The sequence below is a fragment of the Pristiophorus japonicus genome, chromosome 18 (assembly GCF_044704955.1).
Source record: "Pristiophorus japonicus isolate sPriJap1 chromosome 18, sPriJap1.hap1, whole genome shotgun sequence".
Taxonomy (NCBI): domain Eukaryota; kingdom Metazoa; phylum Chordata; class Chondrichthyes; family Pristiophoridae; genus Pristiophorus; species Pristiophorus japonicus.
Genome location: NC_091994.1, coordinates 1,918,727 through 2,042,420, shown reverse-complemented (window position 1 = coordinate 2,042,420; position 123,694 = coordinate 1,918,727). Strand labels below are relative to the sequence as shown.

The following is a 123,694-nucleotide window of genomic DNA, read 5'->3' as shown; positions in this document are numbered from 1 at the left end:
GCAGTAACCCCAGTGAGTGCAGTAACCCCAGTGCCCTAGTGAATGCTGTAACCCCAGTGACCCAGTGGATGCAGTAACCCTAGTTCTCCAGTGGTTGCAGTAACCCCAGGTGATGCAGTAATCCCAGTATCCCAGTAGATGCAGTAACCCCAGTGAATGCAGTAACCCCAGTGCCCCAGTGGATGCAGAAACCCAACTGAATGCAGTGGCCCCAGTGAATTCAGTAACCCCAGTGCCCCAGTGGATGCAGTAACCCCAGTGTCCCAGTGGATGCACTAACCCCAGTGCCCCAATGGATGCAGTAACCCTAGTGCCCCAGTGATGCAGTAACCCCAGTGCCCCAGTGGATGCAGTAATCCTAGTGCCCCAGTGGATGCAGTAACCCTAGTGCCCCAGTGGATGCAGTAACCCTAGTGCCCCAGTGGATGCAGTAACCCCAGTGAATGCAGTAACCCCAGTGCCCCAGTGGATGGAGTAACCACAGTGCCCCAGTGGATGCAGTTACCCCAGTGAATGCAGTAACCCCAGTGCCCCAGTGGATGCAGTAACCTTAGTGCCCCAGTGGATGCAGTAACCCCAGTGTCCCAGTAGATGCAGTAACCCCAGTGCCCCAGTGGATGCCGTAACCCTAGTGCCCCAGTGGATGCAGTAACCCCAGTGTCCCAGTGGATGCAGTAACCCCCGTGCCCCAGTGGATGCAGTAACCCTAGTGCCCCAGTGGATGCAGTAACCCCAGTGACCCAGTGGATGCAGTAACCCCAGTGAGTGCAGTAACCCCAGTGCCCTAGTGAATGCTGTAACCCCAGTGCCCAGTGGATGTAGTAACCCTAGTTCTCCAGTGGTTGCAGTAACCCCAGGTGATGCAGTAATCCCAGTATCCCAGTAGATGCAGTAACCCCAGTGAATGCAGTAACCCCAGTGCCCCAGTGGATGCAGAAACCCAACTGAATGCAGTGGCCCCAGTGAATTCAGTAACCCCAGTGCCCCAGTGGATGCAGTAACCCCAGTGTCCCAGTGGATGCACTAACCCCAGTGCCCCAATGGATGCAGTAACCCTAGTGCCCCAGTGATGCAGTAACCCCAGTGCCCCAGTGGATGCAGTAACCCCAGTGCCCCAGTGGATGCAGTAACCTCAGTGCCCCAGTGGATGCAGCAACCCCAGTGAATGCAGTAACCCCGGTGCCCCCGTGGATGCAGTAACCCCACTGCCCTGGTGAATGCAGTAACCCCAGTGCCCCAGTGGATGCAGTAACTCCAGTGCCTCAGTGAATGTACTATCCCAGTGCCCCAGTTAATGCAGTAAACCCAGTGCCCCAGTGAATGCAGTAACTCCAGTGCCGTGGTGAATGCAGTAACCCCAGAAAATGCAGTAAGCCCAGTGCCCCAGTGGATGCAGTAACCCCAGTAAATGCACTAACCCGTTGCCCCAGTGGATGCAGTAACCTCAGTGCCCCAGTGGATACAGTAACCCCAGTGAATGCAGTAACCCCAGTGCCCCAGTGGATGCAGTAACCCTAGTGCCACAGTGGATGCAGTAACCCCAGTGTCCCAGTGGATGCAGTAACCCCAGTGCCCCAGTGAATGCAGTAACCCCAGTGCCCCAGTGGATGCAGTAACCCCAGTGTCCCAGTGGTTGCAGTAACCCCAGTGCCCCAGTGAATGCAGTATACCCAGTGACCTATTGAATGCAGTAACCCAGTGCCCCAGTGGATGCAGTAACCCTAGTGCCCCAGTGGATGCAGTAACCCCAGTGCCCCAGTGGACGCAGTAACCCCAGTGCCCCAGTGGACGCAGTAACCCCAGTGAATGCAGTAACCCCAGTGGATGCAGTGACCCCAGTGCCCTGGTGAATGCAGTAACCCCAGTGAATGCCGTAACCCCAGTGCCCCAGTGGATACAGTAACCCCAGTGCCCCAGTGGATGCAGTAACCCCACTGTCCCAGTGAATGCAGCCACCCCAGTGCCCCAGTGGATGCAGTAACCCCAGTGCCCCAGTGAATGCAGTAACCCCAGTGCCCTGGCGAAAGCAGTAACCCCATTGAATGCAGTAACCCTAGTGCCCCAGTGGATGCAGTAACCCCAGTGGATGCAGTAAGCCCGGTGCCTCAGTGGATGCAGTAACTCCAGTAAATGCAGTAACCCTAGTGCCCCAGTGGATGAAGTAACCCCAGTAAATGCACTAACCCCAGTGCCCCAGTGGATGCAGTAACCCCAGTAAATGCACTAACCCCAGTGCCACAGTGGATGAAGTAACCCCAGTGGCCCAGTGCCCTGGTGAATGCAGTAACCCCAGTGCCCCAGTGGCTGCAGTAACCACAGTGAATGCAGTAACCCCAGTGCCCCAGTGGATGCAGTAACCTCAGTGCCCCAGTGGATGCAGTAACCCCAGTGAAAGCAGTAACCCCAGTGCCCCAGTGGATGCAGTAACCCCACTGAATGCAGTAACCCCAGTGCCCCAGTGGATGCAGTAACCCCAGTGCCCAAGTGAATGCAGCGACCCCATTGCCCCAGTGGATGCAGTAAACCCAGTGTCCCAGTGAATGCAGTAACCCCAGTGCCCTGGTGAAAGCAGTAACCCCAGTGAATGCAGTAATCCAATGCCCCAGTGGATGCAGTAACGCCAGTGGATGCAGTAACCCCAGTGCCCCAGTGGATGCAGTAACCCCAGTAAATGCAGTTACCCTAGAGCCCCAGTGGATGAAGTAACCCCAGTAAATGCACTAACCCCAGTGCCCCAGTGGATGCAGTAACCCCAGTGCCCCAATGCTCTGGTGAATGCAGTAACCCCAGTGCCCCAGTGGCTGCAGTAACCTCAGTGAATGCAGTAACCCCAGTGCCCCAGTTGATGCAGTAACCCTAATGCCCCAGTGGATGCAGTAACCCCAGTGCCCTGGTGAATGCAGTAACCCCAGTGAATGCAGTAACCCTTGTGCCACAGTGGATGCAGTAACCCCAGCGTCCCAGTGGATGCACTAATCCCAGTGCCCCAGTGAATGCAGTAACCATAGTGCCCCAGTGAATGCAGTAACCCCAGTGCCCCAGTGGATGCACTAACCCCCAGTGCCCCAGTGAATGCAGTAACCCCAGTGTCCCAGTGAATTCAGTAGCCCCAGTGTCCCTGTGAATGCATAACGCCTGTGAATTCAGTAACCCCAGTACCCCAGTGAATTCAGTAACCCCAGTGCCCCAGCAAATGCAGTAACCACATTGCCCCAGTGAATGCAGTAACCCCAGTGCCCCAGTGGATGCAGTAACCCCAGTGCCCCAGTGGATGCATTAACCCCATGTGAATGCAGCAACCCCAGTGCCCCAGTGAATTCAATAACCCCAGTGGATGCACTAACCCCAGTGCCCGAGTGGATGCAGTAATCCCAGTGCCCCAGTGGCTGCAGTAACCACAGTGAATGCAGTAACCCCAGTGCCCCAGTGGATGCAGTAACCTCAGTGCCCCAGTGGATGCAGTAACCCCAGTGAAAGCAGTAACCCCAGTGCCCCAGTGGATGCAGTAACCCCACTGAATGCAGTAACCCCAGTGCCCCAGTGGATGCAGTAACCCCAGTGCCCAAGTGAATGCAGCGACCCCATTGCCCCAGTGGATGCAGTAAACCCAGTGTCCCAGTGAATGCAGTAACCCCAGTGCCCTGGTGAAAGCAGTAACCCCAGTGAATGCAGTAATCCAATGCCCCAGTGGATGCAGTAACGCCAGTGGATGCAGTAACCCCAGTGCCCCAGTGGATGCAGTAACCCCAGTAAATGCAGTTACCCTAGAGCCCCAGTGGATGAAGTAACCCCAGTAAATGCACTAACCCCAGTGCCCCAGTGGATGCAGTAACCCCAGTGCCCCAATGCTCTGGTGAATGCAGTAACCCCAGTGCCCCAGTGGCTGCAGTAACCTCAGTGAATGCAGTAACCCCAGTGCCCCAGTTGATGCAGTAACCCTAATGCCCCAGTGGATGCAGTAACCCCAGTGCCCTGGTGAATGCAGTAACCCCAGTGAATGCAGTAACCCTTGTGCCACAGTGGATGCAGTAACCCCAGCGTCCCAGTGGATGCACTAATCCCAGTGCCCCAGTGAATGCAGTAACCATAGTGCCCCAGTGAATGCAGTAACCCCAGTGCCCCAGTGGATGCACTAACCCCCAGTGCCCCAGTGAATGCAGTAACCCCAGTGTCCCAGTGAATTCAGTAGCCCCAGTGTCCCTGTGAATGCATAACGCCTGTGAATTCAGTAACCCCAGTACCCCAGTGAATTCAGTAACCCCAGTGCCCCAGCAAATGCAGTAACCACATTGCCCCAGTGAATGCAGTAACCCCAGTGCCCCAGTGGATGCAGTAACCCCAGTGCCCCAGTTGATGCAGTAACCCCAGTGCCCCAGTGGATGCAGTAACCCCAGTGCCCCAGTGGATGCAGTAACCCCAGTGCCCTGGTGAATGCAGTCACCCCAGTGCCCTGGTGAATGCAGTAACCCCAGTGAATGCAGTAACCCTTGTGCCACAGTGGCTGCAATAACCCCAGTGTCCCAGTGGATGCACTAATCACAGTGCCCCAGTGAATGCAGTTACCATAGTGCCCCAGTGAATGCAGTAACCCCAGTGCCCCAGTGGATGCACTAACCACCAGTGCCCCAGTGAATGCAGTAACCCCAGTGTCCCAGTGAATTCAGTAGCCCCAGTGTCCCAGTGTATGCAGTAACGCCCATGAATGCAGTAACCCCAGTGCCCCAGTGAATGCAGTAACCACAGTGCCCCAGTGAATGCAGTAACCCCCAGTGCCCCAGCGAATACAGTAACCCTAGTGCCCCAGTGATGCAGTAACCCCAGTGCCCCAGTGGATGCAGTAACCCCAGTGCCCCAGTGGATGCAGTAACCCCAGTGCCCCAGTGGATGCATTAACCCCAGTGAATGCAGTAACCCCAGCGCCCCAGTGGATGCAGTAACCCCGGTGCACCAGTGAATGCAGTAAACCCAGTGCCCAGTGAATGCAGTAACTCCAGTGCCGTGGTGAATGCAGTAACCCCAGAAAATGCAGTAAGCCCAGTGCCCCAGTGGATGCAGTAACCCCAGTAAATGCACTAACTCCATTGCCCCAGTGGATGCAGTAACCTCAGTGCCCCAGTGGATGCAGTAACCCCCAGTGCCCCAGTGAATGCAGTAACCCCAGTGCCCCAGTGGATGCACTAACCCCAGTGCCCTAGTGGATGCACTAACCCCAGTGCCCCAGTGAATGCAGTAGTCCCAGTGTCCCAGTGAATGCAGTAACGCCAGTGAATGCAGTAACCCCAGTACCCCAGTGAATTCAGTTACCCCAGTGCCCCAGTGGATGCACTAACCAGAGTGCCCCAGTGAATGCAGTAACCCCAGTGTCAAAGTGAATTCAGTAACCCCAGTGCCCCAGTGGATGCAGTAACCCCAGTGAATGCAGTGAACCCAGTGCCCCAGTTGATGCAGTAACCCCCAGTGCCCCAGTGAATGCAGTAACCCCAGTGCCCCAGTGGATGCACTAACCCCAGTGCCCTAGTGGATGCACTAACCCCAGTGCCCCAGTGAATGCAGTAGCCCCAGTGTCCCAGTGAATTCAGTAACGCCTGTGAATGCAGTAACCCCAGTACCCCAGTGAATTCAGTAACCCCAGTGCCCCAGTGGATGCACTAACCAGAGTGCCCCAGTGAATGCAGTAACCCCAGTGTCCCAGTGAATTCAGTAACCCCAGTGCCCCAGTGAATGCAGCAACCTGGTGCCCCAGTGAATGCAGTAACCCCAATGCCCCAGTGAATGCAGTAACCCCAGTGAGTGCAGTAACCCCAGTGCCCCAGTGGATGCAGTAACCAAAGTGCCCCAGTGGATGCATTAACCCCAGTGAATGCAGTAACCCCAGTGCCCCAGTGAAAGCAATAACCCCAGTGGAGGCACTAACCCCAGTGCCCGATTGGATGCAGTAATCCCAGTGCCCCAGTGAATGCAGTAACCCCAGTGAATGCAGTAACCCCAGTGAATGCAGTAACCCCAGTGCCCCAGTGGATGCACTAACCCCAGTGCCCTAGTGGATGCACTAACCCCAGTGTCCCGGTGAATGCAGTAACCAGAGTGCCCCAGTGAATGCAGTAACCCCAGTGTCCCAGTGAATTCAGTAACCCCAGGGCCCCAGTGGATGCATTAACCCCAGTGAATGCAGTAACCTGGTGCCCCAGTGAATGCAGTAACCCCAGTGGATGCACTAACCCCATTGCCCGATTGGATGCAGTAATCCCAGTGCCCCAGTGAATGCAGTAACCCCAGTGAATGCAGTTACCCCAGTGTATGCAGTAACCCCAGTGCCCCAGTGGATGCACTAACCCCAGTGCCCTAGTGGATGCACTAACCCCAGTGCCCCAGTGAATGCAGTAGCCCCAGTGTCCCGGTGAATGCAGTAACCAGAGTGCCCCAGTGAATGCAGTAACCCCAGTGCCCCAGTGAATTCAGTAACCCCAGTGCCCCAGTGAATGCAGTAACCACAGTGCCCCAGTGAATGCAGTAACACGGTGCCCCAGTGAATGCATTAACCCAGTGCCCCAGTGAATGCAGTAACACCAGTGAATGCAGTAACCCCAGTGAATGCAGTAACCCCAGTGCCCGAGTGGATGCAGTAACCCCAGTGCCCCAGTGAATGCATTAACCCCATGTGAATGCAGCAACCCCAGTGCCTCAGTGAATGCAGTAACTGCAGTGCCCGATTGGATGCAGTACCCCCAGTGCCCCAGTGAATACAGTAACTCCAGTGCCCTGGTGAATGCATTAACCCCAGAAAATGCAGTAAGCCCAGTGCCCCAGTGGATGCAGTAACCCAGTAAATGCACTAACCCCATTGCCCCAGTGGATGCAGTAACCTCAGTGCCCCAGTGAATTCAGTAACCCCAGTGCACCAGTGGATGCAGTAACCCCAGTGAATGCAGTAACCCCAGTGCCCCAGTGAATGCAGTAACCCCAGTGCACCAGTGGATGCAGTAACCCCAGTACCCCAGTCAATGCACTAACTCCAGTGCCTCACTGAATGCAGTAACTGCAGTGCCCGATTGGATGCAGTACCCCTAGTGCCCCAGTGGATGCAGTAACCCTAGTGCCCCAGTGGATGCACTAACCCCAGTGTCCCAGTGGATGCAGTAACCTCAGTGTCCCAGTGAATGCAGTAACCCTAGTACCCCAGTGGATGCAGTAACCCCAGTGTCCCAGTGGTTGCAGTAACCCCAGTGCCCCAGTGAATGCAGTATCCCCAGTGCCCCAGTGAATGCAGTAACCCCAGTGCCCCAGTGGATGCAGTAACCCTAGTGCCCCAGTGGATGCAGTAAACCCAGTGCCCCAGTGGACGCAGTAACCCCAGTGAATGCAGTAACCCCAGTGGATGCAGTGACCCCAGTGCCCCAGTGGATGCAGTAACCCTAGTGCCCCAGTGGATGCAGTAACCCCAGTGACCCAGTGGATGCAGTAACCCCAGTGAATGCAGTAACCCCAGTGCCCCGTGAATGCTGTAACCGCAGTGCCCCAGCAGATGCAGTAACCCTAGTTCTCCAGTGGATACAGTAACCCCAGTTGATGCAGTAATCCCAGTATCCCAGTAGATGCAGTAACCCCTGTGAATGCAGTAACCCCAGTGCCGCAGTGGATGCAGAACCCCAACTGAATGCAGTGGCCCCAGTGAATGCAGTAACCCCAGTGCACCAGTGGATACAGTAACCCCAGTGTCCCAGTGGATGCAGTAACCCCAGTGCCCCAGTGGATGCAGTAACCGCAGTGCCCCAGCGGATGCAGTAACCCTAGTTCTCCAGTGGATACAGTAACCCCAGTTGATGCAGTAATCCCAGTATCCCAGTAAATGCAGTAACCCCTATGAATGCAGTAACCCCAGTGCCGCAGTGGATGCAGAAACCCAACTGAATGCAGTGGCCCCAGTGAATGCAGTAACCCCAGTGCCCCAATGAATGCAGTAACCCCAGTGCCCCAGTGGATGCAGTAACCCCAGTGTCCCAGTGGATGCACTAACCCAGCGCTCCAGGGAATGCAGTAACCCTAGTGCCCCAGTGAATGCAGTAACCCCAGTGCCCCAGTGGATGCAGTAACCCCAGTGCCCCAGTGGATGCAATAACCCCAGTGAAAGCAGTAACCCCAGTGCCGCAGTGGATGCAGTAACCCCAGTGCCCTGGTGAATGCAGTAACCCCAGTGCCCCAGTGGATGCAGTAACTCCAGTGCCTCAGTGAATGCACTATCCCGGTGCCCCCGTGAATGCAGTAAACCCAGTGCCCCAGTGAATGCAGTATCTCCAGTAAATGCACTAACCCCATTGCCCCAGTGGATGCAGTAACCTCAGTGCCCCAGTGATTGCAGTAACCCCAGTGAATACAGTAACCCCAGTGCCCCAGTGGATGCAGTAACCCTAGTGCCCCAGTGAATGCAGTAACCCCAGTGAATGCAGTAACCCCAGTGAATGCAGTAACCCCAGTGCCCCAGTGGATGCACTAACCCCAGTGCCCTAGTGGATGCACTAACCCCAGTGCCCCAGTGAATGCAATAGCCCCAGTGTCCCGGTGAATGCAGATACCAGAGTGCCCCAGTGAATGCAGTAACCCCAGTGCCCCAGTGAATTCAGTAACCCCAGTGCCCCAGTGAATGCAGTAACCTGGTGCCCCAGTGAATACAGTAACCCCAGTGCCCCAGTGGATGCAGTAACCCTAGTGCCCCAGTGGATGCAGTAAACCCAGTGCCCCAGTGGATGCAGTAACCCCAGTGCCCCAGTGGACGCAGTAACCCCAGTGAATGCAGTAACCCCAGTGGATGCAGTGACCCCAGTGCCCTGGTGAATGCAGTAACCCCAGTGAATGCAGTAACCCCAGTGCCCCAGTGGATACAGTAACCCCAGTGCCCCAGTGGATGCAGTAACCCTAGTGCCCCAGTGGATGCAGTAACCCCAGTGACCCAGTGGATGCAGTAACCCTAGTGCCCCAGTGGATGCAGTAACCCCAGTGCCCCAGTGGATGCAATAACCCCAGTGAAAGCAGTAACCCCAGTGCCGCAGTGGATGCAGTAACCCCAGTGCCCTGGTGAATGCAGTAACCCCAGTGCCCCAGTGGATGCAGTAACTCCAGTGCCTCAGTGAATGCACTATCCCGGTGCCCCCGTGAATGCAGTAAACCCAGTGCCCCAGTGAATGCAGTATCTCCAGTAAATGCACTAACCCCATTGCCCCAGTGGATGCAGTAACCTCAGTGCCCCAGCGAATGCAGTAACCCCAGTGAATACAGTAACCCCAGTGCCCCAGTGGATGCAGTAACCCTAGTGCCCCAGTGAATGCAGTAACCCCAGTGAATGCAGTAACCCCAGTGAATGCAGTAACCCCAGTGCCCCAGTGGATGCACTAACCCCAGTGCCCTAGTGGATGCACTAACCCCAGTGCCCCAGTGAATGCAATAGCCCCAGTGTCCCGGTGAATGCAGATACCAGAGTGCCCCAGTGAATGCAGTAATCCCAGTGCCCCAGTGAATTCAGTAACCCCAGTGCCCCAGTGAATGCAGTAACCTGGTGCCCCAGTGAATACAGTAACCCCAGTGCCCCAGTGGATGCAGTAACCCTAGTGCCCCAGTGGATGCAGTAAACCCAGTGCCCCAGTGGACGCAGTAACCCCAGTGCCCCAGTGGACGCAGTAACCCCAGTGAATGCAGTAACCCCAGTGGATGCAGTGACCCCAGTGCCCTGGTGAATGCAGTAACCCCAGTGAATGCAGTAACCCCAGTGCCCCAGTGGATACAGTAACCCCAGTGCCCCAGTGGATGCAGTAACCCTAGTGCCCCAGTGGATGCAGTAACCCCAGTGACCCAGTGGATGCAGTAACCCCAGTGAATGCAGTAACCCCAGTGCCCCGTGAATGCTGTAACCGCAGTGCCCCAGCAGATGCAGTAACCCTAGTTCTCCAGTGGATACAGTAACCCCAGTTGATGCAGTAATCCCAGTATCCCAGTAGATGCAGTAACCCCTGTGAATGCAGTAACCCCAGTGCCGCAGTGGATGCAGAACCCCAACTGAATGCAGTGGCCCCAGTGAATGCAGTAACCACAGTGCACCAGTGGATACAGTAACCCCAGTGTCCCAGTGGATGCAGTAACCCCAGTGCCCCAGTGGATGCAGTAACCGCAGTGCCCCAGCGGATGCAGTAACCCTAGTTCTCCAGTGGATACAGTAACCCCAGTTGATGCAGTAATCCCAGTATCCCAGTAAATGCAGTAACCCCTATGAATGCAGTAACCCCAGTGCCGCAGTGGATGCAGAAACCCAACTGAATGCAGTGGCCCCAGTGAATGCAGTAACCCCAATGCCCCAATGGATGCAGTAACCCCAGTGCCCCAGTGGATGCAGTAACCCCAGTGCCCCAGTGGATGCACTAACCCAGCGCTCCAGGGAATGCAGTAACCCTAGTGCCCCAGTGAATGCAGTAACCCCAGTGCCCCAGTGGATGCAGTAACCCCTATGCCCCAGTGGATGCAGTAACCCCAGTGAAAGCAGTAACCCCAGTGCCGCAGTGGATGCAGTAACCCCAGTGCCCTGGTGAATGCAGTAACCCCAGTGCCCCAGTGGATGCAGTAACTCCAGTGCCTCAGTGAATGCACTATCCCGGTGCCCCCGTGAATGCAGTAAACCCAGTGCCCCAGTGAATGCAGTATCTCCAGTAAATGCACTAACCCCATTGCCCCAGTGGATGCAGTAACCTCAGTGCCCCAGTGAATGCAGTAACCCCAGTGAATACAGTAACCCCAGTGTCCCGGTGAATGCAGATACCAGAGTGCCCCAGTGAATGCAGTAACCCCAGTGTCCCAGTGAATTCAGTAACCCCAGGGCCCCAGTGGATGCATTAACCCCAGTGAATGCAGTAACCCCAGTGCCCCAGTGAATGCAATAACCCCAGTGAATGCAGTAACCCCAGTGCCCCAGTGGATACAGTAACCCCAGTGCCCCAGTGGATGCAGTAACCCCACTGTCCCAGTGAATGCAGCCACCCCAGTGCCCCAGTGGATGCAGTAACCCCAGTGCCCCAGTGAATGCAGTAACCCCAGTGCCATGGCGAAAGCAGTAACCCCATTGAATGCAGTAACCCTAGTGCCCCAGTGGATGCAGTAACCCCAGTGGATGCAGTAACCCCAATGCCCCAGTGGATGCATTAACCCCAGTGAATGCAGTAACCCCAGTGCACCAGTGAATGCAATAACACCAGTGGATGCACTAACCCCAGTGCCCGATTGGATGCAGTAATCCCAGTGCCCCAGTGAATGCAGTAACCCCAGTGAATGCAGTAACCCCAGTGCCCCAGTGGATGCACTAACCCCAGTGCCCTAGTGGATGCACTAACCCCAGTGCCCCAGTGAATGCAGTAGCCCCAGTGTCCCGGTGAATGCAGTAACCCCAGTGAATACAGTAACCCCAGTGCCCCAGTGGATGCAGTAACCCTAGTGCCCCAGTAAATGCAGTAACCCCAGTGCCCCAGTGGATGCAGTAACCCCAGTGTCCCAGTGGTTGCAGTAACCCCAGTGCCCCAGTGAATGCAGTATCCCCAGTGCCCCAGTGAATGCAGTAACCCCAGTGCCCCAGTGGATGCAGTAACCCTGGTGCACCAGTGGATGCAGTAACCCCAGTGCCCCAGTGGACGCAGTAACCCCAGTGCCCCAGTGGACGCAGTAAACCCAGTGAATGCAGTAACCCCACTGGATGCAGTGACCCCAGTGCCCTGGTGAATGCAGTAACCCCAGTGAATGCAGTAACCCCAGTGCCCCAGTGGATACAGTAGCCCCAGTGCCCCAGTGGATGCAGTAACCCCACTGTCCCAGTGAATGCAGCCACCCCAGTGCCCCAGTGGATGCAGTAACCCCAGTGCCCCAGTGAATGCAGTAACCCCAGTGCCCTGGCGAAAGCAGTAACCCCATTGAATGCAGTAACCCTAGTGCCCCAGTGGATGCAGTAACCCCAGTGGATGCAGTAACCCCAATGCCCCAGTGAATGCAGTAACCCCAGTGAGTGCAGTAACCCCAGTGCCCCAGTGGATGCAGTAACCAAAGTGCCCCAGTGGATGCATTAACCCCAGTGAATGCAGTAACCCCAGTGCCCCAGTGAATGCAATAACCCCAGTGGATGCACTAACCCCAGTGCCCGATTGGATGCAGTAATCCCAGTGCCCCAGTGAATGCAGTAACCCCAGTGAATGCAGTATCCCCAGTGAATGCAGTAACCCCAGTGCCCCAGTGGATGCAGTAACCCCAGTGCCCTAGTGGATGCACATACCCCAGTGCCCCAGTGAATGCAGTAGCCCCAGTGTCCCGGTGAATGCAGTAACCAGAGTGCCCCAGTGAATGCAGTAACCCCAGTGTCCCAGTGAATTCAGTAACCCCAGTGCCCCAGCGGATGCAGTAACCCCAGTGAATGCAGTAACCCCAGTGCCCCAGTGAATGCAATAGCCCCAGTGGATGCACTAACTCCAGTGCCCGATTGGATGCAGTAATCCCAGTGCCCCAGTGAATGCAGTAACCCCAGTGAATGCAGTTACCCCAGTGTATGCAGTAACCCCAGTGCCCCAGTGGATGCACTAACCCCAGTGCCCTAGTGGATGCAGTAACCCCAGTGCCCCAGTGAATGCAGTAGCCCCAGTGTCCCGGTGAATGCAGTAACCAGAGTGCCCCAGTGAATGCAGTAACCCCAGTGCCCCAGTGAATTCAGTAACCCCAGTGCCCCAGTCAATGCAGTAACCTGGTGCCCCAGTGAATGCAGTTACCCCAGTGTATGCAGTAACCCCAGTGCCCCAGTGGATGCACTAACCCCAGTGCCCTAGTGGATGCAGTAACCCCAGTGCCCCAGTGAATGCAGTAGCCCCAGTGTCCCGGTGAATGCAGTAACCAGAGTGCCCCAGTGAATGCAGTAACCCCAGTGCCCCAGTGAATTCAGTAACCCCAGTGCCCCAGTCAATGCAGTAACCTGGTGCCCCAGTGAATGCAGTAACCCCAGTGCCCCAGTGAATGCAGTAACACGGTGCCCCAGTGAATGCATTAACCCAGTGTCCCAGTGAATGCAGTAACCCCAGTGAATGCAGTAACCCCAGTGCCCCAGTGGATGCAGTAACCCCAGTGCCCCAGTGGATGCATTAACCCCATGTGAATGCAGCAACCCCAGTGCCCCAGTGAATTCAATAACCCCAGTGGATGCACTAACCCCAGTGCCCGATTGGATGCAGTAATCCCAGTGCCCCAGTGGATGCAGTAACCCCAGTGAATACAGTAACCCCAGTGCCCCAGTGGATGCAGTAACCCTAGTGCCCCAGTGGATGCAGTAACCCCAGTGTCCCCGTGGACGCAGTAACCCCAGTGCCCCAGTGGATGCAGTAACCCCAGTGCCCCAGTGGGTGCAGTAACCCCAGGGCCCCAGTGAATGCAGTAACGCCAGTGCCCCAGTGGATGCAGTAGCCCTAGTGCCCCAGTGGATGCAGTAACCCCAGTGCCCCAGTGGATGCAGTAACCCCAGTGAATGCAGTAACCCCAGTGGATGCAGTGACCCCAGTGCCCTGGTGAATACAGTAACCCCAGTGAATGCAGTACCCCAGTGCCCCAGTTGATGCAGTAACCCCAGTACCCCAGTGAATTCAGTAACCCCAGTGCCCCAGTGGATGCACTAACCAGAGTGCCCCAGTGAATGCAGTAACCCCAGTGTCCCAGTGGATGCAGTAACCCCAGTGCCGCAGTGGGTGCACTAACCCCAGCGCCCCAGGGAATGCAGTAATCCCAGTGCCCCAGTGGATGCAGTAACCCCAGTGCCCCAGTGGATGCAGTAACCCCAGTGTCCCAGTGGATGCACTAACCCCAGCGCCCCAGGGAATGCAGTAACCCTAGTGCCCCAGTGGATGCAGTAACCCCAGTAAATGCAGTTACCCTAGTGCCCCAGTGGATGAAGTAACCCCAGTAAATGCACTAACCCCAGTGCCCCAGTGGATGCAGTAACCCCAGTGCCCCAATGCTCTGGTGAATGCAGTAACCCCAGTGCCCCAGTGGCTGCAGTAACCTCAGTGAATGCAGTAACCCCAGTGCCCCAGTTGATGCAGTAACCCTAATGCCCCAGTGGATGCAGTAACCCCAGTGCCCTGGTGAATGCAGTAACCCCAGTGAATGCAGTAACCCTTGTGCCACAGTGGATGCAGTAACCCCAGCGTCCCAGTGGATGCACTAATCCCAGTGCCCCAGTGAATGCAGTAACCATAGTGCCCCAGTGAATGCAGTAACCCCAGTGCCCCAGTGGATGCACTAACCCCCAGTGCCCCAGTGAATGCAGTAACCCCAGTGTCCCAGTGAATTCAGTAGCCCCAGTGCCCCAGCAAATGCAGTAACCACATTGCCCCAGTGAATGCAGTAACCCCAGTGCCCCAGTGGATGCAGTAACCCCAGTGCCCCAGTGGATGCAGTAACCCCAGTGCCCCAGTGGATGCAGTAACCCCAGTGCCCCAGTGGATGCAGTAACCCCAGTTCCCTGGTGAATGCAGTCACCCCAGTGCCCTGGTGAATGCAGTAACCCCAGTGAATGCAGTAACCCTTGTGCCACAGTGGCTGCAATAACCCCAGTGTCCCAGTGGATGCACTAATCACAGTGCCCCAGTGAATGCAGTAACCATAGTGCCCCAGTGAATGCAGTAACCCCAGTGCCCCAGTGGATGCACTAACCACCAGTGCCCCAGTGAATGCAGTAACCCCAGTGTCCCAGTGAATTCAGTAGCCCCAGTGTCCCAGTGTATGCAGTAACGCCCGTGAATGCAGTTACCCCAGTGCCCCAGTGAATGCAGTAACCACAGTGCCCCAGTGAATGCAGTAACCCCCAGTGCCCCAGCGAATACAGTAACCCTAGTGCCCCAGTGATGCAGTAACCCCAGTGCCCCAGTGGATGCAGTAACCCCAGTGCCCCAGTGGATGCAGTAACCCCAGTGCCCCAGTGGATGCATTAACACCAGTGAATGCAGTAACCCTAGCGCCCCAGTGGATGCAGTAACCCCGGTGCACCAGTGAATGCAGTAAACCCAGTGCCCAGTGAATGCAGTAACTCCAGTGCTGTGGTGAATGCAGTAACCCCAGAAAATGCAGTAAGCCCAGTGCCGCAGTGGATGCAGTAACCCCAGTAAATGCACTAACTCCATTGCCCCAGTGGATGCAGTAACCTCAGTGCCCCAGTGGATGCAGTAACCCCAGTGAATGCTGTGAACCCAGTGCCCCAGTGGATGCAGTAACCCCCAGTGCCGCAGTGAATGCAGTAACCCCAGTGCCCCAGTGGATGCACTAACCCCAGTGCCCTAGTGGATGCACTAACCCCAGTGCCCCAGTGAATGCAGTAGCCCCAGTGTCCCAGTGAATGCAGTAACGCCTGTGAATGCAGTAACCCCAGTGTCCCAGTGAATTCAGTAACCCCAGTGCCCCAGTGGATGCAGTAACCCCAGTGCCCCAGTGAATGCAGTAACACGGTGCCCCAGTGAATGCAGTAACCCCAGTAAATGCACTAATCCCATTGCCCCAGTGGATGCAGTAACCTCAGTGCCCCAGTGGATGCAGTAACCCCAGTGAATGCAGTGAACCCAGTGTCCCAGTTGATGCAGTAACCCCCAGTGCCCCAGTGAATGCAGTAACCCCAGTGCCCCAGTGGATGCACTAACCCCAGTGCCCTAGTGGATGCACTAACCCCAGTGCCCCAGTGAATGCAGTAGCCACAGTGTCCCAGTGAATGCAGTAACGCCTGTGAATGCAGTAACCCCAGTACCCCAGTGAATTCAGTAACCCCAGTGCCCCAGTGGATGCACTAACCAGAGTGCCCCAGTGAATGCAGTAACCCCAGTGCCCCAGTGAATGCAGCAACCTGGTGCCCCAGTGAATGCAGTAACCCCAATGCCCCAGTGAATGCAGTAACCCCAGTGAGTGCAGTAACCCCAGTGCCCCAGTGGATGCAGTAACCAAAGTGCCCCAGTGGATGCATTAACCCCAGTGAATGCAGTAACCCAAGTGCCCCAGTGAATGCAATAACCCCAGTGGAGGCACTAACCCCAGTGCCCGATTGGATGCAGTAATCCCAGTGCCCCAGTGAATGCAGTAACCCCAGTGAATGCAGTAACCCCAGTGAATGCAGTAACCCCAGTGCCCCAGTGGATGCACTGACCCCAGTGCCCTAGTGGATGCACTAACCCCAGTGTCCCGGTGAATGCAGTAACCAGAGTGCCCCAGTGAATGCAGTAACCCCAGTGTCCCAGTGAATTCAGTAACCCCAGGGCCCCAGTGGATGCATTAACCCCAGTGAATGCAGTAACCTGGTGCCCCAGTGAATGCAATAACCCCAGTGGATGCACTAACCCCATTGCCCGATTGGATGCAGTAATCCCAGTGCCCCAGTGAATGCAGTAACCCCAGTGAATGCAGTTACCACAGTGTATGCAGTAACCCCAGTGCCCCAGTGGATGCACTAACCCCAGTGCCCTAGTGGATGCACTAACCCCAGTGCCCCAGTGAATGCAGTAGCCCCAGTGTCCCGGTGAATGCAGTAACCAGAGTGCCCCAGTGAATGCAGTAACCCCAGTGCCCCAGTGAATTCAGTAACCCCAGTGCCCCAGTGAATGCAGTAACCTGGTGCCCCAGTGAATACAGTAACCCCAGTGCCCCAGTGAATGCAGTAACACGGTGCCCCAGTGAATGCATTAACCCCAGTGCCCCAGTGGATGCATTAACCCCATGTGAATGCAGTAATCCCAGTGCCCCAGTGGATGCAGTAACCCCAGTGAATGCAGTAACACCAGTGAATGCAGTAACCCCAGTGAATGCAGTAACCCCAGTGCCCCAGTGGATGCAGTAACCCCAGTGCCCCAGTGGATGCATTAACCCCATGTGAATGCAGTAATCCCAGTGCCCCAGTGGATGCAGTAACCCCAGTGAATGCAGTAACCCCAGTGCCCCAGTGAATGCAGTAACCCCAGTGCACCAGTGGATGCAGTAACCCCAGTTCCCCAGTCAATGCACTAACTCCAGTGCCTCACTGAATGCAGTAACTGCAGTGCCCGATTGGATGCAGTATCCCTAGTGCCCCAGTGGATGCAGTAACCCTAGTGCCCCAGTGGATGCACTAACCCCAGTGTCCCAGTGGATGCAGTAACCTCAGTGTCCCAGTGAATGCAGTAACCCCAGTGCCCCAGTGGATGCAGTAACCCCAGTGTCCCAGTGGTTGCAGTAACCCCAGTGCCCCAGTGAATGCAGTATCCCCAGTGCCCCAGTGAATGCAGTAACCCCAGTGCCCCAGTGGATGCAGTAACCCTAGTGCCCCAGTGGATGCAGTAAACCCAGTGCCCCAGTGGACGCAGTAACCCCAGTGCCCCAGTGGACGCAGTAACCCCAGTGAATGCAGTAACCCCAGTGGATGCAGTGACCCCAGTGCCCTGGTGAATGCAGTAACCCCAGTGAATGCAGTAAACCCAGTGCCCCAGTGGATACAGTAACCCCAGTGCCCCAGTGGATGCAGTAACCCTAGTGCCCCAGTGGATGCAGTAACCCCAGTGCCCCAGTGGATGCAGTAACCCCAGTGAATGCAGTAACCCCAGTGGATGCAATGACCCCAGTGCCCTGGTGAATACAGTAACCCCAGTGAATGCAGTACCCCAGTGCCCCAGTTGATGCAGTAACCCCAGTACCCCAGTGAATTCAGTAACCCCAGTGCCCCAGTGGATGCACTAACCAGAGTGCCCCAGTGAATGCAGTAACCCCAGTGTCCCAGTTGATGCAGTAACCCCAGTGAATGCAGTAACCCCAGTGGATGCAGTGACCCCAGTGCCCCAGTGAATGCAGTAACCCCAGTGTCCCAGTGGATGCAGTAACCCCAGTGCCGCAGTGGATGCACTAACCCCAGCGCCCCAGGGAATGCAGTAATCCCAGTGCCCCAGTGGATGCAGTAACCCCAGTGCCCCAGTGGATGCAGTAACCCCAGTGTCCCAGTGGATGCACTAACCCCAGCGCCCCAGGGAATGCAGTAACCCTAGTGCCCCAGTGGATGCAGTAACCCCAGTAAATGCAGTTACCCTAGTGCCCCAGTGGATGAAGTAACCCCAGTAAATGCACTAACCCCAGTGCCCCAGTGGATGCAGTAACCCCAGTGCCCCAATGCTCTGGTGAATGCAGTAACCCCAGTGCCCCAGTTGATGCAGTAACCCTAATGCCCCAGTGGATGCAGTAACCCCAGTGCCCTGGTGAATGCAGTAACCCCAGTGAATGCAGTAACCCTTGTGCCACAGTGGATGCAGTAACCCCAGCGTCCCAGTGGATGCACTAATCCCAGTGCCCCAGTGAATGCAGTAACCACATTGCCCCAGTGAATGCAGTAACCCCAGTGCCCCAGTGGATGCAGTAACCCCAGTGCCCCAGTGGATGCAGTAACCCCAGTGCCCCAGTGGATGCTGTAACCCCAGTGCCCCAGTGGATGCAGTAACCCCAGTTCCCTGGTGAATGCAGTCACCCCAGTGCCCTGGTGAATGCAGTAACCCCAGTGAATGCAGTAACCCTTGTGCCACAGTGGCTGCAATAACCCCAGTGTCCCAGTGGATGCACTAATCACAGTGCCCCAGTGAATGCAGTAACCATAGTGCCCCAGTGAATGCAGTAACCCCAGTGCCCCAGTGGATGCACTAACCACCAGTGCCCCAGTGAATGCAGTAACCCCAGTGTCCCAGTGGATTCAGTAGCCCCAGTGTCCCAGTGTATGCAGTAACGCCCGTGAATGCAGTTACCCCAGTGCCCCAGTGAATGCAGTAACCACAGTGCCCCAGTGAATGCAGTAACCCCCAGTGCCCCAGCGAATACAGTAACCCTAGTGCCCCAGTGATGCAGTAACCCCAGTGCCCCAGTGAATGCAGTAACCCCAGTGCCATGGCGAAAGCAGTAACCCCATTGAATGCAGTAACCCTAGTGCCCCAGTGGATGCAGTAACCCCAGTGGATGCAGTAACCCCAATGCCCCAGTGGATGCATTAACCCCAGTGAATGCAGTAACCCCAGTGCACCAGTGAATGCAATAACACCAGTGGATGCACTAACCCCAGTGCCCGATTGGATGCAGTAATCCCAGTGCCCCAGTGAATGCAGTAACCCCAGTGAATGCAGTAACCCCAGTGCCCCAGTGGATGCACTAACCCCAGTGCCCTAGTGGATGCACTAACCCCAGTGCCCCAGTGAATGCAGTAGCCCCAGTGTCCCGGTGAATGCAGTAACCCCAGTGAATACAGTAACCCCAGTGCCCCAGTGGATGCAGTAACCCTAGTGCCCCAGTAAATGCAGTAACCCCAGTGCCCCAGTGGATGCAGTAACCCCAGTGTCCCAGTGGTTGCAGTAACCCCAGTGCCCCAGTGAATGCAGTATCCCCAGTGCCCCAGTGAATGCAGTAACCCCAGTGCCCCAGTGGATGCAGTAACCCTGGTGCATCAGTGGATGCAGTAACCCCAGTGCCCCAGTGGACGCAGTAACCCCAGTGCCCCAGTGGACGCAGTAAACCCAGTGAATGCAGTAACCCCACTGGATGCAGTGACCCCAGTGCCCTGGTGAATGCAGTAACCCCAGTGAATGCAGTAACCCCAGTGCCCCAGTGGATACAGTAGCCCCAGTGCCCCAGTGGATGCAGTAACCCCACTGTCCCAGTGAATGCAGCCACCCCAGTGCCCCAGTGGATGCAGTAACCCCAGTGCCCCAGTGAATGCAGTAACCCCAGTGCCCTGGCGAAAGCAGTAACCCCATTGAATGCAGTAACCCTAGTGCCCCAGTGGATGCAGTAACCCCAGTGGATGCAGTAACCCCAGTGTCCCAGTGGATGCACTAACCCCAGCGCCCCAGGGAATGCAGTAACCCTAGTGCCCCAGTGGATGCAGTAACCCCAGTAAATGCAGTTACCCTAGTGCCCCAGTGGATGAAGTAACCCCAGTAAATGCACTAACCCCAGTGCCCCAGTGGATGCAGTAACCCCAGTGCCCCAATGCTCTGGTGAATGCAGTAACCCCAGTGCCCCAGTTGATGCAGTAACCCTAATGCCCCAGTGGATGCAGTAACCCCAGTGCCCTGGTGAATGCAGTAACCCCAGTGAATGCAGTAACCCTTGTGCCACAGTGGATGCAGTAACCCCAGCGTCCCAGTGGATGCACTAATCCCAGTGCCCCAGTGAATGCAGTAACCACATTGCCCCAGTGAATGCAGTAACCCCAGTGCCCCAGTGGATGCAGTAACCCCAGTGCCCCAGTGGATGCAGTAACCCCAGTGCCCCAGTGGATGCTGTAACCCCAGTGCCCCAGTGGATGCAGTAACCCCAGTTCCCTGGTGAATGCAGTCACCCCAGTGCCCTGGTGAATGCAGTAACCCCAGTGAATGCAGTAACCCTTGTGCCACAGTGGCTGCAATAACCCCAGTGTCCCAGTGGATGCACTAATCACAGTGCCCCAGTGAATGCAGTAACCATAGTGCCCCAGTGAATGCAGTAACCCCAGTGCCCCAGTAGATGCACTAACCACCAGTGCCCCAGTGAATGCAGTAACCCCAGTGTCCCAGTGAATTCAGTAGCCCCAGTGTCCCAGTGTATGCAGTAACGCCCGTGAATGCAGTTACCCCAGTGCCCCAGTGAATGCAGTAACCACAGTGCCCCAGTGAATGCAGTAACCCCCAGTGCCCCAGCGAATACAGTAACCCTAGTGCCCCAGTGATGCAGTAACCCCAGTGCCCCAGTGGATGCAGTAACCCCAGTGCCCCAGTGGATGCAGTAACCCCAGTGCCCCAGTGGATGCATTAACACCAGTGAATGCAGTAACCCTAGCGCCCCAGTGGATGCAGTAACTCCAGTGCCGTGGTGAATGCAGTAACCCCAGAAAATGCAGTAAGCCCAGTGCCGCAGTGGATGCAGTAACCCCAGTAAATGCACTAACTCCATTGCCCCAGTGGATGCAGTAACCTCAGTGCCCCAGTGGATGCAGTAACCCCAGTGAATGCTGTGAACCCAGTGCCCCAGTGGATGCAGTAACCCCCAGTGCCCCAGTGAATGCAGTATCCCCAGTGCCCCAGTGAATGCAGTAACCCCAGTGCCCCAGTGGATGCAGTAACCCTAGTGCCCCAGTGGATGCAGTAAACCCAGTGCCCCAGTGGACGCAGTAACCCCAGTGCCCCAGTGGACGCAGTAACCCCAGTGAATGCAGTAACCCCAGTGGATGCAGTGACCCCAGTGCCCTGGTGAATGCAGTAACCCCAGTGAATGCAGTAAACCCAGTTCCCCAGTGGATACAGTAACCCCAGTGCCCCAGTGGATGCAGTAACCCTAGTGCCCCAGTGGATGCAGTAACCCCAGTGCCCCAGTGGATGCAGTAACCCCAGTGAATGCAGTAACCCCAGTGGATGCAATGACCCCAGTGCCCTGGTGAATACAGTAACCCCAGTGAATGCAGTACCCCAGTGCCCCAGTTGATGCAGTAACCCCAGTACCCCAGTGAATTCAGTAACCCCAGTGCCCCAGTGGATGCACTAACCAGAGTGCCCCAGTGAATGCAGTAACCCCAGTGTCCCAGTGGATGCAGTAACCCCAGTGCCGCAGTGGATGCACTAACCCCAGCGCCCCAGGGAATGCAGTAATCCCAGTGCCCCAGTGGATGCAGTAACCCCAGTGCCCCAGTGGATGCAGTAACCCCAGTGTCCCAGTGGATGCACTAACCCCCGCGCCCCAGGGAATGCAGTAACCCTAGTGCCCCAGTGGATGCAGTAACCACAGTGCCCCAGTGGATGCAGTAACCCCAGTGAAAGCAGTAACCCCAGTGCCCCAGTGGATGCAGTAACCCCAGTGCCCTGCTGAATGCAGTAACCCCAGTGCCCCAGTGGATGCAGTAACTCCAGTGCCTCAGTGAATGCACTATCCCGGCGCCCCCGTGAATGCAGTAAACCCGTTGCCCCAGTGAATGCAGTAACTCCAGTGCCCTGGTGAATGCAGTAACCCCAGAAAATGCAGTAAGCCCAGTGCCCCAGTGGATGCAGTAACCCCAGTAAATGCACTAACCCCATTGCCCCAGTGGATGCAGTAACCTCAGTGCCCCAGTGGATGCAGTAACCCCAGTGAATACAGTAACCCCAGTGCCCCAGTGGATGCAGTAACCCCAGTGTCCCAGTGGATGCAGCAACCCCAGTGCCCCAGTGGATGCAGTAACCCCCAGTGCCCCAGTGAATGCAGTATCCCCAGTGCCCCAGTGAATGCAGTAACCCCAGTGCCCCAGTGGATGCAGTAACCCTAGTGCCCCAGTGGATGCAGTAAACCCAGTGCCCCAGTGGACGCAGTAACCCCAGTGCCCCAGTGGACGCAGTAACCCCAGTGAATGCAGTAACCCCAGTGGACGCAGTGACCCCAGTGCCCTGGTGAATGCAGTAACCCCAGTGAATGCAGTAAACCCAGTGCCCCAGTGGATACAGTAACCCCAGTGCCCCAGTGGATGCAGTAACCCTAGTGCCCCAGTGGATGCAGTAACCCCAGTGCCCCAGTGGATGCAGTAACCCCAGTGAATGCAGTAACCCCAGTGGATGCAATGACCCCAGTGCCCTGGTGAATACAGTAACCCCAGTGAATGCAGTACCCCAGTGCCCCAGTTGATGCAGTAACCCCAGTACCGCAGTGAATTCAGTAACCCCAGTGCCCCAGTGGATGCACTAACCAGAGTGCCCCAGTGAATGCAGTAACCCCAGTGTCCCAGTGGATGCAGTAACCCCAGTGCCGCAGTGGATGCACTAACCCCAGCGCCCCAGGGAATGCAGTAATCCCAGTGCCCCAGTGGATGCAGTAACCCCAGTGCCCCAGTGGATGCAGTAACCCCAGTGTCCCAGTGGATGCACTAACCCCCGCGCCCCAGGGAATGCAGTAACCCTAGTGCCCCAGTGGATGCAGTAACCACAGTGCCCCAGTGGATGCAGTAACCCCAGTGAAAGCAGTAACCCCAGTGCCCCAGTGGATGCAGTAACCCCAGTGCCCTGCTGAATGCAGTAACCCCAGTGCCCCAGTGGATGCAGTAACTCCAGTGCCTCAGTGAATGCACTATCCCGGCGCCCCCGTGAATGCAGTAAACCCGTTGCCCCAGTGAATGCAGTAACTCCAGTGCCCTGGTGAATGCAGTAACCCCAGAAAATGCAGTAAGCCCAGTGCCCCAGTGGATGCAGTAACCCCAGTAAATGCACTAACCCCATTGCCCCAGTGGATGCAGTAACCTCAGTGCCCCAGTGGATGCAGTAACCCCAGTGAATACAGTAACCCCAGTGCCCCAGTGGATGCAGTAACCCCAGTGTCCCAGTGGATGCAGCAACCCCAGTGCCCCAGTGGATGCAGTAACCCTAGTGCCCCAGTGGATGCAGTAACCCCAGTGCCCCAGTGGATGCAGTAACCCCAGGGCCCCAGTGAATGCAGTAACCCCAGTGCCCCAGTGGATGCAGTAACCCCAGGGCCCCAGTGAATGCAGTAATGCCAGTGCCCCAGTGGATGCAGTAACCCCAGTGCCCCAGTGGATGCAGTAACCCCAGTGTCCCAGTGGATGCACTAACCCCAGCGCCCCAGGGAATGCAGTAACCCTAGTGCCCCAGTGAATGCAGTAACCCCAGTGCAGCAGTGGATGCAGTAACCCCAGTGCCCCAGTGGATGCAGTAACCCCAGTGCCCCAGTGGATGCAGTAACCCCAGTGAATGCAGTAACCCCAGTGGATGCAGTGACCCCAGTGCCCTGGTGAATGCAGTAACCCCAGTGAATGCAGTACCCCAGTGCCCCAGTTGATGCAGTAACCCCAGTACCCCAGTGAATTCAGTAACCCCAGTGCCCCAGTGGATGCACTAACCAGAGTGCCCCAGTGAATGCAGTAACCCCAGTGTCCCAGTGAATTCAGTAACCCCAGTGCCCAAGTGAATGCAGTAACCTGGTGCCCCAGTGAATGCAGTAACCCTAATGCCCCAGTGAATGCAGTAACCCCAGTGAGTGCAGTAACCCCAGTGCCCCAGTGGATGCAGTAACCAAAGTGCCCCAGTGGATGCATTAACCCCAGTGAATGCAGTAACCCCAGTGCCCCAGTGAATGCAATAACCCCAGTGGATGCACTAACCCCAGTGCTCGATTGGATGCAGTATTCCTAGTGCCCCAGTGAATGCAGTAACCCCAGTGAATGCAGTTACCCCAGTGTATGCAGTAACCCCAGTGCCCCAGTGGATGCACTAACCCCAGTGCCCTAGTGGATGCACTAACCCCAGTGCCCCAGTGAATGCAGTAGCCCCAGTGTCCCGGTGAATGCAGTAACCAGAGTGCCCCAGTGAATGCAGAAACCCCAGTGTCCCAGTGAATTCAGTAACCCCAGTGCCCCAGTGAATGCAGTAACCTGGTGCCCCAGTGAATGCAGTAACCCCAGTGCCCCAGTGAATGCAGTAACACGGTGCCCCAATGAATGCATTAACCCAGTGTCCCAGTGAAAGCAGTAACCCCAATGAATGCAGTAACCCCAGTGAATGCAGTGACCCCAGTGCCCCAGTGGATGCAGTAACCCCAGTGCCCCAGTGGATGCATTAACCCCATGTGAATGCAGCAACCCCAGTGCCCCAGTGAATTCAATAACCCCAGTGGATGCACTAACCCCAGTGCCCGAGTGGATGCAGTAATCCCAGTGCCCCAGTGGATGCAGTAACCCCAGTGAATGCAGTAACCCCAGTGCCCCAGTGAATGCAGTAACCCCAGTGCACCAGTCGATGCAGTAACCCCAGTGAATGCACTAACTCCAGTGCCTCAGTGAATGCAGTAACTGCAGTGCCCGATTGGATGCAGTACCCCTAGTGCCCCAGTGGATGCAGTAACCCTAGTGCCCCAGTGGATGCAGTAACCCTAGTGCCCCAGTGGATGCAGTAACCCCAGTGAATGTAGTAACCCCAATGCCCCAGTGGATGCAGTAACCCTAGTGCCCCAGTGGATGCAGTTACCCCAGTGAATGCAGTAACCCCAGTGGATGCAGTAACCCTAGTGCCCCAGTGGATGCAGTAACCCCAGTGTCCCAGTAGATGCAGTAACCCCAGTGCCGCAGTGGATGCCATAGCCCGTGCCCCAGTAGATGCAGTAACCCCAGTGTCCCAGTGGATACAGTAACCCTAGTGCCGCAGTGGATGCAGTAACCCCAGTGACCCAGTGGATGCAGTAACCCCAGTGAATGCAGTAACCCCAGTGCCCCGTGAATGCTGTAACTGCAGTGCCCCAGCGGATGCAGTAACCCTAGTTCTCCAGTGGATACAGTAACCCCAGTTGATGCAGTAATCCCAGTAGATGCAGTAACCCCTGTGAATGCAGTAACCCCAGTGCCGCAGTGGATGCAGAAACCCAACTGAATGCAGTGGCCCCAGTGAATGCAGTAACCCCAGTGCCCCAGTGGATGCAGTAACCTCAGTGCCTCAGTGGATGCAGTAACCCCAGTGAAAGCAGTAACCCCACTGCCCCAGTGGATGCAGTAACCCCAGTGCCCCAGTGGATGCAGTAACCCCAGTGCCCCAGTGGATGCAGTAACCCCAGTGAAAACAGTAACCCCACTGCCCCGGTGAATGCAGTAACCCCAGTGCCCTGGTGAATGCAGTAACCCCAGTGCCCCAGTGGATGCAGTAACTCCAGTGCCTCAGTGAATGCACTATCCCGGTGCCCCCGTGAATGCAGTAAACCCAGTGCCCCAGTGAATGCAGTAACTCCAGTAAATGCACTAACCCCATTGCCCCAGTGGATGCAGTAACCTCAGTGCCCTAGTGGATGCAGTAACCCCAGTGAATACAGTAACCCCAGTGCCCCAGTGGATGCAGTAACCCTAGTGCCCCAGTAGATGCAGTAACCCCAGTGAATGCAGTAACCCCAGTGCCCCAGTGGATGCAGTAACCCCAGTGCCCCAGTGGATGCAGTAACCCCAGTGCCCCAGTGGATGCAGTAACCCCAGTGAAAGCAGTAACCCCACTGCCCCAGTGGATGCAGTAACCCCAGTGCCCTGGTGAATGCAGTAACCCCAGTGCCCCAGTGGATGCAGTAACTCTAGTGCCTCAGTGAATGCACTATCCCGGTGCCCCCGTGAATGCAGTAAACCCAGTGCCCCAGTGAATGCAGTAACTCCAGTAAATGCACTAACCCCATTGCCCCAGTGGATGCAGTAACCTCAGTGCCCTAGTGGATGCAGTAACCCCAGTGAATACAGTAACCCCAGTGCCCCAGTGGATGCAGTAACCCTAGTGCCCCAGTAGATGCAGTAACCCCAGTGTCCCAGTGGATGCAGTAACCCCAGTGCCCCAGTGGATGCAGTAACCCCAGTGCCCCAGTGGATGCAGTAACCCCAGTGTCCCAGTGGATGCAGTAACCCCAGTGCCCCAGTGGATGCAGTAACCCCAGGGCCCCAGTGAATGCAGTAACGCCAGTGCCCCAGTGGATGCAGTAGCCCTAGTGCCCCAGTGTATGCAGTAACCCCAGTGCCCCAGTGGATGCAGTAACCCCAGTGAATGCAGTAACCCCAGTGGATGCAGTGACCCCAGTGCCCTGGTGAATGCAGTAACCCCAGTGAATGCAGTACCCCAGTGCCCCAGTTGATGCAGTAACCCCAGTGCCTCAGTGAATGCAGTAACCCAGTGCCCCAGTGAATGCAGTAACCCCAGTGCCCCAGTGCATGCAGTAACCCCAGTGCCCTGGTGAATACAGTAACCCCAGTGAATGCAGTAACCAATGCCCCAGTTGATGCAGTAACCCCAGTGCCTCAGTGAATGCAGTAACCCGGTGCCCCAGTGAATGCAGTAGCCCCAGTACCCCAGTGCCCTGGTGAATGCAGTAACCCCAGTGAATCCAGTAACCCTAGTGCCCCAGGGGATGCAGTAACCCCAGTGGATGCAGTAACCCTAGTGCCCCAGTGGATACAGTAATCTCAGTGCCCCAGTGAATGCAGTAACCCCAGTGCCCTGGTGAATGCAGTAACCCCAGTGAATGCAGTAACCCTAGTACCCCAGTGGATGCAGTAACCCTTTTGGATGCAGTAACCCCAGTGGATGCAGTAACCCCAGTAAATGCAGTAACTCTAGTGCCCCAGTGGATGAAGTAACCCCAGTAAATGCACTAACCCCAGTGCCCCAGTGGATGCAGTAACCCCAGTAAATGCACTAACCCCAGTAAATGCAGTAACCCTAGTGCCCCAGTGGATGAAGTAACCCCAGTAAATGCACTAACCCTAGTGCCCCAGTGGATGCAGTAACCCCAGTAAATGCACTAACCCCAGTGCCCCAGTGGATGCAGTAACCCCAGTAAATGCACTAACCCCAGTGGATGCAGTAACTCCAGTGTCCCAGTGGATACAGTAACCCCAGTGCCCCAGTGGATGCAGTAACCCTAGTGCCCCAGTGGATGCAGGAACCCCAGTGACCCAGTGGATGCAGTAATCCCAGTGAATGCAGTAACCCCAGTGAATGCTGTAACCCCAGTGCCCCAGCGGATGCAGTAACCCTAGTTCCCCAGTGGATACAGTAACCCCAGTTGATGCAGTAATCCCAGTATCCCAGTAGATGCAGTAACCCCTGTGAATGCAGTAACCCCAGTGCCCCAGTGGATGCAGAAATCCAACTGAATGCAGTGGCCCCAGTGAATGCAGTAACCCCAGTGCCCCAGTGGATGCAGTAACCCCAGTGCCCCAGTGGATGCAGTAACCCCAGTGTCCCAGTGGATGCACCAACCCCAGCGCCCCAATGGATGCAGTAACCCTAGTGCCCCAGTGAATGCAATAACCCCAGTGCCGCAGTGGATGCAGTAACCCCAGTGCCCCAGTGGATGCAGTAACCCCAGTGCCCCATTGGATGCAGTAACCCCAGTGCCCCAGTGGATGCAGTAACCCCAGTGCCCCAGTGGATGCAGTAATCCCAGTGCCCTGGTGAATGCAGTAACCCCAGTGCCCCAGTGGATGCAGTAACTCCAGTGCCTCAGTGAATGCACTATCCCGGTGCCCCAGTGAATGCAGTAAACCCAGTGCCCCAGTGAATGCAGTAACTCCAGTGCCCTGGTGAATGCAGTAACCCCAGAAAATGCAGTAAGCCCAGTGCCCCAGTGGATGCAGTAACCCCAGTAAATGCACTAACCCCATTGCCACAGTGGATGCAGTAACCTCAGTGCCCCAGTGGATGCAGTAACCCCAGTGAATGCAGAAACCCTAGTGCCCCAGTGGATGCAGTAACCCCAGTGGATGCAGTAACCCCAGTGCCCCAGTGGATGCAGTAACCCTAGTGCTCCAGTGGATGCAGTAACCCCAGTGTCCCAGTGCATGCAGTAACCCCAGGGCCCCAGTGAATGCAGTAACCCTAGTGCCCCAGTGGATGTAGTGACCCTAGTGCCCCAGTGGATGCAGTAACCCCAGTGCCCCAGTGGATGCAGTAACCCCAATAAATGCAGTAACCCCAGTGGATGCAGTGACCCCAGTGCCCTGATGAATGCAGTAACCCCAGTGAATGCAGTAACCAATGCCCCAGTTGTTGCAGTAACCCCAGTGCCTCAGTGAATGCAGTAACCCGGTGCCCCAGTGAATGCAGTAACCCCAGTACCCCAGTGCCCTGGTGAATGCAGTAACCCCAGTGAATCCAGTAACCCTAGTGCCCCAGGGGATGCAGTAACCCCAGTGAATGCAGTAACCCCAGTGCTCTGGTGAATGCAGTAACCCCAGTGAATCCAGTAACCCTAGTACCCCAGTGAATGCAGTAACCCCAGTGCCCCAGTGGATGCAGTAACCCCAGTGTCCCAGTAAATGCACTAACCCCAGTGTCACAGTGAATGCAGTAACCCCAGTGAATGCAGTAACCCCAGTAAATGCACTAACCCGAGTGCCCCAGTGGATGCAGTAACCCCAGTGTCCCAGTGAATGCACTAACCCGAGTGCCCCAGTGGATGCAGTAACCCCAGTGTCCCAGTAAATGCACTAACCCGAGTGCCCTAGTGGATGCAGTAACCCCAGTGTCCCAGTGAATGCACTAACCCGAGTGCCCCAGTGGATGCAGTAACCCCAGTGTCCCAGTAAACGCACTTATCCCAGTGCCCCAGTGGATGCAGTAACCCCAGTGCATGCAGTAACCCCAGTGTCCCAGTGAATGCACTAACCCCAGTGTCTCAGTGGATGCAGTAACCCCAGTGCCCCAGTGGATGCAGTAACCCCAGTGCCCCAGTGGATGCAGTAATCCCAGTGCCCCAGTGGATGCACTAACCCGTGCCCCAGTGGATGCAGTAACCCCAGTGTCCCAGTAAACGCACTTATCCCAGTGCCCCAGTGAATGCACTAACCCCAGTGCCCCAGTGGATGCAGTAACCCCAGTGCCCCAGTGAATGCAAGCTGTCAGTTGCTCCCTGGTCCGGGGGCGGGGTGGAGCAGGCGGCCGGTGACGTCACTACCCCCCCAGCCCCGCCCCTGCCCGGGACCCGAGCTCTCGCGATGTTTGGCGCGGATGCGGGTAAGATGGCGGCGGTTGGCGCTAGCGGCCCTCAGCAACAACAGCAGCAGCCGCCGCCGCAGCCCCAGGCCCAGGCCCCGCCGCCGACCCCCCAGCCCCAGCCGCAGCCTCCCCCGCCCCAGCCGCCGCAGTACACGGACGCCTGGTACCTGGCGCTGCTGGGCTTCGCCGAGAGCTTCCGCACGGCCAGCCCGCCCAAGATCAAGCTGTGCGTGCACTGCCTGCAGGCCGTCTTCCAGTTCAAGCCGTCTCAGCGCGTCGAGGCCCGCACCCAGCTGCAGCTCGGCAGCGTCCTGTACCACCACACCAAGAACACCGAGCAGGCCCGCTCGCACCTCGAGAAGGCGGTGAGCAGGGCTTGGGGGGAGGCTAGGCCTCACTGCTGCTAGTGGGGCTGGGCATTCGGCATGTTATGTTCCAAAATAGGACGGCAAGGCGGTCTTCATACATTCGTACAGTCACAATACAATCGTACAGGGCTCTGCTGGGACCACAGCCCATCAGCTGATGGTACAAGGACTAGGGATGTGATCAGCCCCACTGCTGCGAGTGGGGGTGATCAGTTTACATGTAATGTTCCAAAATATATATGTAGATATCATGTCAGCAACAAAGTCTTATTACAATTATACAGGGTTCTGGTGGGACCACAACCCATTAGCAGAGGTACAAGGACTGGGGAGGAGAAGGTTCACTCGGTTAATTCCTGAGATGAAGGGGAGGGTTAGGGGCGACGACTACTCAATGCTGCTAGTGGGCCTGATCACTCTACATGTAATGTTCCAAAATATATTTATTATGACCGCAAGAAAGTCTTATTACAATTGTACAGGGCTCTGGTGGGACAACAACCCATTAGCTGATAGTACAAGGACGAGGGATGAGAAGGTTCACTAAGTTGCTTCCTGGGATGAAGGGATTGTCTTATGAAGAAAGGGCCTGTACTCATTGGAATTTAGAAGAATAAGAGGTGATCTTTTTGAAATGTATAAAATTCTGAGGGGTATTGACAGGGTAGATGCTGAGAGGTTGTTCTCCCCTGGTTGGAGAGTCAAGAACTAGGGGGCACAGTCTCAGGATAAGCATTGAAGAAAGACTTGGATTTTTATAGCACCTTTCATGACCACTGGATGCCCCAAAGTACTTTTGGAGTGCAGTCTGTTTTAATGTAGGAAACGCGGCAGCCAAAACTGCGCACAGCAAGCTCCCACAAACAGCAATGTGACAATGACCGGATAATCTGTTTTTAGTGATGTTGATTCAGAGTTAAATATTGGCCGGGACACCAGGGAGAACTCTCCCTGCTCTTTTTTGAAATGATGTCCTAGGATCTTTTACGTACACCTGAGCGGGCAGATGGGGGTCTCGATTTAATGTCTCATCTGAAAGACGGCACCTCCAACAGTGCAGGGCTCCCTTGGCAGTGCACTGGGACTGTCAGCCTAAATTAGGTGGAGAAACTGCAATTGCTGGGAAGGCAGCAGGTTTGGCTGCGTCTGCAAAGGGAAAGGTGTTTTGGTTTGTAATCCTGCACACCTGAAATGTCGTCGTCTGCCTTTCCAATATTTTCTGTTTTAACCGATGTAACAGTGCAAACAAAGAAGAAATATTGCACTTGCAGTGTGCCTTGTGCTTCACTGTGCTTCACAGCCAATGAATTACTTGTCGAATGCAGTCACTGTTATGTAGGCAACAACAGCAAGATCACGCAAACTGCAAGGAGACGATGATCGGTTAACTTGTATTTCGCAGTGTTGATGGAGTGGACAATGGTGACCAGGACACGGGGATAATTGTTGTACCAAAAGAGATCAAAAGGAAAACTGAAAGTGCTGGGCAATCTGAAAGGAAAATAGACAGTGTTGTCACCTGGAAAGAGACAGTACATCAACATTCAGTTCAGTTGGAGATCTGTCGTCCCTGAAACCTTCATTTACCCTTCCAGACGCTGAGGCTTATTTCCAACAGTCAATCCTCTTTATATTGTAGCAACAAGTCTGTTTGATGTTGTGTAGATTTGAAATGAGATGATGTCGGTCAAAGTAAGTCTTAATTCTGCTGATGAGGCCCGTCAAGTCATGGTCAATAGGGGTGAAACTTAGTTTTAAAAATCTGATCTACTTTGATGCTTTTTTATGTTAAGCACAGCTCCATGTGTTTACATCTGTGTGTGTCCATGTGTTTTTGAACATATAAATCTCACTTTGAACATTTACGCAGTGTGGCTATCTCTTGGAAAAGAAAGATTTGCATTTATATAGCCTCTTTCACAACCACAGGGTGTCCCAAAGTGCATTACTGCTATTGAGGTACTTTAGAAGTGTAGTCATTGTTGTAATGTGGGAAACGCGGCAGCCAGTTTGTGCACAGCAAGCTCCCACAAACAGCAATTTGATAATGATTGGATAATCTGTTTTGGTGATGTTGGTTGAGCGATAAATATTGGTCCCAGGACACCGGACGGGACCTTGGTTTAATGACTCTTGCTGGGATCAATGTCTGGTTAATCTGCCTTTTGGTGTGATTGTGGGAGGAATGTTGGATAGGACGCAGAACCCTGTTCTTCGAATAGCGCTCCAGGATCTTAAATGCTGGACAGCACCTCAATTTAACACCTCATTCAGAGCAAAGGAATCATCTGTCCCACCTAAACCGTACCTGTGTGAGATTTCGTTCATTGGCAGTGCAGCACCTCGGAGCTTCCCTGCGGGCAGGTTAAGTCAGCTGTGTCATGGAGAGTTCTTTCTAAGCTCCTGGGAAATATGTAAGATCGGATCATTGTGGAATAAGAGTCGAAATGCCCATCCTTGTTCTGCTGGCACCCAGAGATACTGTGTTGTATTCTCTTATTCTGCCTGACTTAATTTGTGCTAGTTGACAGCAAAGTGATATAAATTCCCATGGGATAGATCATTGTAATTTTAACCTGTGATTTAATGCCTGAACAGTTGGGAATAGAGAATATCGAGAACAGTCAGGACCATTCATGATGTAATTTTCACCAGCGCTCGGAGACAAGAGAATGGGTTAATGCCCCATGCATCTACGCATAATAAATTCTAATTATTTTACATACATTTTGAACCAAGCTTTTCCACTAAAGTGTTTTAATTTGAGCCCTGCGCTGATTTAAACAGTATAGATGCTTGGACTTGTAATCAAATAAGCGGAAAACTTTTAAAATACGCGCAAAGGATTTAGTGCCAACTGAGTTGCGGAAGAGCAATTTATTATGACGTCCAGAATCTATTTCCTTTTGGGTGGTAGAGTTTTAAACCATGGAGAAGGGATCTGAGAATATATCTCTCCTGAAGAGCAACCACCTGCCCATCCAGACAGCTGTGTGGTACCTGAGATAGGGCTGGATAAAGAGAGAAGTAAGAATTGAATTAGTGGTGAGAGGGTGATTTTTGTTTGGGGGGTGTTGGGATTATAGGCGAGGTGGCTTGTTTTGCAGGAACTGGATTGGAACTGTCACGTTGTTGAATCATAGAACAGTACAGCACAGGAGGAGGCCATTCGGCCCATCGAGTCTGAGCCGGCTCTTTCGAAGAACAATCCCGTTAGTCCCACTCCCCGCTCTTCCCCATATCCCGGCAATTCTTTCTCCAGGTATTTATCCAATTCTCATTTGAAGGCTACTATTGAATCTGCATCCACCACCCTATCAGGCAACGGGTTCCAAATCCTAAACCACTCATCTGTAAAAAAGTTTTCCTCACGTTGCCTCTTGTTTTTACCAATCACCGTAAATCTGTGCACTTTGTTATTGACTCTTCAACCATTGCAAACAGTTTCTCTTTCTAAACCCTTCATAATTTTACCCACCTCTATCAAATCTCCTCAGCCTCCTTTCATGCTGTAAATTTCTATGATTCTATGAAACCCAGCTTCTCTAGTCTAGCCACATAATTATAATCCCTCATCCCTGGAAGCATTCTAGTAAATCTTTTCTGTACCCTCTCCAAAGCCTTCACTTCCTTCCTGAAGTGTGATGCCCAGAAATGGTTGCAATGTTCCAGCTGGGCTGAACTAGTGTTTTATATAAGTTTAGCATAACTTCCTGGCTTTTCTACACTATGCCTCTATATATTTATAAAGAGTTGGTCAAGATTATAGAATGTAATACATTGAAACAGAAAGAAAGAATTCTTACTGGCTTATCGCAAACATTCCAAAGCGCTTCACACACTAAATTGTTATGTAGGTAAAAGCAACAACCATTTCCACGAATGGCAAGATCCCATAAACCGTGAAGTGAGTGACCAATTAATCTGCTCTTGGTGGTGTGTTTGAGGAAGGGGTAAATGTTAGCCAGGACAGCAGGATAACTCTATACTCCTCTTCAAATAGTGCCATGGCATCATTGGTCCACTGGTCAAACAGGGCGCCGGTTTAATGTCTAATTTGAAGGAAGGCATCTCTGACAATGTAGCACTCCCTCAGTACTGCATTGTGATGTGTCAGCCTGCATTATGTGCAAACATCTTGGCACTGTTTTCTGATGTCTGGCACCACTAAGCCCAGCGGACACTTGTAGAGTACAGCGAGAGGAATAAAAGCCCAGGTGGAAGAATTGAGGCATAGTACAGATGGGCAATGAGAGTGCGGGCCAGGAAGTAAACAAATACTTGTTATTTGGCCAGGGATATCTGAGAGAGCCAGTTTCTCGATGTGATTGTGGTAGTTAGGGAGAGGTGTTATTTTAAGGAAGATTGAAAAGAACGCTGCCCCATGGTAAAAGTGTGAGGTATATATTTTCTTTCTCCTCTTGCTTTCTTGCATCCTCACAGTACCATCCACTATCACTAGCTGGTTAGTCTGGCAGATCCAGTCCCCCGCTCCGCAACATTTGGTGACCAAGTATGTGAGCAGCCCTGCATGTGGGGAATACCGCTCTCCTCCATACTGACCACAGCTGGGGCCTGTAGCTTGCTGTGAGGCTTGTGTGCACAGAGGGCTGGAGCTTCTCCGATTGTACCCCGATTTTATTTTGCTTTCCTAACGACTGTTAGAACTGTTCTTTGATCTTTTAATTGATTGTGTCTCCGCTCTAGCATCTGCTGTTCTGTGAAGCGACACCTCGAATCACAGTGTCAGTGGTGGCTCAGTGGGCAGCACACTCGCCTCTGAGTCAGAAGGTTGTGGGTTCAAGTCCAACTCCAGGGACTTGAGCACAAATCTAGGCTGACGCTCCCAGTGCAGTGCTGAGGGAGTGCTGCACTGTTGGAGGTGCTGTCTTTCGGATGAGATGTTAAAACTGAGGCCCTGTCTGCTCTCTCAGGTGACGTAGAAGATCCCATGGTGCTATTTTGAAGAGGAGCAGGGGAATTATACCTGATGTCCTGGGGCCAATATTTATCCCTCAGTCAACATCACTAAAAAAACAGATGATCTGGTCATTATCATATTGCTGTTTGTGGGAGCTTGCTGTGCGCAAATTGTCTGCCACATTTTCCACATTGTACAATGTAGTCACTGTTGCATTCATTGGCTATAAAGCGCTTTGAGACTTCCGGTGGTCGTGAAAGGCGCTATATAAATGCAAGTCCGTCTTTATAGAATCGCTGATTCATTGCTTCAGTTCTCCGGGTGGCTGAGTTCTCCTGGTTTGATATCTTTCCGTGACATTTATCCCCTGTCTAGTGTATGATTGAGTTACTTTTCCGAGCATCTTTTATAAAGCTGTCGAGGTATGTGTCAGAAAATTTGAGGTTGGTTGTTAATGATTATGCACAATTTTATCTCAAACATCTATCAATAATCTGTGTTGTTCCAACCAACGATGAGGTTTGGAGCCATCATGCTGCAGTGTGTTGTCTAGTTTCGTAGATGTTCTGTGTTCCCCAGGCCTAATTGCTCCATACCTTTGTGGTTTTTGGATTTCAAAAGATTCTTCCTGTGTTGTCGGCTGCTTGTATCTGGGTGCTTGATGTGACACTGGGGATGCACACCCTGACTAGCGTTCCTGTATTTGTTCCAGTTGTACTAAGTTCCTCCTCATTGACCTGGTTAGCGTGGGTCAGCAGGAATGTGAAATAAAATTGGGCTGGCGTATGCAGTGTACTGAAGCTCCAGTGCTCTGCTCTGATCTGCTGGCTGCTTAGGATTTGTTGTAAGTTTTGACACAGCAGAGCACATGTTCATTTTTTTCTTTTCTCTTATCGTTTTCCTTTAACTGAGCGCAGCGACCCATATCATCATCATCATCATAGGCAGTCCCTCGAAATCGAAGAAGACTTGCTTCCACTCTAAAAGTGAGTTCTCAGGTGACTGAACAGCCCAATACAGGAATTACAGTCTCTGTCACAAGTGGGACAGAGAGAGGGTGGGACTGGTTTGCCGCACACTCCTTCCGCTGCCTGCGCTTGTTTTCTGCATGCTCTCGGCGACGAGACTCGAGGTGCTCAGCGCCCTCCCGGATGCTCTTCCTCCACTTAGGGCGGTCTCTGGCCAGGGACTCCCAGGTGTCGGTGGGGATGTTGCAGCAGCATTCCAGTACCAAGTCGACATTGTCATCTACACGCTGCCCCTCAGTGACTTCATTCGAAAGCACAGCGTCAGTTTCCACATATACGCTGACGACACCTACCTCACCACCACTTCTCTCGACCCCTCCACTATCTCTAAATTGTCAGACATCCAATCTTATGCACCCCTGATTATAATCGCTCCACCATCGGCAGCTGTGCCTTCAGCAGCCTGGGCCCTAAGCTCTGGAACTCACTCCCTAAAGCTCTCTGCCTCTCGCTCCTCCTTTAAGACGCTCCTTAAAACCTGCCTCTTTGACCAAACTTTTGGTCATCTGCCCTAATTTCTCCTCCTGTGGCTTGATGTCAGTTTGCATTATAACGCTCCTGTGAAGCGCCTTGGAGCGTTTTATCATGTTAAAGATGCTATATAAATACAAGTTGTTGATGTGTGTGAGAGCTGGGGCACTGAATGTTGCTGGGCTATTTGACAAGGGCGGGGTGAGAATAGGGGAGTGGATCATAAATTGTAACTGGGCTCGCTTGAAGTCTATGGACGCTTCCACCAGGAAGTGATCTGAGGTGGTAGCCCTGACTGATCTATTTTCCCTTTTAATCTGGGGGCAGTGAGTGAGACCAATTGTACTTCACTGGTGTCTTGGCTGAGATTGTGTATGTCAGCACAGATCAGGGACTGAGCCTGGTCTGTGCAGCTCAGTGTTAGACTCCACAGTACATTTATTCGTTGAGCTATCGGACCGGAGTTTGTAATTTAATCTCCTTGTGTTTTGATGGCGAGCTTCTATTTATTTGAAATAGTTTGTTTTCAGTCTGCTGATCAGAGTCGCTTTCCCGTGTTGTCAAAGTGTAGTAATTTTAAGTTAGTTTCTGTTTATTGGTCTATGACTTTCTGCAGGGTTTCGGTTTGTAGCTTGTGGTTTGTGTTAGGGGATATAAAGTTTGTTTCATGCAAAATATACTGATTTGGGTAGCTCTTGATGCACATTGCGATGATGCTGCTAAGTTGAAGTGCTTCGACACTTTCAGAAGTGGGAAATAATGGGTTATGCGGCGGCACACCGCAATTTATCATTAATGTTGAGTCCATATTCTACATGGCAGAATATCATCTAGACAGAATCCAGACACTGGGGAGTTAAATATACTTTTAAAACTTTTGTTTCAGTTTTATCTTGGGTATAGGAATGCTGTCTGATGGGTACCAAATGATTTAGAGTTTTCAAGTATTTTCAGGCTAAAGCTGCAATCGCTGTAGCAGGTGCAGTGTCCTGTGGGGTCCTAACTGCTTCTTTGACAGATAGCTATCTCATGTTGCCAACCCCTTAGCTTTTAGAATTACTCTGATCAACCGGTCTCAGGATTTTTAGAGAGACAAACTTCCAGGCAAAATGTAAACTGGTTTGCAGATTTGACCTTTGTTCCTAGAGCAGTATTTTGTTTCAGTTAATTTGCTCTCCGGGTGTGGGTGATGCTGGAAAGGCCCTATTTGGAACGCCCCTCGCTAGTTGTTCCGAGAAGGTAGCGGTCCGTGTGCTGATGGTGTTCCCACAACGAACGGTGTTGGGTAGCAAATTCCAAAATTTTGACCCAGCGACAAAGAAGGAAATGGCATTTGTTGACACTTGGTCTAGATTCCTCCTTCAGCCCAAACCACTTAGTTTATCGTTCCTCTCAGTACTGTTCCTGTGATCTTACTGTGTGAAATTGCTGCTGGTTTGGCTACATGTGCTGAAATGGTGCAGTTGCAGAGAGAGGCTTCTTGCAGTGTACCACAGAGTGACTGGGTGAGTGAGCTGCTTTGGCCTTGATCTAACTAATTAGAAAAATCTAAAACAAAAACAGAAAAGGCTGGAACTACATATTAGTTCCTTCAGGTTTGGCATGACGTTGTCCCACCTTTTATTTCTTTAGAGCTTTAAGGACCTGCTACTATTTTCGGTAATTCCTGTTTTTATTTTTGCTTGAGAAGATATGTTTCCCAGATTTCAACGCATTGGGAATAGTTTTCAAGGGTTTTAATCCTGGATGAATGCACAGCTGTGAGCTTGTTACTGCCATTAATTACAGCTGAAATGTTCTTTTTTTTTCCTACAGTACTTGGTGTTTGCTCCATGGCCTCGTCCCTCCCCATCTCTGTAACCTCCTCTAGTCCTACAACCCACCGAGATCCTCCAATTCTGGCCTCCAATTGCACATCAACTATTTTCATCTCCCCACCGTTGGCAGCTGTGCCTTCTGATGCCTAGGCTCTAAATTCTGGAACTCCCTCGCTAAACCTCTCTACCTCTCTTTTCTCCTTAAGTCGCTCCTTAAAACCGACCTCTTCGACCAATCTTTTGGTGCCCTGACATAATATCTCCTTGTGTGGTTCAGCATCAAATTTTGTTTGATAACACTCCTGTGAAGCACCTTGGGACATTTTACTATGTTAAAGGTGCTATATAAATGCAAGTTGTTGTTTGTTCAGTAACAGTGGCTGTAATCTTCTGATTTGCCGTTAGAAGTTCTAACCAAGGATTCTGAAAGGCCCATGGACAGAGTGAAATTGTTTGGTGCAGGTTTACGTTTTAAAATTCACTCACAGGATGTGGGCGTCGCTGGCAAGGCCGGCATTTATTGCCCATTCCTAATTGCCCCTTGAGAAGGTGGTGGTGAGCCGCTGCCTTGAACCGCTGCAGTCCGTGTGGTGAAGGTGCTCCCACAGTGCTGTTGGGGAGGGAGTTCCAGGATTGTGACCCAGCGACGATGGAGGAACGGCCGATATATTTCCAAGTCAGGATGGTGTGTGACTGGGAGGGGAACGTGGAGGTGGTGGTGTTCCCATGCACCTGCTGCCCTTGTCCTTCTAGGTGGTAGAGGTCGTGGGTTTGGGAGATGCTGCCGAAGAAGCCTTGGCGAGTTGCTGCAGTGCATCTTGTAGACGGTACACACTGCAGCCACGGTGCGCCGGTGGTGGAGGGAGTGAATGTTTAAGGTGGTGGATGGGGGGGCCAATCAAACGGGCTGCTTTGTCCTGGATGGTGTCGAGCTTCTAGAGTGTTGTTGGAGCTGCACTCATCCAGGCAAGTGGACTCAAATTGTTTACCTGCTGTGACCTGTTGCTTTGCTAATATTCGTGCGTTGTGGCAGATCTTCAGTAAGGTTAAAACTGTACTTTATCTGTAGAATGTAAACTCTTAATTGAGCACATTCTCTCGTGGTTCTCCATCTCTCTCTCTGGCTCAGGATGTGTTTTGTGACTTCAAATGACTTTTCATCGTATTGAACACGAAGTTGCTCAGTTCTCATAGAATCATAGGAACAGAGAGTCAGGATAAATGGGTCATTTTCCGGTTGGCAAACAGTGACTGGCGGGGTGCCGCAGGGATCGGTGCTGGGTCCTCAATTATTTTCAATGATTTTGAATCGCTGACCTCTGGTTATTGACCCACTCCCCACAGGGAATAGTATTTCTCCATCTACTCTATCAAACCCTTCATCGTCTTAAAAACCTCTATTGGGTCACCTCTTAACCATCTCTGTTCCAACGAGAACGGTCCTACGTTTTCCAACCTCTGCTCGTAACTGAAGTCCCTCATCCCTGGTAACATTCTGGTAAACCTCCTCCAAGGCCTTTGCACCTTTCCTGAAGTGTGGTGCCCAGAATCTCTAGCATATGAATCAAGTTGAAACCGTGCTCATGATCAGTGTTTTCCCCCTAAGGTGCGTAGCCACGCGTCGATCACGAGGTCCCATGCAGGCCATTCACAAGCCACTGTCACTGGAAGAGTTACCGTGCATATGTGACGCGCAGCAAATTTAAAGGCCCTGCTCAGGGAACGAAAATTAGAGGGAACATCAGTGATGGCTGTCCCGGCATGTGTTGTTCTTCAAAAACCTAGGTGAAGTTTTAAGTGCAGGGCAACCACCAAGTTTATGTAGAAAACCCCCAAGACTGAAAAGAGTCTGAAGTGTAAGTGGCAGAACTCAAAAACTCAGGTTGAAAAGATGAGATCCATCAGGAAGTAATGATTAGGCAGCAGCAAACCAATTTGGGTTTCAAATGAATGAAGATGTTGGTGAGGATGATACCTGGACACCAAGGGTTAAATTACGAGGAGAGATTACACATACTAGGGTTGTATTTCCCGGAATTTAGAAGGTTAAGGTTAATTTAGAAACTGATTAAACTGTAGTTATTCCTTTTAACGTTTAAAGATGTATTGGTCAAATGGTGGTGTGCTGGAGCTGACATATCGGAGTACCCGTATCAGCACCCTGGACTCCAGGGGTTCAGTTACAAATTAGGGTTGTATTCCCTGGAATTTGGAAGGTTGCAGGGTGATTTGATCAAAGTTTTTAAGATATTGAGGGGAACTGATGGGGTAGATCGAGAGAAACTATTTCTGCTGGTTGGGGATTCTAGGACTAGGGGGCATAGTCTTAAAAATTAGAGCCAGACCTTTCAGGAGTGAAATTAGGAAACACTTCTACACACGCAGGGTGGTAGAGGTTTGGAATGTTCTCCCACAAACAACAACTGAGGTCAATTGTTGATTTTAAGTTGGAGATTGATAGATTATTGTTAATCAAAGGTATTAAGGGATATGGGCCAAAGACGGGTTTATGGAGTTAGGCCGCAGGTCAGCCATCATCTCATTGAATGGCGGAACTGGCTCGAGGGGCCAAATGACCACCTCTAGTTCCTATGATCCTAAAGCAAAGTTTCAGTCATGGGTATAAAGTGCTGTTGCTGAATAGAATCAGTTGTGGAGTGGGTTTGATGTTAAGCTCTGTCTTTTGTTGGAAAATGAATTTAACTGAACTCAGCAAAACCAATGTGACTAATTGTTTTTTCCCTCTCTTCCAGTGGTTAATATCCCAACAAGTATCCTTTCTTTCTCTCCGGAAAATGTGCATGTGAGCAGCTACTAGCCAATTGCAGTGGCTTGTGTGAAGAGGAACATTCTTTCATTGTGTTGCTGCTGTTATTTCTTGCTAATCAACTGCAGGTTATTTTCTGCTAATCTTGAAGTGATTATACCTAGGGCAAGTCGTTTTGCGTCACGTCCATTTGCTGCTCCGGATCTGCAAAAGAAGTTCTGGAGGCAATGAGACCACTTAAGTAGATTTACTCTAACTGTGTGGACTGGAAATGACACTGTAAACGGCTAAATAAAGCGCCTGAGCCAATGTCCACAGAGCAGCCCAAAAAATGACCATGAACAAATCTTACATTATTTACTCTAGTATTCATTTCTTTTAAAAGTAAATACTAATACCTGTACTTGCTAACACTCATAATTGTTTTAATTTCTTACTTTCAGTTTGTAAGCTAGTTTCTGTTTTTTTTTGTATCCTCTTCTAAATATCATCATGCTTCACCGCCCCCACCCCGCCCATCCCCCCGCCCATCCCCCCGCCCATCCCCCCGCCCCCCCCCCGCCCATCCCCCCGCCCATCCCCCCGCCCATCCCCCCGCCCCCCCCCCGCCCATCCCCCCGCCCCAGAGAGTAAGTACGTTACTTGCACTCAGGTCTGTACTAGTGCTGCTTCATAGTCTACGTGCTTGGGAGCAACTTCCGATCTCTTGCTCTGTGTCTAACCGTAGCCAGATCATCCACAGAAATGTCTTTTCTTCCTGTTTCTGCACCATTGCCTCTGGAGTCCTCCCCCAAGGATTTATCTTTGGCCGCTTCCTCTACCTCATCCGTACGCTGCCCCTTAGTGATATCATCGCCGGCATGGAGTCCACTTCCTTGCACGTGTACACCAACAAAACTCGTCTCTACCTCTCCGCCACCTTTCTTGACTGCTGCACTGCCTGTGTTGTCCGTCGGCACTGCTTGTCCGGCATTCAGTGTTCGATGAGCCGATATTTCCTCCAGCTAAAACAGACGTTGTCTTCGCCCATCCCTGATCACTGATTCAGACTGAAACAGCCGGTTTGCAAACTCTGCGTCCTACTCGACTCTGAGTTTTTGAGCCCACATTCTCGCCGGCATAAAGAGCGCTTGCATTTACCTCTCTAACATCACTCATCTCTGTCTGCTGTTGAAATTTTCATCCATACCTCTGTTGCCTCCGGGATCAACTATTTTAATCCTCTCCTGTCCCGCCTCCCATCCTCCACCCTCCATAAACTTCAGCTCATCCAAAACTCTACTCTCTGTATCCTAACCTGCACCAGATCCTTCTCGTCCATCATCCCATCCACGCCGAACTACGTTGGCTCACAGTTCCCCAACACCTTCAATTTCAATCGCTTGCCCATGTGTTTAAATTCCTTCATGGCTTCATCCCTCCCGTTCTCTGTAACCTTCCCGAACCCGACAACCACGCCCCACCCCAAGAAAAACTCAACCAATGGGAACTGTGGGCCTGAACCCCCATCCTGTGGGCCTGAACCCCCATCCTGTGGGCCTGAACCCCCATCCTGTGGGAACTGTGGGCCTGAACCCCCATCCTGTGGGAACTGTGGGCCTGAACCCCCATCCTGTGGGAACTGTGGGCCTGAACCCCTATCCTGTGGGAACTGTGGGTCTGAACCCCCATCCTGTGGGTCTGAATGCACAACTCCTGCTCGGGTGTAATGCAGCCTTTTTTTGTCTTGCTTCTGAAATCTGTTTGTTTTAAGCAGCAATCACTGGAGGAATAACAACAATAATAATTTATATATTTATACATTATAAGTGAGGGAAGAGAATGAAGAATTGAGCCTGGCAAGTGCAAGTGAAGTGAATTCCTTCTCCGCAGTAGTTGTTAACCTAGGCTGCTTTTGACATTTCTTATGCAGTTGCTCCCAACAGTTACTTCTGCCTAATTCAAATGCCTCTTGTGCCCTTGCTTGGAAATTGTTCAGCAGGCAGGTTAAAGGGATGCATCCTGGAGAACCTTGTACTGTTAACTGCATTCGTTATTTGCCCTCTGAGCTAAAGATGCTACCTTTTTGGGATAGAGAGGGATTGGAACAACTATATATTCCAACTGATTGCAAGTGGTGTCTCCTTAACCTGAGTGCATTAGATTCCGCAGTTTGAAGATATCAAATTTGAAGCAGCCAGCCTTCTGTCAGAGTTGTATTGCCAGCAGGTAAGAGAAAGTGAAGCTTTTTGCTTTTATAAAAGTTTATTGAATCAGCTTGTTTCTAACTTTCTGTAATCTGGTACACAGTGATAATGGACATTTCTCAGCACCTTATACACAAGGTGATTGATTGGAACTGAAAGTTTGGTCAAAGACGCAGCCTGGATCAAATAAAAATATGATCGCGCTGACAGGGCAGGGTCCAGTGAGTGGAGTTAGAAAATGGGTTTGTACTCTGTTCTCTTACCAGTGATAATGGGGGTCATTATTGTACATGTATTTTTAAATATATTTATTTTGAACTTCAATAGTAAAGTTTTGCTACAATTGTACAGGCCGTTGGTGAGACCACACCTGGAGTACTGTGCGCAGTTTTGGTCTCCTTATCTGAGGAAGTATATACTTGCCATAGAGGTGGTGCAACGGAGGTTCACTAGACTGATTCCTTCGATGAGATTGTGTAGAATGGGCCGATACTCTCTGGAGTTTAGAAGCATGAGAGCTGATCTCACTGAAACATAAAGATTCTGAGGAGAATTGACCGGGTAGATGCCAAGAGGTTGTTTTCCCCGGGTTGGAGAGTTTAGAACCAGGGAGCACAGTTTCAGGATAAGGGGTCGGCCCTTTAAGACTGAGGTGAGGAGGAATTTCTTCTCTGAGGGTTGTGAATCTTTGAAATTCTCTGCCCCAGAGGGCTGTGGATGCTGGGTCTCTGAATATATTCAAGACTGAGATCAATAGATTTTTGGAGTCCAGGAGAATTAAGGGATATGGGGATCGAACGGGAAAGTGAAGTTGAGGTCGATGATCATCCATGATCTTATTGAATGGTGGAGCGGGCTCGAGGGGCCGTAGGGCTGACTCCTGCCCCTAATACTTGTGTTTATGTTCAATGCATTCACTGTCATTAAAGCAACCAAATCTATTTTTAAACCCTTTAATGTTAGCCTTTTAATATTAAAAAAAAAAACAATTAGAATTCCAAACTGGATTTCCGGGCTCTATTGATTGTGAATGTGTGCCAGCAGAGAGTGGTCAGTATACTGCCCATGTCCAGTAAGGGCGATAGAGCTAACGCAGGTAATTACAGGCCACAAAAGCAAAATACTGCAGGTGCCGGAATCTCAAATAAAAATCGAAAACGCTGGAATTACTCAGCAGGTCAGGCAGTGTGGAGAGAGAAACAGAGTTAATGTTTCAGCTCGATAACCCTTCATAATTACAGGCCAGTTAGGTTAACATCTGTGGCAGGGAATGTGTTCGCCTCCTTAAGGATGACATCACGATGTTAGCAGATAACGAGCAATGGGTTGGAAGTAGCCGGCAGGATTTTCAACAGGGGCAGTGATGCTTGATAAAGCTCGTAGAATTCACTTGGTAGGTGGGAAATGCAGTGGATGTGGTGTACGTGGACTTTAGGAAAGCCTTTGGCAAGACAGCACATGGGAGCATACTGGAGAGGATTAAGGCGATATAGAATTTAGGGGGATGATAGCAAACTGGATTGTAATATTTGGTTCGAAGGGAGAAAGCTGAGTGAGGGCAGTTTTTCTCCGAGTGGTTGGAAGTGGGTAGTGGTGTCCAGGGTTCAGTTCTGGGAGCCATTTCTGTTCACTGTCTGTATCAGTGATTTGGTTTACAGGCCGAGAGGGAATGGTGTTGAAATTTGCAGGAGATATAGTTAATGCTTTAGGAGACTGTGTAAAGCCATGAAGGAATAGGGTTAAAACTGACAGCAGTGATCATACTCCGAATGGAAGTGGGCTTGGTGCTGTGCAAGAGCGGAGGGATTTGGGGGTACAAGTGCGCAGGGCATTAAAGGCAGCACCTCCGGTTGTCAATGGAATTCCAAGTTTTGTTGCAAGAGTGGGTATAGAATTTAAAAGCCAAGAGGTAGCTGATCCTATATAAAACCATAATAAGCCCCCTGTCAGAGTGCTATGTGTAATATTAGGCTCCTCGCTATAGGAAGGATGTTGTGGCTTTCGAGAAGGTACAGTCTCATGAGGACACTGCCTGGTATGGGGAAATGCAAATATGAAGAAAGACTTGGAAAAATTGTGTCATCCTTCATCAGAACGGCGCAGATTCTGGGGCGATGTGATAGAAGTGTTCAAAATGATGGAAGGAAGGGACAGAGTGGATAGCAGAGCAGACCAATGTTCCCGTTAAGCAGCATGGCCATGCAGTGATCTGCATGCAACGGCTCTATAATGGAAAAAAACCGCGCATTCGCAATAATTTGAATGGGCCGCCCAACCCCTTGGAGGCCATGCACCCAAACAAAAATTAACCGGGAAATATAGACATTGGAGCAGACTGTTTCCAGTAGTTGAGGGGCCACAGATACAAGATTAAATGCGAGAGATTTAGAACAGAGGGCTATGAGGTTATTGAATTCACTTCCAGGATCGATGGTTGGGGCAGAAACTGTTAACATTCAAGATTAGATTGGATTGGTGGATGAAGGGATATGGGACGGGCGGCTAAAGGTGATTTAGGGCTGTTTGTACACATGGAGGGTCAGCACAGACGCAGGCTGGATGGGCCCAATGGCCTGATTCCCTGTTGTGACTTTAGTGCACTTCTCACAGTAGGGGACTATTTAGATATCAAATTGAGGAACAGTAAAATACCAACTGATCAGGGTGCGCTGCACTCCCCCAGTGCTGTGATATTTAATTGGTAGCTTTTCCTCCTGACTTCAGACCCAGGTACTCGCTGTCAATTTAAAATCTTCTCTCATTGTATCTGCCCTGCTGGGCTGTCTCATATAAATCTCTCTTTCTTTCTCTTCCCCCCCCTCCTCCCCTCCCTCTCTCCCCTTTGCTGAGCTGCCTCTTATTATAAATATCCTCTCTATCTTTGCTGCTGGCAGAATGAAGCATTTTCCTACCAGCTGTTTCTGGGCTCGCTCCTCCAGTGCTTCCTAACTGGAGGTTAATGGGTTCAAATCCCAGGACAGTCATATTTTCTAAAATTTGGGCAGTTTTTTCCCGCAGTTCTTTGGGCCAACAGAGGTGCCTCACAGTTCCTTGCAAAGGGAGTAAATGAGGATGGTATGCCGGCCTGTAACCTGTTGCTCTAACACTGATATTTGAATGGAAACTCTTCCCACCTGTCTCCATCCAGTTCAGCCTCCTGTATTAAATTCACAAGACAACCAAGCAAGATAGATATCCGGAGGGCAGATTTAAAATAATCACGGGGAACCCAAGAGTGTAGCATTAACAACTTGTAATAATATAGCGCCTTTAACGCAGTAAAATGTCCCAAAGTACTTCACAGGAGCGTTATCCAACAACATTTGACACTAAGCCACATGAGGAGATATTAGGGCAGTGCTTAGTCAAAGAGGTAGGTTTTAAGGAGCATCTTAAAGGAGACAAGAGAGGCGGAGAAGTTTAAGGAGGGAATTCCAGAGCTTGGGTCTGAGGCAATGGTGGAGCGATTTAAAATCGGGGATGCTCAAGAGGCCAGAATTAGAGGAGCGCAGAGATCTTGGAGGGTTGTAGGGCTGGAGGAGATTAGAGATACGAGGGACAAGGCCGGGGAGGGAATTAAAGAAAGACTTGCATTTGTATAGCGTCTTTCACAACCACCGGATGGCTCAAAGCGCTTTACAGCCAATGAAGTACTTTTGGAGTGTAGCCACTGTTGTAATGTGGAAAACGTGGCAGCCAATTTGCGCACAGCAAGCTCCCACAAACAGCAATGTGATAATGACCAGATAATCTGTTTTTGTTATGTTGATTGAGGGATAAATATTGGCCCCAGGACACTGGGGAGAACTCCTCTGCTCTTCTTCGAAATAGTGCCGTAGGATTTTTTACGTGCACTTGAGAGAGCAGACGGGGCCTCGGTTTAATGTCTCGAGAAAGAATCTCGAAGGCTGCAGCCGGAAAGGGCAGTAGTTGCACAGGTTTGAGAACAACTGGGCGAGAACGAGTTAGAGTGTGAAGCGTTGCAGATCTTAATGCAGAGAGGGCAGTGGGCAGTTTATTTGGACTGTAGGAGAAACCGATCTGGTCATAGATGTATTGATAAAATGAAGAACAGATGTTACCAGTGCTCCCCGTGAGCTGCGCTTTGATCTGTGTTACCTGTTTTAATGCACGGTCCCTTTAAATTTCTGTGCATGTGCAGTATTTACAATATAAAAGCTGGCGATGACCCGCCCGGGACCTTCCGCATTACACTGCCGTGCAGCTTAGAGGGAACATTGATGGCTGTAACTGGCAGAGCTTGGAGACGAGAGTTAAGAGTACGATACCAACCTCTGAGACTGGAGAAAAGAGAATCGCAGTCCTGAGATTACTGCTTCACTGGGAAGTTCTGTTCCAGGCGCCGTGTGTTGTAATCATTACATTATTTCCCATCTGGTGGTGCACCTATGCTGATGGCCTCTGCCTTGTTGCAATGTTAGTTTGAAGTAACAATGTTAGTTTGAAGTAACAATGCTGTTTGCTTTTCAGAATCTGGTTGATTCAGCAAAACCACTTTTACGGAAAGCGATACAGATCTCTCAGCAGACGCCTTACTGGCACTGTCGACTGCTCTTTCAGCTTGCAGTATGTACCTTTTGTTTTCTTGAAGCTAATGGGGGTTTATTGGCACAGGGTGAATCAAACTATTAGCGTTAAGAGCATAAGAAATGTTGAATAAAGAGCTTGTCCAACTTGGGTTACCTCTGTGCAGCCTGCCGATACTCAGAGTGGGAGGTAACGGCTTTGCATCTGCACTTACCCCTGCCACTAATTTCATCAACTCTCTTTATATATTTTTTCCTCTCCATTTTCTCCTCCCCAAGGTGTCGACGCTCACAGGGTACTGTTCAGCTCACAACCTCTGTCCCATTGTATCCTTAATGCTAAGAGTGGCTACACTATGCAGCCCGTTTTTAAAACTTCATTCCTGGGATGTGGGCATCGCTGGCAAGGCCGGCATTTATTGCCCATCCCTAATTGCCCCTTGAGAAGGTGGTGGTGAGCCGCCTTCTTGAACCGCTGCAGTCCGTGTGGTGGAGGTGCTCCCACAGTGCTGTTAGGGAGGGAGTTCCAGGATTGTGACCCAGCGATGATGAAGGAACGGCCGATATATTTCCCAAGTCGGGATGGTGTGTGACTGGGAGGGGAACGTGGAGATGGTGGTGTTCCCATGCGCCTGCTGCCCTTGTCCTTCTCGTTGATAGAGGTTGTGGATTTGGGAGGTGCTGCCGAAGAATCTAAAAGCTAAGCTGTGGGTATTTCTTCACAATTAAGGAAAGGGATGAAATCAGCCGGCAAATTGCATGTGGTGGACTCGGTTACAGGTGCCCATTCTTTAGTAAGGCCTGGACAACGAGCGTTGGTTGGCTTCACACACTCCCTGCTCCCTTGCCTGAGGGAGCTGAGCCTAAAGAAAGAAAGACTTGCATTTCTGCAGTACCTTTCTCGATTTCGGGACATCCCAATGTGCTCTACTGCTAACGAAGTACTTTGTGAAGTGTACTCACTGTTGTAATGTAGCAGCCAGTTTGTGCACAGCAAGCTCCCACAAACAGCAATGTGATGATGACTACATAATCTGTTTGTGATGTTGGATGAGGGCCAGGACACAGGAGATAACTCCCCTGCTGCTCTTCAAAATAATGCCGTGGGATCTTTAAGGTCCATCTGAGAGAGCAGACAGGGTTTAACGTCTCATCCAAAGGACAGCACCTCTGACAGTGCAGCACTCCCTCAGTACTGCACTGGAGTACACTAACTAGTGACCTTGCAGCTATCTGCCGGAGAGCAACCAATTCAGGAGAGACTGGCCCTTATTAATTGCGCCTTCGGAGAAACTATAGTTATAGTTTCAGCCAGACCTTTCAGAGAGAAAGCAAGAGAGAGCGACTTGCAAAGGCCCGGAAGTAGGCCACAGTTTGCATTGAGGGAGACAATTCTCTAAATGCCTGCCTCTGCCTTGTATTGGAATTTGCCAGCAACACGTGTCTGAGGTTCTAGGGGTACCACATTTGACCTCAGTATTTCCAGAGTTGGCGCACTGTTTGTAGATATCGAGGCAAGATGAAGTGTGGCTGAGGTGCCCACACAGTCGAGTGGTCAGAGGAGAGTTGGCGCCAGTGTTCCCATTAAACTGCATGGCTGCACCGTGGTCTGGCGCTCCCGTGCAGGCTGCTCGCTGGCTTTTCAATGCGCGAACATTTGAATGGGACACGCAGCCACTTAAAGGGGCCACGCACCCCCAAAAAATTGCAGGGATCATTGGTTGGCACCCGTGCAGTCATTCCGGGGAGAAGGCGAGTGAAAAGAAGCTTGGTAGTTGTTGGGGGGTCAATCTGCCCAGTGTTTCACAGGCCAGTAACCAAGTTCACGACACTCACGGAATGGATAATGGCTGACAGTTGATCTCCATTACGCACACAACACTGGCGTGTATTAAAGTGGCTGTAATAAGAATTTGAAGAAAACCTTTAATTTTCTTTTTTTTGTTTCACTTTCTACCAGCAACTGCACACGTTAGAAAAAGATTTGGTTTCAGCATGCGACCTGCTAGGGGTTGGAGCCGAATACGCGAGGGTAGTGGGATCGGAATATACAAGGTAATGCCCAAATCTCTGGGATTGAGGCCATTGTTCCCTCTAAATGATCTTTGTTGCACGCAGCCTGTTTATTTCAGTGCGCGGTTCCTTTAAATTTCTGTGCATGCAAAAGAAAAGTTTGTGTTCTCCTTTTCCTGCATCATTCGTCACCTCCAGATAGCAAGCACCAAACTGCTAAATAACTGGTTGCTAAAGAGAGTAACGTCTTGTTCTGCTTTCCCTCTCTGAGGGGAACTGGTTGGCCTCTACCCTCACACAATAGCACAGTTGAAATTAAGAGCTCATCTATACAAAGCCCTGGTTAGCCCACACCTGGAGCACTGTGAGCAGTTCTGGGCCCACACCTTAGGGAGGGTGTATTGGTCTTGGAGGGAGTGCAGCATAGGTTTGCCAGAATGTTACGAGGAGAGATTACACAAACTAGGGTTGTATTCGCTGGAATTTAGAAAGTTTATGGGGTGATTTGATTGAAGTTTTCCAGATATTAAAGGAAACTGATAGGGTAGCTAGAGAGAAACTTCCACTGGTTGGGGAGTCTAGGACTGGGGGCACAGTCTAAAAACGAGAGCCAGACCTTTCAGGAGTGAAATTAGGACACACTTCGACACAAGCTGGGTTATAGACGTTTGTAACACTCTTCCGCAAACAGCAATTGATGCTAGATCGGAGATTGATAGATTTTTGTTAACCAAGTGGCACATGCAGGTATATGCAGTTAGGTCGCAGATCAGCCATTGAATGGTGGAACAGGCTCGAGGGGTTGAATGTCCTCCTGTTCTTATGTTTCTTACTTATGGTAAATCTGTGGTATGAAGCTATGTCTTACCTCGGTTCAGATATGCTATCCTCTTGTCTTTCACGTACTATCTGGATTCTGAGCCCTCGCCCCCCCCCCTCTATTTCTGATAGTCTATATATGTTTCTGGAGACCCTGTATCCTTTCCATCCACCTCCGCCCCATCTGCCACTGAACCCCCTTTTCATGTTTGTCACCTCTCGACTCGATTACTCCCGTGCTCCCCTGACCGGTCTCCCGTTCTCTGACCTCCGTAACCGTCAGCTCATCCAAATCTCTGCTGCCCATATCCTCCCTGTTTTTTAATGTTGTTTGAGGGATAAATATTAGCCCAGGACACCAGGGATGACTCTTCTACGAAATAGGCCCTTGAGATCTTTTACGTCCACCTGAGAGGGCATACAGGGTCTTGGTTTAACGTCTCACCTAAAAGACGGCACCTCCGACAATGCAGCATCCCTTCAGCACTGCACTGGGATTGTCAGCCTGGATTTTGTGTTTGTGTCTGGAGTGGGATTCTGGAGAGGCAAAAGCTAATTTAAGCTTCTGAATTTCTTGTGAATTGTTCCTTTTATTTACCAAGAGTGGTGCATAGTTTCATGTGTATATTACTAAATTAAATTTGCGAGTGTAATTGTAAACTTCTCTCTCTCATCTTGCAGAGCACTCTTCCTCTTAAGCAAAGGCATGGTAAGCTTTATTCATTTAGTTAAATTAGCATTCAAACTTTTGTACAGAATTTTCTCCAGTATCTAACCTTCTGCATCTTGTGTGCCCATCAATGTTTGAAATCTCCCAACTGTTGTAAGGAATGTTGTGGACTACCTCCGAGATTGTGTGTGTGTGTGTGTGTGTGTGTGTGTGTGTGTGTTGGTGCGCGTGTTGCTGTGTAGGTGGGTGTGTGTGCTCTCAATGTGCAGTATGAGGGAGGATTGCAGAAATGCCATTGGATGAATGTCCTCAGCAGTAAAACGAAGCACTGAAGCACAGTACTCCACTCTAGTAACCAGGAGGCTTATGAAAGGTGGAGAGAATTTGAGTGTCACCAGTGAGTATCTGTGCCATAGAAAACAGAGCCTACCTGCACTCTGTCACCAGTTTGTGGTTACTTAGCCAACCTCCATCCGTCTGGCACAGGATGTGCTGCAGTTGGTCCAAATGGGTTGGGCTGGTGAAAGTTAGTCGGGTTACAGCTCCTGATCACTATCCAGAAGTATGTGTGTGAATGACCAGGACAGGACCCAGCCCCAGCATGGCTCTGCTACTCTGCCCCTCCTTCCCCCAGTGTATACCCAGTGACGCTCCCTCTCCAGGCTCATGCGTGAATAATGGCCGCTTGGGTGAGGTACTGGGAGGCAACAAAGGGAGCATGAAATAGCAGCAGCAGCAGAGTTAATTCCCTTTGGGAGGAGAAAATTGGCAAAGGAGAGAAGTCCTTTTTTGAAATGTCAAATTTCTAGTGGACGGCAGTGAGGTGGCAGAATGTGTATGTGCTCTCCGGTCTGGAGTGGAGCAGGAAACCACAAGCATGCTGCCGCCAACTGAACTGAGCTGGCTCTCCAAGAACTTCTAACGGGGTCTTTTACAGCACCCCCGCCCCCGCCAAAAGTCGTATTTTTAAAACGCTCCAGGATATTGTGCACTGTTGTTTTTTGGAGTCAGGTCAGATGTTGGGACCGGCTACTATAATGCCAGTGGACAACAACAACTTGTATTTATATAGCGCCTTTAACGTAGTGAAACGTCCCAAGGTGTTTCACAGGAGTATTATGCAATAAAAATTTGACACCGAGCCGCATAAGTGGAGGTTAGCGCAGGGGCTTGGTCAAAGAGGTAGGTTTTAAGCAACGTCGTTGAAGGAGGGTTGGGAGGCGGAGAGGTTTAGGGAGTTCCAGAGCTTGGGGTTTAGGGAGTTCCAGAGCTTGGGGCCTAGGCAGCTGACGGCCTGGCCGTCGATGGTTGAGCGATTACAATCAGGGACGTTCAAGAGGCCAGGATTAGAGGAACGCAGACAGTGATACCCTGGATCGGTCAATGCCCGACAACGGTTAAGTAGCCCGGCCACATCCAGAAGGTGCCAGCATCTTCGGGCGGATGAGCGCACGGAGGAAATGCCATCAAAAGGCGGATGCGCTGATCCTTGTATTGGCCAACAGCGTGGCGCAGCTGCCGTACAGAGCAAGTCGCTGAAAGAGCGACTCTGGACATTCCCAAACACAACACCAGGGTTCGTGTCCCTGCTTTATAGAGAGTCGCAGAGGTCAATCACCGGACATAGTCGATCGATGCTGACTGATTGTATATGATGGTGCAGGTTGTCGCTGTGATTTTTAAGCTTGCTGTGTTCTACCTGTTGGTTCCCAGCTGCTGCTGATGGAGCGGAAGCTGCAGGAAGTCCACCCTCTCCTGACTCTGTGCGGCCAGATTGTGGAGAACTGGCAGGGTAACCCCATACAGAAGGAGTCACTACGCGTCTTCTTCCTGGTCCTACAGGTCACGCACTACCTGGACGCAGGGCAGGTGAGCAAAGAAAAGTCCTTCAGACACCACAGAGAAAGCGGCGGCAACACAAGAGAAAGCACGATACACGAGCGGCATAAATAGGCCGGTGAAAGAAATAGTTTTGGGAGAAAAGAGGTCAGGGGGTTCGGAATAAAATCTGACCCATGCTCATCACTCTAAGGGTGTCCGAGTGTTGGTTCTGGCCTGATATTTACTTTGTACTGGACGCGTGCTGATCTAGCTGGGTCCTGGTGCGCGGGGCTTGTGCAGCTGGTGGGAACGCTGAAGGAGACTTGATTTGCAAAGTCCTGCTGGCTGGATCAGAAGAAAGACTCAACAGGCTGGTGGCTCTTTTCATTAGAACATTGAAGTTTGTGGGGCTACGTTCCCTCAGAGCTGGTGTCCGCTGGTCCCACGCAGCCCGGGACCCGCTTTTCAAATGTGAAAGTTCGCACATGCGTAAAACTTCGAATGGGCCACAAAGCCCGTTAAAGCCACTGAGCACCCCCAAAAACAGTAGTGGGAAAGTTGCTGAGGGGTGATCTAATAGAAGTGTTTCAAATTATGAAGGTGGTTTGTAGGTTACATGTAGAAAAGGTGTTTCCACTTGTGGGGCAGTCCCAAACGAGGAGCCATTAAGTCACTAATAAATCCAATGGGACATTCAGGAGAAACTTCCTTACCCAGAGAGTGGTGAGGATGTGGAACTTGCTGCCACAGGGCGGCGAACAGCAGAGATACATTTATGGGGAAGCTGGATCAGCACACGGGGGAGAAAGGATTAGACGGAGATGGTGATGTGGTGTGATGTACACAGGAGGGAAGAGGCCCCTGTGGAGCATAAACACCGGCACAGACCAGTGGTGTAGACACTTAAGTTTTCACGAGAACTGAGACGGTTCAGAGGTGGTCTGATGCAGGCCTTCAAGATTCTGAAGGATAATGCCATGTTAACTAATAATGGATTGTTTGCAGCGATCAGCAAGAGGGCACCACTGACCGCAAAGAGAATTAAATGGGAGGTTAGAGAAAAAATTATTTAAAAGCAGAGGATAATCAGAACAGGGAATTTTCTGCTACAAACCATCATAGAAGCAGAGTCCATGCGTACTATTGAAAGGGATCTAGGTAGTTACTTGAAAAAGAGAAATATTAAATGATAAGGGGAGCAGGATTAGATGATTTATGTGGAGTAAAGCATTGGAGCAGACTTGAGCTAAAGGACCTGTGGCTGTGTTGTGACATTCTCTGATTCTATAGCTGTGTCCAGGTCCGGGGCGCACTCAGACATATCCTGGCCCTTCAATATACTCGATATGTTTCAGGACAATTTGCAGCCTCAGTACAGCAGCCCTGCATTGAATAATCCTGGAAGCTGTGAAAAGCTCAGGGTCTGAGCAATAAGCAATCGCAGAAAATCATTTGCCTCACTCGTGGCTATCTTTTAACGGAAAATTGACAGCCATTTATGACGGTAGATATTGACACCAAACTATAAGCAGAGAAGTGTATGCCCTACACAAGAGATAAAGAAAGTCTTGCATTTTTATTGCAACTTTCTCAACCTCCGGGTGTCCCAAGTACTTCACAGCCAATGAAGTGTAGTCACTGCTGTAATGCAATGTGTAGTCACTGTTGTCCTATGGGGAGAGATTGAGCAGACTGGGCCGATATTCTCTAGAGTTTAGAAGAATGAGAGGTGATCTCATTGAAACATACAAAATTCTTACAGCGATTGACAGGGTAGATGCAGGGAGGGCGTTTCCCCCGGGCTGGGGAGTCTAGAACCAGGGGTCACAGTCTCAGGATAAGGGGTCGGCCATTTAGGTCTGAGATGAGGAAGAGGTGGTGAATCTTTGGAATTCTCTGCCCCAGAAGGCTGTGGAGGCTCAGTCTCTGAGTATATTCAAGGCTGGGATCAATAGATTTTTGGATATTAAGAGAATCAAGGGATATGGGGACAGTGCAGGAAAGTGGAGTTGAGGTCGAAGATCAGCCATGATCTGATTGAATGGCAGAGCAGGCTCGAGGGGCCGAATGGCCTACTCCTGTTCCTAATTTTTATGTTCTTATGAACCGCGGCAGCCAATTTGCGCAGAGCAAAGTCCCACAAACAGCAATGTGATTATGACCAGATAATTTTTTTGGTGTTACTGGTTGAGGAATGAATATTGGCCAGGAGACCGAGGAGAGCTTCCCTGCTGCTCTTCGAATAGCTGTGGGATCTTTTATGTCCGCCCGAGAGGGCAGAGGGGGCATCGGTTTAACCGTCTCTTCCGAAAGATGGCACCTCCGACAGTGCAGCACTCCCTCAGTACTGCCCTGGAAGTGTCAGCCTAGATTAAGTGCTCATGTCTCTGGACTGGGACTTGAAGCCCAAACCTGCAATTATGTAAGGTCTTGGTGAGCCCACGCATGGAGTACTGTGTACAATCTTGGGTCTACGTATCTAAGGAAGGATATACTTGACTGAGGCAGTGCAATGAAGGTTCACCAGACTGATTCCTGGGGTGGAGGGTCAGGATTGTCCTATGAGGAGAGATTGGGGAGCCTCGGCCTATATTATATAGAATTTAAAAGAAAGAGGTGATCTAATTGAAACTTATAAAATTCACAGGGTAGATCCTGGGAGGATATTTCCCCGGGCTGGGGAGTCTCAAACCAGAGGTCAGCCTCCGGATATGGGATCGGCCATTTAGGACTGGGATGAGGAGACATTTTTTCACTGAGGGTGGTGAATCTTTGGAATTCTCTGCCCCAGAGGGCTGTGGATGCTGAGTCTCTGAGTATATGCAAGACAGAGATTGAGAGATTGATGGATTTTTGGATACTAAGGGAATCTAGTGATGGGGTGGGAGGGTAGCCAGGTATGTAGAGTTAAGGTCGAAGACCAGCCATGATCGTATTGAATGGCGGAGCAGGCTTGAACAGCCGACTCCTGTTCCTAATCCTTATGTTCTTCTGACTGGGAGGTGGGAGTTAGATAGGTGTGAATGTACACCTATGTATCATTGCTTCATTAAGTAGTGTCTGAATGTACACCCATTTGTATAATAACTTCATAAAATGTGAATGTATTTTCTTAACTCAATTTTAAAATAAAAATGCAGCTTGAGAATAATGAATAATATCTGCATTGTTTGAAGGTGAAAAGTGTGAAGCCCTGCCTGAAGCAGCTGCAGCAATGTATTCAAACAATCTCGACGCTACACGATGACGAGATCCTGCCCACGAACCCCGCAGACCTTTTTCACTGGCTGCCGAAGGAGCATATGTGTGTGCTGGTTTATCTGGTGAGGAAGTGCGATACATTATATTTTTCAGGGTGCTGAGTGTGGGGTTGGGGGTGTGGGGTTGAAACTCTGTGACATACTGTTGCGCATCTAGAAGAGGGTGTGACGTTGTTCTTAAAAAAAAAACGCTAAATGTCAGTGGATTGTGTGTCGGCCTCTGAATCAGAAAGTCGTGGGTTCAAGTCCCACTCCGAGACTTGAGCGCAAAAGTCTAGCCTGAAACTCCAGTGAAGTCCTGAGGGAGCACCGCATTGTCGGAGGTACCGTTTTCGGATAAGAACATAAAAAATAGGAGCAGGAGTAGGACATACAGCCCCTCAAGCCTGCTCCGCCATTCAATAAGATCATGGCTGATCTGATCTTGGCCTCAACTCCACTTCCCTGCCCGCTCCCCATAACCCCATGAGACTTTAAACCGAGGCCTCGTCTGCCCCCTCAGGCGGACGTAAAAGATCCCACGGAGCTATTTTGAAGAAGAGCAGGGGAGTTCTCCCTGGTGTCCTGGGGCCAATATTTATCCCTCAACCAACTTCACTGAAACAGATTATCTGGTGATTATCACGTTGCTGTTTGTGGGAGCTTGCTGTGCGCAAATTGTCACCTGCCTTTCCTACATTCCGAAAGTGACCATACATCAAAAAGTACTTCATTAGCTGTCAGTTGGTTTTGTAATTCTCCATCCCAGAGGCCCATGGACGCTTGGTCGTTGAGTATATTCAAGGTTGAAATCGATAGATTTTTAGGATATCAAGGGATACGGGGTAGTGCAGGAATGGCAGGACAGGCTCGAAGGACTGAATGGCCCATTCCTGCTCCTAGTTCTTGCGTTATGTAACATGCTTTGGGGCACCCTGTGGTTGTGAAAGTCGCTCTATAAATGCAAGTCTTATTTGAACAAAAGGCAGCTAGCTCTGCATGGGACCCTGGTGGCTCAGTTAGTGAGCGCATTGCTTGGAGTTAGCTGAGCCATTCCGAGCAGGCATGTCCCAGGTTCCACCTCCAGTCTGTCATCTCTGCTGAGGTTCTACGATTTGCCTCAGTGCTCCCAGGCTAGGTAAGGCAGAGGATCATCCCGGATTCCTGCTCCTGATCACTATCCAGCGACTGAGGACAGGATCAGGGTTTGAACATAAACCTTTCCTTCCGCTTACAATTAAATAGCCCGATGATATTCACTGGCTCGGCTCACACCTGAACAGCAATTGGCATGTATCATCATAGGCAGTCCCTCGAAATCGAGAAAGACATGCTTCCACTCTAAAAGTGAGTTCTCAGGTTGTGAATGTTTAAAAGGATCCACATTTACAAGGTGACTGAACAGTCCAATACAGGAATTACAGTCTCTGTCACAGGTGGGACAGACAGTGGTTGAGGGAAAGGGAGAGTGGGACAGGTTTGCCGCACGCTCCTTCCGCTGCCTGCGCTTGGTTTCTGCATGCTCTCGGCGATGAGACTCGAGGTGCTCAGCGCCCTCCCGGATGCTCTTCCTCCACTTAGGGCGGTCTTTGGCCAGGGGCTCCCAGGTGTCGGTGGGGATGTCGCACTTTATCAAGGAGGCTTTGAGGGTGTCCTTGTAACGTTTCCTCTGCCCACCTGGGGCTCGCTTGCTGTGTAGGAGCTCCAAGTAGAGCGCTTGCTTTGGGAGTCTCGTGTTGGGCATGCGGACAATGTGGCCCACTTTATATAGTGCCTTTAACATAGGAAAACATCACAAGGCACTTCACAGAAGCGTAATCAGACAAGAATTGAATAGCTATTGGGTATAAGGGGCTCCTGGAAAAAGCGGGAGATGTCACTGGGGATCGGAATGCTTTCCCACTTTCGGTATGTGCTACCTGAAGAAGCCCCGGTTCGGGTGGAGCGTAAACTCCCTCTGCTCCCCCTCAACAAGCGCTCGGCATCCAGGTACATGTGCAGCTCCTGCCCTGCCCCAAAATGTGCTTTAACTGCAAGTTAGTCGAGCACCCCCTTGTCGCTCTGCTTTTGATTTCTCACACCAGCTGCATGAGTGCAAATGTCGGTTCGTGCCAAATGATTGCCATTTCATCTTCAAGCGTCAATCTCTTTGCACTTGTAACGGAAGCCAGATCCAGGTGCAACAGATGAAAGAATGCTGTTCTGTCTCACTTCGCCACCTAGTGTGCAAAAATATATTTTAAAATTAAATCAGGAAGAAGGTTAGAAACAATATCGCTTCAACAAAATTCCATCAGTCACCAATCGGGTCTTGGTTACTTTTACCAGAGACCACCAGATGCTGAGGCTCCAACACGTTCACCCAGAGAGCAGGATGTGGGTTGGTGCTGGTATAGTCCCAGCTTGGCCATGCTTTCAGGGAGAGGCTCTGAATGACAGATGTTTAAAATCATGAAGGGGTTAGATCGAGTAAATAAGGAGCCACTGTTTCACTGGCAGGGGTGTTGGTCACCAGAGGGCACAGATTCACGGTGATTGGCAAATGAGTGGTTAAGATTTGGAATGCACCCCCTAACATGGTGGGGAATATTGTCTCAGTAATATGCTTCCGAAGGGAATTGGCTAAATACTTGAAGGAGAGAAAAAATGGGCGCATACGAAGAACGGGAGGGGGGAGGGGGTTGCGAGGAAGTGCTCTTTGAAAGAGCTGGCACACATTCGATGGGCCATGAAGGGGACGCTAATGAGGCTGCAGGGTGACTTGGACAGGTTAGGTGAGTGGGCAAATGCATGGCAGATGCAGTATAATGTGGATAAATGTGAGGTTATCCACTTTGGGGACAAAAACACAAAGGCAGAATATTATCTGAATGGCAGCAGATTAGGAAAAGGAGAGATGCAACGAGACCTGTGTGTCATGATTCCTCAGTCATTAAAAGTTGGCATGCAGGTACAGCAGGCGATGAAGAAGGCAAATGGTATGTTGGCCTTCATAGCTAGGGGATTTGAGTATAGGAGCAGGGAGGTCTTACTGCAGTTGTACAGGGCCTTGGTGAGGCCTCACCTGGAATATTGTGTTCAGTTTTGGTCTCATAATCTGAGGAAGGACATTCTTGCTATTGAGGGAGTACAGCGAAGGTTCACCAGACTGATTCCCGGGATGGCAGGACTGTCATATGAGGAGAGCCTGGATCAACTGGGCCTTTATACACTGGAGTTTAGAAGAATAAGAGGGGATCCCATAGAAACATATAAGATTCTGACGGGACTGGACAGGTTAGATGCGGGTAGAATGTTCCCGATGTTGGGGAAGTCCAGAACCAGGGGACATAGTCTAAGGATAAGCGGTGTCATTTAGGACTGAGATGAGGAGAAACTTCTTCACTCAGAGAGTTGTTAACCTGTGGAATTCCCTGCCGCAGAGAGTTGTTGAGGCCAGTTCATTGGATATATTCAAGAGGGAGTTAGATGTGGCCCTTACGGCTAAAGGGATCAAGGGGTATGGAGAGAAAGCAGGAAAGGGGTACTGAGGGAATGATCAACCATGATCTTATTGAATGGTGGTGCAGGCTCGAAGGGCCAAATGGCCTACTCCTGCACCTATTTTCTATGTTTCTATGTTTCTCTGCTGTACTATTCTAAGCCAGGGAGGGAAATTCGTTTTGAACCAGTTCATGTGGCAGTTGGCAGCAGGGACCTGTCTGTACTTGAAGCTGTGCAATTGAGAGAACGGAAAGGATGTACCTCGATCCGTTTATCTCTTGAGCGTGCCGACCCTCGCTGGGCGTGGGGGGCCTCGCTGGGTGTGAGGGTTTCTGGGCGTTGGGGTCTCGCTGGGCCTCTCCGGGCGTGGGGGGGCCACGCCAGGTGTGGGGGTCTTTGGGCGTGTGGGGGTCTCGCTGGTGCCAGTTGCTCTCCAGCTTTGCCCAAAATACCCATTCTTCTGTCGCGAGACCAGACAGTGAGTGCGGGCAAGCAGTACAACTTGAGTCGGAGGTGGGAGTGCTGCCACTGAGCCATGGCTGGCAGAGGTGAGGTGGATCAATATGTGAAGGGGAAACATTTGCTGGGCTATAGGAAAAGGGCAGAGGAAGGGGGCTAATTGAATCGCTCTTTGGACATGATGGGCCAATCAGCCTCCGAATGTGCAGTATCATTCGATGTGGAATTGCAGCCAAGTCCAATCCTGTTCACGCTCCGGCCTTCACACGTGTGTGCACACTTTCCAGCAGCGATAGCTGGATTGGGGATCAGGAGTCGGAACGCTGGCTGAATTTATCTTTCCCGTTGGTAACTGAGCCCAATCATAACGCCTTAACTGATCTCCAGCTGCGATCAGCTGACTCGATTCAGAGCCGTGATTGGACCGGGGCTTTCCTGGTCTATACGGCACCGCAGCACCTGTTTCTGCATTTCACCGCTGGCCGCTGGGTATGGAAAGGATCTTTCCGAGCGGGAAAGGCACTTTATTTTTCCCAATTTAAAAAGAAATTACCACATCAGTCAGTGTTGCATTCCCTGGAATTCAGAGGGTTGCGGGGTGATTTGATCGAAGTTTTCAAGGTATTAAAGGGAAGTGAGAGGGTAGACAGAGAGACACTATTTCTGCTGGTTGGGGAGTCTGGGACTGGGGGCATAGTCTAAACATAAGAGCCAGACCTTTCAGGAGTAAAGTCAGGAAACACTTCCTTCCATATGCACGGGGCGGTAGAAGGTTGGAGCTCTGTTCCACAAATTTCAATTGATGCTAAATCAAAGAAATTAAGGGATATGGGCCAAATGCGAGTATGCAGAATAAGGTCGCAGATCAGCCATTGGCGGAACAGGCTCGAGGGGCTGAATGGCCGACTCCTGTTCCTATGTTCCAGTCTTAAATTCATTGAATTTTAAAGAATGCATTTATACAGCGCTTTCCACAACAGGACATCCCAAAGTGCTTTATAGCCAATGCAGTAGTTTTTGGAGTGTAGTCACTGTTGTAATGCACAAAACGCGGCAGCCAATTTGCACACAGCAAGCTCCCACAAACAGCAACGTGATTATCTGTTTTTTGGTGATGTTGGTTGAAGAATTAATATTAGCCAAGACAGAAGGAGGCCAGCTCTCTGGCCTGTCCACTTAGCGAGCGAGCTCCCCCTCCCCAGCTCTTTTCCCATACCCTTTTAATATTTTTCTCAAATATCTATCCATTTTGAAAGATGTTGTGAATTTTGCTTTCACCGCTGTTTCTGGCTGGCTTTTCAAAACTTTGCATTTCACAATGTTTTACAGCTCTCCGCGTTCCCTTGTTAATTTTGAGTTAGATTCACCATTTTTTGTTGAGGGGGTACTGAGAAAATTGGTGACAATTTAAGCTCCTTTCTTCCCCACCCCCCAGCCCTGGTATGTTAACGTATTACAATCCCCTTGTCACGTTGGCGTGTCTCCAATAACTTTCAGTACTGTGAGCTTGATATCTTTGCTTCTGTTCTGCGGTGAGGTTGCAGAGTCCTGTTTCGAGGTTCTGCTGCTGAATGTCGGGATGATGTGCGTCTGGCTGATACAGAGCTTCTTGTGTTGCAGGTGACGGTGATGCACTCCATGCAAGCTGGATACCTAGAGAAAGCCCAGAAATACACAGATAAAGCACTCATGCAGCTAGAAAAATTAAAAAGTAAGTCATGTGGAACTGCTATTTTTAGTTATGAGTCCTCAGTCAGATTTCGGTGAAGGTCGGGTGTATGGATTGATTACACTCTCCACTTGAGCCGCGGATTCTGTCCTCCAAACTTGGATCAGGCATTTTTATTAATTTGTTCATGGGATGTGGATGTCACTGGCAAGGCCAGCTTTTATTGCCCATCCCCAATTGCCCGTGAAGGAGGTGTTGCCAGCTTGAATTGTTGCAGTCTGTGTGCTATATACTTCCATAGTAATACTTCCTTGTAGCGGTGTGGTACACTTCAGAGGGCATAGAAAATAGCTGCAGGAGTAGGCCATTCGGCCCTTCGAGCCTGCACCACCATTCAATAAGATCATGGCTGATCATTCACCTCAGTACCCCTTTCCTGCTTTCTCTCCATACCCCTTGATCCCTTTAGCCGTAAGAGCCATATCTAACTCCCTCTTGAATATATCCAATGAATTGGCATCAACAACTCTCGGCGGCAGGGAATTCCACAGGTTAACAACTCTCTGAGTGAAGAAGATTCTCCTCATCTCAGTCCTAAATGGCTTACCCTTTATCCTTAGACGATGTCCCCTGGTTCTGGACTTCCCCAACATCGGGAACATTCTTCCTGCATCTAACCTGTCCAGTCCCGTCAGAATCGTCAGAATTTTATACGTTTCTATGTGATCCCCTCTCATACTTCTAAACGCCAATGAATACAGGCCCAGTCGATCCAGTCTCTCCTCATATGTCAGTCCTGCCATCCCGGGAATCAGTCTGGTGAACCTTCGCTGCACTCCCTCAATAGCAAGAACGTCCTTCCTCAGATTAGGAGACCAAAACTGAACACAATATTCCAGGTGAGGCCTCACCAAGGCCCTGTACAACTGCAGTAAGACCTCCCTGCTCCTATATTCAAATCCCCTAGCTATGAAGGCCAACATACCATTTGCTGCCTTCACCGCCTGCTGTACCTGCATGCCAATTTTCAATGACTGATGTACCATGACACCCAGGTCTTGTTGCACCTCCCCTTTTCCTAATCTGTCACCATTCAGATAATATTCTGCCTTCGTGTTTTTGCCCCCAAATTGGATAACCTCACATTTATCCACATTATACTTCATCTGCCATGCATTTGCCCACTCATCTAACCTGTCCAAGTCACCCTGCAGCCTCTTAGCATCCTCCTCACAGCTCACACCGCCACCCAGCTTAGTGTCATCCACAAACTTGAAGATGTTACACTCAATTCCTTTATCGAAATCATTATTGTATATTGTAAATAGCTAGGGTCCCAGCACTGAGCCCTGCGGCACCCCACTAGTCACTGCCTGCCTTTCTGAAAAGGACCCGTTTATCCCCAGTCTCTGCTTCCTGTCTGCCAACCAGTTCTCTATCCATGTCAGTACATTACCCCCAATACCATGTGCTTTAATTTTGCACACCAATCTCTTGTGTGGGACCTTGTCAAAAGCTTTTTGAAAGTCCAAATACACCACATCCACTGGTTCTCCCTTGTCCACTCTACTAGTTACATCCTCAAAAAATTCTAGAAGATTTGTCGAGCATGATTTCCCTTTCATAATCCATGCAGACTTGGACCGATCCCATCACTGCTTTCCAAATGCGCTTCTATTTCATCTTTAATAATTGATTCCAACATTTTCCCCACCACTGATGTCAGGCTATAACTGGTCTATAATTACCCGTTTTCTCTCCCTCCTTTTTTAAAAAGTGGTGTTACATTAGCTACCCTCCAGTCCATAGGAATTGATCCAGAGTCGATAGACTGTTGGAAAATGATCACCAATGCATCCATTATTTCTAGGGCCTCTTCCTTAAGTACTCTGGGATGCAGACTATCAGGCCCCGGGGATTTATCGGCCTTCAATCCCGTCAATTTCCCGCCTAATAAGGATTTCCTTCAGTTCCTCCTTCTCACTAGACCCTCAGTCCCCTAGTATTTCCGGAAGGTTATTTGTGTCTTCCTTCGTGAAGACGGAGCCAAAGTATTTGTTCAGCTGGTCTGCCATTTCTTTGTTCCCCATTATAAATTCACCTGATTCTGACTGCAAGGGACCTATGTTTGTCTTCACTAATCTTTTTCTCTTCACATATCTATAGAAGCTTTTGTAATCAGTTTTTATGTTCCCAGCAAGCACCCCCTCATACTCTATTTCCCCCCTCCTAATTAAACCCTTTGTCCTCCTCTGCTGAATTCCAAATTTCTCCCAGTCCTCAGGTTTGCTGCTTTTTCTGGCCAATTTATATGCCTCTTCCTTGGATCTAACACTATTCTTAATTTCCCTTGTTAGCCACGGTTGAGCCACCTTCCCCGTTTTACTTTTACTCCAAACAGGAATGTACTATTGTTGAAGTTCATCCATGTGATCTTTAAATGTTTGCCATTGCCTATCCACCGTCAACCCTTTAAGTTGCCAATCTATTCTAGCCAATTCACGTCTCATACCATCGAAGTTACCTTTCCTTAAGATCAGGACCCTCGTCTCTGAATTAACTGTGTCACTCTCCATCTTAATAAAGAATTCTACCATATTATGGTCACTCTTCCCCAAGGTGCCTCGCACAACAAGATAGCTAATTAGTCCTTTCTCATTACACATCACCCAGTCTAGGATGGCCAGCCCTCTCGTTGGTTCCTCGACATATTGGTCTAGAAAACCATCCCTAATACACTCCAGGAAATCCTCCTCCACCGTATTGCTACCAGTTTGGTTAGCCCAATCTATATGTAGATTACTGGAGTACAGTACTGTCACTGTATAACACTGGGGTACAATACTGGTGGGTACAGGTCTGTCACTGTATAACACTGGGGTACAGGTCTGTCACTATATAACACTGGGGTACAGGTCTGTCACTATATAACACTGGGGTACAGTACTGGTGGATACAGGTCTGTCACTGTATAACACTGGGGTACAGTACTGGTGGGTACAGGTCTGTTGCTGTCTAACGCTGGAGTACAAAACTGGTGGATACAGGTCTGTCACTGTATAACACTGGGGTACAGGTCTGTCACTGTATAACACTGGGGTCCAGTACTGGTGGATACAGGTCTGTCACTGTATAACACTGGGGTACAGGTCTGTCACTGTATAACACTGGGGTCCAGTACTGGTGGATACAGGTCAGTCACTGTATAACACTGGAGTACAAAACTGGTGGGTACAGGTCTGTCACTGTATAACACTGGGGTACAGGTCTGTCACTGTATAGCACTGGGGTACAGGTCTGTTGCTGTCTAACACTGGAGTACAAAACCGGTGGGTACAGGTCTGTCACTGTATAACACTGGGGTACAGGTCTGTCATTACCACTGGGCCTGTATGGCTCAGTATGTTACCTTTACCAACTAAGCCATTACTTAAAACAAAGTGTCCAATTAATCAGCTTGTGATTGCTGTTTAAGTGTAAATTCTCTAAGGATTTCTTGAAGCCAGTCAATCGATGGTTTGGTTTTGAAGCTTTACATTATAAGCTGAGTTTGATGTATCGAATTAATAATATTAATTATAATTCTCTCACCCTCACAGTGCTGGACTGCAGCCCGATCCTCTCCTCATTTCAAGTCATGTTACTGGAGCATATCATAATGTGTCGACTTGTAACAGGCCACAAAGCCACGGCCCTGCAAGAGGTTTGTATTTGGAGTCACAGCCTGGGCTATGTCAGAATGTACTTCAAAGACAGGTGGTTCTCGTTGGTGGGGTCGGCACAGTCTGGACTTTGAGTTGACATCTTACCCAGTCTGATTGGATGAAGGTCTCATCTGCTGGCTCTCACAACAAAACAGCAGTTATATAACGCCTTTAACGTAAAACGTTCCAACGCGCTTCACAGGAGCGTTGTAAAACATAATTTTGACACCGAGCCCCATATGGTGATATTAGGACAGGTAACCAAAGGCTTGGTCAAAGAGGGAGGTTTTAAGGAGCATCTTAAAGGAGGAGAGAGAGGGGGAGAGGTTTAAGGAGGGAATTCCAGAGCTTAAGGCCCAGGCAGCTGAAGGTATGGCCAATGGTGGAATGATGGAAATCAGAGGACGCCTAACAGTCTTGCGTGAATGAGTTCTGTCTGCTTGCCAAATCCATGAAATATTTTACAGGTGCACCTTAGTTTTGGCTGTGCAAAGATCACACTTTTCTCTCTTCCAAGCTTCATTTTTATTCACCCAATCTCTTGTTCCTTCAATCACATTCTTTACCTTTCCACTTTCTCGCCCCCCCCCCCCACCCTGAACCTTGGAATCTCCCATTGACACATAAGGCTAGGGCTGTTTTCTACAGAAAAGAGAAAGCCAAGGGGTGACCTGATAGATTAAGATTATGAAAGGGTTCGATAGGGTAGACATAGAGAAGATGTTTCCACTTGTGGAGGGAGACCAGAACTAGGGGCTATCAATATAAGACAGTCACTAATAAATCCAATCAGGAATTCAGGAGAAACTTCTTTACCCAGAGAGTGGTGAGAATGTGGAACTCGCTGCCACAGGGAGGGGTTGAGGTGAATAGTATCGATGCATTTAAGGGGAGGCTGGACAAAGTATATGAGGGAGAAGGGAATCGAGGGTTATGCTGATAGATTTAGATGGGTAAAGGCAGGAGGAGGCTCGCGTGGAGCATAAACGCCGGCACGGACTGTTCTGTTTCTGTGCCGTATTTCCGATGTAATCCTGTGTGAATGCATTTAAGAGAAAGCTAGGTGAGTATGTGAGGGAGAGAGGAATAGAAGGATATGGTGATGGGGTGAGATGGAGAGGGTTGGGGGGGGGGGGCTGGTGTGGAGCATAAACCCCGGCACGGACCCGCTGGGCCCAATGGCCTGTTTCTGGGCCGTCGATTCGCTGTAACAACCCAAGCAGCTGATACTCAGCCCGTTTTAGTGGTAGTACTGGGTGTAGATTCTGCCATGTGGTTTACTTCACTTCTGTTCTTTATCTTGTCAGATTTCTCAGGTCTGTCAGCTGTGTCAGCAGTCTCCCAGGTTGTTTTCGAACCACGCTGCCCAGCTCCACACATTACTGGTGAGTAATGAAACAGTGCAATAGTTCCTATTCGACATGGTCCTTTTATATAGCAGGTTCTCTCTCCTTTCCTCCGACACCTTTCCCCCTTCCCCAGCACTACCTGTGCTAGAGGAATCACTTCACAGCTGTACAGTGAGTGCTGGCAGGCTGCTCGACCATGTTGGGAATCACAGCTGATCCTGTACCCAATACCCCTTCCACACCCCCTTTCCAGGTGGGAATCACCAGATTGCGATCCAGAGCAGCACCCCCTGGTTGACTTTCCTCTCTCTAGACCATGGACTGATTGTCACGTCCAATCTTCCCTGTAATTCTTTTCTGGCGCTGCGTGGCCCATTCAAAATACCGTGCATGCGCAATCTTTGCATTGAAAAGCCGGCTGCATAGGGTCCCTGGAGTGCAGCTTGCAGGGAACACGAGTCATGTCCCACTTGAAATTGGCCAGTTCCAAACCAACCCAGAGAGACGCCTGCACTCGTCTGGTTTGTGCTGGGTCAGCTGGGTGTATGCAGCAACTGACCGGCTCGGGGAGCAGGTCAGTGCGCTGGCCAGCGGAAGGCTCTGCTGCTTTTTAGGGGCTTGGAATTTAAATCCCAGTCTCTGGCTGCTATCCAAATGCAGGCGGTTGGTGAGTTGGCTGCTCAGTCCGGTCTCTCTGGTCGAAGGGAATTACATCGCAGAGAGAAGAAAACAACCAGCGTGGTCACGCAGTTCGCTGAAATGCTTGGAAGAACTGCGACATATGGAATGGATTCCTTACAGAGGACCCCACAGTACAACCTGAAGGATCAAACCTTCCTCACAAACAGTGGACAACCATCGACCGCCTCAGAACCGGTCACGGTCGATGCTGTCATCGTGCGACTGTGAAGCTCCGGATCAGACCCTGGAGCACATCATTGAGCACTGCCTCCAGGACATTCGCAGCCTGCAAGGTATCCACGCTGTTACACCGGAAGCTTTGGCCTGGATTCCGACTTGGATATTGACGTTTGATTTGCTTTGCTACCACTGTACGAAAGAAAAATAGGAGTTCGCTGGTGGTTGCACTTTGACCCACCTCTGCAACATTCTCTGGGATGGTGTCGTCGCAGGATGAATCAGCTGGGAATGCTCAGACACTCCATTACGGGCAGGAGGAGCGGGGCGGGGTGGTCTGTTGGAGAGTGCATGAGGCCATGGGAGGTCGTTGCTGGAACTTCAGTACTATTCACCCTGCCCCCTGCCCAGTGTTTGTGTATCCAGGAATCACTGAGCACAGCTTTGCATGAGAACTGCTCACATTACCTCCAGATGCATCCTGTTACATAGAAAATAGGTGCAGGAGTAGGCCATTCGGCCCTTCGATCCTGCACCACCATTCAATATGATCATGGCTGATCATTCACCTCAGTACCCCTTTCCCACTTTCTCTCCATACCCCTTCATCCCTTTAGCCGTAAGGGCCACATCTAACTCCCAGCGAGCCAAGCAAGTATCAGCTCCCTCTCTTCATAGATTAAAAGGCAGTGCTTCTGGAGCTATTCCTGTTGTCGTGGAGATGCATTTGATAGTAATTGTATTATACTTTGCTGTTCCGTAATATTATTGCACCTGGGATCTTGGAATTATTGTTTATTCTGCAGTGTTTTTGCTGATTTGTCCCTTTCTCTCCGCGCCCTCCACACCCCCTCCCCCCTTCACTGGGAAAATCTGACGCGTGCAGGAGTTTCCGCAGGTTAAACACATCTGTTAGCAAACCATTCTGGCTGTTATTCCCTATGTTAACTATTCACTTTCCTCCCGCAGGGTCTGTATTGCATCTCCGTAAACTGCATGGACAACGCAGAGGCACAGTTCACAACAGCACTTCGGGTAGCAGTTTCTATATACTTTATTTAGCAAACTGTAACAATTGTCACCTTGTGATCTGGTACTGTGTAATGAGACAGGATTAATAAATGATCTCCTGGTAAACGATCTTCTAGGAATGACATGGTTGAATTTCAAAATCAGTTGGAGGGCGAGAAAGTTGGATCTCAAACCAGTGTCCTAAGCTTAAACAAAGGAGACTACAAAGGTATGAAGGCAGAGTTGGCTAAAGTGGACCGGGAAATAGACTAAAGTATGGCACGGTTGATGAGCGATGGCAGACATTTAAGAAGATATTTCATAACTCTCAACAAAAATATATCCCAATGAGAAGGAAAGACTAAGAGAAGGGGTAAACATCCGTGGCTAACTAAGGAAATAAGGAATGGAATCAAATTGAAAACAAGGGCATACAATGTGGCCAAGACTAGTGGGAGGTCAGAGGATTGGGAAACTATTAAAAGCCAGCAAAGAATGACTAAAAAAATAATAGAGGGGGAAGATAGATTATGAAAGCAAACTAGCACGAAATATAAAAACAGATAGTAAGAGTTTCTACAGGTACATAAAAAGGAAAAGAGTGGCTAAAGTAAATGTTGGTCCCCTAGAGGATGAGACTGGGGAATTAATAATAGAGAACAGGGAAATGGCAGAGACATTGAACAAATATTTTGTATTGGTCTTCACGGTAGAAGACACTAAAACCATCCCAATAGTGGATAATCAAGGGCTCTAGGGAGGGAGGAACTTAATACAATCACTATCACTAAAGAAGTAGTACTCGGTAAAATAATGGGACTAAAGATGGACAAGTCCCCAGGACCCTGATGGCTTACATCCTAGGGTCTTAAAAGAAGTGGCTACAGAGATAGTGGATGCATTAATCTACCAAAATTCCCTGGATTCTCGGGCGGTCCCAGCGGATTGGAAAACAGCAAATGTAACGCCCCTATTTCAAAAAAGGAGGCAGACAGAAAGCAGGAAACTATAGACCAGTTAGCCTAACATCTGTCATTGGGAAAATGCTGGAGTCCATTATCAAGAATGCAGTAGCGGGACATTTGGAAAATCAGGATTCAATCAAGCAGAGTCAAAATGATTTTATGAAAGGGAAATCATGTTTGACAAATTTGCTGGAGTTTTTTGAGGATGCAATGAGCAGGGTGGATAAGGGGGAACCAGTGGATGTGGTGTATTTGGATTTCTAGAAGGCATTCGATAAGGTGCCACATAAAAGGTTACTGCACAAGATAAAAGTTCACGGGGTTGGGGGTAATATATTAGCATGGATAGAGAATTGGCTAACTAACAGAAAACAGAGAGTCAGGATAAATGGGACATTTTCTAGTTGGCAAACAGTAAGTAGCTGGGGCCTCAACTATTTATAATCTATATTAAAGTAAGTATGCAGGTACAGCAATTAATCAGGAAGGCAAATCGAATGTTGGCCTTTATTACAAAGATAGAGTATAAAAGCAGGGAAGTCCTGCTACAACAGTACAGGGTATTGGTGAGGCCACACCTGGAGTACTACATACAGTTTTGGTTTCCATATTTAAGGAAGAACATACTTGCATTGGAGGCTGTTCAGAGAAGGTTCACTAGGTTAATTCTGGCGATGAGGGGGTTGACTTATGAGGAAAGATTGAGGAGGTTGGACCTCTACTCATTGGAGTTCAGAAGAATGAGAGATGATCTTAATCGAAACATATAGGATAATGAAGGGGCTCGACAAGGTGGATGCAGAGAGGATATTTCCACTCATAGGGGAAACTAAAACTAGGGGACATAGTCCAGAATAAGGGGCCGCCTATTTAAAACTGATGAGAAATTTCTTCTCTCAGAGGGTTGTAAATCTGTGGAATTCTCTGCCCCAGAGAGCTGTGGAGGCTGGGTCATTGAATATATTTAAGGTGGAGATCGACAGATTTTTGAGCGATAAGGGAGTAAAGGGTTATGGGGAGTGGGCAGGGAAGTGGAGCTGAGCCCAGGATCAGATCAGCCATGATCGTATTGAATGGTGGAGCAGGCTCGAGGGGCCGAATGGCTGACTCCTGCTCCTGTTTCTTATGTCTGTGGAACAAACCTGGATAGGAGGCTGATTGGGGCAGGTCAGGAGGTAAGACCGTGGCTGCAACTCTGGTGTCCGCCGTGGCTCAGTGGGTAACACTCTCAGCTCTCAGTCACAAGGTTGTGGGTTCAAGTCCCCCACTCCAGAGACTTTGAGCCTATAATCCAGGCTGACACTCAAATGCAGTGCTGCGGGAGTTCTGCACTGCCGAGGGAGCCTTCTTTCGGATCAGACGTTAAGCCATGGCTCTCTCAGGTGGAGGTAAAAGATGCCACAGGTGCTATTTCAAAGAAGAGCAGGGGAATTGTGTCCTGGGGGCCGATATTTATCCCTCAATCAACATCACAAACAGATTATCCAGTCATTATCACATTGCTGTGTGGGAGCTTGCTGTGTGCAAATTGGCTGCCGCGTTTCCCACATTACAACAGTGACTACATTTCAAAAGTACTTCATTGGCTGTAAAGTGCTTTGGGTCATCCTGAGGATGTGAAGGGCGCTATTTGAATGCTAAGGAGGAAATTCAGGGGATTGTGCTGGCAGTGAGCATCTGGCATTGTAATGCTGTCGCCCTTTCTCCGACCCACACCCTTTGCTAAGGCTTCACATTTGCAACAAATTTGCTGCTCTGATGTATGCTTTGCGCGTAATTAAAATGTAATTGTAAACTTCAGCTTTTATCATCGTGACACTCTGCTGACTTTTCTGTTATTTTTTTAAAAACACATTGTGCCCAAGTTTCCACACGATAAAAAACGGGCGCCCCTCCGAGCTGGACGCCCGTTTTTCGCGCCTAAAACGGCGCCTAAAAAAAACTCGTGATTCTGGAGCGCCCTGCAGCTCAATGTCTGTTTGGCGCGGCGCCCAGGGGGGGCGGAGCCTACCACTCGCGCCGATTTTGTAAGTGGGAGGGGGTGGGTACCATTTAAATTAGTTTTTTTCCTGCCGGCAACGCTGCGCGTGCGCGTTGGAGCGTTCGCACATGCTCAGTGTGAAAAAACATTGGCACTCGGCCATTTTTGTAGTTCTTTGTAGCTGTTTAATTTTTGAACATTTTTTTAATAAAAGCACATTGCCATCAGCACTGAGGCTACCCTTCTCACTGTCTCCTTCACCCCCCCCCCCCCCCCCCGCGGGAAGAACGGGCACCCCCCCCCTCACGGGAAAGAACGGGTGCCTCAGGCTGACTGCAGAATTCTCCCTGGCTGAAGCACTTTTCTTTTCTTTGCTTATAAATGTTTATTCAAGTTGGATTTATTTGTATAAGTATAAATAAGGATTTATTGTAGAATTTAATGACTTCCCTTCCTCCCCCACCTCGTTCTGGACGCCTAATTTGTAACCTGCGCCTGATTTTTTAATGTGTAGAACAGGTTTTTTCAGTTCTACAAAAATCTTCACTTGCTCCATTCTAATTTAGTTTGGAGTACGTTTTCACTGTAAAAACTTTGAAATCAGGCGTCAGTGGCCGGACACGCCCCCTTTTTGAAGAAAAAAATTCTGTTCCAAAGTGAAACTGTTCTAACTGACTAGAACTGCAGAAAAAAAAATGTGGAGAATTGCGATTTCTAAGATAGTCCGTTCTCCACCAGTTGCTCCTAAAAGTCAGGCGCAAATCATGTGGAAACTTGGGCCCTTTGTGTCTAGTTTACATTTTTAGTAGTTTTCAGAAATTTCACTGAGAAACCAGGCTCCTTGAACCCTAACCATGCCTGCTACACGATAGGAACTTGAGTATCGGGGGTGCTGGGCTGAAGTGACTTTCGTGTGCTGTTTCTCTGTTTTGAGTTCCAATTTGAAGGCTGTAACCGATGGCAGAATGAGGAGGGAGACCCAACATCTGATCTCTAGACTGATTTATAAAAACAAAAATGGGTCATTCTTGTCTTTGCTACAAAGCAGTTTGAGCACTCCATGACGTGGATGGGAGACACCTCTGGAATCAGAGCAATATAATAGCGCTGCTACATTATATTGCTGATTCACTGGGGAATGGTGGCATGATGGTTTTGGGGTTGAATGAGCTGGGTATCTTTTTGTTGCCTGATGAAGTTGCAGATCTTTGAGTTTCCATTTAGGGGCCAAATCATAATCACCGTCAAGCAGCAGCAGGATTATTGCTCCTTAAAATATATCAATCTTCCCTCAACCCTCATGGTAGGTGTTCAGAATGCACCAGTGCCCCATTTATGTCACCAAAGCACTTTCTAAAATGTCCCACTTATTCTCCGGGCAGTTTCACTCCCAGCGGATAAAGCCGCTTGTGCGGGAGTTCCTGCGTGTGCAGTTGGTTTGAAGATAGGCTCGTGACTTTGCCAGCCAGACTGAAAGCCTCTTTGAAGCTTGCAGTTTCAGTCCTCCCTTCTTTTCCCGGCAGTGTCTCATCGCCATAGGCAGTCCCTCGAAATCGAGGAAGACTTGCTTCCACTCTGAAAGTGAGTTCTCAGGTGACTGAACAGTCCAATACAGGAATTACAGTCTCTGTCACAGGTGGGACAGACAGTGGTTGAGGGAAGGGGAGGGTGGGACTGGTTTGCTGCACGCTCCTTCCGCTGCCTGCGCTTGGTTTCTGCATGCTCTCGGCGATGAGACTCGAGGTGCTCAGCGCCCTCCCGGATGCTCTTCCTCCACTTAGGGCGGTCTTTGGCCAGGGACTCCCAGGTGTCGGTGGGGATGTTGCACTTTATCAGGGAGGCTTTGAGGGTGACCTTGTAACGTTTCCTCTGCCCACCTGGGGCTCGCTTGCATAACATGAACTCCTCTAATTGGAGTGGAGTTGAGTCACGAAGAGCAGCAGCCACAAAATAGACACTGATGAGGGAGACGGTTGGCTTATCCGTTCTGAATACTGCTCGTAGGGCCTTAAATTGACTGCTGCATTTGCCTACAAAACGATGACTGTACATCAAAGAGTAATTCATTGTGAGACATCCTTCCTACCTTCTTTTAAATCTGCTCTCTCATTGTTTCAGCTGACTACACATCAGGAGTTGTGGGCGTTCATAGTCACAAACCTGGCCAGTGTCTACATTAGGGAGGGCAACAGGCACCAGGAGGTAAGAAGGTTGCTTTAACACAAGTTGATGTTGTGCCTCTGTTTAAGATTTCTAACCTGATTTGATATCTCCTGTAACAAAACCCGAGGATGACTCAGCCTGGCAGATGGAGCTAGTTTCAGCTCAAATTGCCAAGACATGTAGAAACATAGAAAATAGGTGCAGGAGTAGGCCATTCGGCCCTTCGAGCCTGCACCACCATTCAATGTGATCGCAGCTGACACGTCACGAACCTAGCTGTGTGCAGCCTTTCTGATTGTTACCTTGCTCAGGGGACTTAGCAATACCAACTGATAGAGTGGAGCCAGCCACTCACCAGTATGTGGATTAACGGGGCTGGAATGATCCAAAATAATGAGCTGGGATTGCACTGGAAATTGTTGCTTTACTTTTTGTAGCCAATAGTTTTCAAACATTTGTGTGTGGTGATAGCCTGCTTTCAGGGAGCGCCCCCCCCACAAATACTGACGGGATTTTGGGGACCCTTCTGCCAACGCACTGCTCGGGTTTCGCTGTCAATAGTGTCACACTTCTGGGGACCACCTGCCCTCCAATATTGATACATTTCAGGGAATCCCTGCAAATGTGATACATTTCGGGGAACCCCCTCCAATATTGATACATTTCTGGGAATCCTTCCAATATTGATACATTTCTGGGAATCCCTCCAATATTGATACATTTCTGGGAATCCCTCCAATATTGATACAGTTCAGGGAATCCCTCCAATGTTGACACATTTCAGGGAATCCCTCCAATAGTGATACATTTCAGGGAACCCCCTCCAATATTGATACATTTCTGGGAATCCCTCCAATATTGATACATTTCAGGGAATCCCCTCCAATATTGATACATTTCTGGGAATCCCTCCAATATTGATACATTTCGGGGAACCCCCTCCAATATAGATACATTTCAGGGAATCCCTCCAATATTGATGCATTTCTGGGGAATACCTTTCCGAACTTTCACTAGACTGTGGCAACTAACCAAAAGGAAAACTCCTGCAAAAATATTTAATTTTCAGTATACAGTGGCAGAAATAGCATGCATGTAAGTTCAACACAAACAAATTAATCTGTTTATTTATTGCCTGTTGTTTTTGTGAATCGGGAATGGTTGAGGTGTTTGCCTGTAAGTCCCTGCCTTGCAGCAGTGATTGTCTGTGCAGATGTTTGGAGACATTTGTGAGAGATGTGATGGGGCACTGTACAAATACAAGTCTGTCTTATGCCACCGGTCCAGCAAACTGCTGGTGATACTTGTACATAAACATGTGTCTGTGCCTCTCGCTCATAGTTTGGATTATTTGGTACTTAACTTCCCAAAAAAGTCCCCAAGTGCACTTCCTTTCGCAGGGTGGGTGAGAAGCATTGTATTATTGCTGTGCTTCAGGGTAATTATTCTGCTCACGTTTTCCTCTTCGTTTCTAGTTATACAATCTACTGGAAAGAATAAACCCAGATCACAATTTCCCGGTCAGGTAAGGGAGGTATCAGTTGCCCCTGGTTCTGTTGTATGAGTGCGTGTGAATCGATCATAAGCGAGAAGGCACGTTTGGTGTAGCCAAGGGTGCCGTTCTTGGGTTGCAATTGTGGCAGTATACAGGGAGCTTCACTCTGCATTTGACTGTTGTACCTGCCCTGGGAGTGTTTGATGGGACAGTGTAGAGGGAGCTTTACTCTATTTAACCGGTGCTGTACCTGGCCTGGGAGTGTTTGATGATGGGACAGTGTAGAGGGAGCTTTACTCCGTATCTAACCCCATGCTGTACCTGGCCTGGGAGTGTGTGATGGGAGAGTGTTAAACCTGTGCTGTATCTGATCCGGGAGTTCCATTCCTCAGCACTAATTTTCCTTGACCTTGATGAACACAAAAATTTAAGAGAAACCAGCGGGAATCTCACTGCAAGAATTTATTTCATTGAACAGCAGAAAAAAAATAACTTCAATCGTGAATTGCTGACATCACTGGGAGAAACTAATGTGGGAAAAGGGGGAATGAATTAACACTCACAGTAGTGAAAGGAAAGATACTCCAAAGTGTCCCGAGTTAAACAGTTGCCCACAGAGCCTGCAGACTCGAGCCACCTTGCACTTGTGGCGCAGTGTGCTCTCTGCAGTTTTATCTTTCCCCTCTCTCTCCTTCTCCCCCCCCCCCCCCCCACCCACCCACCTGTGCTGAAGGGGTTGACCCTTGTTGGGGTGCGGTATCACGCTGCATGCAGTGCCTCGCCCAAGTGTTTGGAGATGCTCGGCAGTGAGTGTCAGCCAACCTGCTGACTGTAGGAGGGCATCAGAGCACCACCCGGTCCTCACTCAGTGTCTGAACACATGTTCCAGGTCACCGGATACCGGTCTGTGTGGCTCAGTTGCACACCCTTCCCTCACCAATTGACTGCGCTCACTGTCCATATTGGTGCGTGTCTGCGTGTGCGTCTGTCTGTGTGTGTTTGTGTGCGTGTGCGTCTGTCTGTGTGTGTTTGTGTGCGTGTGCGTCTGTCTGTGTGTGTGTGCGTGTGCGTCTGTCTGTGTGTGTTTGTGTGCGTGTGCGTCTGTCTGTGTGTGTTTGTGTGCGTGTGCGTCTGTCTGTGTGTGTTTGTGTGCGTGTGCGTCTGTCTGTGTGTGTTTGTGTGCGTGTGCGTCTGTCTGTGTGTGTTTGTGTGCGTGTGCGTCTGTCTGTGTGTGTTTGTGTGCGTGTGCGTCTGTCTGTGTGTGTTTGTGTGCGTGTGCGTCTGTCTGTGTGTGTGTGCGTGTGCGTCTGTCTGTGTGTGTTTGTGTGCGTGTGCGTCTGTCTGTGTGTGTTTGTGTGCGTGTGCGTCTGTCTGTGTGTGTTTGTGTGCGCGCAGAGCTGCTGCAGGCGAGCCAGCTGGCACCTGACGGTCCTTGGGCTGCAGGCCAGAGCTTGCCGCACAACCTCCTGCTGAAGGGCAGCACATGACTTCCCGTGGTCTGCAGTGTCTCCATGGAGACGCCAGCATCAATTACGCAATGACTTCAGTAGTGTGTTTTGAGAGTGTAGTTCAGTAATTCAACAGCATGCTTGGTAATCAGGAGAGGTCCTTCCTGAATCGCGCGATGTGTTTAAAACGTGTCGTGTGTGAGTACACTGTCGTTGTGTTAGTAACGTCCTGTGTCCTACTTCTGCCTTGCAGTTCTCACTGTCTCCGAGCAGCTGCGTTCTACATCCGGGGCCTACTGTCCTTCTTTCAGGGAAGGTACAATGAAGCAAAGTGAGTGTTTGGCTTTCCACGGCAGCAACGTGACGACTTGGGCCGCTGGGGGGAATATCCCGGTGAATGGAGAAGCTGCTTCCATTGTTCCCACAGAAATGCTTTTCGCTCCCGATTCCTGGAAGCAGCGCAGTGTCTGATTTCTACCCCACTCCTAGCCCCTTAACAGAACAAACCTTATTAGGGCCGTCTGCATGTGTATCTTCAAGGTCTTCCGCTCATTGATGCTTTTTTTTTTAAAAAGCGACTTTTAAAGTTTTTGAATGCCAAAATATTCTGGTTCTTCCTCCCGAAATGCTGCCTCCGGCTGGAGTTTGGTTCCGTGGTCTCCAGCCATTCTCTACTACCTCCACCCACAGTGGCCACCCTTAATGCATGAGCCTGGAGAGTCGGACCAGCACGCTATTTGGCTGTGAAGGAGGCACCAATGCCTAGCCCAATCCAGGCCATTCCCAACAACAACAGCAGCAGCTTACATTGATATAGCGCCTTTAACGTGGTAAAACACCCCAAGGCGCTTTACGGGAGCATCCAGCCACAAAAAGACATCAAAAAGAGTTTGCTTTTAAGGAGCGTCTTAAACCTCTCCACCCTTCTCTCTACTTCTTTTAAGGAGAGAATTCCAGAGCTCGGGGCCCAGGCAGCTGAAGCTGCCAATGGTGAAGTGTTTACAATCAGGGATGCGCTCGAGGCTAGAATTGGAGAAGCGCAGAGATCTCCGAGGCTGTAGGGCTGGAGGGGGATACAGAGATGGGGGGTCTGGGGGGGGGATGCGAGGACAAGGAAGGATTTGAAAACAAGGATGAGAATTTAAAAATCGCCAACAAAAGCTGTCTAGCTGGAGTGGCTGAGTGGCGACATCCCCCTCCCTCCAGCCGGCCCACTTTCTAACCCCGAAGCACTGACCCGGGCCACTCCCTCCTGGTCACCTGAGTAAGGACAGGCCGGGGATCGGACCTGTGACAGCACACCCCTCTGAGCATATAACCACTCACACAGCAGGAGGGAAGTTTAAAACTGGGGAACAGAAAGCTAACCAATATATTTGCTTATCTAACAATTCACTGAACTGAAAGATTAATTAATTGTCTGATTTAAAAATACTATTAATGTGAGTGTTACTTTATTATTGCCGTATATTATATATCTTGCACTATTAAAATTCTTGCATAGACCAGGCACTTGCTTTTGTGTCAGCATTTCCAGTTAAAGTTTGTCACATTACGACATAGTTGCATACAAACAGGACGAGCCCCTCGAGCCTATTCTGCCATTACTTGGATCATGACTGATCTGTCCCACAACTCGAGTTACAGGCTCTGTCTACTAGAACATGAGAAGTAGGAGTAGGCCATTCGGCCATTCAATAAGATTATGGCTGATCTGATCATGGACTCAGCTCCACTTCCCTGCCCGCTCCCCATAACCCTTGACTCCCTTATCACTCAAAATCTGACTATCTCCACCTTAAATATATTCAATGACCCAGCCTCCACAGCTCTCTGGGGCAGAGAATTCCACAAATTTACAACCCTCTGAGAAGAAATGTCTCCTCATCTCAGTTTTAAATGGTTTGGTTAGCTTTCCGTCTTATTCTATGTCCCCTAATTTTAGTTTACCCTGTGAGTGGAAACATCCTCTCTGCATCCACCTTGTCGAGCCCCTCATTATCTTATCTGTTTCAATAAGATCACCTCTCATTTTTCTGAACTCCATTGAGTATAGGCCCAACCTTCTTCATAAGTCAACCCCCTCATCTCTGGAATCAACCTAGTGAACTTTCTCCGAACAGCCTCCAATACAAGTATATCCTTCCTTAAATACGGAGATTCGCAACCCTTTGAGTGAAGAAATTTCTCCTCATCTCAGTCCTAAATGGCCAACCCCTTATTCTTAGACTGTGACCCCTGGGTCTAGACTCCCCAGTCAGGGTTTGTGGAGCCATATGGCCTACTCCTGCTCCTAGTTCTTGTGTAAGGCTGCCTTAGGGTAAGGGGGGGGAGATGAGATACCCATGGATACAGTATGGTGCCCGCAAGGAGACTTGGCCAACTGGTCACTGTGATTTTTGCCACGACAAACCACTTCCGTAAACGACGATTGATTTGAGTGTTTGCTTTCCAGACGATTTCTACGGGAGACTCTGAAAATGTCGAATGCGGAGGATTTGAATCGGTTAACAGCCTGTTCTTTGGTGCTACTGGGTCACATATTCTACGCCCTAGGAAACCACAGAGTAAGTGGAGTCCTCCTACCGAGAAGCGTCGTGAAGAGCTGCTGGGTGCTCATTGTTTTTTAAAATGATTTGTTCATGGGATGTTCATGGTAGCAAGGCCAGCATTTATTGCCCATCCCTAATTGCCCCTTGAGAAGGTGGTGGTGAGCCGCCTTCTTGAACCGCTGCAGTCCGTGTGGTGAAGGTGCTCCCACAGTGCTGTTAGGGAGGGAGTTCCAGGATTGTGACCCAGCGACGATGAAGGAACGGCCGATATATTTCCAAGTCAGGATGGTGTGTGACTGGGAGGGGAACGTGGAGGTGGTGGTGTTCCCATGCGCCTGCTGCCCTTGTCCTTCTAGGTGGTAGAGGTCGCGGGTTTGGGAGGTGCTGCCGAAGAAGCCTTGGCGAGTTGCTGCAGTGCATCTTGTAGACGGTGCACACTGCAGCCAGGGGGCGCCGGTGGTGGAGGGAGTGAGTGTTGAAGGTGGTGGAGGGAGTGAGTGTTGAAGGTGGTGGAGGGAGTGAGTGTTGAAGGTGGTGAGCTGCTGTGTGGCAGCATTTGAACATTTGTTCAGTACTGGTGGCTGAGGAAGTGATGGTCGCAGTCCAACTTCAGTCTCTCGCGTTACATCAGCTGAGATCAACATTATTAGACTCCCCAGTGTCCTGGGGCCAATATTTATTTCTCAACCAACATCACTAAAACATTATGGTCATTATTCCATTGCTGTTTGTGGGAGCTTGCTGTGCGCAATTTGGCTGATGTGCTTCAAAAGTACTTAATTGACTAAAGCGCTTTGGCACATCCTGAGGCCGTGTGCTATAGAAATGCAAATTCTTTCTGTGCTTAAAAGTTCCTATATGTTGTATATGTCTGTTTGACTGGAGCAGAGATTTCCATGCCTGGTTGTGCCATAATCTATTATATTACAGCAATGACAGATTTGTCAAACTAACAATGTTTAAAAGGGATTGCAGTGATAAACTTGTATTGAGTTTTACAAACTTTCTTACTTGTGGTTGTATTGTACAGGAGAGCAACAACATGGTGGTACCAGCCATGCAGCTGGCCAGCAAGATCCCAGACATGTCAGTGCAGCTGTGGTCCTCAGCGTTGCTACGGGGTAAGTGGGCAAGCTGTCAGTGAATGGGTGGTGTGGCACCCAATGTTCCCTCTAATTTTCTTTTTTCGTGCACGGGCCTTTTAAATTTGCTGCATGGCAGCTTCCAGCGGTAGCAGCTTGTGAGCTGGATGCACAGGACCTGCCGATTGCTGCGCGTCTCGGGAAACATTGGTCGTCTCTTCATAGAAGTATAGAATGGTTACAGCACGGAAGGTGGCCATTGGGCCCATCGAGCCCGTGCCGGCTCTCTGCAAGAGCGCTTCAGCCAGTCCCACTCCCTGCCCTTTTCCCATAGCCCTGCAAATTCACTTTCTTCAGGTACTTATCCAATTCGCTTTTGAAAGCCGCAATTGAGCCTTCCCCCACCCTCTCAGGCAGCGCGTTCCAGATCCTAACCACTCGCTGCGTAAAAACATTTTCCCTCGTGTCGCCTTTGCTGCTTCTGCCAATCGCCTTAAATCTGTGACCTCTGGTTCCTGACCCTTCCACCAATGGGAACAGTCTCTCTCGATCTACTCTGCCCAGACCCCTCATGATTTTGAACACCTCGATCAAATCGCCTCTCAACCTTCTCTGCTCCAAGGAGAACAACCCCAGCTTCTCCAGTCTATCCCCGTAACTGAAGTCCCTCATCCCTGGAACCATTCTTGTAAATCTTTTCTGTTCCCTCTCTAAGGCCTTCACATCCTTCCTAAAGTGTGGTGTCCAGAATAGGGCACGATCCTTGGGGATAGAGGACACGTGGCGTGAAGTGGTGGGGGCTCGCAGGATGTGCTCAGCCAGTGGGCTGAATGAAGAGCAAGTGTAAATGTGTGTCGACAGAGTCCCGAGTGGGTGGATGAATTCTTACTGGGTTTTGTTCTCTTCCTGCTGTCTGTGCGTATCTTGGTACCGGCACCATTATGTTAAAATTGGACAGAAGTGACGTCTTTCTCACTGTCAGCATCCCTGATTATAACTGCGTAACCATTGGATTCCATGCCTTCAGCTGCCTGGGGCCTAAGCTCTGGAACTCCCTCCCTACCCCTCTCCGCCTCCTTATCCCTCTCTCCTTTAAGATGCTCCTGAAAGCATACCCCTTTGAACACCTGCCGTAATTTCTCCTTGTGTGGCTTGGTATCAAAATGTTGTTTATTTTGTCTCCTGGGAAGCGCCCTGGGACGTTTTACTACGTTAAAGGCGCTATATAAATACATGTTGTAGTAGACGTCACAGGATTTTGTGTGGAATTTGCCTCTGGCTGCACGGAGAAGCTAGCCTCCTTTTTAAAAGTTTTGTTTATCCACCCTACACCCCGCTGATGACTCGAGATTCACTCCTGGCTGGGCTAAAAGTTCCGCAGCACCAGATGTTCCTCTACCTTGTCCAAGAAGCCACTCTTCATGTGTAAGCTGAGGCTATTCAACCATGTTTCCCCTCGTGGGAGAACCTAGAACTAGGGGGCATCGTTTCAGAATAAGGGGTCGCCCATTTAAAACGGAGATGAGGAGGAATTTCTTCTCTCAGAGGGTCGGGAATCTTTGGAATTCTCTGCCCCAGAGAGCTGTGGAGGCTGGGTCATTGAATATATTTACGGTGGAGATAGACAGATTTTTGAACAGATTTTTCGAGGGTTATGGGGAGTGGGCATGATCAGATCAGCCATGATCATATTAAACAGCGTATGGCCGACTCCTGCTCCTATTTCTGATGTTCTACCCGGTGAAGGCAGGGTTGTTATTCCACAGCCATAGAGCGTGCAGCAAACCAGTCCCACCCACCCTTTCCTTCAGCCACTGTCTGTCCCACCTGTGACAGAGACTGTAATTCCCGTATTGGACTGTTCAGTCACCTGAGAACTCACTTTCAGAGTGGAAGCACTCGATTCAGAGGGACTGCCTATGTTGATGATGATGATGAGAACCTGCTGATGCTGGAGTATTGCGTACAATTCTGAGCACCATGTGCTTTAGGAATGATGTGAAGGCCTTGGAGAGAGGGCACAGAAGAGATTTACTAGAATAGTTCCAGGGATGAGGGAGAGACTGGAGAAGCTGGGGTTGTTCTTGGAGCAGGCTAAGAGGAGATTTGATCAAGGTATTCAAACTCATGAAGGGTTTAGGTAGAGTAAATGAAGAGAAATGGTTTCCAGTGATGGAAAGGTCGATAACCAGAGGGCACGGATTTAAGGCGATTGACAAAGGAAACAGAGGGGACATGAGAAACGTTTTTACGCAGCATTGGGGTTTGGAATGCACTGCCCGATAAGGCGGTTTAAACAGATTCAATAGTCGCATTCAAAAAGGAATTGGATAAATACATAAAGGAGAAAAGATTGCAGGGATATGGAGAAAGTCCCACTCCCCCGCTCTAATGGGATCGCTCTTCGAAAGAGCGGGCGCAGACTCGATGGGCCGAATGGCGTTCTGTGCTGTCCCATTCTATGATGCTCGCTGTCTTGACGCACGCATAAAGAATGGTCACGGGTGTGCTACTGGAGTCGGCCTGCACCCCAGAAAACGTCGACTCTTCAGGGGAGGAGGGGAAATAGTGTTTTTTTTTCCCTCACTCCGAAGACTGCAGCACCCCGCGCTGTGCACCCCGCTGCAGGACTGCTGCCTGCCACCTGGTGTCAGTAATGAGCTATTGAGCTCTGCTTCACAACAGCGCCACCAGCTGGTGCACAGCAGTGATGTGCAAGTGTTGACCCTGCAGTCATTCATAAATGCAGAAACCAAGCGCAGGCAGTGGAAGGATCGTGCGGCAAACCAGTCCCACCCACCCCTTCCCTCAATCACTGTCCCACCTGTGACAGGGACTGGCTCTCGTAGTGGACTGTACAGCCACCTAAGAACTCATGCTAAGAGTGGACGCAAGTCTTCCTCGATTCCGAGGGACTGCCTATGATGATGATTAGGAATTACAAAGCATTGAGATGCTGGCTGTATAGTGGTTGAGGTGCAACAAAGATGGAGGTGCACGCTTCAGATATTACCTAAGATATACTCGTCTTTATATAAGAACATAAGAAATAGGAGCAGAAGTAGGCCATTTGGGCCCTCGAGCCTGCTCCGCCATTTAATAAGATCCTGGCTGATCTTTGACCTCAGCTCCACTTTCCTGCACTGTCCCAATATCCCTTGATTCCCTTAATATCCAAAAATCTCTCGATCTCAGCCTTGAATATGCTCAGAGACTGAGCCTCCATAGCCCTCTGGGGCAGAGAATTCCAAAGATTCACCACCCTCCGAGTGAAGAAATTTCTCCTCATCTCAGTCCTAAATGGCCGACCCCTGGTTCTAGACTCCCCAGCCCGGGGGAAAACACCCTCCCTGCATCTACCCTGTCAAGCCCTGTAAGAATTTTGTATGTTTCAATCAGATCACCTCTCATTCTTCTAAACTCTAGAGAATATCGGCCCAGTCTGCTCAATCTCTCCTCATAGGACAATCCCCCATCCCAGGAATCAGTCTGGTGAACCTTCGTAACACTCCCTCTATGGCAAGTATATCCTTCCTTAGGTAAGGAGACCAGACTGTGCACAGTACTCCAGGTGTGGTCTCACAAGGGCCCTGTATAATTGCAGTAAATCGTCTTTACTCTTATACTCAAATCCTCTTGTAATAAAGGCCAACATACCATATGCTTTCTTTGAAGCAAGTGACAAACTATCTCAATTTCCTTTATTGGAGAAGAGTTGCTTATTGTTCTGGGGCATCGGCAGCTGGTGAGCTGCCCATTAAAATGGAAGGGATATGGTGAAGGGACTAACTGAATTGCTCTCCGAGCCGGCGCAGACCCGATGGGCTGAATGGCCTCCTGTGCTGTCCCATTCTGTGATGCTCGTTGTTGATACACGCATAAAGAATGGTCACAGGTGTGCTGCTGGAGCCGGCCTGCACCCCAGAAAATGTCGACTCTTCAGGGGAGGAGGGGAAATGGTAGGGATTGGGTTATTTTGTTTTCACATTCCCTGAAGACTGCAGCCCCCGCCCCCCCCAGATTGAACTGTTCACGCTTGCTTTACAACCCGCTGACAATCTGCTGGAACCCCGAGAGATTTTGTTTTTCACATTAGCCAGCTTAGACATGCTTGACCAGTTCTAACCCTCCCAGTGTCATTGCGGCTGAGGTCGATGAATGGGCCCTGATTGGCCATCAAACTTGTGCTGAGCTGAGCTGTACCGCGACAGGGCGTGCCTCGCTCCACTGGGCCCCACGGAGGGAGCCTCCGAGTCAGATGGTCATGGATTCAAGTCTGGCTCCAGAGACTTGAGCCCATAACCCAGGCTGTCACGCCCAGTGCGGTCTGAGAGAGTGCTGCCTTTCGGATAAGGTGTCAAACCGAGGCCCCGTCTGCCCTCTCGGGTAGATGTACAAGATCCCGTGGCACTATTGAAGAGCAGTTCTCCCCGGTGTCCTGGTCAATATTTATGTCTCAACCATTGTAACTGTTTTAAAAGTCATCTGATTTCCAACCCTCCCACCAGTGCAAAAACTGTTTTTCTTCATTTGCTCGATTAAAACCCTGCATCATTTCCAACACCTCTATTAAAGCTGCCTCCAGTGACATCTCTGATTCCTGCTCAGGGTCCTTGAAACACCTATAGCGCTGCGGGATGTTGTGAGAAAGGGACCGTATTATTTTAAGTTGAAATATTTCCTTCATTTAATGCACCAGAAATATATAACACAGAGGCTGCCTCTGTCTAAACCACACTGTCGAGTGATTGTGCTTTTTATTACGTGTTTGTTTTCCGCCTCTTAGATCTGAACAAAGCGTGCGGGAACACCATCGAGGCTCATGAAGCAGCTCAGATGCACCAGAATTTTTCTCAACAGCTCCTCAACGATCACATAGAGGCCTGCAGCCTTCCCGAGCATAATCTCATCAATGTAAGTACAGCGTTCCCCAACACAAGCTGATCAATCAACGGCCTTCCTCAGCGCAATTCAGTCAATCCACAGCTGTCACTGTATAACACTGGGGTACAGTACTGGTGGGTATAGGTCTGTCACTGTATAACACTGAGGTACAGTACTGGTGGGTACAGGTCTGTCACTGTATAACACTGGGGTACAGTACTGGTGGGTACAGGTCTGTCACTGTATAACACTGGGGTACAGTACTGGTGGGTACAGGTCTGTCACTGTATAACACTGGGGTACAGTACTGGTGGGTACAGGTCTGTCATTGTATAACACTGGGGTACAGTCCTGGTGGGTACAGGTCTGTCACTGTATAACACTGGGGTACAGTACTGGTGGGTACAGGTCTGTCACTGTATAACACTGGGGTACAGTCCTGGTGGGTACAGGTCTGTCACTGTATAACACTGGGGTACAGTACTGATGGGTACAGGTCTGTCACTGTATAACACTGGGGTACAGTACTGGTGGGTACAGGTCTGTCATTGTATAACACTGGGGTACAGTACTGGTGGGTACAGGTCTGTCACTGAATAACACTGGGGTACAGTACTGATGGGTACAGGTCTGTCACTGTATAACACTGGGGTACAGTACTGATGGGTACAGGTCTGTCACTGTATAACACTGGGGTACAGTACTGGTGGGTACAGGTCTGTCATTGTATAACACTGGGGTACAGTACTGGTGGGTACAGGTCTGTCACTGTATAACATTGGGGTACAGTACTGGTGGGTACAGGTCTGTCATTGTATAACACTGGGGTACAGTACTGGTGGGTACAGGTCTGTCACTGTATAACACTGGGGTACAGTACTGGTGGGTACAGGTCTGTCACTGTATAACACTGGGGTACAGTACTGGTGTGTACAGGTCTGTCAGTGTATAACACTGGGGTACAGTACTGGTGGGAACAGGTCTGTCACTGTATAACACTGGGGTACAGTACTGGTGGGTACAGGTCTGTCACTGAATAACACTGGGGTACAGTACTGGTGGGTACAGGTCTGTCACTGTATAACACTGGGGTACAGTACTGGGGGGTACAGGTCTGTCACTGTATAACACTGGGGTACAGTACTGGTGGGTATAGGTCTGTCACTGTATAACACTGGGGTACAGTACTGGTGGGTACAGGTCTGTCACTGTATAACACTGGGGTACAGTACTGGTGGGTACAGGTCTGTCACTGTATAACACTGGGGTACAGTACTGGTGGGTACAGGTCTGTCATTGTATAACACTGGGGTACAGTCCTGGTGGGTACAGGTCTGTCACTGTATAACACTGGGGTACAGTACTGGTGGGTACAGGTCTGTCACTGTATAACACTGGGGTACAGTCCTGGTGGGTACAGGTCTGTCACTGTATAACACTGGGGTACAGTACTGATGGGTACAGGTCTGTCACTGTATAACACTGGGGTACAGTACTGGTGGGTACAGGTCTGTCATTGTATAACACTGGGGTACAGTACTGGTGGGTACAGGTCTGTCACTGAATAACACTGGGGTACAGTACTGATGGGTACAGGTCTGTCACTGTATAACACTGGGGTACAGTACTGATGGGTACAGGTCTGTCACTGTATAACACTGGGGTACAGTACTGGTGTGTACAGGTCTGTCATTGTATAACACTGGGGTACAGTACTGGTGGGTACAGGTCTGTCATTGTATAACACTGGGGTACAGTACTGGTGGGTACAGGTCTGTCACTGTATAACACTGGGGTACAGTACTGGTGGGTACAGGTCTGTCACTGTATAACATTGGGGTACAGTACTGGTGGGTACAGGTCTGTCATTGTATAACACTGGGGTACAGTACTGGTGGGTACAGGTCTGTCACTGTATAACACTGGGGTACAGTACTGGTGGGTACAGGTCTGTCACTGTATAACACTGGGGTACAGTACTGGTGTGTACAGGTCTGTCAGTGTATAACACTGGGGTACAGTACTGGTGGGAACAGGTCTGTCACTGTATAACACTGGGGTACAGTACTGGTGGGTACAGGTCTGTCACTGTATAACACCGGGGTACAGTACTGGTGGGTACAGGTCTGTCACTGTATAACACTGGGGTACAGTACTGGTGGGTACAGGTCTGTCACTGTATAACACTGGGGTACAGTACTGGTGGGTACAGGTCTGTCACTGTATAACATTGGGGTACAGTACTGGTGGGTACAGGTCTGTCACTGTATAACACTGGGGTACAGGTCTGTCACTGTATAACACTGGGGTACAGTACTTGGGGGTACAGGTCTGTCATTGTATAACACTGGGGTACAGTACTGGTGGGTACAGGTCTGTCATTGTATAACACTGGGGTACAGTACTGGTGGGTACAGGTCTGTCACTGTATAACACTGGGGTACAGTACTGGTGGGTACAGGTCTGTCACTGTATAACACTGGGGTACAGTACTGGTGTGTACAGGTCTGTCAGTGTATAACACTGGGGTACAGTACTGGTGGGTAGAGGTCTGTCACTGTATAACACTGGGGTACAGTACTGGTGGGTACAGGTCTGTCACTGTATAACATTGGGGTACAGTACTGGTGGGTACAGGTCTGTCATTGTATAACACTGGGGTACAGTACTGGTGGGTACAGGTCTGTCACTGGAGAACACTGGGGTACAGCACTGGGGGGTACAGGTCTGTCACTGTATAACACTGGGGTACAGTACTGGTGGGTAGAGGTCTGTCACTGTATAACACTGGGGTACAGTACTGGTGGGTAGAGGTCTGTCACTGTATAACACTGGGGTACAGCACTGGGGGGTACAGGTCTGTCACTGTATAACACTGGGGTACAGTACTGGTGGGTACAGGTCTGTCACTGTATAACATGGGGGTACAGTACTGGGGGGTACAGGTCTGTTATTGTATAACACTGGGGTACAGTACTGGGGGGTACAGGTCTGTCACTGTATAACACTGGGGTACAGTACTGGTGGGTACAGGTCTGTCACTGTATAACACTGGGGTACAGTACTGGTGGGTACAGGTCTGTCACTGTATAACACTGGGGTACAGTACTGGTGGGTACAGGTCTGTCACTGTATAACACTGGGGTACAGTACTGGTGGGTACAGGTCTGTCACTGGAGAACACTGGGGTACAGTACTGGTGGGTACAGGTGTGTCACTGTATAACACTGGGGTACAGTACTGGGGGGTACAGGTCTGTCACTGGAGAACACTGGGGTACAGTACTGGGGGGTACAGGTCTAGTTTTATGCTGTGTAGATACAGTGAAGCTCGATGGTGGGAATGCTGCCCCTCACTGACGTGTGACATGTGTTTTGTCTTGCAGTGGACAGACGGGTCTCTCCCTGTACAGTTCCAAGCTCAGAATGGGCCCACCACCAGCCTCGCCAGTTTGCTATGAACGGAACGGAACGTGTGAATCGGTGGAACTGCCTTCCCCTCAAAGCAGGCAGCGAATGAAAAAGGGTTTTTGAAATCAGCTTGCCAGTCATTGCCGGGCAAACACTGGACAGAGGGAGAGAGAGAGAGTCTGTGCGAGCAGGCTCGTGGGTACTTTCCAGTCTTTTACCTGCTTTCCTCTGGGAGTTCGGCCTACCCCAGCTTCTGTGGCTGTTGGGGACTTTGATGCAAAGGAGTGGTGTGGGTTGAATGAAGTCTATTGTCCTGTGGGATTCATTGTTATCCCTCCCCATCCCTAACGCAAGAGGTGTTTGTAATCTGTAGAACTCAACTGGCCTGTTTCTCAGCAATGAACTATTTTGCTTTGGACGGGGGGACCGGACAAACGAGGGGACTTTGCGCCCCCCCCCCCCCCCGTATTGTGTGCCCTCCCCTCCCCTACCCCGTGCCCTCATAGGAGGTTGGCGTTGAAAATATGCCTGCCGTCTTCTTTGGCGACACCAGATTGCGGGTCGCCGTGGGGACGGAAGGGCGGCTTTAAAAATTGCCCTGGCTCTGAATGAATAGAGAAGTGGGGGGGGGGGGGCTAATTGTGTACATTTATATATAATTTTGATCAGTTCACTGGCTTGGCGGTGCTGATGATGATGAAGTGGCGTTCAGTGGTATCTTTTATAAAATGGCGGAGCTGGTGGTACAAGTGGCTGTGAGCACCTTGCGATCCCTGCACACGGTACAAGTGGCTGCAGTTTCCCTTCCTCCAGCGAGGTGACCCTGTAACTGTTTCCCCCACCCGGGTGTTTGGGGCAAACAAATTAGATGGCTGTCGTCGTCGCTCTGTCTCGCCTGCCCGACAGAAGGGCTCTCTTCTTCATCCTCTTCTCTTACCTTCCCTTCATCACGACTCGTGCTTTCCCCAAAAACAGTTCACAGAATCATACAGCGCAGAACAACGTCATTTCGACTTTATTTATGTGCTCGTGTTTAAATGAGAATTCCTTAAATACTCTAGAATGTATGTTTTAACAACTTAAAGGCTGAGGGTCTTAGTCACTCCAATCATGCAGTGGGGAAATTGCCCTGAAGCTGCCCTCTTCTCTATCTCTTCTCCCCCCCCTCCACTCCACTCCACTCCTCCCCCCTCCACTCCACTCCTCCCCCCTCCACTCCACTCCTCCCCCCTCCACTCCACTCCTCCCCCCTCCACTCCACTCCTCCCCCCTCCACTCCACTCCTCCCCCCTCCACTCCACTCCTCCCCCTCCACTCCACTCCTCCCCCCTCCACTCCACTCCTCCCCCCCCTCCATTCCACTCCTCCCCCCCCTCCACTCCACTCCTCCTCCCCCCCCTCCACTCCACTCCTCCCCCCCCCCTCCACTCCACTCCCCCCCCCCCCCCCCTCCACTCCACTCCTCCCCCCCCCCCCCACTCCACTCCACTCCTCCTCCCCTCCAGTCTCCTTCCCCACCCCCCAACTCCTCCCCCTCCCCGGGCTCCTCCATCCCCCTCCCTCCTCCAATCTTCCCCCACCCCCTCCCCTCCTTTCCCATTCTCCTCCCCCATTCCAAGTGCAGCCATTAAAACCTGTGTCAACGTACCATGCCGGCAGCAGTGGGCGTTTAATGAGGGGCGTTTAATGAGGTAATAATGGGAAAAACTCGATGCAAAGACTATTTAATTTTCTTCAATCAAAAAGAAACTGGTTTTAATACAGACTCGGAGTTTTTAAACAAAAGCTGGCACCTGGCCAGACAACAGTAGCTCAATGGGTGTCACGGCACTGAGTTACAGGCCACACAGGACCCCCGTTCAGTCCCGGGCTGCGATGGCTGAGCCCATCTCCGGAGTCGTGAATGGTACATTACATCGGGCCTCGGCTCATCTGGGTGTGGACGGTGGGGAAGGAGATCAGCTCCTGATACCTGTCCAGTCCCAGCTGGAATGTGTCTACCTGTTTGCACTTGGCACTGATTCAGCTCCTCTGTCATCAGTTGCATGCAGTTACCTCGTAACTTAGTCCCAGAATGAATCTGCTCTTCACGGGGCCCTGTGTTCAATCCCAGTCTGTGGCGATCTTGGTGGTACAGAGCTAAAATCCACCTGGGTAAGAGGACGGGACGCAGATCAGCCAGGGATGCTGCTCATCGGAATTCAGTCGGGAGTGTGTCCATGTCTGTGTCTGTCTGTCTACGTGTGTCACATGATCAGGCGCTTTCTGATATCCCAAGATCTCTCAACTGGTCAAAACACTCATTCGATTGGCCCCTTGGGCAAGGTATGAGCGAGTGACTCGCCCAGGGAACAGAATGCCCGCCATGGTCAGTCAGCACCATCGGGAGAGATGGGGAAAGAATTAGCAACAACAACAAAAATAAGCAACCAAATTAAATTCCATTAGTTTTTCCTTCTTTAAATGGTCAAGTAAGAATGAGCAAACTGCAGATGGAGTTTAGCTTGTCCGTTGTGGATTGCATTTAATGCAGTTGCTCCTGTCCCAATACGGCGGCGAGGGGAGAGACTCCAGGTGGCTGTGATGGTGGAGGTGAAGGTGTCACAGCGGGCAGTTGCTCGAAGCCTGTGTGCGTACTGGCTGGGGCGAGGAGGTAAACTCCCTCTTGCCCTCGGTTTTAAATTCTCTTTATTTTTGCACATCCTAAACGCTCGTTCTACATCCGAGCGATGCTGGGCTCCGGGGTTTCAGGAAACCGGCAAGGCCTGAGGTACCACTGTGCCTTTGTTACCGGAGAAAAATTTGCAATTGAACTGGCAGAGATTAATTATTTCAAAAACTTGGTGGCAGTGATCTGGAGTAAAAGCTAGAACTAGCGAGACAGTCCGTCAGCACCCGAGAGAGAACAGAGATTAATTAACCTTTCGGGTGAGGTTTAGTGCTGATGAAATTCTCATCTGCATCACCTTTCTCTTTCAGACGCTGATGGCCTAGCCTTTTCTGTTTGTGTTTAAGAGATTTGTCGTCCCTTTTAGATTGATTTAAACAAGAGGTTGTGCTGTATTGGCGCAACCAATCGGCTGCCGCGTTTCCTACATTACAACAGTGACTGCACTTCAAAAAGTGCTTCATTGGTTGTAAAGTGCTTTGGGGCATCCTGAGGTCATGAAAGGCGCTATATAAATGCAAGTCTTGTCTTTCAAACGTACCGACTACTGACCAAATATCTCGGTCCTGAGCTGGTCTGTTAGGAGTCTGGCCTGAATTAATCTCAATTTTAACACGAAGCCCATCCCCCGCTGCATGTGTGTCGATGGATTTGATCCGCGTCTCTCCAAACGATAGCCACGGGAACGTTTTCCCAGAAATTGGTTGTATTAGTCACGGGTGAACAAGTTCCTCCCCCCCCCAGTGCCGTGTGCACAGCTGCCCCCAGCCGTTCCACGATTATCTGAATTAGTTTTGGAACTAACATCTTAAAGGAATTCGCCCCCAACCAATCCACATTGATCCCTGACCCCGTGAAGCTGGGAGCTGTGAGAGTAATTGTTCCGATGCTGCTTGTGGCCATCGTGGCTTTATTACGGGAATTTAAAAAAACTAATCCTCCCATTTTATACAATGAAAGATGATATCAAATTATTATTTTTTTAAACTCTGGCAACTTTCTCTGGAGAAGGCCTAGTCGGCTATTCCATGGTGCCACAGACTGGGGGGGTGTGGGGGAAACGGGACATTGAGACATGGTTCCATTGTAAACAGTGACTCTTGATGGGCTTTTAAGCCAACTGGGTGATAATCGATTGCAGAGAGCGACACAGCCGTCATGGGCAGTCTGCAGCATTTTAAATCCTAAATGGAGAGGTGAGGGGGGGTGCTGTGTACAAGGCGCCCTCCCCAACGAGGCTGCCCTTCCCCTGGAAGTGTCAGTGTTCTCCCAGCAGGTGAGCAGAGCAAGTTTTTAAAGGGGTGGAGGGAGGGGACTCATAGACTCACTCGGTACTGAGGCAGATAAACTAGCTTTAAACGGAAGGGTGTTCCCAAAAGTTTAATAAGTCCAGATCAAGCAGTATATGTGAAACGGCAAAAAGCGCCCAGCAGGTGTGTGCACCATTCAGGAATCGCCCCCAAGGATTGGTGTCAAATAATCGAGCCCCGAGTGACCAAGGGGTGACCACTGCACTGCCCGTGACCCCTGCCGTTACCACTTCCTCACGCCATCGTTTGGGCCCCTGGTCTCTTCAAATGAAAATTAGAATTTTAAATAAAAATTGTATTTTTTTAAAAATTGAAAAATAATTCTCAACTCTCTTCGGCATTGCATCGAACTCTGTGCTCCTTTAACCTCTGACCTTCCCCTGCAGTCTCGCATTCTGGTTTCTCCCCCCCCCCCTCCTACCCCCGGCCCTGAGAACGCTTCTGTAAATTATTCCGGTCGTGTTGTTAACGCTAACAATATTTTGTACAGCTTGTGTTTCTTTTATCAAATGATTGTATATTTTATTCAGTGAGGTATTTCCAGCTGCCCCTCCCCCTCCCCACCCCGCTTTGTAATTTATAAATGAGCAACGTTCCCTGTGCGGGTAAGGACATGTTAACCTGTGCCAGCCTGGTGCCATGTACATATATGCATAGAACGTGTACAATACACTGAACTGCTCCGTAGTACAACTGGGCAAAGTACTGCTTGCTTTGTGTGTCTGACGATTTTAATCCACCTTGGCAAATATCTGGGCAGTCGAAACAATAACTTCAGACTAGATTTTTCTGTTTTTGTTTGTTTGTTTCAACTTCCCTCCTTCCCCTCCTGAAGGTGCTGACTTTGGCCGGGAGTACAGGTTCCAGCAGCCCCACACACTCTCAGTGTTCCCTTTAAGCCGTGCAGTACTCTGAAGCTCCCACACAGCTGACTCACCGACCAGCTCTTCAGTGGCAAATATTGAATGGGCTGCACAACCCCTTAAAGGGGCCACGCACCCAGAAAAAAATTAAAGGGAACATCGCCTGTGGACACATCCCCCTTCTTCCCCCCCCCCCCCCCCCCCCGGTTGGCAAGTTTCGACAGGCCACTTGTTTTTAATCAAATCTATATCTTTCCGAAATGCCTCCTACCCCACCCTCAGCCGCTCTTGTTGGGTGACACACGAGGCTTAGCTTGGCTCTGGTAGACTTGTCTCCTCCTCTTCCTCCCTAAAGACGTGCATGGGAATGTTGACCAGTGTTCCCAGAGCCGCAGCCTCACACTGTGCTCGAGGTGTGGGGGGAATCTAACCATCCAAAACAACCTATCGAATGAGTTTGGCCATGTCCCAACAGTCCCAGATAAAGTCAATGCCCAGTGTAGAGAACGGAGGGTCCGGGGTGCCCGTCAACGAGCGCTGAGTTAGCCGATCACCGCTGCGATGGGAGAAGAGGGACTGTAGTTAACCTCCGTACCCCTGTGTGGGCAAGAATGGGGGCCAGATCCAACAGGGGTTTCTCACTTCTGATCGCTAAACTGCTGGGAAACGTGCACGGATTTCGAGTGAGGTCAATGTGATGTGTTCACCTGCCACATATCCCCCCCCCCCCGCAAAGTATGACCCGTGAACCTACGAGTACGTGATGCCGAGGTTAATGTGTAAAGCGTCATTAATGGTGGGTGGTAAAGTGGCTTAAGGCAATGTTTCCGCTAAGCTATACCAGAACAAATGAGGGGCAACACTGGCTTTTGAGGGCTTCTGTCCCCTGTGGAACTCTGCGGCCCAGTTTGATTCAGCACCTTGAGCAAAAGAAAGGGATTTATTTCTTTTTAAAAACACACAAGCGGGCACTGAGCGGCTGGGGAGATACACACACACACACCGCCGCTGGGGAGTGAGACATCGCAGTCTCCCAGTGCCGCAGTGTACAATCTCCCCCATGGGAGACACGCACGGTGACGTCCCCGCAGCTGAGCGATCGCAGCGAGAACCGGGCGGCAACGGCAGCTTGACGGCAATCGCCGCCGGTACCCGCAGCTAATGGTGCCAGCGATACCAGCAAGGGGGTGCCCTCTCGTAGATGGGGTACTTGGGGTTCGTGTTGTACCCAACACCAGGCGGGCACTGAGCCGCTGATGTGTGTCAGTTGTTGATGCCGGTTTCACTGCAGTCTGGTTTATCGACCGGTATCATTGCAATATTTCAGCAGTGGATATTCTAACGAATAAATTGGCCATTTTTGTTGAAACACTTTTCACCCCTCCCCCAGCCCTCAGATAATGGAAGGAGATTGTAATAATGAAGTGTCTAAAAGTTTTCTATGTAAAATGTTCTTTATACCACATATGTAAGGATAAGTAATATTACTTGTAAGTTAAATTAGACAAGTTACTGACGTTCTAAATTATTTACTGCTTTAGGACACCAGTAACATGTCTAACTGACAGCAGCTTCTGTATAAACTGAAGCTGTGCCTCTGTCTTTTAGTCAGTGATTCCACACTTTGAATATTGCCTGGTCCTCTGGCAGCACATCGGCCTAACTGGTTCCTGATCTGCTCCGTGCTCTGGGCCAGGGGGAGCAATGATCGGCTCCGATCGCGGGGCCAGGGGGCGCAATGATTGGCTCCGCGCTCTGGGCCAGAGGGAGCAATGATCAGCTCCAATCGCGGGGCCAGGGAGAGCGGAAGAATCAACCAGGGCTCTTGCTCCTGTTTGCCTGCTAAATCTCGTTGGAAAGAACAGGCGAGTGTGCGTGGGGGGAGGGGTCTCGGCCACACCAGCCCGCACGATGGTATGGGCCTTGCCGACCCTCCAGCTCTAGGCTCGCCCGTGAAGACTGGGCACTCTGACACGGTGGTGAGCAGTCAGTTAGCCCGCCAGAGATAGAGTGAGAACAGGAGCTGGTGGGGAGGGGGCCAATGTAATGTGTGGTGTTGGTCTGTGTCCTAATCCTTCTGTGTGGTATAAAGTTTAGACATGGTGGTATTCAGCTGAAGACTGCATTTTTAAACAAATCTAGCCCTTGGGCACCTGATACCTCATCTCAGAAGGCAATAAATATTAACAGTGATGGGTATCAGACAGTAGGACTGAACTGATGGGTGCGATTCTGCGCAAACAAATACCCATGGTAAAGATTTAAATATTTTATATAAATATATATAGATTAGATAAAGGACATCACATTTTATATAACCGGGTTGCTGATAATTCTCTGTCTTTTTATAAACACCATGTACCCCATGGCTTGGTATTTATGTAACTGGATGTGACACTATACAAGTTTATTTCTGTGGCTGTGGTCAGGACTGAGGTAGTGGGGAATCCTACACTACGTTGCATTAATGTATTTGCAAGAGCCCCCTCCCTCACTTGTGCATACCCACCCCCCCCCCCCATCCTTCCCCAGGCCCAACTCGAGTCCTGTTTTATTTCTCGCTGATCATTCGCCAATGGCTCACAGCTCCCTGTGCTGGCTGCATCGCTTTGGGCAGCGAGCTGCTGACCTGTGCAGACTGGGATGGTCCCATGTTCGCTCTGTGCTGGGTGAGCAGATCACTGCCAGCTGCCGGTGAACATGTTGGCCTCGTGGTTCGTGGATGGAGGAATGGCCCAGGGTTTCCGTCTCCCGATCGCTGGCCAATAGTCCCGGCTAGAAAATGCGGATTCAGGTGAGGACAGGGCTGCACTCGGCTGTGAGGCTTCCTGCAGTTGAGTAGCCAACTGGCGCTCACTGCCCAAGCTCGCACTTGAATAATGGCCACTGAAGAACATCAGGAGCAGGCCATTCGGCCCCAAGAGCATGTGACCGACACTTGCACGAGGCAGCATTAGGCAGTTTTATTACCCTGGGTGAGTCAGTGCCTGGTGTGAGTTGTTTTCCTTTTTCCTTTCACTTTCTTTCTTCCTCTGTGCCTCTCTTTCCATCCTGCTGCCGCCCCATGCACCCTCCTTCAGAAAGCAGGACGGAGCTTCCCTGGTGAATAGAAAGCTTGTGATTTGGCCGGAGGTCTGTGCTGAGGCTGAGGCCCACAGACTGAGACTGAGGCCCGCCCTCCGGACAGTCGCTTGTGCGAGGTGCTGACGGTGCTCAAGGCTCCTGAGTGTCGGGAACGGAGGGCGGGGAGTGACGGAGCATTTCTAGGATCCGACGGGGGAGACCGTGAAATAATGTTCTCCTCTGTTCTAAGGAGAGCGCGGACATGTCTGTCACAAGCAACAATAAACTGGACATGTAATTACAAGCATCCGTTAATCTCTAAATTTAATTGTATGTTGGGCGATTAATACTTGCAACAACAGTGCGGCACAAACCGGGGCAGTAACTATTACATTAAAGAAATTAACTTTGCAACTCTGGTGTATATCACCGTCTGCTAGGTATCATTCATTCTTGTTTCTGCAACTCTCCCGGGTTTAGTTTTTGTACAGAATTCGAAGTGTTTATTGGAATCAGACAAAGTTTTAATACGTACTCTCATCATGTATCCGCTGAACCAGTTTTTATGTAATTATGTTTCCTTTAAGAATCAAGTTCTGGCAGGTTTGTTAACATGTATTTTGTGTTTTAGCATCACTGTACCTTTAACAATAGTTCATAGATGTCCGAGATGTTTTAAGATGTAAAGGACTCTCCGGCTTCAGTGGCACTGTGAGGCGGGGAAAGCTCGGTTTGTACATATGGATCGTTGTAAACTGAACCTGCCTGTCGCTGTGTTTTTAGCTTTCTATTATTACGTTTGGATTAACTTTTTTTGTTTTTTTTTCTATATATCAGGGAATTTTTAAATAAATTCATAAATGTAAACTTTTAATGGTCTCGTGCTGTTTTTCTCTGGGGCTGGACTCTCTGCTGACTGAATTGTCTCGTTCCCTCCTACGCAAGCCTCGCCATCGTGTGTCGGCAGCTATTCCTCCATGAAGGGCATCGCCGACAAGTCTGAGCCTGCCCTCATCCGAATTCAATTTTTCTTTTTACAATGACCTTCATTTGCTTTTCTTTAAACCGTGTGTTTCAGTGTTGGATACCTTTGCACTTTTCACACCACTTGTTAAAGGCTTGCATTTATATAGCGCCTTTGACGCAGTAAAACCTCCCAAGGTGCTTCACAGGAGCGATTATCAGACACCGAGCCACATAAGGAGACACTTGGGGCAGGTGACCAAAAGCTTGGTCAAAGGTAGGTTTTAAAAAGTGAGGAGAGAGGACATCGAATGCTTGTGGTTCAGGTATGGCACAGAGCTAGGGTAAACAACAATGTCTTGCATTTCTATAGTGCATTTAATGTAGCAAAACATTCCAAGGCTCTTCACAGGAGCAATACCAATAACAACATTTCTGACACCGGGCCACATAAGGAGCTATTGGATCAGGTGACCAAAAACTTAGTGCAAAAGGTCGGTTTTAAGGAGAGTCTTGAAGGAGGAGCGAGAGAGTTAGAGAGGTTTAGGGAGGGAGTTCCAGAGCTTGGGGCCCAGGTAGCTGAAGGCACGGCCACCGATGGTGGAGCGATGGAAATCGGGAGATGTGCAAGAGGCTAGAATTGATCTCGGGAGGTTGAGGGGCTGGAGAAGATTACAGAGATGGGGAGGGGCGAGGCCACAGAGGGATTTGAAAACAAGGACAAGAATTTCAAAATTGAGTCATTGCCAGACCCGGAGCCAATGTAGGTCAGCGAGCACCAGGGGGTGATATGTGAGCAGGACTTGGTGCGAGTTAGGACACGGGGCAGTAGAGTTTTGCATGACCTAAAGTTTACAGAGGGTGGAAGATGGGAGTTTGGCCAGGAGTGCTTTGGAATAGTCAAGTCTCAAGGTTGCAAAGGCATGGATGAGGGTTGCAGCAGCAGATGAACTGAGGCGGAGGTGGGTGATGTCACGGGAAGATTTCCCTTAGCAGAGGGGTCAATAACCAGGGGGCATAGATTTCAAGTAATTGGTAGAAGAGTTAGAGGGGAGTTGAGGAATACTTTTTTCACCCAGAGGCTGGTGGGGATCTGGAGATCACTGCCGGAAAGGATGGTAGAGGCAGAAACACCATATTTAAAAAAAAAAGACTTGGATATGCACTTGAAGTGCCGTAACCTACAGGGCTGTGGACCAAGAATGGAAACATAGAAAATAGGTGCAGGAGTAGGCCATTCGGCCCTTCGAGCCAGCACCGCCATTCAATATGATCATGGCTGATCATGCAACTTCAGTACCCCATTTCTGCTTTCTTTCCATACCCCTTGATCCCTTTATCCGTAAGGGCCACATCTAATTACCTCTTGAATATATCCAACGAATTGGCCTCAACAAATTTCTGTGGTAGAGAATTCTACAGGTTCACAATTCTCTAAGTGAAGAAATTACTCCTCATCTCAGTCCTAAATGGCTTTCCTCTTATCTTTAGACTGTGACCCCTGGTTCTGGACTTCCCCAATATCGGGAACATTCTTCCTGCATCTAACCTGTCCAATCCCGTCAGAATTTTATATGTTTCTATGAGATCCCCTCTCATTCTTCTAAATTCCAGTGAATACAAGCCCAGTCGATCCAGTCTTTCTTCATATGTCAGTCCTGCCATCCCGGGAATCAGTCTGGTGAACCTTTGCTGCACTCCCTCAATAGCAAGACCGCCCTTCCTCAGATTAGGAGACCAAAACTGAACACAATATTCAAGGTGTGACCTCACCAAGGCCTTGTACAATTTCAGTAACACCTCCCTGCCCCTATACTCAAATCCTCTCGCTATGAAGGCCAACATCCCATTTGCCGCCTTCACCGCCTGCTGTACCTGCATGCCAACTTTCAATGACTGATGTACCATGACACCCAGGTCTCGTTGCACCTCCCCTTTTCCTAATCTGTCACCATTCAGATAATATTCTGCCTTCCTGTTTTTGCCCCCAAAATGGATAACCTCACATTTATCCACATTATACTGCATCTGCCACACGTTTGCCCACTCACCTAACCTGTCCAAGTCACCCTGCAGTCTCTTAGCATCCTCCTCACAGCTCACACCGCCACCCAGTTAGTGTCATCTGCAAACTTGGAGATATTACATTCAATTCCTTCGTCTACATCATTAATGTATATTGTAAATAGCTGGGGTCCCAGCACTGAACCTTGCGGTACCCCACTAGTCACTGCCTGCCATTCTGAAAAGGACCCGTTTATCCCAACTCTCTGCTTCCTGTCTGCCAACCAGTTCTCTATCCACGTCAATACATTACCCTGAATACCATGTGCTTTAATTTTGCACACCAATCTCTTGTGTGGGGCTTTGTCAAAAGCCTTTTGAAAGTCCAAATACACCACATCCACTGGTTCTCCCTTGTCCACTCTACAAGTTACATCCTTAAAAAAAATTCTAGAAGATTTGTCAAACAGGATTTCCCCTTCTTAAATCCATGCTGACTTGGACCGATCCTGTCACTGCTTTCCAAATGCGCTGCTATTACAAATTTAATAATTGATTCTAACATTTTCCCCACTACCGATGTCATTCTAACCGATCTATAATTCCCTGTTTTCTTTCCCTCCTTTTTTAAAAAGTGGTGTTACATTAGCTACCCTCCAGTCTATAGGAACTGATCCAGAGTCAATAGACTGTTGGAAAATGACCACCAATGCATCCACTATTTCTGGGGCCACTTCCTTAAGTACTCTGGGATGCGTCAGACAGTCAGGCCCCGGGGATTTATTGGCCTTCAATCCCATCAATTTCCCTAACACAATTTCCTGACTAATAAGGATATCCTTCAGTTCCTCCTCCTCGCTGGGATTAGGCCGGATTGCTCCTTTTCGGCCAGCTCAGACATGATTGGTCGAATGGCCTCCTTCTGTGCTGTAAATGTTTATGATATGGGGTCAGAAGCTCATACGCTATCATACAATGATATGGCACAGGGGGCCATTTGGCCCATTGTTCCTGTGCCTATGAGATTGGCCAAAACTTTTCTCTCGAATGGGTGATCTAATGGCAAGATGGTGGCACCACCATGGATTTCATGATTGTTAGTAGAATTGGACTTCTTCAAAATAAATACACCAAATTAAATTGGAGAAGTTTAATAGACACCGTGTTGGAAAATTGAATGGGCCGGGACCCTAATTTTGGCCTGATGTGGATTCATCATCGGCAGTCCCTCGAACGAGGATAACTTGCTTCTACGGGTTCTCAGGTGTTTCGATGAAGGACCCGATGTTCCAGGGTGGAAGATGCCTGTGGGTGGATTGTTTTAATGTGGGGTGACCGTTGCACACCAGCCACCACACGGGCTTGACAGAGCTGGGTCTTGGTCCAGTGGCAAGGGTTAACCAGGACGACTGGAGACCAGCTCTGCTGCACGGTCCTAGTGCGCCCACATATCGCAGTGTGGGCTGCGCCCGTGTTGCCCCTGGGCCCTCGACTCTTGGTGGCCTCATCTGTCACACTTCCGCCACGATCTCTCGCCACTCATCCGTCCTGACCTTCCCACTCCTCTGTACCTGGGCCCTGCCAATGTTCCTGCCCACGCTCCAAAATAGCGTCCAGGGTTTTGATGACATCACCCAGATTATAGAATGGTTACAGCACAGGAGGCTGTTCGGCTCGTCGAGCCTCTAAGAGCACTTCAGCAAGTCCCACTCCCTGCCTTTCCCTGGAGCCCTGCAATCTGTTCCCCTCCAACTCCCTTTTGAAAGCCGCGATTGAGTCGGTCTCCACCGCCTGATCCTAAACCACTCGCGTTCCAGATCCTAAACCACTCACGTTCCAGATCCTAAACCACTCGCGTTCCAGATCCTAACCACTCGCGTTCCAGATCCTAAACCACTCGCGTTCCAGATCCTAAACCACTCGCGTTCCAGATCCTAAACCACTCGCGTTCCAGATCCTAAACCACTCCCGTTCCAGATCCTAAACCACTCGCGTTCCAGATCCTAACCACTCGCGTTCCAGATCCTAAACCACTCCCGTTCCAGATCCTAAACCACTCGCGTTCCAGATCCTAAACCTCTCCCGTTTCAGATCCTAAACCACTCCCGTTCCAGATCCTAAACCACTCCCGTTCCAGATCCTAAACCACTCCCGTTCCAGATCCTAAACCTCTCCCGTTCCAGATCCTAAACCTCTCCCATTCCAGATCGTAAACCACTCGCGTTCCAGATCCTAAACCACTCCCGTTCCAGATCCTAAACCACTCGCGTTCCAGATCCTAAACCTCTCCCGTTCCAGATCCTAAACCACTCCCGTTCCAGATCCTAAACCACTCGCGTTCCAGATCCTAAACCTCTCCCGTTCCAGATCCTAAACCACTCCCGTTCCAGATCCTAAACCACTCGCGTTCCAGATCCTAAACCACTCGCGTTCCAGATCCTAAACCACTCGCGTTCCAGATCCTAAACCACTCGCGTTCCAGATCCTAAACCTCTCCCGTTCCAGATCCTAAACCACTCCCGTTCCAGATCCTAAACCACTCCCGTTCCAGATCCTAAACCTCTCCCGTTCCAGATCCTAAACCACTCCCGTTCCAGATCCTAAACCACTCCCGTTCCAGATCCTAAACCACTCCCGTTCCAGATCCTAAACCTCTCCCGTTCCAGATCCTAAACCACTCCCGTTCCAGATCCTAAACCACTCGCGTTCTAGATCCTAAACCACTCGCGTTCCAGATCCTAAACCACTCCCGTTCCAGATCCTAAACCACTCGCGTTCCAGATCCTAAACCTCTCCCGTTCCAGATCCTAAACCACTCCCGTTCCAGATCCTAAACCACTCGCGTTCCAGATCCTAACCACTCGCGTTCCAGATCCTAACCACTCGCGTTCCAGATCCTAAACCACTCGTGTTCCAGATCCTAAACCACTCGCGTTCCAGATCCTAAACCACTCGCGTTCCAGATCCTAAACCACTCGCGTTCCAGATCCTAAACCACTCGCGTTTCAGATCCTAAACCACTCGCGTTCCAGATCCTAACCACTCGCGTTCCAGATCCTAAACCACTCGCGTTCCAGATCCTAACCACTCTCGTTCCAGATCCTAACCACTCGCGTTCCAGATCCTAAACCACTCGCGTTCCAGATCCTAACCACTCGCGTTCCAAATCCTAAACCACTCGCGTTCCAGATCCTAACCACTCGCGTTCCAGATCCTAAACCACTCGCGTTCCAGATCCTAAACCACTCGCGTTCCAGATCCTAACCACTCGCGTTCCAGATCCTAAACCACTCGCGTTCCAGATCCTAACCACTCGCGTTGCAGATCCTAAACCACTCGTGTTCCAGATCCTAAACCACTCGTGTTCCAGATCCTAACCACTCGCGTTCCAGATCCTAAACCACTCGCGTTCCAGATCCTAACCACTCGCGTTCCAGATCCTAAACCACTCCCGTTCCAGATTCTAAACCACTCACGTTCCAGATCCTAACCACTCACGTTCCAGATCCTAAACCACTCGCGTTCCAGATCCTAAACCACTCGCGTTCCAGATCCTAAACCACTCGCGTTCCAGATCCTAAACCACTCGCGTTCCAGATCCTAACCACTCTCGTTCCAGATCCTAACCACTCGCGTTCCAGATCCTAAACCACTCGCGTTCCAGATCCTAAACCACTCGCGTTCCAGATCCTAACCACTCGCGTTCCAGATCCTAACCACTCGCGTTCCAGATCCTAACCACTCGCGTTCCAGATCCTAACCACTCGCGTTCCAGATCCTAAACCACTCCCGTTCTAGATCCTAAACCACTCGCGTTCCAGATCCTAACCACTCGCGTTCCAAATCCTAAACCACTCGCGTTCCAGATCCTAAACCACTCGCGTTCCAGATCCTAACCACTCGCGTTCCAGATCCTAAACCACTCCCGTTCCAGATCCTAAACCACTCGCGTTCCAGATCCTAAACCACTCGCGTTCCAGATCCTAAACCACTCGCGTTCCAGATCCTAAACCACTCCCGTTCCAGATCCTAAACCACTCGCGTTCCAGATCCTAACCACTCGCGTTCCAGATCCTAACCACTCGCGTTCCAGATCCTAAACCACTCCCGTTCCAGATCCTAAACCACTCGCGTTCCAGATCCTTAACCACGCGCGTTCCAGATCCTAAACCACTCTCGTTTCAGATCCTAACCACTCGCGTTCCAGATCCTAACCACTCGCGTTCCAGATCCTAAACCACTCGCGTTTCAGATCCTAACCACTCGCGTTCCAGATCCTAAACCACTCGCGTTCCAGATCCTAACCACTCGCGTTCCAGATCCTAAACCACTCGTGTTCCAGATCCTAACCACTCGCGTTCCAGATCCTAACCACTCGCGTTCCAGATCCTAACCACTCGCGTTTCAGATCCTAACCACTCGCGTTCCAGATCCTAAACCACTCGCGTTCCAGATCCTAAACCACTCGCTGCGTAAAAAGTTTTTTCCTCGTGTTACCTTTGGTTCTTCACCTTAAATCTGTGACCTCTGGTTCTCGACCCTTGCACCAATGGGAACAGTTTCTCTCTCGACCTACTCTGACCAGACCCCTGATGATTTTGACCTCCATCAAATCTCCTCTCAACCTTCTCTGCCCCAAGGAGAACAATCCCTGGGACCATTCTGGTCTATCCCCTCTGCACCCTCTCCAAGGCCTTCCCATCCTCCCTAAAGTGCTCCCCAGTGTTTTATGAAGGTAAGGCAATGGCCCCACTCCTGAGCAACATCACGAGACTGAAAGGTGATTTTGGGACAGGGCCTGCTTTATCGCTTTAAGAAACTCTCCGCCTGTCAGCATGTCCCGCCTTCCCCCATTCATACAAACCTGTGGATAATTGCCCGCCCCCATCCCTCGCTGATTGACCCGTGGGTCGGAGTCTGGCTCGGCGATTGGTGAACCGCGACGTCACTCAGCCCTGACCCTGCCTACGACATTTGCGGCCCTTGAGGGATCACAATTGGACGGGTGAGTTCCCGGGCGCGCGGCTGATTGGGCAGTTTCGCTGTCAGTCGGCTAATCCCGCCCATCGCCTGCTGCCATTCGATATCCCGCCTCCACCACGCTCATCTCTCGCGATGATTGGGCCGGAGGGCCGGACCCTTGGCTCTGCTATTGGTGGAAGCCGACTGTCAATCACGTCACCCACGCCGGCCAACACGTTCGGCTGACGTCAGACGCAGGCGGGCCCGCCCGCCCCCTCCACTTTGAGCGATCGCTGATTGGACGGCTTGGTGTCCGGGCCCGCAGCCGATTGGACAGCCATACCATCAGTCAGCTCCCCGGCCGAGCGGGCGTCCAGTGAGGTGGAGGCGGACGAGGACGCGGAAGCCGGCCTCCATTTTAAGCATTGTTACGGTGGAGCGAGGGGGAGACTCGGGTCATCGCTCCTAGCAACGGCAGCCGGGCGAGGAAAGGAATAAAACAGCCCCCTCCCCCCCCCCCCCTCCCCCGGGGCTGATTTCTGTCTTTAATCGGCTCCCGTCAAGAAAAGAGAAACTTTAAAAAAAAAGCGGTTCCCTATGCCCGAGGCCTAACCCCACTCCCGAAGCCTCGGGCTCGAGTAGGCGGGCAGCCCGTGCCGGCGCGCCTGGCAGCCGGCCTCCCATGTGGCGCTGAAACCGAAGTGGGATTTTTGTTGTTGTTGTTGAAGAAAATAAAGAAAAAAAAGACACAGCAAGCCCCCTCCCCCCCGCCCCATCCCCCCCTCCCCACCCCCGGAGCTCCTCTCCACACCCTCTCCCCATCCCCTCAGACAAGCCCCATCACTGGAGGGAGAGCAGCAAGTTACAGGTATCCGAGTGAGGCTGCCGCTGAGTGTTGACTGCTTGCTGTGTGGCTGGAGTTCGAGGGCAAAAAGTTTGGGGCAAATAAGCCCCCAAAAAACCTCTCCAGAAATGCCTATTGCATGCGGAGCTGATCTGACAGGCTGAATGTGGGCAAAGTTCAAGGCAGCAAAACAGCTCAACTTTCCCTTTTATTAAGAGAAGGTGGGGAAAGGGGATGTCATAAACTTCTCTTCAGCTGCAAGAACTTTTTTTTTTAAAAGGGCGAAAGTTTGATGCTGCTTGAGTTTAAAAGTTATATAAAAGCTTCTAATTTTAAACTGCAATAAGTTTGGGAAACTTTTTAAAAGGCTAAAGTTTTATGTTGCTTGAGTTTGAGTTGTTTAAAAGCTTCTAATTTTAAGTTGCAATAAGTTTGGAAAAACTTTTTTTAAAGGGCTAAAGTTCTACGTTTCTTGAGTTTGAGTTATAAAACTGCAACAAGTTTTGGTGATAAGTTTGTTTTGATGCATTTTTCTAAAAAAAAAAGTTACTTCATGCAAGCTTTTATTTTGTTCGGTTTACCGTTTTATGATTTTTCTCTGCAATGTCGAGTGTTACGAGAGTTGAATTTTGCATTATAAAGTTTTAATCATGCAGAATTGTAAATATTTTCAAGTTTGGGAGCCATGTGGAAAATAAATTGATTTAATGACATTTAGTTATTTAAAAAGAATTGTATACAACTTTTGATGTAAAAGCTCATGGAATTGTTTAGTGATGAGCGGTTGACTTGATAAATGGTTGGATGCTTTCGATGATTCTCTGCAGTTCAGATGTGTGTTACTGGAGAGGGGGAAATGCTGATCTTTCTGATTTGAGAAAAAAAACTTGCATTTGTATAGTGCCTTTCATGGTCACACGTTGTCCCAAAGTGCTTTATAGCCAATGAAGTACTTTTTGAAGTGTAGCAACTGTTGCAGTGTAGGAAATGTGCAGCCAATTTGGGCGCAGCAAGTTCCCACAAATAGCAATGTGATAATGAGCAAATAATCTTTTTTTTGTTATGTTGATTGAGGAATAAATATTGGGCAGTACTCTTCAAAATATTGCTATGGGATCTTTTGCGTCCACCTGAGGGGGCAGACAGGGCCTCGGTTTAACGTCTCATCCGAAAGACGGCACCTCCGACAGTGCGGCGCTCCCTCAGCACTGCACTGGAGTGTCAGTCTGGATTGTGCTTGGGTCTTCTGACTCAGTGGTGAGGGTGCTCCAGGAAGCTCTGGAGAGCTCTCAAGAACAATGAGAGCGCAGTTGGTCTCGAAGGAGTGGAAAAAACTTAGTGACTTCACTTGAGGGCAGGGTTCGACAGACAACGCAATCAGCATGGAACGCACTGTCCAGGGCTCAAAATACTGGGAGCCAGGCAGTAAAATAATTGACAAAAACATTGAGCACTGGGGAGTGCTGCACTGTCGGAGGGTTTTAAAACTTCAGTGTCTGCAGTGTTTTATATGTCCTGTATGAAAACTATGGTGTCCCATCAGAAGGCTTTCTTTAATGCATTTGAGGTATCCAAATGCTCTGAGACATTCCAACCGTTCTCTCAGCTTATGAATTTGGAGCTTTCCTGTTGGGAATTTAAAGTTGAACTTTTTGTTGTCTTGTCTTGTCTACTACTTGCCACCTTTAGCTCTCTTACAGGAAAGCGTGGTGTCATCATTTGAAGTTGTGGGTGCAGTGGGGGTCAGCTGACAGGAAGCGAGGTGTTTATTGAGAAGGGTGGTATTTTCTAGAGCTGTGGGACATTTGTGTCGCCAAATCTCTGTTTGGATCTGGGGGTGTGCCTTGTACATTATTAGCAACAGGTCAGTTTACTGGCGGTGAGCGTTTTTTTTGAGACGTGTACAAGGACAGTAATTGGTATCGAGGAATAATACTTCAGACTAAACAATGGCAGCAGCATAAGGGGGGAGTGAGCAGCAAATTTCGGACCGGTGTCCGCAACGGACTTCTTGCGTGGGGTAGCAGGGATCAGTAACCCCCGGAATTTATTCGAGGAAACATTTGATTGATGTGGAAGGAAGATGAGGAGGTGGTCAGTCTGGTCTTTGAGTGGAAGGGACTGGTTGGCCTCCCTCGTCTATATCTATCTCGTGATTACTTTATTTTTTAAAAAAGTGATTAAAGGGGCTCTGATCGATTTTATGATTTTAGCCAAATGCAAACGTTATGAAACTGCGGTGATAGTGTATGGGTACTTGGCATACTTAGGTGAAGTTCCTGTGCTATTTTAGCAGAGACGTTCACTCCTTACAATGGCTAAGTGTTGCCGTTAAAATAGATGAGAAATGGCCGTCACATCATATTGCAGACAGTAACTTCTAGGATAGTACTTAAAAAAAAAAAAATACAAGTAGCTGTTGTGCACGTGCTGCCCTACCAGGTTGAGAATGTTATGTTGAGCAGAGGCACACAGAATGAGTGTGTGTTCACACAGTTTACCCGGCAGTGAGGTTTACAGCAACAAGGTTCACCTGACCTGCTATTGCATTCGAAGCACTTCCTGTTTGATGCAAAGAAAAGAAAGACCTGCAGTTCTATAGCGCCTTGCACGACCACCAGGCGTTCCAAAGCCCCTTACAGTCAACAAAGTATTTTTTTGAAGTGTAGATTTACAAGAATGTTTCCGGGGATGAGAGACTTCAGTGGTGTGGATCGACTGGAGAAGCTGGGCTTGTTCTCGGAGCACAGAAGGTTGAGCGAAGATTTGGTAGAGGTGTTCAAAAGCATGAGGGGTCTAGACAGAATAAAGAAAGAAAGATTTACATTTATATAGCGCCTTTCACAACCACCGGATGTTCCAAAGCGCTTTACAGCCAATGAAGTACTTTTTGAAGTGTAGTCGCTGTTGTAATCATCATCAAAAGCGGTCCCACGGAGTCGAGGAAGACTTGCTTCCACTCAAAGTGAGTTCTCAGGCGGCTGAAGAGTCCAATACAGGAATTACAGTCTCTGTCACAGGTGGGGCAGACAGTGGTTAAAGAAAAGGGTGGGTGGGGAGTCTGGTTTGCCGCACGCTCCTTCCGCTGCCTGCGCTTGGTTTCTGCATGCTCTCGGTGACGAGACTCGAGGTGCTCAGCGCCCTCCCGGATGCTCTTCCTCCAATTAGGGCGGTCTCTGGCAAGGGACTCCCAGGTGTCAGTGGGATGTTGCACTTTATCAGGGAGGCTTTGAGGGTGTCCCTGTAATGTTTTCTCTGCCCACCAGCTGCCGTGTCGAAGCTCCAAGTAGAGCGCTTGCTTTGGGAGTCTCGTGTCAGGCATGCGGGCAATGTGGCTTCGATGCTGGGGATATTGGCCTGAGCGAGAACACTGACGTTGGTGCGTTTGTCTTCCCAATGGATTTGCAGAATCTTGTGGAGGCAGCATTGGTGGTAATTCTCCAGCGACTTGAGATGTCTGCTGTATAAAGTCCATGTCTCAGCCATATAGGAGGGTGGTATCAGGACAGTCCGGTAGACCATAAGCTTGGTGCCAGATTTGAGGTCCTGGTCTTCGAACACTCTTTTCCTCAGGCGCACTGGAGGTGGTGTTGGACCTCGTCATCGATGTCTGCCCTTGCTGATAGTAGGCTCCGAAGGTAGGAAAAGGCCTTGTCCAAGGCCTTGACGTGGATTTTGTCGACCAGGGGGCCGTGCTGTGTGGCGGGGTCAGGTTGGTGGAGGATAGTGTAAGGCCCATGCTTTCGTACGCCTCGGTGAAGGTGTTGACGATGGCTTGGAGTTCGGCCTCAGAGTGTGTGCAGACGCAGACAAGCCGCATAAGTAGAAATTAGCGCAGGTGACCAAAGGAGGTAGGTTTTAAGGAGCGCCTTGAAGGAGGAAAGAGAGGTGCAAAGGTTTAGGCTGGAAGTCCCAGAGCTTGGGGCCCAGGCAACAGAAGGCATGGCCACCAATGGTTGAGCGATTATAATCAGGGATGCTCAAAAGTGCAGATTTAGAGCAAGGCACAGGTGAGCTAGTGAAGACTCTGCTGCTGGCCTGGGTTTGTGGGCTGAGCTCTCAATGCACGCTCAGCCAAGTGAAATGGGTGGCCAGCACAGGCACAACTGCACTAGCCCACCCTGTGTGGTGGCTCTCTGCCTCTCTGAAGCGGCATTGCTTCGTTTCCATGACGTTGTAGTGGATCATCACTGCCCGCCGTCGAGAGACACAAAGCGGCAGTGAAAAAACAAATGGGTCTCGTTTGATTTTAGGAGCTACCCCAGCAGTTGTTCTTCCTCCATTTGTGTCAACCGTGGCTCAGTGGGTAGAACACTTGCCTCTGAGTCAGAAGGTCCCACCCCAGAGAATTGAGCAGAAAAATCCAGGCTGACACTCCAGTGCAGCGCTGAGGGAGCGCCTCACTGTCGGAGGGGCAGTACTGAGGGAGTGCCGCACTGTCGGAGGGGCAGCGCTGAGGGAGCGCCGCACTGTCGGAGGGGCAGTACTGAGGGAGTGCCGCACTGTCGGAGGGGCAGTGCTGAGGGAGCGCCTCACTGTCGGAGGGGCAGTACTGAGGGAGTGCCGCACTGTCGGAGGGGCAGTACTGAGGGAGCGCCGCACTGTCGGAGGGGCAGTACTGAGGGAGTGCCGCACTGTCGGAGGGGCAGTACTGAGGGAGTGCCGCACTGTCGGAGGGGCAGTACTGAGGGAGCGCCTCACTGTCGGAGGGGCAGCGCTGAGGGAGCGCCTCACTGTCGGAGGGGCAGCGCTGAGGGAGCGCCGCACTGTCGGAGGGGCAGCGCTGAGGGAGTGCCGCACTGTCGGAGGGGCAGCGCTGAGGGAGTGCCGCACTGTCGGAGGGGCAGCGCTGAGGAAGCGCCTCACTGTCGGAGGGGCAGCGCTGAGGGAGCGCCTCACTGTCGGAGGGGCAGCGCTGAGGGAGCGCCTCACTGTCGGAGGGGCAGCGCTGAGGGAGCGCCGCACTGTCGGAGGGGCAGCGCTGAGGGAGCGCCTCACTGTCGGAGGGGCAGCGCTGAGGGAGTGCCGCACTGTTGGAGGGGCAGCGCTGAGGGAGCGCCTCACTGTCGGAGGGGCAGCGCTGAGGGAGCGCCGCACTGTCGGAGGGGCAGCGCTGAGGGAGCGCCGCACTGTCGGAGGGGCAGCGCTGAGGGAGTGCCGCACTGTCGGAGGGGCAGCGCTGAGGGAGTGCCGTCTTTCGCATAAGACGCTATCCCGAGGCCCCATCTGCTCTCGTGGGCATTAAGATCCCATGGCACTATTTTGAAGAAGAGCAGGGAAGTTTTTTCTGGTGTCCTGGGTCAATATTTATCCCTCAAATCAACAATCACAAAAACAGATTATCTGGTCATTATCACATTGCTGTGTGTGGGAGCTTGCTGTGCGCAAATTGGCTGCCGCGTTTCCCACATTACAACAGTGACTACACTCCAAAAAGTGCTTCAATGGCTGTAAAGCGCTTTGGGACATCCGGTGGTAATGAAAGGCGCTATATAAATACACTTTCCGCTGAACTCTTGTTTACTATGCCCACCAAATCTTTATGTTAAGCGCAAAAGCAGCTGTGAGTTTGTGGAATTATCCTGTTTTGCCGAGACGCGGTGTCGTATCCGGAATCCATCATTCAAACCTTTGGGCGGTTTTAGCTCTGGTGCCAAACAGTCCGTACCTTTATGCAAAATAATATTTGTATGTCAAAACAAAGCTGCTACAAACAGTGTTGTCGGTGGGGAGGTTTTGAATGAAGTTGTCAAACCAGGTGTGACTCCTTGATGGGTAAATGTGATCTATGACGCAGCATGGAACCATACAGCCCTGGTAGGTCCCGGGCTTGACCGCTGCCATATTGAGCGGCCTGATTGGAATTTATGGTACTGAATCTGGTGTGGTCTCAGTCTGGCCTGCAAATGAATCTGTCGATCTAGCTGTGTGTTTTGTCCTGGGTTATCGTCGCAATGTTACTACGTCTGTGATGCGGCACGGGAGTTTGTTCTTGATCTGGGTTGTAGGGCGTGTAACCAACGCGGGACATTTGTTTCTCTGCTGCTGTTGTGGGCATGGGTGACTTCAGATAAAACCGGCGGCTCAGTGATGGCGGGTTCCCCGCTTTCCAAGTCATCGAGCGTTGAGGTTCATAACTGCGTGCCCAGCGTCTCTCCGTTCACACTTTGTGGCCATCCTCGAAGACTCGGTGCAGTGTTGAACCTGCTCAGTGGCTGAAAGCAGCGGGGATAGTCAGTTCGCAGTGGATGGGGCAGGTCGTGTCTGTACTTCCTCTCTGGTGCCGGCATCCCTGAGTTTATTTCCTCCACTATTGGTGGCCGAGTTCAACTGTAAAGGCCCGAGACTCTGAAATTCCCTCCCTAAAGCTCTCCGCCCTCTTTGCCTCTCTCATCCTTAAAACCCCTCTTTGACCCAGCTCTGCCCCAATTATGTGGCTCGGTGTCAAATTTTGTTAATCGCTCCTGTGAAGCGCCCTGGGATATTTTACTATGTTAAAGGCGCTATATAAATACAAGTTGCTGTTGTCCACTCCTTCAGCTTTCCTGTAGTTTTTCCTTACATGTGTGGTATGGACATTGTTTATGGATGTTCCATTTTTATCCTTATTATTTTCTCTCTCCTCCCCCCCCCCCCCCCCCCCCCATCTCTCCTAATTCCTGTCCTGAAGGCATTGTACTGGGATGCACTTTCAGGGGTCCCAGGAATCTCTGATCCCTCGCTGGCATTTCAACTGTAAAAGGCATCACCACTGAGCCCGACACTGGCCTCAACTTGTGCATATTGCAGACGTTGGTGACTGAATGGCAGTCGTGAGCGGGCACGCTGGCCGACTGCCCACCTCCCCTCCCCTCCCAGCCCAAGGGAACTGAGGCCAGTTCCAGCATTGCGACCGGTGCTCTGGGGTAAGGCCAGCAAGCTCGACACAGACCAGGAAATTACCTTCTGGGCTGTGGGTCAGTATCACTTGACAGCCTTTACTAAGTGGGCCATTGGAGGCGTGCTCTGTTGTCGAGTATTTCTTTATATGAAAGTGTGTGTGTGATATATTGTGGAGAAGGGGGGTGTGTGTGATATATTGTGGAGAAGGGGGGTGTGTGTGATATATTGTGGAGAAGGGGGGTGTGTGTGTAAATTAGGTGCGGCCTATTTGCCCCTTTAAACGGGGTACTTGACTGATGGGAGGCCATTCAGCCCCTCGCGTTGTTCCGCCATTCATTGAGATCGTGCCTGACCTGTGACCTAACTCATTCATCCAGGGATTAGTAGTCCAGTAACAAAACCACTTACCATTCCCACTTATCAATCTAGCATTAATTGCCGTTTGCGGAAGCGAGCTCCAAACGTCTACCACCCTTTGTGTGTAGGAGTGTTTCCTAACTTCACTCCTGAAAGGCCTGGCTCTAGTTTTTAGACTATTGCGTTAGAACGTTTGCTGTTTGGGTCCTCTGGTGTTAGCTGATTTGACTTAAGAGGATTGAAGAGGATTGAAAATTGGCATTCCAAACTTGCATGTTGATTTAAATAGATCTTGCCAGTAAATATAAAGCTAACGTATCCCACATGTATGCTCAAAATGGCTTCTCCTCTGGAGAAGTTGCAGTTCCATTGCGTGATTATTTTGCATGCGTGCGGTGACTGTGTATTTGGTAGCAACTACAGCTGATTGGAGAACCTCTCTTTTGACCCCATTCCCTTCTCATGCAGGGAGTATGTTTCCCCGGGCTGGAGAGTCGAGAACTAGGAGGTCATAATCTCAGCCAATGAAGTACTTTTGAAGTATAGTCACTGTTGCAATGTAGGAGACGCGGCAGCCAATTTGTGCACAGCAAGCTCATAAACAGCAATGTAATAATGATCAGATAATCTGTTTTTGTTGTGTTGATAGAGGGATAAATATTGGGGATAGGGCGGGAAGTGGAATTGAGGTCGAAGATCAGCCATGATCTTATTGAATGGCGGAGCAGGCTCGAGGGGCCGAATGGCCGACTCCTGCTCCTATTTCTTATGTTCAACAGGGCGCAGTGAGGATTACGGTTTCAATTTCTCTTCAAACCACTGAGTTCACACTTTCAGTTGTGTTTGCGGCTGGTGTTGATCTGGGGCCTGGCTGCCCACAATGCGGAGGAGGGAGGGTGGGGGTGGGTTGGGGTGGGGGAATAATTGCCGTAAGCTTGCCCAGCTGATGGGACCTGCTGTGAAGCCAACACCAAAAATCTGTTTTTTTTTTCAGTGTTCCCTTGTTGCCAATCACATTCTTTTCCAAACTCCTTCCAAGTCTGTAGAAACGCCTCCTTGCAGCCCACACACTGCAGTCTACTCCTCTTCGTTCGAAATTCTTTCGTTTAAATTATCTGATTCTTTTCGTACATCTAAATTCCCAATTTGCTCTCTTGCTTAATTCAAGCAATTGACCACTGATTCCACGCCCCCCTACCCTAGCCCCCCCCGCCTGCAGCCATTGCCGCAGGCTCAACCAGACTGTGCAATCCAGCCCTCCTTTTCCACCCCCAGCTGATCTCTTGTCCTCTCCATTACAAAGACTGCCCACTTCCACCTGCCCCATTGTCGCTGAAACCCTCAGCCGAGTCTGTCACCCCCGGGCTCGACTATTCCAATGTGCTCCCAGTCTCCACCCTCCAGAAATGTCAGCTCCCCGAAAGCTCTGCTGCCCGTATCCTATCCTGCACACCCATCACTTGCCTGTGCTTGTTGACCGACATCAGCTCCCGGTTCCCCAACACCTCAAATTTTAAATTGGCATCCCAGTGTTTAAATCTCTTGGTATTCTCCCTCCCTATCTCTGTAACCTGCACTAGCCCTACAGCCCCAGAACACTCCATTTGTTTAACGCCCTCTTGTGCAATGCACCACCCTTCCGATCACCATTGGTGGCCGTGCCTTCATCCATTCAGGCCCCACGCACTGGAACTCCCTCGTGAAACATCTTTGCCTCTCCACCTCCCTTTTCTGAAGCTCCGTAATTTTTCATCCCACCTGAAACCTTCGTGTGGAATAAATTGTCTGTGATGATTTTAAAAATCATCAGGAAACATATCGGGGCAAATCGAAGTGCTCTGCACGCAGTTTCTATATGTGAGAAACATGATGGATGTAAAGGGTAGCTAGATAAACGCACGAGGGAGAAAGGGATAGAAGGAGATACTGAGAGTGAGGGGGAGAAGAGTCGGTCGGGGCTCGTGTAGAGCACAAACGCTGGGCCGAACGGCCTGTTTCTGTGCTACACATTCTATGTCACCAACAGGTGCCTGCTGTAATAGTCCATGTCTCTGAGCCATACAGGAGGGCGGGTAACATCACTCCCCTGTAGACCATGAGCTTGGTGCCGGGTTTGAGGTCCTGGTGTTCAAACACTCTTCCTCAGGCGACTGAAGGCTGCACTGGGGCACTGAAGGCAGAGTTGGACCTCGTCGTCGATGTCTGCCCTTGTTGACAGTAGGCTCCCGAGGTCCTCGTTATCCAAGGCCTTGTCATGGATTTTGATAACCGAGGGGGGGCAGTGCTGTGTGGCGGCGGCAGGTTGGTAGAGGACCTTTGTCTTACGGACGTTTAAGTGTAAGGCCCATGCTCTCGTACTCCTCGATGAAAGTGCGATGTGTTACTGTAGTTGGACTTGTCAACTTTCTTGAAGATGGTCACGATTACAGCACCTCTGAGATCTCCTGGCATGATCTCCTCCTTCCAGACAGAGAGAATACAACAACTTGCATTTATATAGCCTTTAATGTAAAGGTGTGTCTTCACATATAGAAAATGCACATTGAGCCAGGTAACATAACATAGGAGTAGGCCATTCGGCCCCTCGAGCCTGCTCCGTCAGTCAATAAGATTATGACTGATCTTCGACCTCAACTCCATGTTCCTACACTATCCCCATATCCCTTGATTCCCTTGGTGTCCCTTGGTATCGATCTCTGTCGCATCTACATGTTGCCCCTTGGTGACATCTAAAAACAGTCAGTTTCCACATGTACGCTGACGACACCCAGCTCTATCTCACCACCATTTCTCTCGACCCCTCCACGGTCTCTAAATTGTCAGACTGTTTGTCCGATATCCAGAGCAGAAATTTTCTCCCAATTCAATATTGGGAAGCCTGAAGCCATTGTTTTTGGTCCCCACCACAAACTCCGTTCCCGAGCCATCGACTCCATCCCACTCCCCAACTTCTGTCTGAGGCTGAACCAGACTGTTCGCAACCTTGGGGTCATACTTGACCCTGAAATGAGCTTTCGACCACATATCCGCAGCATAACTAAGACCGCCTATTTCCCCCTCCGTAACATCGCCCGTCTCCGCCCTTGCCTCAGCTCATCCGCTGCTGAAGCCCTCATCCATGCCTTTGTTACCTCTAGACTTGACTATTCCAATGCACTCCTGGCTGGCGCCTCTCATTCTACCCTCCGTAAACTAGAGGTGATCCAAAACTCGGCAGCCAGTGTTCTAACTCGCATCAAATCCCGCTCACCCATCACCCCCTGTGCTCGCTGACCTACATTGGCTCCCAGTTAAGCAACGCCTCGATTTCGAAATTCTCATCCTTGTTTTCAAATCCATCCATGACCTCGCTCCTCCTTAGCACTGTAATCTCCTCCAGCCCCACAACCCCCCCGAGATATCTGCGCTCCTCTAATTCTGCCCTCTTGAGCAGTCCTGATTATAATTGCTCCACCATCGGTGGCCGTGACTTCTGAGGACTGGGAGAATTTTATAATAGAGCAGAGGAAGACAAAGTGTCTAATTAGGAGGGGGAAAATAGAGTATGAGAGGAAGCTTGCTGGGAACATAAAAACTGACTGCAAAAGCTTCTATAGATATGTGAAGAGAAAAAGATGAGTGAATACAAATGTAGGTCCCTTGCAGTCAGATTCAGGTGAATTTATAATGGGGAACAAAGAAATGGCAGACCACTTGAACAAATATTTTGGTTCTGTCTTCACGAAGGAAGACACAAATAACCTTCCGGAAATACTAGGGGGCCGAGGGTCTAGTGAGAAGGAGGAACTGAAGGAAATCCTTATTAGGCATGAAATTGTGTTAGGGAAATTGATGGGATTGAAGGCCGATAAATCCCCGGTTCCTGATAGTCTGCATCCCAGAGTACTTAAGTAAGTGGCCCTAGAAATAGTGGATGCATTGGTGATCATTTTCCAATAGCCTATCGACTCTGGATCAGTTCCTATGGACTTGGAGGGTAGCTAATGTAACCCCACTTTTAAAAAAAAAAAAAGGAGGGAGAGAAAACAGGTAATTATAGACCGGTTAGCCTGACATCAGTAGTGGGGAAAATGTTGGAATCAATTATTAAAATGAAATAGCAGCGCATTTGGAAAGCAGTGACAGGATCGGTCCAAGTCAGCATGGATTTATGAAAGGGAAATCCTGCTTGACAAATCTTCTAGAATTTTTTTGAGAATGCAACTAGTAGAGTGGACAAGGGAGAACCAGTGGATGTGGTGTATTTGGACTTTTAAAAGGCTTTTGACAAGATTCCACACAAGAGATTGGTGTGCAAAATTAAAGCACATGGCATTGGGGGTAATGTATTGGCGTGGATAGAGAACTGGTTGACAGACAGGAAGCAGAGAGTCGGGATAAACGGGTCCTTTTCAGAATGGCAGGCAGTGACTAGTGGGGTGTCGCAGAGCTCAGTGCTGGGACCCCAGCTATTTACAATATACATTAATGAATTAGATGAAGGAATTGAGTGTAATATGTCCAAGTTTGCAGATGACACTGAGCTGTGAGGAGGACGCTAAGAGGCTGCAGGGTGACTTGGGACAGGTTAGATGAGTGGGCAAATGCATGGCAGATGCAGTACAGTGTGGATAAATCTGAGGTTATCCACTTTGGGGGCAAAAACATGAAGGCAGATTATCTGAATGGCGGCAGATTAGGAAAAGGGGAGGTGCAACGAGACCTGGGTGTCATGGTACATCAGTCATTGAAAGTTGGCATGCAGGTACAGCAGGCGGTGAAGAATGCAAATGGCATGTTGGTCTTCATAGCTCGGGGATTTGAATATAGGAGCAGGGAGGTCTTACTGCAGTTGTACAGGGCCTTGGTGAGTCCTCACCTTGAATATTGTGTACAGTTTTGGTCTCCTAATCTGAGGAAGGACATTCTTGCTATTGAGGGAGTGCAGCGAAGGTTCACCAGACTGATTCCCAGGATGGCAGGACTGACATATGAGGAAAGACTGAATCGACTAGGCTTATAGTCACTGGAATTTAGAAGAATGAGAGGGGATCTCATAGAAACATAAAATTCTGATGGGATTGGACAGGTTAGATGCAGGAAGAATGTTCCCGATATTGGGAATGTCCAGAACCAGGGGACATAGTCTAAAGATAAGGGGTAAGCCATTTAGGACCGAGATGGGGAGAAACTTGTTCACTCAGAGAATTGTGAACCTGTGGAATGCTCTACCGCAGAAAGTTGTTGAGGCCAGTTCGTTAGATATATTCAAAAGGGAGTTAGATGTGGCCCTAGCGGCTAAAGGGATCAAGGGGTATGGAGAGAAGGCAGGAATGGGGTACTGAAGTTGCATGATCAGCCATGATCATATTGAATGGTGGTGCTGGCTCAAAGGGCTGAATGGCCTACTCCTGCACCTATTTTCTATGTTGCCTGGGTCCTAAGCTCTGGAACTCCCTCCCTAAATCTCTCCCCCTCTCTCCTCCTTCAAGACACTCCTTCAAACTGACCTCTTTGACCAACCCCTAATTACGTGGCTCGGTGTCATAATACTCACAATACTCCTGTGAAGTGCCTTAGGACGTTTCACTATGTTAAAGGCGCTATATAAATACAAGTTGTTGTGAAATATACTCCACGACCTAGCATCCACATTGCTCTGGTAGGGAAAGCTTGATTAAAGAGATGGGAATTTATATTTGGAGAGGGAGATGGGGAAGTTTAGAACTAAGGCCCCTTACAGTTCTGCCAGCAGTGATGGACTGCCGGGCATGGGGGAAATGCACAAAAAAGAAAGACTTGGATTTATATGGTGCCTTTCACGACCACCTGACGCCCCAAAGCGCTTTGTAGCCAATGAAGCACTTTTGGAGTGTAGTCACTGTTGTAATGTGGGAAACGCAGCAGCCAATTTGCGCACAGCAAGCTCCAACAAACAGCAATGTGATAATGACCAGATAATCTGTTTTTTTTGTTATGTTGATTGAGGGATAAATATTGACCCCAGGACACCGGGGAGAACTCCCCTGCTCTTCTTCGAAATAGTGCCATGGGATCTTTTACGTCCACCTGAGAGACCAGACGGGGCCTTGTTTCATGTCTCACCCGAAAGACGGCACCTCCGACAGTGGAGCACACCCTCAGCACTGCACTCCCTCAGCACTGCACTGAGTGTCAGCCTAGATTTATGTGCTCAAGTTCCTGGAGTGGGACTTAAACCCACAACCTTCTGACTCAGGCGAGTGTGCTACCCACTGAGACACAGCTGGCACAGGAGGGATGAAAAGGTTTGGGAAGGAATGTCAGGCTGGAAGAGTTTGCCGAAATGCAGTGGATGAAGTCTGGAGGTGTTTCTCAATGAGGGTGACCCTTTTGAAGCGAGCGCTTAAAGGATGGGGCGATGGCGTCAGTCAGCGAGGACAGCGGTGATGGGGCGTCAAATGGGGCAGGATCCGAGCAGCAGAGTTTGACAAGTTGGTGATCATGGAGGGTAAGAGGCCAGGAAAGAGAGAGTAGTTAGGTCTCGAGGTGATGGAAACATGTCTAAGGATTTCAGCGGCTTAGGGCCTGAGCAGCATTTAATTTCAATTCAGATGAAACATTCAAAACAGATTAACACAAGCAAGTAAAGTCATGGCTGGAGGACTGGAACAATTACAAGTGCACTTCAGTAAGACCCCCATTCCTGCCAGCTTAAGGACCTCTCCCACCAGCGTGCGTACTTTCTGCAATGGCTCTGTTGCAGCTGTTTGGCATGGCCGATGATTGAGGACTGGAATTAATCCAGGGTTTGTGAGTGAGCTGGGGAAAAAATAGATTGTGCCCCCGAAAGTCAAATTGTAAACAATGGCTGAGAGGGAGCAAGCTTGAGTCAGGAGGCATAGGTTTAAACCCCTCCTCAGATTGAGCCCATGATCTCGGTTGACTCTTCAGTGCAGTACTGAGGGTGTGCTGAGTGGTTGGAGGTGGTGTCTTTCGATGTGTTGCTACCGTGACCGGTTTGCCTGTTCAGGTGGACGTAAAGTTGCTACTTGATGTAGAGCAGGGAGTCTATCCTCCAGCCCTATCACCCTCCGAGATCTCTGCACTCCACCACTTCTGGCCTCTTGCACATCCCTGACTTTCATCGCTCTGCCATTGGCGGCCGGGCCTTCAACTGTCTGGGTCCTAAGTTCTGGAACTCCCTCCCTAAACCTCCATCCATCTCTCTCCTCCTTTAAGTCGCTCCTTAAAACCCTCTTTCACCAAGCTTTTGGTCACCTGTCCCAACACCACCTCGTGTGACTCTGTGTAAATTTTGTTTGAAAACGCTCCTGTGAAGCGCCTTGGGACATTTTACTACGTTAATGGCGCTATATAAATACAAGTTGTTGCACGTAAAGTTGCTATTTGAAGTGGGGTAGGGAGTCCCTCGGGGTATCCCAGCCAACAATCCTCCCCTGACCAGTTTCTCTTAAAACAGATTAACTGGTGATTGAAGTTAGTTACTGTTTGTGGGAATTGCTGTGCACAAACTGGCTGCCACGTGTGCCTAACTGATGGGCGATTACACTTCAAAAATAATGTTGGCTGAAGACCTTTGGAAGGTGCTGAGGATGTAAACGGTGCTTTATAAATGCAGGTGCTTTGTTGGTTGGCAACAGAGGGGAGGTAAAAAGACAGATGTTTGTGGTGCTGCTGCTAAAACGTGAGCACGAGTGTTAATTTGGGTTATTCTTTTAGCTCCATTTAGCACTGCATGTGCATTGTGATGAGCACACGTCATCCATCGTGTTTCAGTATCCATTAAAGCCTCACCCCTTCGAGAGAACTAAAATGGCTGTCTGGGCAGTCCCAGCTCTGCTGATGTGACTTGTGTCCTGTCTGCGTTCCTGACTTTCTTTCCTCTGCTTCTGGCTGTTGAGTCAGAAGGGAATTTCCAGAAGGGACTCTGAGGTCATGGTGGCTGTGACCTGTTTCTGAAATCTTAATTTCCAGGTAGCTTAGTGACTCTCTCACACAAAATATAACATTGGAGCTGGCTATACACAGCAGGGCCATCGGCACCTGTACACAGAGAAGACCAGGCTCGAGTTTGGTCAGGTTGTGGAATTTCTTTGTCCAATGAGAAAGCAGCGATCCTTGAGCAAAGCCACACATCCTCTCTGAATCTGTCCTTGCCCAGGCTGGCAGGCTTTCCCCAGGTGGCAGGTTGCCAAGCGCTGGCTGTGGTGACGCAATGCCTGGTTGACGGGAAAGGGAAATCGGCCACAGGTTTCCACACCCTTTCTGTCCCCGGGTGAGTGGTCATGGATCAGCCAGCCCCCGCAGCCGAGGATTCTGGGTTGTGGGGGAAATCGCACAATTAAAAGCCTTTCCCGATTTCCCCCACAAGCAAGAATATTCTCAAACTATGATTTAAGATCTTGCCAGCAACTGTTGTAAGATTCAGGAGGTTGTTAAAACCCATTTGCTGATCTGTGACCTTGATTGCTACAGCACATAATGTTGCACTCTTAAAGGCACAGGCCATTCAGCCCAACACCTCCTTGTCTGTGTTTATGCTCCACACGAGCCTCCTCCCACCCGACTTTGTCTCGCCCTATCAGCATATCCTTCTAATCCTGTCTCCCTCGTGCTTATTGAGCTTCCCCTGAAATGTATCGATACTATTCACCTCAACCACTCCCTGTGGCAGCGAGCTCCACATTCTCACCGCTCTCTGGGTAAAGAAGTTTCTCCTGAATTCCCCATTGGATTTATTAGTGACTATCTTATATTGATGGCCCCCAGTTTCAGTCTCCCCCACAAGTCTTCTCTGTTGACCCTATCAAACCCTTTCATAATCTTGAATCCCTCTATCAGGTCATCCCCTCAGCCTTCTCGTTACAGAAGAGCCCAGGTAGTTCAGCCTTTCCTGGCTAGTTCTAGCCTTTCAGTTCTGGTATTGTCCTAGTCAATCTTTGTTTCCCCTTTCCCCAGTGCTCTATCCTTTTCTGTAATATGGTAGAATTCTTTATTAAGATGGAGAGTGACACAGAGACTAGGGTCTTGAACTTAAGGAAAGGTAACTTTGATGGTATGAGACGTGAATTGACTAGAATAGACCGGCGAGTGATACTTAAAGGGTTGACGGTGGATAGGCAATGGCAAACATTTAAAGATCACATGGATGAACTTCAACAATTGTACATCCCTGTCTGGAGTAAAAATAAAACGGGGAAGGTGGCTCAACCGTGGCTAACAAGAGAAATTAGGGATAGTGTTAAATCCAAGGAAGAGGCATATAAATTGGCCAGAAAAAGCAACAAACCTGAGGACTGAGAAATTTAGAATTCAGCAGAGGAGGACAAAGGGTTTAATTAGGAGGGGGAAAATAGAGTATGAGAGGAAGCTTGCTGGGAACATAAAAACTGATTGCAAAAGCTTCTATAGATATGAGAAGAGAAAAATATTAGTGAAGACAAACGTAGGTCCCTTGCAGTCAGAATCAGGTGAATTTATAATGGGGAACAAAGAAATGGCAGACCAATTGAGCAAATACTTTGGTTCTGTCTTCATGAAGGAAGACACAAATAACCTTCCGGGAATACTAGGGTCCGAGGGTTTCGTGAGAAGGAGGAACTGAAGGAAATCCTTATAAAGCAGGAAATTGTGTTAGGGAAATTAATGGGATTGAAGGTCGATAAATCCCCGGGGCCTGATAGTCTGCATCCCAGAGTACTCAAGGAAGTAGCCCTAGAAATAGTGGATGCATTGGTAATTTTCCAACAGTCTATCAACTCTGGATCGGCTCCTATGGACTGGAGGGTAGCTAATGTAACACCACTTTTTAAGAAAGGAGAGAGAGAGAAAACGGGTAATTGTTGACTGGTTAGCCTGGCATCACTAGTGGGGAAAATGTTGGAATCAATTATTAAAGATGAAATAGCAGCATATTTGGAAAGCAGTGACGGGATCCGTCCAAGTCAGCATGGATTTATGAAAGGGAAATCCTGCTTGACAAATCTTCTAAAATTTTTTGAGGATGTAACTAGTAGAGTGGACAAGGGAGAACCAGTGGATGTGGTGTATTTGGACTTTCAAAAGGCTTTTGACAAGGTCCCATACAAGTTTGATGTGCAAAATTAAAGTACATGGTATTGGGGATAATGTGCTGACGTGGATAGAGAACTGGTTGGCAGATAGGAAGCAGAGAGTCGGGATAAATGGGTCCTTTTCAGAATGGCAGGCAGTGACTAGTGGGGTACCGCAGGGCTCAGTGCTGGGACCCCAGCTATTTACAATATACATTAATGATTTGGATGAGGGAATTGAGTGTAATATCTCCAAGTTTGCAGATGACACTAACTGGGTGGCAGTGTGAGCTGTGAGGAGGATGCTAAGAGACTGCAGGGTGACTTGGACAGGTTAGGTGAGTGGGCAAACGTGTGGCAGATGCAGTATAATGTGGATAAATGTGAGGTTATCCACTTTGGTGGCAAAAACAGGAAGACAGAATATTATCTGAATGGCGGCAGATTAGGAAAAGGGGAGGTGCAGCGAGACCTGGGTGTCATGGTACATCAGTCATTGAAAGTTGGCATGTCGGTACAGCAGGTGGTGAAGAAGGCAAATGGTATGTTAGCCTTCATAGCTAGGGGATTTGAGTATAGGAGCAGGGAGGTCTTACTGCAGTTGTACAGGGCCTTAGTGAGACCTCACCTTGAATATTATGTTCAGTTTTGGTCCTTCCTCAGATTAGGAGACGTTCTTGTTATTGAGGGAGTGCAGCGAAGGTTCACCAGTCTGATTCCTGGGATGGCAGGACTGACATATGAGGATCGGCTGGGCCTGCATTCACTGGAGTTTAGAAGGATGAGAGGGGATCTCATAGAAATATATAAAATTTTGACGAGACTGGACAGGTTAGATGCAGGAAGAATGTTCCCGATGTTGGGAAAGTCCAGAACCAGGGGACATACTCTAAGGATAAGGGGTAAGCCCTTTAGGACTGAGATGAGGAGAAACTTTTTCACTCAGTTGTTAACCTGTGGAATTCCCTGCCACAGAGAGTTGTTGAGGCCAGTTCATTGGATATATTCAAGAGGGAGTTAGATATGGCCTTGACGGCTAAAGGGATCAAGGGGTATGGAGAGAAAG

The 123,694-nt window shown here is 50.0% G+C and overlaps 2 protein-coding genes across 7 annotated transcripts in view; both read left to right on the top strand.

Annotated features, from left to right (window-relative positions):
* The first annotated feature begins 29,497 nt into the window (after positions 1-29,497).
* Positions 29,498-89,978, top strand: mau2 (MAU2 sister chromatid cohesion factor). Of its 2 annotated transcripts, XM_070860755.1 has the most exons (19): positions 29,498-29,863; positions 40,857-40,874; positions 43,013-43,078; positions 47,548-47,643; positions 49,564-49,658; positions 51,117-51,144; positions 52,819-52,974; positions 56,103-56,249; positions 61,728-61,818; positions 65,376-65,479; positions 66,788-66,865; positions 68,657-68,722; positions 73,763-73,846; positions 75,283-75,332; positions 77,004-77,081; positions 79,206-79,317; positions 80,333-80,423; positions 85,171-85,298; positions 88,654-89,978. In XM_070860755.1, the coding sequence occupies exons 1-19, from the start codon at positions 29,498-29,500 to the stop codon at positions 88,726-88,728; spliced, it is 1,929 nt and encodes a 642-aa protein (XP_070716856.1). In that variant the 3' UTR covers positions 88,729-89,978. The 2 variants fall into 2 exon arrangements, with proteins under 2 accessions (XP_070716856.1, XP_070716857.1); XM_070860756.1 differs by lacking the exon at positions 52,819-52,974 and having other exon boundaries at positions 29,510-29,863.
* Positions 89,979-104,913: 14,935 nt separating this feature from the next.
* gatad2ab (GATA zinc finger domain containing 2Ab) overlaps positions 104,914-123,694 on the top strand; it is a 156,840-nt gene continuing 138,059 nt past the window's right edge. For 2 of the 5 annotated variants that reach the window (XM_070859554.1, XM_070859552.1), the window contains exon 1: positions 104,917-105,379. The gene's annotated coding sequence lies outside the window, so the exon portion shown is untranslated. Of the gene's footprint in view, positions 105,380-123,694 lie in introns of all 5 variants that reach the window. The other 3 variants (XM_070859551.1, XM_070859549.1, XM_070859553.1) reach the window with 3 other exon arrangements.

Coding starts and splice junctions, on each gene's coding strand:
- mau2 (XM_070860755.1), top strand. CDS start 29,498: ATGTTTGGCGCGGATGCGGGTAAGATGGCGGCGGTTGGCGCTAGCGGC. Junction 43,079..47,547: donor CAGAGTTGTATTGCCAGCAG/GTAAGAGAAAGT, acceptor TTTGCTTTTCAG/AATCTGGTTGATTCAGCAAA. Junction 49,659..51,116: donor GTGGGATCGGAATATACAAG/GTAATGCCCAAA, acceptor CTCATCTTGCAG/AGCACTCTTCCTCTTAAGCA.